Source organism: Nycticebus coucang, chromosome 1, assembly GCF_027406575.1.
Source record: "Nycticebus coucang isolate mNycCou1 chromosome 1, mNycCou1.pri, whole genome shotgun sequence".
In the NCBI taxonomy this organism is placed as follows: Eukaryota; Metazoa; Chordata; class Mammalia; order Primates; family Lorisidae; genus Nycticebus; species Nycticebus coucang.
In genome coordinates, this window is record NC_069780.1 from 114,168,002 (window position 1) to 114,312,180 (window position 144,179).

General features: G+C 41.1%; 1 protein-coding gene and 1 long non-coding RNA gene across 2 annotated transcripts; one reads left to right on the plus strand and one right to left on the minus strand.

Annotated features, from left to right (window-relative positions):
- The first annotated feature begins 24,482 nt into the window (after positions 1–24,482).
- Positions 24,483–72,441, plus strand: LOC128582716 (uncharacterized). The gene is made up of 3 exons (XR_008379168.1): positions 24,483–24,580; positions 58,158–58,346; positions 71,221–72,441. It is a non-coding gene; the product is annotated as an uncharacterized LOC128582716 (long non-coding RNA).
- A 56,836-nt stretch (positions 72,442–129,277) lies between these two features.
- On the minus strand, positions 129,278–130,421 carry LOC128582650 (mortality factor 4-like protein 2). The gene has a single exon (XM_053586724.1). It carries the CDS (start codon positions 130,142–130,144, stop codon positions 129,278–129,280), a length of 867 nt encoding a protein of 288 aa, XP_053442699.1. The 5' UTR covers positions 130,145–130,421.
- Positions 130,422–144,179: the final 13,758 nt, after the last annotated feature.

The window sequence follows — 144,179 nt, forward strand, 5'->3', positions numbered from 1 at the left end:
GTAAGGTCTGTTTCAAGAATCTGGGAGCATTTAAATTGGGTGCATAGATATTTAGAATTGAAACGTCTTCTTGTTGCATTTTTCCCTTGACCAATATAAAGTGACCATCTTTGTCTTTTTTGACTTTAGTTGCTTTAAATCCACATGTATCTGAAAATAAGATTGCAACTCCTCTTTTCTTCTGAATTCCATTTGCCTGAAAAATTGTCTTCCAACCCTTGACTCGAGCTTTAATTTGTCTTTTGAAGCCAGGTGTGTTTCTTGCAGACAGCAAATGGATGGCTTGTGTTTTTTAATCCAGTCAACCAATCTATGTCTCTTCAGTGGGGAATTCAAGCCATTAGGATTTATTGAGATAATTGATAAGTGTGGTAGTATTCTATTCGTCTTATTTTGTGAGAGTCCATTGCTTAGTTTTATCTTTTGCATCAGTGTGGAGGTTAGGTTCTGTCCTTTAATTTCTGAGTTCTTACTTTGCTGCTGATCCATTGTGGTGGTCAGTGTGCAGAACAGGTTGAAGTATTTCCTGTAGAGCTGGTCTTGTTGTGGCGAATTTCCTCAATGTTTGTATATCCGTAAATGATTTGATTTCTTTGTCAATTTTGAAGCTTAGCTTAGCAGGGTACAGAATTCTGGGTTGGAAATTGTTCTGTTTAAGTAGATTAAAGGTAGATGACCATTGTCTTCTTGTTTGCAAAGTTTCATTAGAGAAGTCTGCGGTCACTCTGATGGATTTGCCCCTGTAGGTCAACTGGCGCTTACTCCTGGCAGCTTGCAGAATGTTTTCTTTTGTCTTGACTTTGGACAGGTTCATCACAATGTGTCTTGGAGAAGCTCGGTTAGATTTGAGGCGACCTGGGGTCCGATAGCCCTCTGAAAGCAGTGTGTCAGAATCTTTGGTGATATTTGGGAAATTTTCTTTTATAATATTCTCTAGTATGGCTTCCATTCCTCTGGGGCATTCTTCTTCCCCTTCTGGAATTCCTATAACTCGTATGTTGGAACGCTTCATAAAGTCCCATAATTCTGACAGTGAACGTTCTGCTTTCTCTCTCTTCTTTTCTGCCTCTTTTAGTATCTGAGTTATCTCAAAAACTTTGTCTTCTACCTCTGAAATTCTTTCTTCTGCCTGGTCTAACCTGTTGCTGATACTTTCCATTGCATCTTTAAGTTCCCTAATTGACTGTTTCAGTTCCTTCAGCTCTGCTATACCCTTTTTATATTCTTCATATCATTCATCTCTTATTTGATTCTGTTTTTGAATTTCCTTTTGGTTATTTTCCACTTTATTAGCAGTTTCCTTCATTGTTTCCATCATTTCTTTCATTGTTTTCAACATGTGTATTCTAAATTCCCTTTCTGTCATTCCTAACATTTCTTTATAGGTGGAATCCTCTGCAGTAGCTACCTCATGGTCCCTTGGTGGGGTTGTTCTGGACTGGTTCTTCTTGTTGCCTGGAGTTTTCTGCTGATTCTTCCTCATGAGTGATTTCTTTTATCTGTTTCCTTGCCCTAATTTTCCTTTCACTTCCTCTTGCTCTTTAAGTTCTCGTGCCTGTGGACGGTTTTCCACTGTTTTAGTCCTCCTCTTGGGGTCCAGAAGTCTCTCGCTGACTCCCTATATCCTCTCAGGAATGATGATAGGCATATCCCACCCTCCAGAGATGCCTGGAGTCCTATTTCCCCAGACTCACAGTGCCCAGATGCAAGGAAGCTGTTACTCGGCTGCCATCTTGCTCCGCCTCCCACAATTTTCTATTATGGCCTGTAAACTATTTCGGTGTTCTTGGACTTGGCACTCAGTTGAACTGCCTTGGGGAGAGCTTGAGTAGGAGTGTGGAGAACTTTGGGCATTATCTGGGGCCCCAGACTGAGCCACTGAGCTGGGCGCAGGAAGCCATTGTGAAAGAATGCCAAGTTACTTTTATCAGTCTCAGATTAATTTGATTCTTTAACACAGGTATTTAATATTTGCTATTTCTTGGCACAGTTAATGCTATTTCTTGGCACAGTAAATGTTAACTAATGTTGAACATTAGTTAAAACATTTAGCTGTCTTTGTCTTGACTTCATTATGTGGTATCTGCTAAAAATTGTTAACGATCAGTAAATTAGTGATTGCCTTTTAGAAATTATTTATTTAGTGCTTTATAATTGAAGTACTTTCAAGTCCATTATCTTATGTGAGCTGAACAATGCCACATTACAGTTATTAGTTTAATTTCCTTCATTAATATCATTAGGGGTTCTATATAAGGAATAGGTGGGTTCTGATTTGAGCATCATTATTTACTAGCTTTGTGAACTTAAATAAGTTACCCAACTTCTATGAGCTTTAGTTCCCTCCTCTGAAAAACAGGAATAATAATACATTCTCTATAGTGTTGGAAGGGTTAAATGAAATAAGTAAAAGGTTATTATGCTTGTTATAATATCAAGCATATTGATATTATTCACTTATCAATGAATATTGGTTTCTGTCCCTTTTTCAAGTAGTTCTGTTGTACTAATTGTCCCTAGCGAGATATGCAGCTATTAAATGTGTTAAACCAACTCACCTTTGATGGAAATACAAATTGTTAACATAAGTACTTACTACTTTGATTTCTGATAGGTACTAACAGGAGAACTATGCTGCTGTCCATGGTAATCAGCTGTTGCAGAAGGAGCCAGCTGGTCACAGTCAGTAACTTAGGACCAGCAGTTCACTGCTCACTGTGGTGTGAAGTATGACTGTCCCTTAGGGAAGTGGCAAAAAAACTTTATTCATACTAGTTTGGTGAAGAAAATTCAAATATTCTCAAACACCAGTGTTATCTCTTAAAAATATGATAAAGATACATAAATAGTACCTGTAGCCAAAGGCAATTGCTGGAGATATTTTGCTGTTTTATAGAGCTTAGTTTATTTATTACATCTTTGTTGAAATCTCAAATCTCAGTATATGTATATATAATATACATATTATATATGGTAATTTTCTTATTATGGTCAATTTATATTGTGATTTAAATGGCTGCATAGCATTTATTTTTTAAAAACTAAGCTCTTTTTAACATTTGAATTTTCTCATTCTTCAATAAATAACGTTGGAATGCATGCCTTTATACATAGAAACTTTGCATTTCTGATTATTTCTTTAGAATAATCTGTAAGAGTAGAATTACTGGTCAGAGAATTAACATTAACACTGTATATAATACCAAGCTGCCTTCCAATAAAGGGCCAATTTGTACTCTCACCAGCCTTCAATGCAATTTTTGGACAAAAAATGGATTGCTTTTTGAATACACAGTTTGGCTAGTTAAGTTAGTTGATCAGTGTACAGATTCTTGTCTAATTGATTCATTTTGGCACTAATTCAGGAAAAGGCTAAATAGGAGACTAATGACCTCTGTGATCTCACCTGGGATTTTCACAGAGCCAGCTTTTAATTTTAAAGTAATGTTTAAAGTAGAATTTGATACAAGTGGTGACTAGCATGCCAATTCAACATAGTCATATCTTGATTTTTGTATGTGTTATAAAGTCTCTTAGGGGCTAATTTCTATAGCAAATTTTAGAGGAAAATGAGATTCTTCTAATGTGCAATTAAAGTATTTGTTTTATTGGCAATATACATTATAGGGAAACTTAAGGGTAAAAATCAGCTCATTTTATTTTTTTAGTATAATCAGAAATAGGAAAAATATGCAAACATGATTGTATCTAATGAGTGAAATGTTCCATGCAGATGTCTGTTTTTCTATTAATCCCTAAAATGGCTATATGCTTTTATTTATATGAGTAACATCACATACAAATGTGTTACTAGGAGTAATACTTCCACTTACAGAAAAGATAAACACAATATAAGTTTAAAATTTTAATAAATTCCATTTTGAAGGTGGCTCAAATCTTCAGATAATGTAAGATTTGAGATTTCAACAAAGATGTAATATATATGTATGCTACTTCTGAGAGTTATTTAGATATTTTTCTCTTGGTTATCTGCACTTAGTATAGCTTCTAACAGAGAAATGAGAACTCAGTCCTGTGTAATGGGGCTTTTATGGATCACTGAAATATAATTCTATTTAGTTTTTTTTTAAGCCTCCATCTAGGCACACTGGAAACCAATTTTATTTTTATTATACTATGTAGATAACAAGGTCATATCCTCTCAAGCTAACACAAAAAGTACATGAAAGGGAAAGGGAAAACATAATTTTTGTTTTTGCTGTCATCATGTGGGACTTTCATTTTTTTTATATGTTGGGTACTTTTTCATATTGGTTCTATTATGCTGATGGCAATGTCATATTTCATTAACACCAACTTAGAAAAATAAAAAGTGGAAAATTTTGCTGCTATTACTATTATTCTACTATTTGTTCTGTAAATACCATTTGTGACTGTGAGTTATTTCATAATTGGAATGCTTTAGGGAGATTTATTTTGGTTTAAGGCTGCTGTCCAAAATTTGGATCTACCCCTTTACTCTTGGTAAGTTTGTTGTGATGCTAATACAGATATAAACAGCTATGTACACTTTGCACTTACCGTGTTTTCTGTTAAATCTATGTCAGTGAAGGCACAGCTTGATGAGGGTTTGGGAGAAACAAATACATACAGTTATGCTTTTGCATTGACAAGAGCAGCCTTAAGTCTTAGAATTACTGCTGCGAGCTATGCGTATAATAACAGACAAGGCATACGGGTGTGGGGGAATTGGAAAGACGGAATAGGGAAAGCTATAGAGGAGGTGAATGCATCAGCTGCATGTTCAGGCATTTAAGGATGGAACATGTATTTCTTGAGCTGGGTGCAAGGCATTGTGCTAGGTGCTGTGGAAAATGAATAAGGTGTGGTTTCTGGCCGAGGAAAACTTAAAAGCTGGATCAACTCCAACGCCCTTTCCTACCCTGAGATTCTGTCAACCTGTGACTGTTTAATTGGGATGTAGTTTTTCCTATGAGTAGATTCTATAATTTGCTTTCGTAGAGTACAATCATGCCCTGCATGATGATGTTTCAGTTAATGACAGGCCACATATACAATGGTGGTCCCACAAGATTACAATACCTTAGTTTTGCTGTACCTTTTCTATGTTTAAGGATGTTCAGATACACAGATCCTGACCACTGTGTCACAGCTGCCTCCAGGCTCGGGCCCAGTCACGTGCTGAGCAGGTTTCAGCACAGGAGCAGCAGGCTGCACAGCGTTGCTGAGGGCTGCAATTGGGCATGGCTTCCAGGTTTGGGTAGATTCGCCCTGTGATGCCTACACAACTGTGCCATTGCCTTAACAATGCGTTTTCAATGCATATTCCTGTCATTAAGCAATGCACGACTATAATTTAGAGAGCAAAAAAAGATTTTCTGCAAATATCTATACCAGTGAGCCAAAATATACCTGTTACTCATTACTTTGGGTTGAACAATTATCCATTGACTGATCCTACTAAGTTCAAATTATTGAGGAGGTGTATTAAGGTTCCTGCTAGAACATCGACCTGCTTTGTTCAATAGAACAGTTATTTGAGACGAAATTGAAAGAAAAGAAACATTTTTATAGCAGGTAGGTGGGACTTTATGTCAGGTCAACTGGGTGGAGCCCTGGCCTGATGTGGACAAGGCTTAGATGGATTTAGGTGTGGGATGGTCCCTGGGAAATGAACTAAGTGTGTGAGGACCTTAGAGAGGACGCCACGGACAAGTGAAAGGCGGACAGTATGCTTGACGGTACGCGTCCTCTCTGAGCTGGACTTGGCTGCGAAAACTGGAAAGACTGATGGGGGAAACCCTGGAGTTCCATGAGCTGAATGATGTGAATGAGGGACTCTATTTGATCATCTACTCTAGGTTTTAAATTTTTAATTTATAGGATTACTTTCTATTCTTTTTTAAGTCTTGAATTTTTGATTGTAATTGGAATTAATTTAAATGTAGTTGTTGAAATAATGGAATAAATTTAATAAATATGGAGTGAATTATTTAAGATTATTGAAGAGTGGATATCTTGTAGGTCATCATCTAGTTTAATAAACATTAATGCCTTATCAGTTGTTATATGCTTAATATTTTTAAAAATCAACATTCTTTCTTTAATTTTTTTTTCCTCTGGACAAAACTGTGAACTTCACTATAAATTTCTACTTAAATTTTATTCCATAGTTTACTTTTCTAGACTAACTGCAAATTATAGAGCTCATGTTCGACCTGTAACTCATATGGGGGGATTTATAATAAAAAGAGTAATTCGACCTTTCTGGAGTGTGGCATTTTGAGAGGTACTTGACCAAAATTCATAGCCATTGTTATGTTGGCTACTGTTAATGTATAAGAAATTGTTCTTCAAAGAGCCCAGTTGAACACCAAACCCAAACACGGTGTGGTTTGGTGAGGGTTGGGAAAGCCTGGTGGGGCTGCGCCAGGCCTCGGCCATTTGAGGACGGGCCTCCTCTCTTTTGCTTCTGTCTCTCCTAAAAAAAAAAGTACTCTAGTTCTGACATCCGTTTCCTCAACCTTTTACCTTTTCATCCCCAGGTAGGTGTTCTAGGTTCATATGGCCATCCTAACCATTGCTGGTCATACTCCTCAGTCACTGAAAGTAGCATTTTTTCAAAGCTTTGCTTAAATAATCAAGCCTCCCAATTAGTTAATTCAGCAGATATTTATTCAGTGCCACCTAATACCAGGCAATGCTTCAGGCTCTAGAGATAGAATGTCCCCATGGAGCTCACATTACAACAGATTGAATAAATATATGTTCAATTTGCTATAAAAATAAATAGATTAAGAGGATAGGGAATAACAGAGTATGCTACTTTAAAAGGATGGTCAAGGACCTTTTCCCATGGAGATTATATTTAAGCAGAAATATGAATGAAATGAGGGATCAGTGCAAAGGCTTGTGTTTAGTGTGCTCAAGGGTCAACAAGCAGCACAGGGGCTGGAGGGGAAAGAGGTGGGAGGTGAGGCTGGGAGGTGGGCAGAGGCAGGGGCAGAGGCAGGTGGTGAAAAGGCCTCAGCCAAGTCCCTGGATTTTATTATAGGCTGATGACTTCATCACACTTAGGGATTGAGAGCAGGAAGGCAAGGTGATCTCATTTCACTCTAGGAATATTTTCTTACATGAAAGCGAAGCTGCAAGGTATCAGGACCCTTCTTGGGCACTTATGTGGTTGTGTTTGTTAGTGTAAACAGGGCAGCAGGCGTAGGAGGTGGTGGTTCAGAATAGCTTGTGCTGGACAGCACTGTTCAAGGTCTGGCCTTTGGAAGAGCACAGCAGAGCCGGGATGGAGTAGGTGACTTCGTACACGTGTCTTACTGATTAGTTCTTTCAGAGGCCAGTGGAAGTAAAGTCATTGGTGGCAGATTCAGTAAATAAGGTGTTGTGGGTTTACTTTATATCAGACACTACTAGGTACTTCCATAAATGTTAGATTGTGTAGATATTTGTCTCCATTTTACAGAGAAAAAGCTTAAAGCTCAGAAGTTCTATTGTGCCACAACTGCTCTCAGTACTTTGGTAATTACCTGAATATTCATATTAACGTAGATTCTCTGTCTGAATTACTTGGGTAATTGCAACATTATAGATCTGGGTATTAACCATGTTCAATCAGCCAATGCTCTGTTAAATTTCTAAGAATATATTAAGGTGGTAATTAAAAGACTTGTCTTCTATTTTTAAAACACAACTTTATTATTATTTTTTTGTAAACAAAGGGCTGTGTATTAATTTTTAAAAAATTAGAAAATACACACATATACATATGTACACACATATTTTGTGATAATCTCTTTGCTTCTTTTTTGTTAATTCTTCAGACTAACACTTTTCCCAGTGTGTTTATTTAAATAGTTACAGAATGAGTAAGTTTTACTCACTTTGCCCAATGTTGCTAATCATCTAGACTTATCATAAGGTAATTTATTACCTGCAAATGAGTTTGGGAAACTGAATAAATGTGTTTGATAACTCAGCTTCTCTAGTAAAATTGTTACAGAGGAAGAGCCTAGTTCTGTAGTCCATTGAGTAGTAGTTATTCAAAGTCTTATCCTCTGGTGACCTATCTATAGAGTATATAAAAAAATCCAGTATGGGCGGCGCCTGTGGCTCAAGGAGTAGGGTGCTGGCCCCATGTACCAGAGGTGGTGGATTCAAACCCAGCCCCGGCCAAAAACAAAACAAACAAAAAAATCCAGTATTTATTTGGCATAATTTATCTAAAAAATAAACAAAATAAAATGCTCCCTATTCCCTGGATAACCTCCTATTTGGGAGGTAAGTACATCGGAGTCTGCACTGTTAGATGTTCACGGAGTACACTTTTCCTAGTTTTTTTTTTTTTAATATAACTTAATTTCTATTTTGAGTTCCTGTCTGCCCTGGTAGCTAAACTTTTAATGTGCATGGAGGGGGTGTGTCCTCACTTTTTCCTGGTGCTTTGCTAGTTCCTGGGTGGGATCCTTATAGTGATTTTCATCTTTCCACTGTGGTGGCATGTGTAGGAACGTTTGACCTTCGTTTTGTTTTTGTAATTAGTTGATGATCTCAGGTTGCTGCTTTCTTACTGTTATTCCAATCCACAAGGTTAGATCTGGTTGGTAAAGTAATTCTTTCTGCAACTTTCATGCTATGCTACTTCTCACATTGTAATCTTTCTGTGGTCTTCAAACTGCTTTAAATTGTGGAGAATTTGCCGAGACTGCCATTTGTCTAAGCCTCCCTGGGGCTGGGTGAGGTCTGGGAAACCCTTTGAGGCTAATACGGTTTCTGCCCACGTGTGATCCATCCACTTCTTCTGTGGTGTCTTTCTGCCTTGCTAAGGCTCTACCTAGCACACGGGATGCCGATCGCCTCTGTTCTCTTGCAAGAACAATGTCTAGAGCTGTTGCTCCTTTGACTCTTTTTATCCCTATTCCAGGGCATTTTCACCATGTCAGGAGGGTGAGAAAACCTTTCCCCCCCAAAAATTGTCTGCCTAAATCTGTCTTCCATGCCAGATGTTGCAAATTCATGGACTGAATTTAATCCCAAAGTAGTGCTATTGTTTGGGCAGTATTTTAAAAATTGAGAAAATATCTGAATTTCCAGGTACCTTTCTGGCAAATGGGGAAGAGCAGGCTGACATTTCTGGGTTAGGAATCCCGTGGAGCTGTGGAGAGGCTCCTTCTAGCACCCTGTAAGCACTGGCCAGTCAGGTGCTCCCCCGTCCCTAGTTCCTTTCTGTTTATGTTAGTCCCTGCCTGGCTCTGGGCAGCGTGTGGTATGAGTCTTTCCATTATTGTTAAGATCAAGGATTTTGAAACTCATAGGTCAGGAAAAAGACTCCTTATTTCTGCTTTCTGCTGTTACTCCTTTTCTGAGGCAAGGTAAACATATCTCCTGGTTGAATGGATGAAGAATATAAGTACAATTGGGGAAAAAATTGGCTAGTATTTAAAAAATGTTAACCATTACAAGAAATTATCAGAATTTTATTTTACTTATTTAAAAATGTTTTGTCAAGTTCATTTTTTTTTTTGTAGAGACAGAGTCTCACTTTACTGCCCTCGGTAGAGTGTCATGACGTCACAGGACTCACAGCAACCTCCAGCTCTTGGGCTTAAGTGATTCTCTTGCCTCAGCCTCCCGAGCACTGGGACTATAGGTGAGTTCATTTTTTAAAATCAGCTTTATTGAGCTATAAATTACGTGAAATTAAATTTGCTAATTTAAAGTGAAAGATTCAAATTATTCTTCAAAGTGATTGTATCATTTTCCATTTTCACCAGTCATGTGTGGAAGTTCAGTTGCCCCACAGTCAGGTTACCATTCGGTGTTGTTAACATTTTAATTTTGGTCACTCTAGTGGATACATTATATCTAGTGGATACATTATATCTAGCTGTATCTCACTATGGTTTTAATTTAATTTGCATTTTCCTAATGACTAATGATATTAAACATTTTTTCATGTGCTTTTTTCCCCATGTTGTCTTTTTTTTTTCAGAATTATCTATGTAAAGCTTTTGTCTATTAAAAATGAGTTATTTTTGGGCGGCGCCTGTGGCTCAAGGAGTAGGGCGCTGGTCCCATATGCCAGAGGTGGCAGGTTCAAACCTAGCCCCGGCCAAAATAAAAAAAAAAAAAATGAGTTATTTTCTCATTTTTTAGTAGTGAACACGTATGTTTTATGGGTAAAAGTTCTTTTTTAGATACACCTTTTGCAAATATTTTCTTCTACTCTGTGATTTTCCTCTTCATTTTCTTAAAAGTTTTTTGAAAAGCAAAAGCTTCTACTTTGATGAAGGCCAATTTGCTGATTTTTTTTGTTTTTACAGTTTATCGCGTTTGTGTCCTATCACTAGAACTTCAGGTCACAAAGACTTTCTTGTGTTTTCTTCTAGAAGTTTTATAGTTTTTGCTCTTACATTTAAAGCTATGCTCCATTTTGAGTTAATTTTTTTAAATAAAGAATGAAGTAAGGGTAGAATTTCTTTTCATGGCAGGTGGATATCTAGTTGTCCTTTCTGTCTTTGTTAGAGAGATCACTCTTTTTCATTACATTAACTTGGTGCATTTTTGAAAATCAGTTTGTCATAGGTATATTCTCAATTCTGCTCTGTACCATTAATCTATAAGTCTTTCTTTAAGACAATATCACACTATCTTGATTATGATAGCTTAAGAATAAGTCCTGAAATCAGACAGTGTAAATCCTCTTTCCTTTCAAAATTTATTTTAAAATTTTGAGAATTCCTTTTAAAACTAAAATTTAAAAACGTTTTATGTATACTAGGTATTTTGTGTTTTCACATAAATTTTAGAATGAACATTTAGAAATAAAATTTCTACAAAAAGCTTTACTAGGATTTTTATTAGAATTGTATCAAATCTGTAGATTAATTTGGAGAGCAGTGATGTCTTGGGAAGTATTGGATCTTCTTATCTGCAAACATAGTATATCTCCTCAGGTATGTCGGGCTCCTTTAACATGTATCTGCAGTGTTTTATAGTTAACATTGTACATATCTTACACAAATTTTACTAAATTCATTCCCAATTAGAGTAGCTAGTTTATCAATTTTATAATTTCTTTCCAAGACCCAGATTTTTACTTCATTGACTTTTTTCAGTTGTTAGTCCTTCTTCTATTTTATAGTTTTCTACACAGTAGAACCTCTGTACGTTGATCAACCAAGGGACTATAACAACCTGCTCATTGTACACAGGTGATCAACATAAGGAACTAGGCCTACTGTGCTGATATGTACATGTGGTGCATGTCCAGTCTGTGAAAATTAGGTCAACTTAAGGAGATGGTCAATGTAGGGAGATGGTCAACTATGGAAATTCATCTGTATTTATTATTTCCAATCTGTGAATTTAAGGTTTAATTTTCTCTTTTTTTGTTATTAATATGAAATGTTAGATCACTGAGTATTTTTTTCTAATAGGATGGGTTTTTATTTTCATTCAGTTAAAAATATTTTCTAATTTCTCCTCTGATTTCTTTTCTGCCCTATAGGTTATATAGAAGTCTGTTGTTCAATTTGCAAATATTTGAAGTGTTGTAGTATTTTATTGTTACTGATTTATAGTTTTAATTCTGTTGCGGCTGTAGAACTTACTTTGCATATCAATCCTTTTAAATTTATCGAGACTTTTAAAGTAGCTCAATATGTGATCTGTTCCGGTAAATATTTTATATATACTTGAAAAGAATATGCATATCTTCTACTGTTTTGGTTACACTACTTTATATGTGTTAATTAGGTCAAGTTGGTTGATAGTGTTGATCAGTCTTAGGAATTTCTCTGTATTTGTTCTATCCAATTACTGAGAAAACACTGTTGAAATCTCTAGACCTAATTGCAGAGTTGTCTAATTCTTTTTCCAGATCTATTAATTTTGCTCAGGGTATTTAGAAGTTCTGTTTATTAAGTGCACATAACATTTAAGATTTTTTGTGTTCTTGATTATGGCAACTTCTTTATCATTACGAAGTGTTCCTTTTAATCCTTGGTAATAGTCCTCAATAAGAAGTCTAACCCATCTGCTTTCAATATAGAGTCTCCAATCTTCTTTTGATTAGTGTTTGTGTGGTATGTTTATTTGCACTTTTTAACTTTTAACCTATTTGTATCTTTATATTTAAAATGGATTCCACCCTCCCTCTTTTTTTAGAGATGTATCTAACTATGTTGCCCAGGCTAGACTTTTACTCCCAAGCATAAGCAATCTTCTGGGCTCAAGCAGTCCTCCTGCTTCAGCCACGTAGCTAGGACTGCACTTACACCACTTTGCCTGGTGTCTCCTTTGCTTTTTGTTTTTACTTCATTTTAAATCCAGTCTGGCATTCTGTAATGTTATTATTGATATGGTTGAATTTAAATATATCATCTTGCTATTTTTTTTCCTGTTTGTCTCCTGTTGAATTATTAGCTACATACATCTTTCTTTTAGTTTTCTAGTGATAGCTCTTGGATTTAAAATATACATCTTTAACTTAGCACAGTCTCTACCTTTAAATAACATTATTCCACTTTACACATAGGGTAAGAACCTTACAATAGTGTCATTATCATACATTTTACTTATTCATATTTCGTGAACCTGTAAAAGGAAAACGAACTGTTTTTTCCTTTTTTCATACATTCAACAGAATCCTGAATACTTTACCTCTGGCCACAAAAATGTGTGTGGGATTTTCCCCACACAACGAGCAGTTCTTCCCTGGACACCAACAGGGTGTTTTTTACAATTTAACTCAATTCTGGCACTATCTACGTGAATCACATAGGGTACAGGCTCAGTCCTACAAGACTGCACCCCAGTTCAGATGCCAGTCACAAGTCCCAGGCTGCGGTGTGCTTCTGACCAGCCTGCTATAAACTGATGATTCCCATGACCCCACCTTTGGGTTTGATTAATTTGTTGGAGTGGCTCACAGAGCTCAGGTAACACTTTGCTTTCATGTATCCATTTCTTATAAAGGATGTTACAAAGGATACAAAATGAACAGTTACGTAGAAGAGAAGCCTAGGGGTGAAGTGTGTGCAAAGAGGCTTCCCCGGCCTCTCAGGGCTCAACACTCTCTAGCACCTCCAATGTTCAGCAGTCCAGAAGCTCTCTGAACCCCACAGTTTAGGGATTTTTATGGAGGCTTCACTCTGTAGGTATGACTGGTTAAATCATTGGCCATTAGTGATCAATTGCACCTTTAACCCTTTTTCACTCCCTGGAGTTTGGAACTAAAAGTTTCAACCCTCTAATCACCTGGTTGATTCCCCTGGCAACTACATCCCCATCCTCAGCTATCCAGAAGCCACCAAGAGCTGCATTAGAGCCACAGATGCGCCTATCACTCAGGAAACTACAAGGGAGTGTCAGGGTTCTGGGTCATATGCTCTATTTACTCAGGAAATTACGAGGGTCTGAGAACTCTTTGTCAGGAACTGGAGTAAAAGATCAAATATTAGAACAAAAGATTCTACTAGCACCCCTACCTACAAAGGCTTTAGGAACTCTGTCTCAGGAACCGAGGGCAGGTACCAAATATATGTTTCTTATTATATCATAAAAGCTTACAATTTATTGTAGTTACTTTTGCCTTAAATAATCGGATGTCTTTTAAGGAGATTAAAATATGAGAAAAAATATCATTTTCCTCTGGTGTAATTTATTTTATTTTATTTTATTTTATTTTTTATTCTTGGGGATTCATTGAGGGTACAATAAGCCAGGTTACACTGATTGCAATTGTTAGGTAAAGTCCCTCTTGCAATCATGTCTTGCCCCCATAAAGTGTGACACACACCAAGGCCCCACCCCCCGCCCTCCGTCCCTCTTTCTGCTTCCCCCCCCCATAATCTTAATTGTCATTAATTGTCCTCATATCAAAATTGAGTACATAGGATACATGCTTCTCCATTCTTGTGATGCTTTACTAAGAATGTCTTCCACTTCCATCCAGGTTAATACGAAGGATGTAAAGTCTCCATTTTTTTTAATGGCTGAATAGTATTCCATGGTATACATATACCACAGCTTGTTAATCCATTCCTGGGTTGGTGGGCATTTAGGCTGTTTCCACATTTTGGCGATTGTAAATTGAGCTGCAATAAACAGTCTAGTACAAGTGTCCTTATGATAAAAGGATTTCTTTCCTTCTGCGTAGATGTCCAGTAATGGGATTGCAGGATCAAATGGGAGGTCTAGCTTGAGTGTTTTGAGGTTTCTCCATACTTCCTTCCAGAAAGGTTGTACTAGTTTGCAGTCCCACCAGCAGTGTAAAAGTGTTCCCTTCTCTCCACATCCACGCCAGCATCTGCAGTTTTGAGATTTTGTGATGTGGGCCATTCTCACTGGGGTTAGATGATATCTCAGGGTTGTTTTGATTTGCATTTCTCTAATATATAGAGATGATGAACATTTTTTCATGTGTTTGTTAGCCATTCGTCTGTCGTCTTTAGAGAAAGTTCTATTCATGTCTCTTGCCCATTGATATATGGGATTGTTGGCTTTTTTCATGTGGATTAATTTGAGTTCTCTATAGATCCTAGTTATCAAGCTTTTGTCTGATTGAAAATATGCAAATATCCTTTCCCATTGTGTAGGTTGTCTCTTTGCTTTGGTTATTGTCTCCTTAGCTGTACAGAAGCTTTTCAGTATAATGAAGTCCCATTTGTTTATTTTTATTATTGTTGCAATTGCCATGGCAGTCTTCTTCATGAAGTCTTTCCCCAGGCCAATATCTTCCAGTGTTTTTCCTATGCTTTCTTGGAGGATTTTTATTGTTTCATGCCTTAAGTTTAAGTCCTTTATTCATCTTGAATCAATTTTTGTGAGTGGGGAAAGGTGTGGGTCCAGTTTCAGTCTTTTACATCTAGACATCCAGTTCTCCCAATACCATTTATTGAATAGGGAGTCTTTCCCCCAAGGTATGTTCTTGTTTGGTTTATCAAAGATTAGGTGGCTGTAAAATGTTAGTTTCATTTCTTGGTTTTCAATTCGATTCCAAGTGTCTATGTGTCTGTTTTTGTGCCAATACCATGCTGTCTTGAGCACTATGGCTTTGTAGTACAGACTAAAATCTGGTATGCTGATGCCCCCAGCTTTATTTTTGTTACAGAGAACTGCCTTAGCTATACGGGGTTTTTTCCGGTTCCATACAAAACGCAGAATCATTTTTTCCAAATCTTGAAAGTACGATGTTGGTATTTTGATAGGAATGGCATTGAATAGGTAGATTGCTTTGGGAAGTATAGACATTTTAACAATGTTGATTCTTCCCATCCATGAGCATGGTATGTTCTTCCATTTGTTAATATCCTCTGCTATTTCCTTTCTGAGGATTTCATAGTTTTCTTTATAGAGGTCCTTCAGTTCCTTCGTTAGGTGTATTCCTAGGTATTTCATTTTCTTTGAGACTATGGTGAAGGGAGTTGTGTCCTTAATTAGCTTCTCATCTTGACTGTTATTGGTGTACACAAAGGCTACTGACTTGTGGACATTGATTTTATATCCTGAAACATTACTGTATTTTTTGATGACTTCTAGGAGTCTTGTGGTTGAGTCTTTGGGGTTCTCTAAGTATAAGATCATGTCGTCAGCAAAGAGGGAGAGTTTGACCTCTTCTGCTCCCATTTGGATTCCCTTTATTTCCTTGTCTTGCCTAATTGTATTGGCTAGAACTTCCAGCACTACGTTGAATAGTAAAGGTGACAGAGGACAACCTTGTCTGGCTCCAGTTCTAAGAGGAAAAGCTTTCAGTTTTACTCCATTCAGTAAAATATTGGCTGTGGGTTTGTCATAGATAGCTTCAGTCAGTTTTAGAAATGTGCCACCTATGCCTATACTCTTCAGTGTTCTAATTAGAAATGGATGCTGGATTTTATCAAATGCTTTTTCTGCATCTATTGAGAGGATCATGTGATCTTTCTTTATTTTTGCCTCTGTTAATATGGTGGATAACATTTATAGACTTGCGTATGTTAAACCAGCCTTGCATCCCTGGCATGAAGCCTACTTGATCATGATGAATGACTTTTTTGATGATAAGCTGTAATCTACTGGCTAGGATTTTGTTGAGAATTTTTGCATCAATATTCATGAGTGAGATTGGTCTGAAATTCTCCTTTTTGTTTGGGTCTTTTCCTGGTTTTGGTATCAGGGTGATGTTTGCTTCATAGAATGTGTTGGGGAAGATTCCTTCTTCCTCAATTTTTTGGAATAATTTCTGCAGTACAGGAATAAGCTCTTCCTTGAAGGTTTGATAGAATTCTGGAGTGAAGCCATCTGGACCAGGGCATTTTTTGGTTGGAAGCTTTTTTATTGTTTCTTTGATCTCAGTGCTTGAAATTGGTCTGTTTAGGAGCTCTATTTCTTCCTGGCTGAGTCTAGGGAGAGGGTGTGATTCCAAATATTGATCCATTTCCTTCACATTGCCAAATTTCTGGGCATAGAGTTTCTGGTATTATTCAGAGATGATCTCTTGTATCTCTGTGGGATCAGTTGTTATTTCCCCTTTATCATTTCTGATTGAGGTTACTAGAGATTTTACTTTTCTATTCCTCGTTAGTCTGGCCAATGGTTTATCTATTTTATTTATTTTTTCAAAAAACCAACTCCTTGTTTCATTATTTTCTGAATGATTCTTTTGTTTTCAATTTCATTGATCTCTGATTTTATTTTGGATATTTCTTTTCTTCTACTGAGTTTAGGCTTAGATTGTTCTTTTTTTCCAATTCCATAAGATCTCTTGTGAGATTGTTGATGCGCTCTCTTTCTGTTTTTTGAATGTAGGCATCTAAAGCGATGAATTTTCCTCTCAAAACTGCTTTTGCAGTATCCTACAGGTTTTGGTAGCTTGTGTCTTCATTGTTGTTATGCTCAAGGAAGTTAATGATTTCCTGTTTTATTTCTTCCTGCACCCATGTGTTATTCAACAGAAGATTGTTTAATTTCCATGCCTTTGGGTGGGGTCGAGCATTTTTGTTAGAGTTGAGTTCCACCTTTAGTGCCTTATGGTCTGAGAAGATACAAGGTAAAATTTCAATTCTTTTGATTCTGTTGATATTTGTTTTGTGTCCCAGGATATGATCAATTTTGGAGAATGTTCCATGGGGTTATGAGAAGAATGTATATTCTTTATCTTTGGGGTGGTGTGTTCTATATGCGTCTATCAAGCACAGTTGTTCTAGGGTCTCATTTAAATCTCTTATATCTTTATTTAATTTCTGTTCAGAGGATCTGTCCAACTCTGTAACAGGAGTGTTAAAGTCCCCTGTTATGATGGTATTATCAGATATCATATTGCTCAGACTGAGTAAAGTCTGTTTCAAGAATCTGGGAGCATTTAAATTGGGTGCATAAATATTTAGAATTGAAACGTCTTCTTGTTGTATTTTTCCCTTGACCAATATAAAGTGACCATCTTTGTCTTTTTTGACTTTAGTTGCTTTAAATCCACATGTATCTGAAAATAAGATTGCAACTCCTCTTTTCTTCTGAATTCCATTTGCCTGAAAAATTGTCTTCCAACCCTTAACTCGGAGCTTTAATTTGTCTTTTGAAGCCACGTGTGTTTCTTGCAGACAGCAAATGGATGGCTTGTGTTTTTTAATCCAGTCAACCAATCTATGTCTCTTCAGTGGGGAATTCAAGACATTAACATTTATTGAGATAATTGATAAGTGTGGTAGTATTCTATTCATCTTATTTTCTGATAGTCCATTGCTTAGTTTTATCTTTTGCATCAGTGTGGAGGTTAGGTTCTGTCCTTTAATTTCTGAGATCTTACTTTGCTGCTGATCCATTGTGGTGGTCGGTGTGCAGAACAGGTTGAAGTATTTCCTGTAGAGCTGGTCTTGTTGTGGCGAATTTCCTCAATGTTTGTATATCCGTAAATGATTTGATTTCTCCGTCAATTTTGAAGCTTAGCTTAGCAGGGTACAGAATTCTGGGCTGGAAATTGTTCTGTTTAAGTAGATTAAAGGTAGGTGACCATTGTCTTCTTGCTTGGAAAGTTTCATTAGAGAAGTCTGCGGTCACTCTGATGGATTTGCCCCTGTAGGTCAACTGGCGCTTACTCCTGGCAGCTTGCAGAATCTTTTCTTTTGTCTTGACTTTAGACAGGTTCATCACAATGTGTCTTGGAGAAGCTCGGTTAGAGTTGAGGCGACCTGGGGTCCGATAGCCCTCTGAAAGCAGTGTGTCAGAATCTTTGGTGATATTTGGGAAATTTTCTTTTATAATATTCTCTAGTATGGCTTCCATTCCTCTGGGGCATTCTTCTTCCCCTTCTGGAATTCCTATAACTTGTATGTTGGAACGCTTCATAAAGTCCCATAATTCTGACAGTGAATGTTCTGCTTTATCTCTCTTCTTTTCTGCCTCTTTTACTATCTGAGTTATCTCAAGAATTTGTCTTCTAGCTCTGAAATTCTTTCTTCTGCATGGTCTAACCTGTTGCTGATACTTTCCATTGCATCTTTAAGTTCCCTAATTGACTGTTTCAGTTCCTTCAGCTCTGCTATATCCTTTTTATATTCTTCATATCGTTCATCTCTTATTTGATTCTGTTTTTGGATTTCCTTTTGGTTGTTTTCCACTAGCAGTTTCCTTCATTGTTTCCATCATTTCTTTCATTGTTTTCAACATGTGTATTCTAAATTCCCTTTCTGTCATTCCTAACATTTCTTTATAGGTGGAATCCTCTGCAGTAGCTACCTCATGGTCCCTTGGCGGGGTTGTTCTGGACTGGTTCTTCACGTTGCCTGGAGTTTTCTGCTGATTCTTCCTCATGAGTGATTTCTTTTATCTGTTTCCTTGCCCTAATTTTCCTTTCACTTCCTCTTGCTCTTTAAGTTCTCGTGCCTGTGGACTTCAATGAAAGGCGCATAGAGGAACACGCTTAACCTTTGGTGTTTCCCTGCGGATGAAGGTGTTTGCCTGGCAGAACTGTACCAGGGTCCGGCCACTGTACTGAAATTTGGACCAGGTGAGAAATCTGGCTTTAGGTGCCTCCTTCAGCCTGGCCTCATGCAGATGAACGCCGTACATGGGCAGTCCCCTGGCATGCTCTATGAACTGATAATCAGCTTCTGCTGAAGCTATGCCACTGGGCGAGGCGCGGCGGAGGCTGTAGAGGGTCCGGCGCCACCGGCTGAGGCTTCGTGAGAGGGGTCGGGAATGGGAGGCTGAGCAAGAGGAGGAGGCCACTATCCGGCTCCGGCAGCGCGCGTCATGGTGGATGGATGCTGTGCCAGGAACGGTCCTCGCGCGCAGTCAGGACGCCCAGAGCGGTCTGCCTCTGGTGTAATTTCTACCTTCCTCATGAAAAAATTACCTTGCAATTGCAACAACAACAAAAAAACAAACAGAACTTATTAAAATGAAAAACTTCTGTACAGCTAAGGAAACAACAACCAAAGCAAATAGATAACCTTCAGAATGGGAAATGATGTTTGCATATTATGAATCAGACAAAAGTAGGATCTACATAAAACTCAAATTAATCAATAAAAATAAATAGGGCCAACAATTCCATATGTCACTAGGCAAGAGACATGAATAGAACCTTCTCCAAAGAAGACAGACAAACGGCTAAAAAAGTATGAAAAAATGTTCATCATCCCTAATCATCAGGGAAATGTAAATCAAAACTATCCTGAGTTATCATCTAATCCCAGTGAGAATGCCCCACAGCACAAAGTCTCAAAGATGTAGATGCTGGCGTGGGTGTGGAGAGAAGGGAACACTTTTACACTGCTGGTGGCACTGCAAACGAATACAAACTTTTTGGAAGGAAGTATGGAGAACCCTCAAAGAACTCCATTTAGACCTCCCATTGGGATCCTGCAATCCTATTACTAAACATCTACCCAGAAGAAAAGAATCATATTTATCATAAGGACATTCACACTACACTGTTTATATAGCAGATCAATTTATAATCACCAAATTGTGAAGCAGCCTGAATGCCCACCAACTCAGGAATGGATTAACAAGCTGTGGTATATATATACACCATAGAATATGGAATACTATAGAATAGTAGTATTCTATAGTACACAAAATACTATTATTCAGCCATTAAAAAAGATGGAGACTTTACATTTTTGGTATTAACCTGGATGGAGGTTAGTAAAGCACCATTAGAATGGAGAAGCAAGAATCCAATGTGCTCAATTCTAATGAAGGCAGTAGATGATCTAGTATAGGGTGGGGGTAGAGGACAGGGAGTGGGGAGAGGGGAGGAGGGAAGGGGTATGGGGGTCATGGTGTGTATGGCACATCTCTTGGGGGGTGGGACACAATTATAAGAGGGACTTTATTTAACAAATGCAATCAGTGTAACCTAATTCTTTGTACCCTCAATGAATCCCAAACAATTAAAAAAAAAAAAACTTAACATTTTTTACAGTGCTAGTCTGATAGTATAAATTTCTGTCGGCGTAGGTTTATTTATTTTTTGAGGCAGTTGTTCTGTCACCCAGGCTAGAGTACAGTGGCACCATCATAGCTCACAGCAACCTCAAACTCCTTGGCTCAAGCAATTCTCCTGCCTCATCTTCCTGAGTAGCTGGGACTGCAGGCACACACCATTATGCCTGGCTGATTTTTCTTTTCTTTCTTTCTTTTTTTTTTTTGTAGAGATGGGGGTCTTCTTCTTGCTTAGGATGGACTCAAATTCCTGGCCTCAAGCAGTCCTTCTGTCTCAGCCTCCCAGGGTGCTAGGATTTTAGGCATGAGCTCTTGGACTTGCCTTCATTTTCTTAAAGGTGTTTTTTTCTGAATATGATTTTTTTGGTTTGTTTTTTCTTCCAGAAGTTCACAGCTCCACTGTGTTCTGACTTGCAGAGCTCTAATGAGAAATCTTAGGTCATTCTTTGCTTTTATTCTCCTGCACATAATGTACCTTTTTTCCCCTTTGCTGCTTTAAAGATTTTTTTCTTTGTCTCTTATTTCCAGTAGTTTGATTATATTGTGGCTTGCTATTATGTCACTGTTATGTTATAATTATGTTATGACGTTATAGTAGCTGTCAGTTTTTTTAAAAAATTGTTTTCTAAAATCCCTTGTGAATTAGACTTAATCCTTTCAGTATGGTTGTTAGGCCATTGTTATCCTAATTAAAACTCGGATTTCCCACTTCCTATCTTGTTAAAATGGAGTTATTAGTAATTTTTCCTTAACTAGGAGTGTTCTAAAAATACCCAGACTATTATCTTCCTGAAAATGTTTGCTACATTATAGCATTGACAGCAACAGGTGGGTAATAATGAACACAATAGTTTCTTTAACAATCAGATTTTTAAATTGTTTCTTATAGAATATTAATACCCTGCAAGTTGAGATTTGTTAAAAGAGTTTCATTGTTGAATAAGTTTGATAGATACTGCGTCCTATAGGTCTCTCTTGAGTATTCATATGTGCATAAAAGTTCTGAGAGGTCTCACAGTGAAGGAACCAGTTTGATTTTAACCCAGCATTTTTTGTACTTACTGGACTACTGCTCCTGACCACTTTCTGTTCATGAGCACCTCTTAACCTCCCTAGAGACGTTGGTGTTCCACAGAACAGTGTTAGAGATACGGCCTAGATGATGGTGATATATATTATTTAGTTACATTGTAACTGTATCTGGTACTATAGACTTATAAGAAATGTTAAAGACCATAATTGAGAATATGGAAGTATTTTACCTAATATAGACTTCATTTGAACCAAATTAGTAATTTTAAGGTGCAAGTTTCTAGAGTAACTTTCTTCAAAATAAGAGCATTTCAAAGTGTTGTAAAACTACAAACATTTCTTACAACTGCAAAGTCGCCATGTGTAGGGAGAACTGGAAACTGTAGCTGCATGTACCTTTAGTTACAAAATACTCGTGTATTTTGTCCCTGTAGGCACGTTGGACAAAAACTCTATAAAATAAACTTTTGATAAGAAATGTGAAAATGAATTAGAAACAAATGAAATAAATTGCTTTTGAAATATGCCCATGTATAAAATTTGAGAAATAAAATGAGCTTTGACTAAATGTGTTGCGAATTTTGCTAAATTCAGATATTAAAAAGATGTTATGATACTCCTGAAGAAGTCATCCATTCCTAACTTAAAATGCCAGAAAAGGGTAAGAAAATGAGCGTTTGTATGTTTAGAAGGTGCTCGCCAAATCTCCACGTGCTACAGAGTGAGTTCTCTGAAGTGACGACATCTGCGCAGCCCTCTCCTGATAGTCTGTGAGAGCTATCTACTGAAAGTCCAAGTTGAGACACTAATTTCCACGAAATATAAACATGATATTTAGTTTTTAATTCCTTTTTGGTAACAAACTCGAGATAAGACAAGGGCTTTTTAAAAAGTTATTTTTTCCTTAGGTGTGTGATATTTGGTCTTCATACACAGCTCTAATAGTTATTTCCTTATTTTTACAAAACAGTGATCAGTGATGTCAGCAGCCTCTGGAAATAGAATTTCTTCACTTTTGTTTATTCTGCCAGACTCGAAGCAATACAGCAGAAAGCATTCTAATTCTGTAAAAACACTTCCTGTTGCCTTTTATAAAGGGTGAGATTTACAAGAGAATTTTTAAAGCAAGATTTATAGTATATAGATGATTAGTTTCTATAATCATAGTACCTCATTGTTATCTCTAAACTGTTCAAAGGTGAAGAAATACTGGGTTTAGAAATATTAGGTTTAGTAAAAAATGTTATCAATAGAAGGTGAACAACGCCTATTGATAACATATAGCATATAGTTAGAAAATGGTCTGATATTTTACAAGATTAAAACATGTTTTCCTTTGAGTGGAGAAGGAATAAAGTCGGATGATCTACACTGTCTCTACAAGATTTTACAAAGAAGTGGCCAATAAGTAGATAGTATTTTGTGAATATTTTGTAAAAATTTTGAATGAGTATTTTGTAAATAAAGGTATATGCAGCTATGATTTCCCATCCTTCCTACGTATGGTGACTTGGCAGTTGTAAGAAATGTTTGGAGTATTAGTTTAAAAAAGAGAATACATTGGCGCATACACATTCTACTTTACTAGCAGAAGTTTTTCAGGTTGTTTCCTTGATGATGCCTTCAAGAAAAGGACGTGATCTAGCAAATGACCCATTCTTTTTGAGAAGCTCTGGATAAATTTTATCCTCTGTCATATATATACTTACTTACATATTTGTAACTTCAGGAGGTACTAATTCTAATATTGAATTCTAGATTTTTAGTGCATAGAATTTCTCGCTTAGATATGTATTTTTTTATTAGTTCACCATTTATTTTTGTGACTGAGTGGGACTCCATGGTGTACATATACCACAGTTTATTAATCCACTCATGTAGTGACAGACACTTGAGCTGATTCCACATCTTTGCAATTATAAATGTGCTGCCATAAACATTTGAGTGCATGGGTCTTTTTTGGTAGCAGATATCCCTTTGATATACTCATACATTTTCCTTTGAACAAAGTATTTCTTAATGTAGAAATAATTATATAAATTACCATAGAGATGTATGATAGATTGTGATGTCACTGTTGAAAAATATGGGCCAGGCGCAGTGGCTCTTAGCACTCTGAGAGACTAAGGCAGGTAATAGCTTGAGCTTAGGAGTTCAAAACCAGACCGAGCAAGAGGGAGACCCTGTCTCTACTAAAAATAGAAAAACTAGCTGGGTGTGTTGGTGAGTACCTATAGGCCCAGCTATTTGGAAGGCTGAGGCAAGAGGATTGGAGGTTTTCATGAGCTTTGATACCATAGCACACTAGCCTGAGGCAACAGAGTGAGACTCTGTCTCGAAAAGAAAAGCAAAATATTAAGTATGGTATAATATACTGATAGAAAATTTCAAACATGGGCTTGGCATCCATAGCACTGTGGTTACGGCATCAGCCACATATACTGAGGCTGGAGGGTTTGAACCCAGCCTGGGCCAGCTAAGCAACAAGGACAACTGCAACAGAAAAATAACCAGGCGTTGTGGCGGGTGCCCATAATCCTTAGATATGTAATAAAGCAATTAAAATATTCATCTATGTGGTAACAGTATGAAATCCTTATGGAATATTACTTGTTGATGTGAAAATCCCAAATTTTCCACTTGATAGAATGTTTGATTTGCATTTGTTCATCTGCTGTGGTTTTTAATTTTATGTGTCAACTTGATTGTGCCACAGGGTTCCCAGACATTTGGTCAGACTTAATTATGGGTATCTCTGTGATTGAACTTCTGGATTTGATTAACATTTGAATTGGTAGACTGAGTTAAGCAAATTGCCCTCCTTACTGTGGGTGAACTTCAGCCAATCAGTTGAAGACCTGAATAGAACAAAAAGGCTGAGTAAGAGAGAACTCCTTTGCCTGACTGTTTGAGCTGGAACATTTTATCTTTCCCTGTGTTGGGACTCAAACTTGAAACAACAGTTTTTCTTGAGTCTCAGGCCTGCTGGCTTTGGGACCGGAGCTTACGCCATTGGCTGTCCTGTTTTGTAGGTCTTTGTACTTGAACTGGAACTGTATCACTGACTCTCCGGGGGGGGTCCAGCTGGCTGACTACAGATCTGAGGACTTGTCAGCCTCCAAGGCATGTGAGCCAATCCTTTATAATAAGTAATATATACAGAGGGTGCTAAAAATGTATGCACATTTTAAGAAAGGAGAAAACTGTGTTAAGATTGTAAAATACTCAATATAAACAAATAACAAAAGATGAAGACAAGTTACTTTGAGCGTGTCTTATAATTGCAGAAGTCAAGTGTGACTTGAGTATTACAAATTTAGGGCATGTTTGTTTTCTTTCTTAAAATGTGTATACCTTTTTTGTCACCCTGTGTGTGTGTGTATGCATATACATATACACACACCACACACACATATACCCTATTGGTTCTGTTGATCTGGAGAATTCTGACTAATACATCTGACTTCCTGCCTTCTTGTCTTTTTTTCATGAAGCCCACAGTAGAGCTATGCAAATACTACACTTAAAGCTGAGAAGTAGTTACAGAGAGCTGGATTTTGTATTTTGTTTTGCATCGCTGTCCATATCAGATTTTTTCCAGCTATACACAGTTACAGTTGAGCTAGATATGGAGAAAGAGCCATGAGACCAGTCATTGTCTTTGTGTACATGTCAGGATAAAATTTTGAGCATCTTAAAGACTATTAAAATGCGTCTCAATTTTTCACACTATTAAGACAATTTTGTTCTATCTTGTCAGGTGATAAGAAAAGAAAGGCTGGAATGCTTATTGCGTTTATTAATGGTTCAAAATGAAATCATATTATCTTAGAAGTTGTAGTGAAATTTGTATGAAAAGTAGGGGCCAGAAGACTTTTTTCTATAAAGGGCCAGATAATAAATATTTTAGGTTTTGTAGGTGACATGGTCTCTGTCACTCTGTAACTCTGCCGTTACTCTCTCTGCTGTTCAGCTCTCTCACTACAGCACAGCATACTGTGTTCCAGTAAAACTTTATGTACATAAACAGTTGATGGCCAGATTATAATTTGCTAACACCTGTTATAAAGAATACAATAATTGCAGTTACTTTTTGTTGAGCATCTAAAGCATACCATATGATGTTATAGCCACATTGCTTTGTTATTTAATTCTTTTTTTTTTTTTTTTGTAGAGACAGAGTCTCACTGTACCGCCCTCGGGTAGAGTGCCGTGGCGTCACACGGCTCACAGCAACCTCTTAACTCTTGGGCTTACGCGATTCTCTTGCCTCAGCCTCCCGAGCAGCTGGGACTACAGGTGCCCGCCACAACGCCCGGCTATTTTTTGGTTGCAGTTTGGCCGGGGCTGGGTTTGAACCCGCCACCCTCGGCATATGGGGCTGGCGCCCTACTCACTGAGCCACAGGCGCCACAACAAAGAGGAATTTGAGGCTCGTCAGGCCTTTTATTCCTTCAGTGCTTTCCTTCAGAAATTATCTTGAGGCTTTATATTATTACCCCAAAGTCACATAGTAAATTGCAGAGGCATTACTAGAATGCAGATTTAACTCCAGAGGTGATGATGTTCTTATTCTGAAGGAAAATCCTCTGTTGCTAGCCGGGCGTTGTGGCGGGCGCCTGTAGTCCCAGCTACTCGGGAGGCTGAGGCAAGAGAATCGCTTAAGCCCAGGAGTTGGAGGTTGCTGTGAGCTGTGTGAGGCCACGGCACTCTACCGAGGGCCATAAAGTGAGACTCTGTCTCTACAAAAAAAAAAAAAAAAAAAAAAGAAAATCCTCTGTTGAGTTTAAGAACTTTGCTTTCTATACTCTAAAAGAACCAAGTTTTAAAATGTAAAGTTGAGCCAGAGTGATGATCTTACTGAAAGCATTGCATAGCTGATGGTTCAGATCAGATAGTGGCCAAAGAAAACTCACAATTCAAATTGGGGGTGACCAATAAGTGACTTTCAGGTCACTAAAGTTTCTCTCAGCTGTTTGCATTGCTTGGATCGTAGGCATTTTTGAAGCTTGCCATGGTGGACCATTGTGCCTTTAAGGTCTCTCTTCTTTGGCTTTTTTGAGGGGCTATGTTCGTTCCTTTGGATAAGGTCTTAGAAGAAAGTTTACCAAAATTCTAAGCTTCTCTTCCCAGTGTTGAGAACCAGAGGCCAGAAACACCACAAGTCTAAGGAGAGTAAAGTGGGGAAAGAGGAAGACCTTTGATTCTAAAAAGCAAATGAAGAAGTTGTCCAGTTCAGTTGTTGTCCTATCTTCCCACTGTAGTGCTCCTGGCCTGGAAACAAACTTGATTTGTATAGAGACTGTACTCACCTCTGCCTTACATGGACAAGTCTAAGGGGAAAAATGCATTTTCTTTTTCCCCATGAAAATGCAAACCTCGGAGTGGGAGGGCTGTTGAAATTAGGGAAAATTTCAGAGATACGGAATGTCAGTATTGTACTGATCAGAGAAACAGAATCAATAGGATGGATACACACACGCACATTCTGAGAGAGACTGAGTGAGAGATTTCTTATAAAGAATGGCGCACATGATTGTGGAATCTGAGAAATCTGAACACAGGAGAGCTGTTAGTACAGTCCTAGTCTGAGCCTGAGGCCTGAGGACCAGGAGAGCCAATGGTGTAAATTCCATCTGAGTGGGGTCCAAAGACATGCATGAGAAGACCAATGTTCTAGCTTGAAGACAGGCAGAGAGAAATAATTCTTTCTTACTCAGTCTTTTATTCTACTAAGACCTTCAATGGGTTGTGTGAGACTCATCCACATTGAGGAGACCAGTCTGCTTTATTTGGTCTACTGATGCAAACGTTAATCTCATCCAGAAATGTGCTCACAGACACATCCACATCCACAAATAATGTTTAATCAAATATCTTGGCACCCCATGGCCCAGTCAATTTCATACATAAAATCAGTCCTCACAATGTGTGTGTGTGAGAGAGAGAATGTGATAGAGTTAAGAAAATCTCCATTACTTAAAGCTTTCCTCCTCTTTTTTTTTATAGGTTATAATTGCCTTTCTCATTTTCCAAAGACTGATCTGTTTTTTTTTATAATGAATATTTAGTGGTTATCTACTATGTGTTTGGCATGTTACCATTGGGCCTCCAATAATGAGTGGGACTCATGTTTTCAAGGGTGTTACCATTTGGGAAGATAAGCAAACACATAATTTTACTGTGTATTAAATGCTAAAACATGAGTAAGTATTACATGCTAAAGGAACACATGAGAAAGACATGTAATTCTACTTTGGGAGTCAGAGGAGGCTTCCTGGATAACATCTGGGCTGAATAATGAAGACAAGGAACTTAATCAGACAAAGTGCCAGGAAGGCCTGTCCAAGGCAGAGGAGACATCACGGCTGAGAGATGAGGGTGGAAGCTCATATAAATTTTCCTCAGCCCATCTACATGATTCAACTGAGTTAACATGTTTAACATCAGGTATGTTAAAAGAAAATAAGCCTCTTTACTGGGTGCCATGAACCAAAAGGAAAAGATTTGACACTAATCACCCATTCAAAAATCTAGTCACGAAGGCCTGAACATTTTCATCATCAAGATAAATGTGGCTGACCATGAATAAAGTAATAATGGCTCTTCTTGGCTATGTTAGGCCCCCTTTTAGTAACTATTTCTTTTTGTTGAGACAGTCTCACTTTGTCACCGTTGGTAGAGTGCTGTGGCATCACAGCTCACAGCAACCTCAAACTCTTGGGCTCAAGCAATTCTCTTGCCTCAGCCTCCCCAGTAGCTGGGACTACAGGCGCCTACCACAATGACTGGCTATTTTTAGAGCCAGGGGTCTCACTCTTGCTCAGGCTGGTCTTGAACCTGTGAGCTCAGGGCAATCCACCTGCCCCAGCCTCCCAGATTGGTTCCCATTTCTAACAGAGAAAGTCATTGCATTTGTTTGGGCTCAAATAGCTTTTCCTTGCTTTATTGAGGTATAATTGACAAATAAAAATTGTATATATTTAAATTGTATGATATGATGCTCTGATATGCATTTACATTATAAATAACTACAGTCAAGGTAATTCACGCTTCATATGTGTAAGGAAGAAACAAACTATGGCTGTTTCATGAAGGAACAGACACCGCCTGTGTCTGAGAAAGCCATATAGCACCTAACTTATCCTTTGCTCCCAAGACTTTTATGATAGAAGTGGAGCTAATCTCTTATTTCTTCTTTTCCTTCCTCCCCACCTCGGGAGAAATAATCACAAGTGGATTTCAAGAAACATTTTATACATGTCCTGACCAATCTGCTTTACTCTGTCTGCTGATCACATGTTAACCTCATCCAGAAACATGCTCACAGACACCCCCACAAACAATGTTTAATCAAATATCTGGGCACCCCAGTCGAGTTGACACATAAAATTAATCTTTACAGTGTACGTGCGTGTGTGTGTGTGTGTGTGTGTGTGTGTGTGTGAGAGAGAGAGAGAAAAATGGACAGAGAGAGAGGTAGACCTTGAAATACTTTGTCATCCGAAAAAGTTTTGGCTTTATCCTGATGTCAAAGAAATGACCAGTCAGATCATTCCTGCGGCAGCGTGAAGATCGGAGTGAAGCAGGGTGACACTGGTGGCAGTGATGCAAATTAGGATCTAGTGGAGAGGAGGTGGGAATGGAGGTAAGCAGGTGATTTGAGAGAAGTTGAGATGTGGTGACCCCCTGCATCTGGCAGTCCTGGCGAGTGAGAGGCAAGAACAAGGACTGATGCCCAGGGCCCCGACTTGGGCCTGGGGACATGTGGTGGTGCTTGTACAAAGAAGGAGAACACGAACAAGCAGTTCTGAGCATCAGTCGGCTGCTAGACTGGCTCAGCACACTTCTGTAGATAAGGAAACAATGAGCCCAGAGAAATGTGGACAGTTTGTTACTCAGAGCAACACAAGCAGCATGAACTTCATGTCTGTGTGGACTCCAAATCGTGTGACACCCAGAGAGAGAGAGAGAGAGGGAGGTCCTGATAGACACTGTGTGTGCGACCATCTGTTCTGATCTTAGAAGAGGCTGTTGGCACACTTGCCCAGCCTTTGTCCTGGAGGGTGAAGCTGTCTTGGTCATCTTGATCAGGAGACAAATGCACTCTCTAACCCAGAGGAACTACTATCTGTCTTCTGAGACACCTGCAGCCCCCTGGACAATCGCCTTCTAAAAGCACGATAACGGTTTCAGTTTTGGACATACTGAATTTGAAATGCCCCAGGTATCTAAGTAGAGAGATTTAGGAGGCAGTAAGCTGCTTTAAAGAATATTTAGTATAGTGTTCATAGAAATGACATAATACATAAAATTTATATACTTGGGCTATGTTAAAATCATAGCATGGTGATCATCTGTGAGATGGTTATAGCAAGTGGTTATTGTGTTGCCTAAATACCCATTATCTCCTTAACATGCGTCAGAATTAGTATTTTGTTCATCACAAACTGAATCCACCTGGGCTTAGTCCTCTGTTGCTCATGAGGTTTACTGCTGTGCTAACAACCTCAAAAAACAAGAAGGTAGTGTAATGGCAAGATATTTGCGACACACTATGGAACTGGCCTTAAAACTGTGACTTTCCTGCTTAGGTCTAGATCAGAATAGAAATAAAATGCAAGCTACAAATGTGAGGCATATGTAATTCAAAAATTTCTAGTAGCCACATGAAAATATAATAAAAAGAAGCAGGTGAACTTAATAATGTATTTTATTTAACCCAGTGTATAAAAAGTATTATTTCAATATAAAATCAAAATAGAATAGTGAGATATGCTACATTTTTTTCTTACTCCATCTTTGAAGTTTGGTGTGTGTCTGACATTTACAGTGTGTCCCAGTTTGGACTGGATGCATTTCAGGGGCTCGGTGCTGGACGGCATGGTGCAGACCTCAGGAACCAAGAGTTACGTTTCATCACACATGATGCATGTACTTCTGTGTAAGAAGACTAGACATTGTGGCGTATTTTCTATCTTAAACAATTAAATATTATAACAATATAATAATGAAACAAATGGCTACTGAATTTATATTTAAAAATATTTTTTTGAGGAGATTCTTGATTTCATTTAAAATCAGCCAGATCTTGTGGTGCCTAAAATAGTCACCTTGGAAATTGGTTTGGGCCTGTACAGTACGTTACTGGTAAACTGCTCAAAGGTTTCACCTAGTGGCCTAGGCAACTGGGAGATTTAAAGCATAGTTAATGTCCGTCACTTACCCTCAGAAATAAACTCTGTATCGATGGAGTTGGTTCCACTGCTTTATGTAATGAGCTGCCTCCGCCTTCTGTGGCCTGTGAACATTTACTCACTGTGCCGATGAATGGAGTGGCTCTGCAGCGCATGGGCATCACAGAAACCTAAAACATTTCTGTGAAATAATGTAATGAAAAACAGACCTTTATGGGACAAGTCAACCTCCTTGTGTGCCCTTAATACAGCCATTGGAAATAACACACTTTTAAAGGTCTGAAGTATGTTAGTGGTTTTAGAAAAGGACTTAAGTAGCTTGAAAAATTTATGACCCTTCTGAGAAACTAATGATACAGGTCATAACTACTGAGTTTGCTTGGGGCAAATCCAGTAAGTCGTGGGGCTTGCTGTCTGTTTCAGTGAGGGCCTCTCTCACTCCTGATGGCCTGCGGGGGCACTGAACTTTACGTGGAGGGGATGCGCTCAGGGAAAAGTGAGTTTCTGTGCTGGAGGACTGAGGGAAAGCACTTGGCTGCTTGCAAATCTGCTGCTGTCCCTTTGATGTTGATTATTATCTGTGATTATTTGTTGAGGGTTTTGTTTGTTTTTTTTTTTAAAAGACTTACTTGGAAAAGCAAATGGTGACTGTTATTATTTAAAATATTTTCTTTTAGAGAGTGTTCCATAGGAAAAGACAAATGGTTCTACTTAATCCTTATTTATTGATGCCTTTATTTGATGCCTTATTTCTTGAGACCAACAACTTTAAACATTAGATTAATTTCATAACAAAGTGGTACCAAAGTGGCTGTGCTACTGGTACTAACACATAATATAAAGAAGCCAGAAGTGCAGGGCCGGTGGCTTCCACTCTGTCCCCATGACTAAGAAGAACTGTGTGCACGCTGGACGGACAGGGGGCAGGAGGTCAGTCCACTCCTGTAGGAAATCTACATTCATGGGTTAAACCCATTGTCATTTAATGTCTTGCTTTGGAATGAAACTTTGGGAATGAAGAGATTCTCATGAGGAGTTTTCAAACAACGGCTTAAGAAATTTGAAAATCATTGTTCTGCTGTATTAGATAGAGAAGCCCCTCTGAGAAGAGGGTGCTTGAGCTAAGATTTAAAGGGAATGGGAGAGTGAGAGGAAGGATCGGGCAGGCGGGGGCGGCTGCCAGCCCCTAATCCAGGAGTATCCCTGGTGGTTTAGGGGCGGCACGGTGGCCACCATGGCCACAGAAATGCAGGGTTACTGTTGTTTATTGCCTTCTCTTCCCATTTTCTTTTCTTTCTTTCTTTCTTTCTTTCTTTCTTTCTTTCTTTCTTTCTTTCTTTCTTTCTTTCTTTCTTTCTTTCTTTCTTTCTTTCTTTCTTTCTTTCTCTCTCTCTCTCTCTCTCTCTCTCTCTCTCTCTCTCTCTCTCTCTCTCTTCTTTCTTTCTTTCTTTCTTTCTTATTTTTATTGTTAAATCATAGCTGTGTACATTAGTGTAATCAAGGGGTACAATGTGATATACAATCTGAATATTCTCATCAAACTGTTCAACGTAGCCTTCATGGCATTTTCTTAGTTACTGTATGCAAGCATTTGTATTCTGCATTTAGTAAGTTTCACCTGTACCCATTCTAAGATGCACCGTAGGTGTGGCCCCACCCATTACACTCCCTCCACCATGACCTCCCCCCTCCCTTCCCCTTCCTTGGCCCTTTCCCCATAGTCTTGTGCTGTAGTTGGGTTATAGCCTTCATGTGAAAGCTATAATTTAGTTTCATAGTAGAGCTGAGTACATTGGATACTTTTTCTTCCATTCCTGAGATACTTTGCTAAGAAGAATATGTTCCAAGCTCCATCCATGTAAACATGAAAGAGGTAAAGTCTCCATCTTTCTTTAAGGCTGCATAATATTCCATGGTATACATGTACCACAATTTGCTAGTCCATTCATGGGTCGATGGGCACTTGGGTTTCTTCCATGACTTAGCAATTATGAATTGGGCTGCAATAAACATTCTGGTACAGATGTCTTTGTTATATTGTGACATTTGGTCTTCTGGGTATAAACCTAGTAAAGGAATTACAGAATCGAATGGCAGGTGCAGGTCTATCTTTAGGTTTTTAAGTATTTTCCAAACATCCTTCCAGAAGGAACATATTAGTGTGCATTCCCACCAGCAGTGTAGAAGTGTGCCCTTTTCTCCACATCCACACCAACATCTCTGGTTTTGGGATTTTGTTATGTGGGCTACTCTTACTGGGGTTAGGTGATATCTCAAAGTAGTTTTGATTTGCATTTCTCTGATGATTAAGGATGAAGAGCTTTTTTTCTTGTGTTTGTAGATTGTGCGTCTGTCTTCTTTAGAGAAGTTTCTCTTCAAATCCCTTGCCCACCCTGAGATGGGGTCATGTGTTCTTTTCTTGCTAATACGTTAGAGTTCTCTGTGGATTCTGATTATTAGACCTTTATCGGAGGTATAACCTGCAAATATTTTCTCCCATTCTGAGGGCTGTCTGCTTGTTTTACTTACAATGTTCTTGGCTGTGCAGAAGCTTTTTAGTTTGATCAGATCCCAGTAGTGTATTTTTGATACTGCTTCAATTGCCTGGGGAGTCCTCCTCATAAAATATTCACCCAGGCCGATTCCTTCAAGAGTTTTCCCTACACTTTCTTCAAGTATTTTTATAGTTTCATGTCTTAAGTTTAAATCTTTGATCCAGTGAGAGTCTATCTTAGTTAATGGTGAAAGGTGTGGGTCCAGTTTCAATCTTCTACAGGTTGCCAGCCAGTTTACCCAGCACCATTTGTTAAATAGGGAATCTTTTCCCCACTGAATGTTTTTAATTGGCTTGTCAAAGATCAAATAACGGTAAGTAGCTGGGTTCATCTCTTGGTTCTCTATTCTGTTCCAGACATCTACTTCTCTGCTTTTGTGCCAATACCATGCTGTTTTGATCACTATTGATTTATAGTACAGTCTCAGGTCTGGTAGCATGATTCCTCCTGCTTTGTTTTTATTGCTGAGTAATGTTTTGGGTATTCAAGGTTTTTTCTGATTCCATATAAAACGAAGTATTATTTTTTCAAGATCTTTAAAATATGACAATGGAGCTTTAATAAGAATTGCATTAAAATTATATATTGCTTTGGGTAGTATGGACATTTTAACAATGTTGATTCTTCCCAGCCATGAGCATGGTATGTTTTTCCATCCGTTAACATCTTTAGCTATTTCTTTTCTTAAAGTTTCATAGTTCTATTTGTAGAGATCTTTCACATCCTTTGTTAGGTATACTCCCAAATATTTCATCTTCTTTGGCACTACTGTGAAAGGAATAGAGTCCTTGACTGTTTTTTCAGCTTGGTTATTGTTGGTATATATAAAGACTACAGATTCATGGGTGTTGATTTTGTAGCCTGAGACATTGCTGTATTCCTTGATCACTTCTAAAAGTTTTGTAGTAGAATCCCTAGTGTTTTCCAGATATATGATCATATCATCTGTGAAGAGTGAAAGTTTGATTTCTTCTGACCCTATGTGGATACCCTTGATCGCCTTTTCTTCCCTAATTGCAATGGCTAAAACTTCCATTACAATGTTAAAGAGCAATGGAGACAATGGGCAACCTTGCCTGGTTCCTGATCTACGTGGAAATGATTTCAATTTAACTCCATTCAATACGATATCGGCTGTGGGTTTGCTGTAGATGGCCTCTATTAGTTTAAGAAATGTCCCTTGTATACCAATTTTCTTAAGTGTTCTGATCATGAAAGGATGCTGGATATTATCAAAAGCTTTTTCTGCATTAATTGAAAGAATCATATGGTCCTTATTTTTTAGTTTGTTTATGTGTTGAATTACATTTATAGATTTCCGTATATTGAACCAGCCTTGAGAGCCTGGGATAAATCCCACTTGGTCATGGTGTATAATTTTTTTGATGTGTTGTTGGATTCTGTTTGTTAGGATCTTATTGAGTATTTTAGCATCAATATTTATTAGTGATATTGGTTTATAATTTTCTTTTCTTGTTGGGTCTTTCCCTGGTTTGGGGATCAAGGTGATGTTTGCTTCATAGAATGTGTTGGGTAATATTCCTTCTTTTTCTATATTTTGGAAGAGGTTTAGTAGTGTAGGTACTAGTTCTTCTTTAAAGGTTTGGTAGAATTCTGACGTAAAGCCATCTGGTCCTGGGCTTTTCTTTTTAGGGAGATTTTGTATAGTTGATGCTATTTCAGAACTTGATATAGGAATGTTCAACATTTCCACTTCGTTCTGGCTAAGTCTTGGTAGGTGGTGTACTTCCAGGTATTGGTCGATTTCTTTCAGATTTTCATATTTCTGAGAGTAGAGTTTCTTGTAGTATTTGTTAAGGATTTTTTGAATTTCTGAAGGGTCTGTTGTTATTTCATCTTTACCATTTCTGATTAATGAAATTAGAGATTTTACTCTTTTTTTTTCCTGGTTAGATTGGCCAAAGTTTTGTCTATTTTATTGATCTTTTCAAAAAACCAACTTTTGGATTTATTGATCTGTTGTATAATTCTTTTGTTTTCAATTTCATTTAGTTCTGCTCTGATTTTGGTTATTTCTTTTCTTCTGCTGGGTTTGGGGTTGGAGTGTTCTTCCTTCTCCAGTTGCTTGAGATGTCCCATTAAGTTATTAACTTCTGCTCTTTCCGTTTTCCTGAGGAAGGCTTGCAGTGCTATAAATTTCCCTCTTAGGACTGCCTTTGCAGTATCCCAGAGGTTCTGGTAATTCGTATCTTGATTGTTGTTTTCTTCCAAAAATTTGGTGATTTCCTTCTTAATCTCTTCTATAACCCATCTATCCTTCAGCATAAGGTTGTTTAGCTTCCATGTCTTTGTATGGGTATGCAGGTTCCTGTTGTTATTGAGTTCAACTTTTATTTCATGATGGTCTGAGAAGATGCAAGGAATAATTTCTATTTTTTTAAATTTGTTGAGGTTAGATTTGTGGCCTAGGATGTGGTCAATTTTGGAGTATGTTCGTGGGCTGATGAGGAGAATGTGTATTCAGTTCTGTTGGGATGAAATGTTCTGTAGATGTCTGTTAAGTCCAGATGTTGAATGGTTGAGTTTAAATCTAAGATTTCTTTGTTTAGCTTCTTTTTGGATGATCTATCCAGGACTGCTAAAGGGGTGTTGAAATCTCCAGTTACTATGGAAGTGGTGGAAATCAAGTTGCTCATGTCTGGTAGAGTTTCTCTTATAAATTGAGGTGCGTTGTGGTTGGGTGCATAAATATTAATAATAGAGATCTCATCATATTGCGTATTACCTTTAACAAATATGAAGTGTCCATCCTTATCCTTAATTATTTTGGTTGGTTCAAAGCCTATTGCATCTGCAAACAGGATTGCAACGCCTGCTTTTTTCTGCTTTCCATTTGCCTGGAATATAGATGACCATCCCTTCACCTTGAGTCTATATTTGTCTTAATGTAAGATGCGATTCTTGTATGCAGCAGATATGTGGCTTGAGTTTTTGTATCCAGTCAGCCAACCTGTGCCTCTTTAGAGGACATTTTAAACCATTCACATGAATTGAGAATATTGATAAGCCTTTTGAGAGTCCAGTGGACATTTTTAATCCTTTTACAACTGTGGAAGTTGGAATTTGATCAAAATTTTCTGGGTGAGCTTACTTTTGTGGTGGAGGATTACATTGTTCTTTATGGAGGATAGGTCTGAGAATATCCTGGAGAGCTGTTTTAGTTGTGGCAAATTTCTTCAGCATGTGAATGTCATTGAAGTATTTAATTTCTCCATCATAAATAAAACTCAGTTTAGCTGGGTATAGGATCCTGGGTTGAAAGTTATTTTGTTTTAGGAGATTAAAAGTCGATGACCATCCTCTTCTGGCTTGAAAGGTTTCAGCAGAGAGATCTGCAGTTATTCTAATATTCTTCCCATTGTAGGTAATGGTTTTCTTTCGTCTGGCAGCTTTCAGAATTTTCTCCTTCATATTAACTTTAGTGAAATTGATTATCATGTGTCTGGGGGATATCTTATTCGGGTTGAGTCATGCTGGAGTTCTGAAACTATCTGCCATCTGAATTTCAGAATATCTTGGCATGTCTGGAAAGTTCTCCTTCATAATCTCATGAAGAGAGACTCTGTGCCTTGTGAAGCCACTTCATCACTTTCGGGGATCCCTATAAGACGAATATTGGTTTTCTTTGAATTATCCCAGAGCTCTCTGAGAGAGTGATCTGTTTTTGCCCTCCATTTCTCATCTTCTTTGAGAGTTTGGGAGCGTTCGAAAACTTTGTCTTCAATGTCAGAAATCCTTTCTTCTGCTTGCTCCATTCTGTTACTGAGGGATTCTACTGTGTTTCTCAGATCTTTGAGGTATGCAACTTCTTGTCTCAATATGTCAAAATCTTCGGTCATTTGGTCTTTGAATTTGTTGAATTCTTGAGATATCTTTTGGGTTACTGCTTGGAGTTCTAAATCAATCTTATTTGCTATCCAGATTCTGAATTCGATTTCTGACATCCCAGCTATTTGTTTGTGCATGGGATCTTGTGCTGTGTCTGCCCCATTGATCCTTGGGGGAGTTGATCTACTCTGATTATTCATATTTCCAGAGTTTTTCTGTTGATTTTGTCTCATGATTGTTTTTTACCTTTGCCTCTGGCCATCCTCAGAGTTGGGGAAGTGTCTCTCCAAGATTAGATCCCAGCTGGATCACTCTATTGTTGCTTGATCTTTGTAGGGAGTGACCCTGTGTAGTTCCTCTGGGGCTGCTCCAGCTATGGAGTTCTGGTTGTGGAAGCAGCTCCTGCGTGTGACACACCCGGATCCAGCAACAGGGCGGGAGGTGGTGTGCATGGTTCTAGGAGTGCCTAGCACCCAGTGACTTTGGCACAGAGAGCCCAAGGCTCCAGCAGTCTCTGGCCAGAAGAAGGGCTTTGTGCAGAGGCAGGGAGGGCTCCAGAGGGCATGCGGCTACTAGTATCCCTGGCCAGATGAGCGGGCCAGTGTGGAGGCTGGGAGGACACAGGAGGGAGGACGCATGGTTGCACAGCTCCCGCAGTTCCTGGTCAGGGCATGCGGAGGCCCGGTTGGTGTGGGGTCGCGGTGCAGATCTTATGGAGGTCCGGGCAGCACCAAGCCCAGGAATTTGAGGTTGCTATGAGCTGTGACACCACAGCACTCTACCCAGGGCAACAGCCCGAGCTTCCAGTGTGCCAAAAATGTCTCATTCTGCCCCTAAGGCTTAAGGCTGTAAGGCAGCTCAGTCCCCGCCTTTAGGCTGCTCAGTCACTAGGTTACTAGGTCCCGCCTGATCCTTTCTCTGGGACCCTGAGGGCAGAGCTTGCCGGGGCAGTTCTCTCACACAATGGCTCCCTGCAGCCCAGCTCAGTGTCTCTGTCTGGGGCCCCAGACAATGCCCGAAATTCTCCGCACTCCTGCTCAAACTCTCCTCAAGGCAGTTCAACTGAGTGCCAAGTCCAAAAGCACCGAATGAGTTCACAGGTAAGGCCTTTCCGGTTTTCAGTCTCACTGCTGCTTGTACTTACGGTTGCCGGCATGATTAGGTTGATCAAACACACGCAACCGCTTGCCAGTTTCCCACTGTTTTTGTCCTCCTCTTGGGGTCCAGAAGTCCCTTGCTGACTCCTTGTATCCTCAAAGGGATGATTATAGGCAGATCCCACCAGCCAGAGATGTCTGGAGTCTTATCTGCCCAGACTCACTGTGCCCAGTTGCAGGGAAGCTGTTACTTGGCCGCCATCTTTAATCTCCTTCCCCATTGTTTGTAGAATGAAACCCAAACACCTCCCCACTGCCTCCAGGCCCCACACAGCCAGCCCTGACTGTCTTCTGTCTTCACCTTCCACTGCTCCACCTTGGTGCCATATTCTTACCATGCTGACCTTTGACCTTTCTGCCTCTCTTCCCATTTTCTAGGTGCTAGTTCGCAAACTTGACTTGTGAAATGAGGCATATTTGGGGAAAATATTATAGGGGAACAATGGGTTTCAAACTTTATAAAGCATCGTTTGAAAATCAATCCAAAATATAAACCCTAAGTGACATTACAGTTCCAACTATGATGTGATGTGTCAGGAACCCATGGTAGTCAGGTTACAGGAGTGCCCACTGTCCAGATCTGGGATTATTTTAGTTTCAAAATAATGAGAATAATAGATTTTAATAATTGAAAAACTTGATGGGTCCACCCTTAGACAATAAGGGAATGGGATACCAACGAATAAATGTAGACGGAATTATAGTGTTAGAAAATTACTGTCTTGCAACCATCATAACCACCAGACGAAGATCATCAGTGAATGCTAACCAGTGGGTGAGAATTTGATGAGGACCCAAGATAATCACAGTCTTAAGTACCTCCCCATAAACTACATTTTAATTACAGAAGGTAAAATAGTTTTGAATTACAAAGAACTTTACAGTGGAGTAACCTTGTAATACTGCCTTCACTACTTACGTAATCAAAGTAACATTGCCAATAATTGGACAAGTCAGTATTATGTGCTCCCTGATGCGATACCCTGAGAGGAACACAGTGTAATTTATAAAGCACTACGGTCAAAAACACCTAAATCTAATTAGGCAGAAATATTAGACAGGGACTTTTACACTGGAAGTTACATACACTGTTTACAAAGGTCAGCCTTGTCTAAGACAAGGAAAGGCTGATTCTGGACCAGACAAAGAAAAATTGCTATAAAGCACATTTTTGGGACAACTGGTAAGATCTAAATATACTCTGTATATTTGATTAGATAGTAGCATTATGTCAGTGTTAAATTTCCCGGTTTTGATCATCATACTCTGATGATGTAAGTGGATGTCTTTGTTCTTGGGAAACGCACACTGAAGTATTAAGAGGTGATGTGACATGACACCTGCAACTTACTCGCAAACAATTCTGAGAAAAATGTCATATGAAAGAGAAAGAAGAGAAGGGAGAGGGACAGGTAAAAAAGAACAACAGAGTAATTGCGGCAAAATGTTAACAATCTTGGTCAAACACACGTAGGAATTCTTTCTACTATACTCAGAACTTCTCTGTAAGTTTAAAAGTATTTCAAAATAAAAAGTTGAAAACAAAAACTGATGGTGTGCTGGGTGGATTGGACCTGGGACCCCTTCTGTTTGGTCTCCTCCTTCCCCTGTTTTCTTCCCAGAGGGAACTTGAGGTACCTCTGAATATGGATAGAAAATCACTGCTCTAAACCGATCATTCCTTCCAGCAGTGAAAAAGGAGCAAATAATTGAAAACACATAGCAGTGATTTATATCAGAAAGGAGACATCCAATATTTCATTAGCTGTAAGAAGAGACTACTTACCATTTTTTGTTGTTGTTGTTTTCAGACAAAGTATCATTCTGTTGCCACAAGCTCTGAGTGCGGTGTGTTACAGCTCACAGCAACCTCAAACTCCTGGGCTCAAGTGATGCTTATTCTTCAGCCTCTCAGAGAAGCTGGACTACAGGCATGTGCCACCATGCCTGGCTAATTTTTCCTGTTTTTAGAAAAGACAGGGTCTCGCTCTTGCTCAGGCTGGTCTGAAACTCCTGAGCTGGAAGCAAGAATTCCCTTAAAGTCAACCTAAAACAAGCTACATGCTGTTCACCTGCCTCTGCCCTCCTCCATCGCCCGGAGTGCTGGGATCACAGGAGAGAGTGTCCATGCCCAGCTACTTGTCCTTTTAAAGATTGCTAATGTGCAGATATTGTTGGTAAATATTGGCAGAAACTTAAAAAAAGAACATGTGGAAAAAAATTAGGCACTAAAGCAAAGTCTGTATTTGACCCAAAGGCTCAGGGAATTGTGATGTGACCCTTAGGTTATGTATTTTTAACATAGGCTGCCAATAGGGAATTAGTAAAAAATTTAAGTATCAGCAATAAATTTAACTTTCACTTTAGTAAATATATGCAACTGAAATGAAGCATAGGAAGGAGTGAAGTGTGGAAATTCTGATCAGCATAATTTTTTAAGTTTATAATCATAGAAGATTGGCTGCTGTCACTAAAATGACAAGGTCATAGTGACCTTTACAGGTTAGAGGACAGATGAAAAATGATTCAGAAAAGACAAGAATCATTGAAAAGTACAACATTAAAGGCATCGTACTTCAGGCTGCTTTAACAGCTGCATGGACTTGGAGCCACGTAGGTACAGTCAGGTGTCACATGTGGGTCGATAGCAGCCCACATCCATGCCGGTGGTCCCACAGGACTACAGTACTGTATTTTTACTGTGCCTTTTCTGTGTTGATAAGCACGTTCACAGATACACAAGTGCTAACCTTTGTGTTACAGTTGCATCCAGTAGTCAGAATAGTGATAGGTAGGCTGTGCAGGCTAGTGACCTTGATCAGCAGACAGCACTGTACAGCCTGGGTGTGATCAGCTGCACCCCCTCGGTCTGTTTGAGTGCCCAGTATGGTGTTCACATGGCAAGAAGCCACCTGACAGGGCATTTCTTAGAGCATACTCCCATCATCATATAATGCATAACTGTACGTAGACAGCCCCATGATGTCAAAAAGAGAGGAACCTTATCTGAGCCAGGTGCCACTTCCCTTTGTTTCTTAGAGTGAATAGGATCCCCAGTTATTATAGTACTTCAAGAAGAATAGAATTTAAAGGTCCAGAAAAAAGTTGGTAACTACTGAAATTATGAAATATTATAAGCATGTGAATAGCATAGAGGTTGTTTTAGGTTGACTTTAAGGAAATTTATGTTTCCTTAAAGAAAAAAAAAATCAACGAAGAGAAACAATCATAAGTTATCTTTTTTTGACCTAATTTGTATGGTAAATACTAAAACTGTGTGGGAAATGAGATATAACAAAGGTAGAGAAATTAGTACATAAGATATGAAAGAACACTGTTTTTTTTTTTTAATTAAATCATAGCTGTGTACATCAATATGTTCATGGGGCACCATACACTTGTTTCATGGAATATTTGACACATTTTCATCTCATTAGTTGACATAGCCCTCCTGGCATTTTCCTAGTTACTTTGCCAAGACATTCACATTCCACATTTGCCAAGGCTCACATGTACCCTTGTAAGATGCACCACAGGTGTGATCCTTTCAATCCCCCTCCCTCTATCCACCTCACCCCTCCCTCCCCACGCTTTCCCCCTTCCCCCTGTTCTTAGGTTGTAACTTGGTTATAGCTTTCATGTGAAGGTCATAAGTTAGTTACATAGTAGGGGTGAATACATGGGATATTTTTTCTTCCATTCTTGAGACACTTTACTGAGAAGAATATGTTCCAGCTCCATCCATGTAAACATGAAGGAGGTAAAGTCTCCATCTTTCTTCAAGGCTGCATAGTATTCCATGGTGTACATATACCACAATTTGTTAATCCATTCGTGGATCGATGGGCACTTGGGTTTCTTCCATGACTTAGCAATTATGAATAGGGCTGCAATAAAAATTCTGGTACAAATATCTTTGTTATGATGTGGTTTTTGGTCTTCTGAGTATATGCCCAGCAGAGGGATTACAGGATTGAATGCAAGATCTATTTTTAGATCTCTAAGTGTTCTCCATATATCTTTCCAAAAGGAATGTATTAGTTTGTATTCCCCCCAGCAGTGCAAAAGTGTTCCCTTTTCTCCACATCCACGCCAACATCTCTGGTCTTGGGATTTTGTGATATAGGCTAGTCTCACTGGAGTTAGATGATATCTCAAAGTAGTTTTGATTTGCATTTCTCTGATGATTAAAGATGATGAGCACTTTTTCATATGTCTGAAGGCCGCTCGCCTGTCTTCTTCGGAGAAGTTTCTTTTCAATTCTCTTGCCCAGCCTGTGATGGTATTCCTTGTTCTTTTCTTGCTAGTGCGTTTGAGTTCTCTGTGGATTCTGGTTATTAAACCTTTGTCAGAGACATAACCAGCAAATATCTTCTCCCATTCTGTGGGCTGTTTTCTTGCTTTACTTACTGTGTTCTTGGCTGTGCAGAAGCTTTTTAGTTTGATCAAGTCCCAAAAGTGTATTTTTGAAGCTGCTTCAATCGCCCGGGGGGTCCTTCTCATAAAAAACTCACCCAACCCAATTTCTTCAAGGGTTTTCCCTGCACTCTCTTCTAGTATTTTTATAGTTTCATGTCTTAAGTTTAGGTCTTTAATCCAGTAAGAGTCTATCTTAGTTAATGGTGAAAGTTGTGGGTCCAGTTTCAGACTTATACAGGTTGCCAGCCAGTTCACCCAGCACCATTTGTTAAATAGGGAATCTTTTCCCCACTGAATGTTTTTAATTGGCTTGTCAAAGATTAAATAATGGTAAGTAGCTGGGTTCATCTTTTGGTTCTCTATTCTGTTCCAAACATCTACTTCTCTGTTTTTGTGCCAATACCATGCTGTTTTGATCACTATCGATTTGTAGTATAGTCTGAGGTCTGGTAGCGTAATTCCTCCTGCTTTGTTTTTATTTTTGAGTAATGTCTTGGCTATTTGAGGTTTTTTCTGATTCCATATAAAACGAAGTATTATTTTTTCAAGATCTTTAAAGTATGACAGTGGAACTTTAATAGGGATTGCGTTGAAGGTATATATTGCTTTGGGTAGTATGGACATTTTAACAATGTTGATTCTTCCCAGCCATGAGCATGGTATATTTTTCCATTTATTAACATTTTCAGCTATTTCTTTTCTTAGAGTTTCATAGTTCTCTTTATAGAGATCTTTCACATCCTTTGTTAGATAAACTCCCAAATATTTCATCTTCTTTGGCATTACTGTGAATGGGATAGAGTCCTTAATTGTTTTTTCAACTTGACTATTGTTGGTATATATAAAGGCTACTGATTTATGAATGTTGATTTTGTAACCTGAGATGTTGCTGTATTCCTTGATCACTTCTAGGAGTTTTGTAGTAGAGTCCCTAGTGTTTTCCAGATATACAATCATATCATCTGCGAAGAGTGAAAGTTTTATCTCTTCTGACCCTATGTGGATGCCCTTGATCTCCTTTTCTTCCCTAATTGTGGTGGCTAAAACTTCCATTACAATGTTAAAAAGCAATGGAGACAATGGGCAGTCTTGTCTGGTTCCTGATCTAAGTGGAAATGATTCCAATTTAACTCCGTTCAATATGATATTGGCTGTCGGATTGCTGTATACGGCCTCTATCAGTTTAAGAAATGTCCCTTCTATACCAATTTTCTTAAGTGTTCTGATCATGAAGGGATGTTGGATGTTATCAAAAGCTTTTTCTGCATCGATTGAGAGGATCATATGATCTTTGTTTTTTACTTTGTTTATGTGCTGAATTACATTTATAGATTTACGTATATTGAACCAGCCTTGAGACCCTGGATAAAGCCAACTTGATCATGATGTATGATTTGTTTGATATGTTGCTTGATTCTGTTTGTTAGGATCTTGTTGAATATTTTTGCATCTATATTCATTAGTGATATTGGTCTATAATTTTCTTTTTTTGTTGGGTCTTTTCCTGGTTTGGGGATCAGGGTGATGTTTGCTTCATAGAACGTGTTGGGGAGTCTTCCTTTTTCTACATTTTGGAACAGGTTGAGTAATATAGGTACTAATTCCTCTTTAAAGGTTTGGTAGAATTCTGATGTGAAACCATCTGGTCCCGGACTTTTCTTTTTGGGGAGGTTTTGTATGGTTGATGTTATTTCCGAACTTGATATGGGCCTGTTCAACATTTCCACTTGATTCTGGTTAAGTCTTGGAAGGTGACAAGCTTCCAAGTATCTGTCCATTTCCTTCAGATTTTCATATTTCTGAGAGTAAAGTTTCTTGTAATATTCATTAAGGATTTTTGGATTTCTGAGGAGTCTGTTGTTATTTCGTCTTTGTCATTTCTTATTGATGAGATTAGAGATTTTACTCTTTTTTTCCTGATTAGGTTGGCCAACGGTTTATCTATTTTGTTGACCTTTTCAAAAAAACAGCTTTTTGATTTATTGATCTGTTGTATTGTTCTTTTGTTTTCAATTTCATTTAGTTCTGCTCTGATTTTGGTTATTTCTTTTCTTCTACTGGGTTTGGGGTTGGAGTGTTCTTCCTTTTCCAGTTGCTTGAGATGTCCCATTAAGTTGCTAACTTCCTGTCTTTCCGTTCTCCTGAGGAAGGCTTGCAGCGCTATAAATTTCCCTCTTAGAACTGCCTTTGCAGTGTCCCAGAGGTTCTGATAGTTCGTGTCTTTATTGTCGTTTTGTTCCAAAAATTTGGCAATTTCCTTCTTGATCTCATCTCTGACCCAGCTATCATTCAGCATAAGGTTATTCCACTTCCATGTTTTTGTATGAGTATGTAGATTCCTGTTGTTACTCAGCTCAAGTTTTATTCCATGATGGTCCGAGAAGATGCATGGAATAACTTCTATTCCTTTAAATTTGCTGAGGTTAGATTTGTGACCTAAGATGTGATCGATTTTGGAGTAAGTTCCGTGAGCTGATGAGAAGTATGTGTATTCATTGTTGTTAGGATGAAATGTTCTGTAAATGTCTGCTAGATCTAAATGCTGGATGGTTAGATTTAAATCTAAAATTTCTTTACTCAGCTTTTTGTTGGAGGATCGATCCCTCACTGCCAAAGGAGTGTTAAAATCTCCGACTATTATGGAGCTGGAGGAAATCAAGTTGCTCATGTCTGTTAGAGTTTCTCTTATGAATTGAGGTGCATTCTGATTGGGTGCATAGACATTAATAATTTAAATCTCATCATATGGAGTATTGCCCTTAACAAATATGAAGTGACCATTCTTGTCCTTCCTTACTTTTGTTGGTTTAAAGCCTTATTGTGTCTGCAAATAAAATTGCAATACCTGCTTTTTTCTGATTACCATTTGCCTGAAATATGGATGACCATCCTTTCACCCTGAGTCTGTACTTGTATTTTAAGTTAAGATGTGACTCTTGTAAGCAACAGATATCTGGTGTGAGTTTTTGTATCCAGTCAGCTAACCTATGTCTCTTTAGAGGACAGTTTAAACCATTGACATTAATGGAGATTGTTGATAAGTTTGGTGAAATTTTGGGTATCGAGTTTTTCAAAAGTCCAGTGGACAATTTTAATCTTTTCGCCATTGTAGAAGTTGAAGTTTGATCAGGAGTTTCTGAGTGAGTTTACGTTTGTAGTAGAGGATTGGGTTGGTCATTACGGAGGATAGGTCTGAGAATATCCTGAAGAGCTGGTTTTGTTGTGGCAAATTTCTTCAACATTTGAATGTCATTAAAGTATTTAATTTCTCCATCATAGATGAAACTCAGTTTAGCCGGGTACAAGATCCGGGGTTGAATGTTATTTTGCTTTAGGAGATTAAAAGTCGATGACCACCCTCTTCTGGCTTGAAAAGTTTCAGCAGAGAGATCTGCAGTCATTCTAATGTTCTTACCTTTGTTGGTAATGGCTTTCTTTCGCCTAATAATCTTGAGAATTTTCTCCTTCATGTTGACTTTAGTGAAGCTAATTATGATATGTCTGGGGGATGACTTATTGGGGTTGAATCGTGCTGGAGTTCTGACACTGTCTGCTATCTGAATTTCAGAATCTGTAGGCCTGTCTGGAAAATTCTCTTTCATAATTTCATGCAGGAGGGCCTCTGTGCCCTTCGAGGCCACTTCATCATTTTCCGTAACTCCTATTATTCGTATATTTGCCTTCTTCGAATTGTCCCAGAGCTCTCTAAGAGAAAGATCCGTTTTTGCTCTCCATTTCTCTTCCTCTTTGAGAGTTTGGGAGCGTTCAAAGGCTTTATCTTCGATGTCAGAAATCCTTTCTTCTGCTTAGTCCATTCTGTTGCTGAGGGATTCTACTGTATTTTTCATATCTTTAAGGGCTGCAAATTCTTGCTTCAGTGTGTCTAAGTCTTTGGTGGTTTTGTCTTTAAATTCGTTAAATTCTTGAGACAACTTTTGAATTTCTCCTCGGATTCCTAATTCCATTTTATCAATCTTGCATGCAATCCAAATTCTGAATTCAATTTCTGACATGTCTGCCAGTTGTTTATGAATGGGATCTTCAATTACGTCCGCCATTTCTTTCCTTTGGGGGGTTGATCTATGCTGGTTATTCATGTTAACGGAGTTTTTCCGCTGATTCTGCCCCATGGTTGTTTTACTCCCTTTGATTTTTCCCCTGGGGTTTTGTTGAGGGCCCATTCAGTGTTGTAGCCTGAGAGACTGGGGCCCTGTCTGGTGTGGTGGGGCTGAGTGGTTCTGACTTACTGTCAGCTGGCTTCTGTTTGACCTCAGTGAAGCACTTACTCTGGGTTGAAGTCTCAGTTCTCTGAGTTGGCCCTACTCTGGATGTTTCTGGGGTCTGTGAGTCACCTCAGGCAAATCCTATACTCAGGGGTGGCCTCCTTTGGTTGCCCAGGGAGGCAGGGGGTATGGCTTCAGCCGACTCAGGGAACTGCCACTCTGACGTGGGTCTCCCCCAGCCTCACTCCTGTGTCCCAGAGTCAGGACCAACCAGCCGCAGTTCGGGCACTGTCCGCGCCCCGACAAATCCCTCAAGAATCTGGACTCCCGGGGGACAGGCCTCCAGATCCCAGAGTGTGGGTGGGGTGGGGTGCTGGGAGCTCAGAGCCACTGGCAGCAAGCTCACTCCTTTCCTCCCAATCTTTGGCTCCACCGCACCACCGCAGCCCAAGCCTCCAGGCTTCAGAGTGGGGTGGGGTGGGGGGAGGGGCTGAAGCCCAGAACCGCCGGGCAGCAAACAGACTCAGCTCCACCTAGTTCCCTGCCCGGCCACATGGCAGGCGCTCGGGTCTTCAGAGCACAGAGCGAGGGCGGGGAGAGCGCCAGGAGCCCAGAGCCAGCTGGGGCTCCGTGCCGTAGGGAGCCGAGTTGGCAGCGAGCAAATTCAGTTCCTCCCAGACTCTCACCCGGTTGTACTGCTGCAGCTCAAGCCTTCAGGCTTCAGAGTGGGGGCGGGGTGGAGGGAGTGGCTGGAGCCCAGAACCGCCGGGCAGCGAACAGACTCAGCTCCACCTAGTTCCCTGCCTGGCCACATGGCAGGCGCTCGGGTCTCCAGACCACAGAGCGAGGGCGGGGTGAGCGCTGGGAGCCCAGAGCCAGCAAGGGCTCAGAGCTGCAGGGAGCCCGGTCGGCAGTGAGCAAATTCAGTTTCTCCCAGTCTCTCGCCCAGTTGTACCGCTGCAGCTCAAGCCTTCAGGCTTCAGAGTGGGGGTGGGGTGGAGGGAGCGGCTGGAGCCCAGAACCGCGCAGGCGCTCAGGTCTCCGGACCACAGAGCGAGGGCAGGGCGAGCGCCGGGAGCCCAGAGCTAGCAAGAGCTCAGAGCTGCAGGGAGCCCAGTCGGCAACAAGCAAATTCAGCTTCTCCCAGTCTCTCGCCCAGTTGTACCGCCGCAGCTCAAGCCTTCAGGCTTCAGAGTGGGGGTGGGGTGGAGAGAGCGGCTGGAGCCCAGAACCACGCAGGCGCTCAGGTCTCCGGACCACTGAGCGAGGGCGGGGCGAGCTCCAGGAGCCCAGAGCCAGCAAGGGCTCAGAGCTGCAGGGAGCCCAGTTGGCAGCAAGCAAATTCAGTTTCTTCCAGTCTCTCGCCCGGTTGTACCGCCGCAGCTCAAGCCTTCAGGCTTCAGAGTGGGGGCGGGGTGGAGGGAGCGGCTGGAGCCCAGAACCACTGGGCAGTGAACAGACTCGGCTACCCCCAGTTCCCTGTCTGGCCACATGGCAGGTGTTCAGGTCTCCGGACCACAGAGTGGGGGCGGGGGAGCGCCAGGAGCTTAGAGCAGCTGGGAGCTCAGAGCAGCTGGTAGCGAGTTCGACTCGGTTATATGCCCGTTTGTATTGTTGCCCAAGGAGGGCTGCTGCACCTTGCCTCGGGGAAGTGCCACCCTGGTGAGGGTCTCCCTCCGCTGACTGTCCTGACCTCTCTCCTGTGCCCCAGAATCAGCACTGACCAGCCGCAGCTCGGGGACTGTCCTCTCTCCTTTAGGAGTCACCCAAGAATCCGAACTCCTGGGGGACAGGCTTTTAGACCTCAGAGAGAGTGGAGGGAAGTGCTGGGTGCTCAGAGTTGCCAGCAAAGGATATTTACAGATTTATACAGTTTTATGCCTGGCAGGAGAACGCCTAGGCATCCTAGTAAGGGAGGTAGGTCCAGTTTGTAGTAGGTCTCTCCCGTGAAGTGTAGTGGGATGGCCTTTGATTTCTGCCCTTTTGTTTGTGGGGCCCTTAAGCCAATCAGGTGGGGGAGGGGGGACTCCTGTCTGCTTGGTGATGGGTTTTGTACCTTTTGTTTGCTTCCTTGTGGTCGCAGATCTCATCAGCGGGGTTGATGTGCGCTCTTCAACTTTCTCGCTTGGTGTTGCTCGAATCCATCAGGTTACTTGCTAAATTTTCATCCCCTAACTCTCCTTCAGGACGGGAGCCTCTGTGGAAAGCTGGCTTCAGTCCGCCATCTTCCCATCATCCTTCGAAAGAACACTGTTTTCAAAACTACCACAGTGTATCAGAAATTATAAGGAATGGTCACAACGTGGAAACGGACTTTATTACAAGTTCAATGGTGCATTTTTCCAAGTGGACAGCAAGGCCAGCAGTGCCAGGGAGGGGGTACAGGAAACCTGTGGTTAATGAAAAATTAATTCTTATGAACAAAGGTGATATAAGAATAAAACATTATTGTTATAAAAATTAGCCTTTCTTAGAGATAAGGAAATATATAAATTATAAAAAAAAAAGATGTGAGAAATAATCTGTAATGTTGCCCTTCCTGGACATGGCATAAAAGTGTGTGGTACCAGATTCCAGAGGAAACCGCAGAGACACAAGGAGCTGTAGCTGTAGCAGTGCAGGTGGGGGCTTTGCAGAGTTCTGCCACAGACCAGCAACAAAGCGCCAGTGGTAGCTGAAATAAAAGAACAGGGGAATGGATGATGTCAAACCATTTGTAATATTAACAGTTAGCTGTGCTCCAGGACGCAGGTGATTGGCTGAAGGGGTCAGAGAGAAGGTATCTCAGTGGGTGGGCCAGTGGCCGAGGTGCCCTCTGTGGGCTCCCGTAACTCTGGGTATCACCTAGCGCTGTGGGCAGGACTCAGACACGGAGGGCTCAATGATGCCTTCTGCTCTTTGGAACATCTCGTATGTTAATGATCATGAAAAGCCTTGGAAAATGTGCACCAAATGAAGAGATGTGGTGTTTCGGTGGAATTAATGACCACAGCTGTCTTTTGACTAGTGTTTTCATTGAAATCATCAGGCTGGTCACAGATTTTATTAAAAGGATTGACTATATATAACACGCGACATCTTTGATTCTTATAATGGGTTAGGTTTTAAACACTGAACCACAAGAAAGCACAGGTGTTCTGATAAACAGCAGTCATAACTAGGACGTGGTGTTTTCATTTGGTCATGCTGTGTGCTCGCAGACAGCACACACAGGGACCCAGAGCACACGGCTAACTTACCGGCAGTCACATTTTAGTAGAATTTACTTGATTTTAACAGTTTCCTTTTAGACTGGAATATGGTATTTTAAAGAAGATCAGACAAATTACTCATTCTGGGAACAAAGACTCTGAAAGCTGTCAGCTTACTGACAGTTATGATGAGCATTTATTTCAGGCTTATAAAACATATTAATCAAACTTGTTCACAGCATGGTGGTCTAAAGAGGGTTATTTTATTTTTGAGAGTTTTTTTAAAATAAGTTAAGAGCACTACTAACATATACTCCAGGAACAAAGCTACAATGTTTTTTCTTCTTCAAAAGGGGTAAATACCTTTCTCACATTTACAGAATGAAGCACCCTGCAGGATTCTGTTTATTATGAGACTATTTGCAAAAGACCTGTGCACCATTCACTGCACCTTGAAAAACACTTGAAAATATGGGTTGCATTTGCAAACTTCAGTGTATGACATAGAAATCTGGCAAGCTGCCTGGCGTCTACTTAAAGGATTGTCATTCTGGGAAAAATAAATTTCTCTAACTAGACAAAAGTCAATGTTTTCATGTTTTACCGCAATCAAACTGATAGAGCTGACAATTTAATGTCTCAACACTTAAAATATCTGTGGATAATCATTTACCTCAATCAATCATAAACACAAATCCTTCTATTTCAAAGCTGTGTGTCTGTGACTAAGATATAAAACAGTTTGGTGAGACCCTTCCCCCACAACACCTCCGCATCCATCCCCACCGTCTCAGTAGTCCTCACCCGTCTTTAGCTATGCAGATATTTATACACATTATGCATCTGGAAATAACTTTTAACGACTCAAGTGTGATCAAATTTAGAAAGTTTTCTTGCACTGTCCCATTTTATTTAATTTTTATGAGTAGTTTATAGCCTGTACGCCTGTCAGAAAATGTGTAACTATGCTGGCATTCCAGCTGAAGACATCATTACCAGTGAAAAAATGCTCAAGGCTTTTTCAAAGTGGGTGCTGAAACATACATTTCCCTTCTCTGACTCCAGGGGATGCTGGTAGCTACCCCAAACAGACAGGCATTTTTGGGGCCAAGTGGACTAGGGCTGGCCCCTTCAGATTTCCTGGCAAGCACTCTGAAGGGCTCACTCTGGACAGTCAGGACGGCAACAGCAAGCAGTGATAAAGCCAGGGAGACGTCGACAACACACAAGAGGTTCTGGAGGCATCGGGTTCCAAGGTAGCTGTAGATTTGGCAGGGCTGACAGGCTCGGTTCACGGAGCTTTGGTATTGATAATGACGGGAGACTTCAGTCAGTTTCAGAAACTTGTTTCTATTAAGATATGCCCTGGTGTGTCTGCCGTGTGAGGACAGGTTTACTGGGGCACAGCACTCTTCTTTCAGCATGGGAAGAACCGATGTGAGAGTTTTACATTTCTAACAGATAATTACTCTGAAGAGTCAGTAAGTCAGATTCCTTGTTTGGTATTTATTAATTGATACATTTTTAATGAAATGGCCACACACGTGTGTCTGTATGTTTATCGACATACACATCCACCACTAGTGCCTCCTTTTCATTTCTTTGATTACTTGGAGCTTTGCAATCAAGCTGAGCAGTTTTAGGACGCTTGGGGCAGCATCTTTTAGTCCTCGTCAGGCGAGGCTGCAAAACAATCAATCTTGCTCTCACCCGCACTTGGCGGAAGTGCCACGGCATGAAGGGTGCAGTGCTTTGCTCTTGCCATGAAGCCTGGGTGACAAAAGTTTTTACAAGAAGCTGACTGTATTTGGGGTTATGAATATGCAATGACTCTCATTAGTATTGAAGCACCGAGCAGGGGCTGACATCCCCCGCCACTATGAGTTGCCGAGGAGCTGGCTAATGAATTGCGTCGCTCTCTCCCGCACACGGGCCTGCTGTTGGGCTCCCGGGTTCCAGGGGGAGTTGCCCATTTTGAGAAGACCTTAGACTGCGGAAATTAATTTTTGAGAACTACTCTCAATTTGGTAAAACAACGCTGAGACACTGCTCGGATCAGGGGTGCGGGACCTGCGACCTTCCCCACCCCTGGCTTAGATTAGCAAAACAGCACTGAAGTTTCTATGAGATAATATCACAAATAGGAAAATTAAAAAAAGAGAGAGACCTGGAAAGTATGTATGTGCTTACATTCCTCACTGTGTATAGATGTGCTCCCATTCCGGCTCATTGTACAATATGTGTAACTATATATAGATGAAATCAAGTCCCAGAAATGTGACATTTTGTTGGTTTGTCTATTATCCTTCCAAATGGAACAAACAGAGATGATAGAAAATTCCCAGAAGGAATAGGGTTGAAACACAAAGCTATTCCATCAATTCTTTACTGTATTCTCTCTTTTTTTATTCCTGGGTCTCTGCCAAACATTTTACAGCTCATACACATACTGTCTTTCATGAATATGTTACTGATAAGGATATGTTTATAGCCACTGATTAAGATATCTGAGCTGATTTGCTGTGTATAAGAAGATGCGAAAGTGCTCAGAAACCATTTAGAATGGTCCCTTTTCAATGGGATAAATTAAATGTGTTTTTCCACGTCTCTCTTCCCTTGAAATTTCCTTTCAACTGAAGAGAACTTCTGTGGCTCCATGCAGATTGTAAAGGATGAATTGGATTGAAATTGACAACATATGCTAAAAGGTAAGGGACGTATTGTGAGCTGTGCAAATATGACAAGGAACAAAGAATAAGTCCTAACACGAGGCTTACTTTGCAGCCATTTATTTAATCTGCAGTGGAAAGTCGTTCCTTGCAAGGAAGCAGATACATATTATTTTTGTAGAGCTTTAGAGGATGGTATTATTATAATCGCCATATCACTTTGACCGATCACTGGAAACAAGAAAAGAGTAACGCTGAGGAACATATACATATGAGAGTACCAAGAATGAGCATAGTCTGAAATAAATGCAGCTCTGACAAAAGTGGCTCGGGTATCACACATCAAACACTTGTTACCTCTGCTGGCCTTAGTGACTGCACATGACTAGGAACAAATCGGTGATAAAATCTAGAGAAAGATGAAACCAGTCTGGGCTTTTGCAAAGATCATCAGTCATTCTGCAAAGCCACAGCATTATTTGAGCATGCAATCCTTGGCTTCCTATTTAATGGACATAATACACCCTCCACCCTGGACCACAGCTATCAACGGAAATCTCTGTCTTCTCTTTTTTTAAAAAAATGTGACACATCTTAGGACCGATCAGATCTGATCATAAAAAAGCTACTAAATTATTATTCCATTACTAAATTTGCATTCTTGCCCCACTTCAGGGTCAGTAGCGAGTCTGAGGCTTTCGCTGCTGTGTGTAATCAGATGCTCTGCACTTCTGATCATGAGAATCTTCTGACTTCTCTAATGCTGTTTTTCTAGAGATCCAGACATCTTCTATTGTAAGGAAGAGGTCTACCTGGGTGTATCAAAATAAATAAAGTATTCAACTGTTATGGAACAAGCCCAGATTTTAAAATAGAAAAGTGGAAACAGATCTGCCCAAACAATTATATGTAAATATAAATTATTCCAGTTTAATAGGATTATTAACCAATATATCTTTTTAGGGAAATGAAAATCACATAAGTGAAAATATTTTCATTTTAATTGCAAGAATGATGGTTTTTATTTGGCTCTGCAATTAGTATGTACATTTTGGATGTTGTGACTGCTGTGAACATTATTCATGAAAGGTTTATCCAAATAGAATTTGGTTCTTGTTGCTTTTATCAGATATTGGTATTTAATGAAATAAAATGCAAAGAAATGTGTTTCTCACGTATATGCTAGTTATTTGCTTGACAATTGTTTACCTCCTTTTACAACCACAATACAGTTGTAACAACAGGTTAAACAACATATTACATCGATACTATTCATATTATGTTACGCTGTCTTACCACATCCCTGAAATAGAATTCAGACATTTTCAAGACAATAGCAAAGGTACATATGGATTTAGGCAATTATCTGATCCACCTTTAGCATGCATATCCATAATTAGTATTTGATATAGTTTTAAGAAGTAGGCCCATAACTGGAATAGCCTACAGAAGACCAAGTGCTAGGTGCTGGAGACACGTTCACCCCCCACCCCCTCTCATTTTACATGCGCCTTTGCGTTCTCATAGTGGGTAGGGGAAAGAACCAAGAACAGTTCAGCCTGGATGAGCTAACCTATTTTAATTTGAATGTACATGTAAATTGTGTCCTTTATGGGTCAGTATTGCTTTTATTTTGATTTACATGTGGGGGCACCACAGTCTTTTCTGTCTTTAGTGTCTCTAGAGGTCTTGCTCTGAACTTAAACGGACCAAGGAACCTACCGTTGGCAAGTGCTATTTAATATTTAAATACTTGCTTGTCAGCCAAACTTTGGGGGTGGGAAGAGGTAGATTAGGAAAGTACAGGAAGTAGAATCTTGGGTACTGGGAAGTTTGCAGTGTAGTGGGGATGAAAGATCACAGGAAACCATGGAGATGGATTTATAGGGCTGGATATTAACAAATATAGACAGATGTCATGTACACGGAGTGCGGGAGTGTTTTAGGGCTGCCCGGGAGATGTGAGACTAGTCGCAGGAGGGACAACTGTTGAGACTTCAAGGAGGCAAATTCCTACGTGAATTTTAGACATTTACATATTTTACTAAAACTTGGCTTTACTTTGAAACAGGATGTCAGTATGTCTAAAACTCACTTTATTTTGATTTCAGTGGTAACATTTCTTTCATAAGTGATAACATTTGAAGATTAGAACTGTGTGTTTATAATGTCCTTTTAATTTTTCTTACTTAAAAAATAGTATCCTTAGATAGGGAGAAACAACTTGATTACCACAATATCCCTTTGAAATGTAGGAGGGAGAAGGATGAAGGAATATATAAGACGCTCCTTCTTACCCAGTAGTTTTGCCTAAGTATGCATATAAATGTTGACTTCATGTCAACACTCAGCACAATTATGCAGATTCCTAAATCCTGTATTGCCAGCAATAGTCATTGTAGACCCCAGGACCTGGGGGGAACTTTTACTCCTTGGTTGGGTCTCTGAAAACTGCTGTAATTGTTTAATTCCTAGCCACAAGCCTGGCTCTCAGTAAAACCATGAAGTTGTTTATCTAGTACCCTTTACCCGTCTCCCAGTCTTCTCAGAGTGAAATAAAAAAGGGTTGAGGTTACCCCCTCCGAAGGGCATTTGCTCTTGAAACAGGTGACTGTGGCATTTGATGTGTGTTGGGTGCCTGGCTGGCATGGTGCTGGGTGCTTGATGCATATTATTGCGACACAGTTAACTGTATGGATGAAAAAAGAAGAGGTGTGTGGAGAAATGTATTGTGTAAATTGTCAGAATCACACAGACGCGAGGTTTTGAGTCCCAGTGTTTCTGAACCCATAGCCTGTGCTCTTTGTACTACAACAAAACATTGTAGACCTTGAACAATCTATGCTGGAAGTTCAGGCTTGGTGTCAGTCCGGGGGAAGATTGCTTTTGGGGGGGAGCTTTGCCCTGCTGGTGTCCTTAAGTTAGATGAGGTGGCTCTAATTAGTCCTGCTAACTCATAAAGCCAGTTTTGTAGAATCTTTGTTTTAAATACTAAATTCAGTTTAGTGACCGTTTATTGACTGCTTGTTCTTTGCCAGGCACTGTGCTAGATGCTGGTGCTAGATACAGTCTATTTAGGAAGAGGGACTTTCTAAGACATTATAAATAACTACAATATGACTCACCAAATAATATAACAGAGGACCATAGGGACATATAAGGGAATAATTAATTTTGCCTTGAAGGAAGAGGTTAGGGAATGCTATATTTGATTACAACCTTGAAGGAACAAAAAAGAGAATTTTCCAGAAGGGCAGGAAGTTGAGAGTTCAAGTGATGGGAATGACATGAGCACGTGTGGGGCTATGGATGAGAGAGGTCGACCGTAAACATGGCCATGGGCCCTTCCCTTTCCTGGCAATATGACATGGCAGACCCTGCTGTTAATAAATGGAGTCTCTTCTCCATCACTGCCCCTGGGCTGATCGTGTAACTTGCTTTGGCTGTTGGACATGGGCAAATGGGAAACAAGTAGAGTCTTGAAAAGTGTGTATGGACTGGAATCCTGTGGCCACACTGTGAATGAGCCCAGGTCACTCTGCTGGAGGGTTAGTGGCCACTCAGAGAGCTGAGGATCTGTCTCCAACCAGACACGTGGGTCCATCATCTGAGACCATTAGTTGCCGGCTGAGAGAGTTCAGGGGAAATCAGTTGTTAGCTCAGATTTCCCTTGGTTTTTCTGGATTGTTAGCCCAGGCAGAAAGACCGTGCCCATTCATGGAATTATGAGCAAAATAGAATGTTATTTTAGGCACTAGGTTTGGGTGTTTTGTGATGCAGCAATGCACCGGAGGGTATATGCAGAGTACAGGGGGTGTGGGAAGAGGGGGTGGCCCAAGGTGAAGGGAATGTAGCTTTTCCAACATCACGTTAAGGAATTTAGACATGGTTTCTAGTTCCAAGCTTCCCAGTCTTCAATTCATGTACCTCTTTCATCTTTTTAAAAACATCTCACACTATCTGAATAATTTTTCTTTAAATTGTTTGATTTTTTAACTGAAATTTATTTTAAAAGAAAACTTAACATTGACTTGACACCCCAGTTTGATGTGTTAATTCTATCTTTCTAAACCTATTAAAACATACAAATATTTAAGAAGCTGGCCTGTGTGCTATCAGAAATTATCTTGTATATAAAGAGCAGTGCATTCAAGAATTTCCTCCTTTAATCAGGAAGAACCAGGAACACAGGTGAGATAGTTCGGAGTGGAGAGGCTGCCAGGAGGGAGGAGTGAGGTCAGGTGGGATGTGGTGTGTGGTAGATAGACCTGAGATGGTCTCCGGGGAAGAAGAGGAAGGACCTGGTGAGAGACCTGGCTGGGAGTGGGAACTGTGAAGGAGAGGATGGAGTATGCATATGGCTAGGGTAGCTTGGGGAAGAGAAAAATATATACAAAAGCTGATAATGCATTTGTAGAGTTTGAGATGGTCATTTGAAAACTGAGGTGTATTAGGCATTTGGATATGTGGGCCTATGCTTAAAATATTTTTCTGGAATTCATCAGCGTATAGGAAGTAGGTGGCTAAAGTCATGAGAGTAGATGGTATCACAGAGGAAGTATTTAGTACAGAGACTGTTGGCCTTTTTTTTGTTGTTGTTGTTAATCCCCAAACTCTAAAGAGACATAACTTACTCCAGCTAGAAATAGTGTTTCATATATGTGATGATTCTCCAATGGAGGAGAATAGCTGGGAAGTTTGCAAGCATGTCCCCCTGGGGGTTTCCATCCACCGCCTCTCACCTCTTCTCCCTCACAGGGTGTCCAACCTGTTGCCTGCAGGCCACGCGTGTATCATTTGAGGACTGCCTTGATTATCTGTGGTGTTTGATATCGCAAAAGGATCCATAGACCTTTTCTTTGCACATCAGCTTTCTTCAGTATTTGTAATTTGCTGTCTGGCCCAAGACAACTCTTATTCTTTCAATGTGTGACAGAAAAGAAAAAAGTTTGGACGCTCCTGAATCTAGGGTGACATAAGGGTTGCGGAAGAGGAATTAGTACAAAGAGACAGAATGGCTTTAGAGGTAGACCTTTCATAAGAGGGAGAGACTTTTTATAGAAGTGAAGGAACTTGAAGATGAAGGGAGCTGAAGGGAGCGAATCGCAGCATTAAATTCAGCAGAGAAACCCAGTAGTATGAAAGTTATTCTTTAACCAAAGCTGGTTCATCAAATACAGCAAAGGATGGTTCCTGGAACATGATAGGAATACAGTGAAGATTTGGGTACATGACTTACGTAACTTTTGTGTTTGAAACACTCCTTAAGCCTTAAATATTCAAGTCAGCCAGGATCTGTAATTGTACATGCACTACTTTGGACTCAGAAATCCATATGGGTTTAAAAAACATTCTCTAACCAGAGTCTGTGTCTTAGAAGAGCAGCTATTTGAGACCCATAATCCTGATCTTACTGCAAAGCAATGTTTGAACCTGTTTTCCAGAAATAATGCTAGGGATAAGGACGTCCACAGATGTCTTCTGTTCGGCCACACCACAACGGGGCCTCCTGCCTCTGCCACCTTGGATCTCAGGCGCCAGTTACTCACCGTAGGCTCTCTGAGTGGAAGGAATGAATTCTATGTACACTTCACCAGCAGAACTGGAATGCCTTCAGTCTCTCTGGTTCTCAGGTAATTTTTACACTCATATTAGCTGCTTCTTTTATCATTATTATTTTTAGGATGAATGAATTTCCACTGGACTTTGCCTGCAGCTGAGGAAAGGCCCCAAATCAGGACGGCAGGAGTTTGCACAGATGTGATTCTGTGCCTCTCAGATCTGCTCAGGGGTCTCTCAGCAACACAGGTTCCCTTGACATCTGGCATCCAGGACTCCTGTGAGAGCAGGTTCCCCTGAATGTGCCCTGAGAGCCTTCCTGCTGTGCCCCTTCTGTCCCAGTATAAACACAGCATAGGAAACAGACAAGTAAAGACCCTGCTTTTCAGAAGGAATCAAGACATCCCTGCCCAGCGGGCTGGGTTTTGATGGTCCAGCCTTTGGGGCAGGGGCTGTTTCTCGGCAGTCATCCTTTCTCCTCCGAGACTCCTGCGCACTGTCCCCAGCCTCTGTTCCAAGTCATTCAGCGGAGGACAGTTGTTTCAGGATCCTTAAAATGTGAGAGAAGGGTTGCCTTTTGTTGTAGATTGGTCAGTGCAGCTGGATCGGTTATTTACAGTCCTAATGTGTCAGTTTGTTTACTGAGGGAGGGGACACATTTTTAAATAATAGGAACAGTCCAGAACTAGTCCTATAAATAATTTGATACATGCATTTCTACTTGTTTTAATGTGAAGACAAGACAAAAATTTTAAAGTGATAAAAGAAAATGGATATATCACAAGGAAGTTAAGATATCCAAACATTATGATAGTAAAGAAAGTTCGTCCCCTTCCTTGGCAGTCCCATTTGGGGCCCTAGTCTGCTCTCTGAGCTCTCCGCCTTGCTCCTGCTGTAAATACCAGCTCTGGGCCCTTCCAGATGCGCATCAGGGGGCCCGGCCGTGGGGTCGCCCCTCGGTTCCGCGCCGACCTGCAGGCGCGGCCCTGCCCGGGGAGCTGCTGGGCAGACTGGGGGTCGCTGCGGGTTCTGACGTGGGGCGGCAGGACGGCCCCTCGGTGCACGGGGTATTCGACTATTTGGAGAACAGCTGGCGCGGCGGGGGTGTTCCTGGACCGGCGAGCGGGGCTCAGAGCCCCCAGCCCGCTTGGAATTCGGATCTGAATTGTGACATTAATGTGAGGGCGGCACATGCTTAGGCAAAGTACTTACAGAGAATAATGGAAAGATGCAGTGTGAAGCTTCTAAAAGCCATAATTTAAAGTTCTAGAAGCCTCCATATTACTCTCGCCATTAAAATTTAAAGTGACAGGAGCCCAGTTATATATGGTTATTTTCTTAACTAAAATCGTATTTCTACCCAGAGTGAAAGATTCATCGCTGCCCACTGATCTCTGTCAGGAGAACCCGTCATGGTGGCGTTGAGTGCAGGCAGCGAGGATGGTCGCTCTATCTTGGGACAATGGGGTGGCCAGGCAGCAGCAGGAAGACACCCCCTTCCCCCACTGGAGGCTGGTTTGCTTGATAATCGCCACTCGGGACTCTATCCCGACCGGACCCTCTCCGGATGGAACACCCTTCGATGGGACCTCTCCTGACGGGATGCACTCCCGATGGTCTCCCTCCAGACGGGACCCCTCCCAACTCTCCCGACGGACCCTCTCAGGACGGGACCCTCTCCCGATGGGCCCCCTCCCAACGGGGCCCTCTCCCTGTGGGATCCCCTCCTGAAGGGACCTTTCCCAGCTGACCCTCTCTTGATGGACCCTGTCCGGATGGGCCCCCTCCTGACTGATCCCCTCCCTACTGACCCTCTCCTGACGGGACTCCCACCCGACGGGCCCTCTCCTAGCTGGTTCTTGCTTAGCCGTCACGGGGTCACCTCCATGGAGCCCCGAAGCCCACCCGGGGTGTAGTGCACGTTATGCAGAACCCAGGATGTCAAAACCTGCCCGTCAAGGGAGGTTTGGAACAGAACTTCAAAACCTGATAACGGATGTCACTTTGGGGACTGTTGGAAGATAGGGAGCTTTTCCCTCTTCTTTTAACTCAAAGGAATCTGTTTATCCTGTCTTACAAGGCAGGACTTCCGTGGCCACTGAAATCGTGAAAAGAGATCCGTGGAAATACAGAAACATTTCCAGCGCAGAAATGTTAGTCTATGTTCCTTAGAAATATGGAGCTAGACTTGTAGACTGTGAATCTTGCCACCATTTTCTCAGGTCTGTTTGATTTTACTCTGCACTGCATTGTGATTTGGGGGCATATAGTAGGATGGTGGCCAGAATGGCGATGCAAAAATGACACAGGGCCCAGGAAGTGTAACTGTTAACTTAGGAAAGATTTCATCCCCAGGGTTCCCAGGGAAGGGAGCCTGCCAATCAACCACTATGAGGATGTATAGCCTCTGATGATAGGGAGACTAAATTTATGTATTGATACTAATCCAAGCAAGCAATGTATTACAAATAATAAATCACATAGTTTCTCAAAAGTTTCACAGTTTGCTGAAACATTATAAGGAGGGCTTATTGGTGGGGTGCAGTGGCCCACGCCTGTAATCTTAGCACTGTGGGAGACCGAGGCAGGTTGGTGGATTGCTTGAGCTGGGGGTTCCAGACCAGTCTGAGCAAGAGCAAGGCCCTGTCTCTAAGAATAGCCAGGTGTTGTGGCAGTGCCTGTATTTTCAGCTACTAGTGAGGTCGGGGCAAGAGGATCACTGTAGCCCTAGAGTTTGAGGTTGCTGTGAGCTATGATGCCGAGCACTCTCCCCAGAGCGGTTGAGTGAGACTCTTTTTCAAAGAAAAAAATGTAGGTTTTGTTTTTGCTGAGTTTCGTCATGACCTTAGCAGAGCCAGCTCTTTGGCAGTTTGCGTGCTTATTTTTTGCATGCTTATTTTGATTGCAAGGATTTAGGCTTAGGATCTAAGCTCCTTTTTGCAGAACTGATCAGATAGGAACTCAACTTCTCTTTCTCCCCTTTTTAGTTCACGCCTCAGTCAGAGGCGTCCACAGTCCCTTCTGCTGTTGCTTTCATTGCTGTGTTGTAGTGTAAATTATTTTGTCTCCTCCATTTTCCACCCTTGACATTTTGTTGGTTTCTTCCTGTAAAAGAATCCTTACTTAAATTCTCTACTGCCTGCCTCCTCTCTTTCAATCTTGACTTGCTTTCTGCCCTTTTCTGATCCGCGGTTTGGCCTGTTGCAATCTGGATTCAGCCCAGATGTGCCGAAGCTCCTTTCTCAAAGACTACTCCTACTGACAGACCAGTTTTCTCTTTCTCCAGGGGGAGTGACCTGCCTGATTGGTGAATTTTGGCTGAATCAGTGGGCCCTCCCAGCTGACTGCCATGCTCCTCTCTGGAGAAGGGCCTGCCAACCCAGAGCACACATTCTTCCTGAGGCCAGGCCCCCTCCAGCTAGGTCCTGATTTGCCAAGAGGACATCATTGTGCTGTTTAGGTAGTCACGTGTGTTTCTCGCTTTCACCCTAAGCAACCTCCTCCACCTTGGCTTTAATCAGTAATAAAGTTTGTATTCTGCTTCTTCTCTGTTTTATTTTTGTACTATTTGTTTTCTTCTCTCCCCTCCCGTCCCTCCCTCCCTCCCTTCCTTCATTCTTTCCTTCCTTCTCCCCAGAGACTCACTCTGTTGCCCTTGATAGAGTACTGTGGCATTCTAGCTTACATTTTGGGCTCAAAAGATCCTCTTGTCTCAGCCCTCTGAATAGCTATGAGACCACAGATGCCTTTGCTGAGGATGGTCTTGAACTCCTGAGCTCAAGTGATCCACCCACCTCAGCCTTCCAGAGTTGCAAGATCGCAACTAGGTGCCCAGTCCTAGGATTGCAAGTGTGAGATACCATGTCCAGCCAGCCTGTACTATTTCTTAACTTGTACATAACTCGGGAGACGAAAGGGGTGTCGATTTTGGAGAATCCCCCAGAAACTTCAACAAATATATATACAAGTAAAAAGTTGAAGTTCTTTCTTTCCAGTCTTACTTTCCAGAAGTAACCATTATCAATGTATATGCTTCTGATTTTCCATGCATATGCAAATACATGTATATAATAGAAATTTTTCTTTCTTTCTCTCTCCCTGTCTCTTTCTTTCTTGGGCAAATGGGTGTGGTGGCTCATGTCTGTAATTTTGTCACTTTAGGAGGCCTAGAGGATCACTTGAGGCTGGGAGTTTGAGAGCAAGTTGCGCAATATAGAGAGATACTCATCTCAGAAAAAGAGTAAAAGAAAAAATTAGACAGGCTTGGTGATGTGTGCCTATATTCCTAGCTATGCAGGAGACTGAGGTGGGAGGATCACTTGAGCTCAGGAGTTTAAGACTGCTGGGAGCCATAATTGCATCACTGCACTCCAACCTGGGTGAACACAGAGTAATACTCCATCACTTAAATTAAAAAAAAAAAGATAAAGTCTCACTGTGTTGCCTAGGCTGGTGTATGGTGGTTATTCACTGTACGGCTTTGAACTCCTTCACTAAAACAGCGTTCCTGCCTCAGCCTCCTGAGTATCTGGGACGATAGGTGCACATCGCTGCACCAGGCAGTAGAAGTATTTTTACCTGAATGTCACATAACAGAAATATACGTTCTATATATTTATACTCAGATCTCTCTAAGATGTTTCCTTTAATAAAATTTCTTTCCATACCCATATATTTATATACATACACAGCTACATTTTCCCAATATGGTGTCACACTGTATATTTTGTTCATCTTCCTTTTTTCTCTGAACACAGTTTAGTCTTAATAAATAGAGACATACCTTAATATCTTTAATAACCACACAGTGTTCCATGGTGTTCAGGGGTCCTCGGACTTTTTAAACAGGGGGCCAGTTCATTGTCCCTCAGACCGTTGGAGGGCCGGACTGTAGTCTAAAAAAAAACAACTATGAACAAATTCCTATGCACACTGCACATATCTTATTTTGAAGTAAAAAAACAAAACGGGAACAAATACAATCACACTGCCTCATGTGGCCCGCGGGTTTGAGGACCCCTGGTGTAGATGGTCTGTGATTAATTATTCTTCAGCTGCTGGCTGTACATTTTTGCTATTGTGCAGTGAACATGGTAGTGTTTTTATTTTTGTGAACTTGTGCTACTGTTTCTGTAGGATAGATTCCTAGAAGTGGAATTGCTGGGAATCTCATAAGATTTAATTGATTGATAAATCAGGGACTCACATGTTGGGAGGGATTCCAAGAGAGCTCGGAGTTTATCCTACACTCTCAGGAAGGATATCTTCTTCTTCTTTGAAAAATCTAAAGAATGAGGTTCCATATGCTTTTTCAGTAATACTCTTCAGTGCCTGGAAATCAAAATGAAATATAAAAAAATGGTAATGTTACAGTGCTCTGGCCAAGTAAGTTTGAAGGGAAAGTTGAAAGACTGAACCCAAAGGTAATACTTTGATGAGCTGGCTTGACAAATCAGTCAGGCAACACCAGAGGAGGGAGGAGAGGTTATCAAATTAAGAGCATCCCAGAGATTTGGATTAATTATTAATTTACATTCATATAAATTTTGAAGTTTTGTTTTTTTTTAATATAGTCTTACTCTGCTACACTGGGTAGAGCGCCATGTCATCATAACTCACAGCAACCTCACCCTCTTGGGCTCAAGCAATCCTCTTATCTCAGCATCCCAAGTAGCTGGGACTATAGGCGCCCAGCACAATGGCAGATAGTTTTAGTAGGGACGGGGTCTTGTCTTTCTCAGGCTGGTTTCAAACTTCTGAGCTCAAGCAGTCCTCCCGCCTCAGCTTCTTATTGTGCTAGGATTACAGGCATTATACACTCATATAAATTTATACTTTTATACTTCATGTAAAGTAGCTATGGGAGATTAGTTTATTCTGGGTCTCTAAGACTGCAAACTCACTCCTTAGCCAGCCCCCTGTAAGCTTTGGCACTGTCACCAGGAGGCAGGTGGCCTGTTGAGAGTCTGACTAGACTACCTGTGACTTTAAACCTGCTCGTCCCCGCCTACCCCCAGTGCAGCAGGCCTGCAGCTTGACACAGCTTCAGGTGGCCCCCTCCAAAGCATGTAGAATTTATTGAGGATACTTGCAGTGCTATGATGACCTGTGTGGGAAAACCCTGTGTATTGTGGAACTGCTGTATGATCAGGGGGAGCCATGCTGCCCACACGTGCTTGGACATTTCCCCTGCTCAGGGTGCACGTGGCAGCCTACCTGCATTAGAAACGGCTGTGTTAAACAGCAAGCAGTGATCACACGATGTGCAGATTTATATAACACGGCAGAAAGGACCGGGCAGCCTGGCCGTGTTACATCATTTCACTGCTCACTAAAAAGATTTGAAATGGACTTTTAATTATGATTGCTGATTTGCTATGGCTATATTCCTTAATATGAGCATCTGATTAGGTTAATTTTCTTTAATTGATGAACAGCACATTTAAACTTGTAGGATTGAATTTGTTGTTATGTGTCAGTAAGTTTGTATTCTGACTTTTTACTGGACTACAAATTATAAATTTTTATCCATTTTAGTTTTGAGGTCACTGTTCTTCCTTCCTTCACCTTTGTACGGCTTTTTAGATTTGTTAATGGAGATAAAACAGTGCTAAGTGACTATTAAACTCTTTTCCATAAACAGTAAAACCCATTAACATGGACCTCACTAAATTTGGAATTTATGGAAATGAGGTCAGGGCCTGGGTTAAAGTTTACTTTTGCATTGTCTCTGAACTAAAGCTTTGCTGAGCTAATAAACAGTATAAATAAAATTGCAGAGGTATGACACTAGTACTTTAAAAAGCAGACCTTTCCAGCACTACAGAGAAAGTCGTGGTAGGAGAGGTGAAGCAGTTTGGCAGAATGGCGTAGTGGAGAGACGGCCACTTACCAGCAATGTGCCCTTAGCTCCTGTGAGTATTTTCCCTTCATCCATAAAACGAGAGAAAGTTATCTACTTTGAGGGTGTTATGAGGGTTGGGTTTCGTGTCTTGAGAGTGGCTGGGGTGAAGTAGATGCTTTGCAAATGGCATGTAATTATTGCTGACTAAAGTAAGTGGTGAGCTGATTTCAAATACTTCTCATTTCTTCACCAAAGCAGAGTTCCTTGGCACTTTAGAGTATTATTAACTTCATGTGAGATATTGTTTTTGTCATTTTTTGTTATTATTACTGACTGATCAATTGAAGGAACAACCTGCAGTTTGGTGTGGTTGTAAAGAGTCCTACAATCCCAGGTCTGGAAGTCAGTCAGCTACTTATTAGTTACGTGGCCCCAGGCAAATTAACATCACTCCATGTTTCTAATTTGTGAAAATGTGATGATAGTTCCCGACGCAGGATGGTCTTGAGGGCTCCCTGAGATGCAGCATGTAAGGTGTTCAGCCCGGTGGCTTTTCCGTGGTCTCGTGGCAGCTGCCGCTGTCATCAAGATCGTTCTGACAATTGTGCCTCTTCTAGACGCTCCCTTCATCTGGACTCGCCTTTTTCAGTTCACCCAAATTAATGAATCTTACTCTAGATACAATCTTCATTCTAGATGAGAATTTTAAGTAAAAAATTATACAGAAGCAAAAACGGCTGTATAAATAGGTAGCGTGAAAGAAGAATAATGTTCTAAAAGTGGAGGCACAAAGGCCTCGAGTTAGACTTACCTCACTGCACAATGAATTTTGTGCAGAATCTTAGTGTCCTTTATCAAAGGCTTTTTTATATTAGCTAGAAAGACATGGAACTTTATATATTAGTAGTAAAAAGTGTTCACTGGTGTCCAGCTCATTCCATTCACGGGGAGAGAAAAGCAGTAAGTTTTCCGTGGCCGACTTTATTTTCTTTGTCTTATTTCCCCTATGTTTCATAGAAGCGTAAGCACCTTGATGCCTGCGCAGAGACTGTGATCTATCCTCCCCTAATGACAGGCTTACACAGTTTGTGGAATCCATCACCTCAATGGATCAGACTGAATTACTCTGATGACTAGCAAATGGGCACCACTTGTGGTGAGATGGAAACAGGTGTGTGTGCTCATGAAGGGCTCTTCACGGGAGAAATGCGTTTTCTGAAAACTCTCCTCCATGCTATTTTTGTAGAAGTAAGAAATGCCCATTGTCCTTTGTGAAAACAGAAGAATTCAGGATTCTATACTATTATCGTATAAATTCACAATCATAAACATATTATCAAAATCAGGCTTTCTCAGGAAAAACTGGTGTTTTGAGATGAAGAGTCTGCATTTTTCCTCCTTTGCCAGCAAAGTAGTAAGTGTCCCTTTCTTTCTTCTCAGAAACCATTTGTTCTTGTTTTTTCTGGTGGGGCTTAGAGAACAAGCATGGTATCAGATTTTGCCATCCCTGGGCAGCCCGCTGGCTTCCGTGGAATGGCACCTGCTGGGGCAGTGGGGTGCAGCGGGCCGGCGCCCAGGGTCTGTGCGAGGAGGAGTGGCTGCTTTTGGGGGTGAGACAGTACAAGACGGTCCCAGGGGCTCCCAGGGCATGTTTCAGCTCCAGGGAACTTCCGTCTGTCTACCCCAAGTAGACGCAGCTCCCTGTAGCATGAACAGAGTTGAGGAGAAGGAAATGAATTTGGAAAGGGTCCAGATGCCAGGCATTTTTGTTGGCTAAGTTCCCTTGGGGGTACACTCTGAGGCCCCCATTTCACCCAGTTGGGAGGTTTCAGACCTTCCAGCTCCATGGCAGGGCATTTTGTTTGAATGTGCTTAGAGGTAGCATCTGGGGTGGAAGTCATGGGTCCAGCAAAACTAGGGGACCTGGTTTAAATTGAGAGCTCACCTGTGGCTCCCCAGGAATGGGGGGCTAAGCCACCATTTGGGAAGGGCTTACCTTCCAGCCCTGTAAGGCATTTGGGGTACAGTCTGAGGTGCCATTTGGGAGTGGTGTTTTGTCTTCTTGGGATTCCCATTTGTTTGATAACCCTTGGCATTTTGTGTTGAGATTCTCTGTCTTGTCTGGGTGTGTCATTTGTGGGTTCTGCTGTACATAGAAAAGTTCCATCTAAAAGGGCCTTGGGAAGAATTTTGTCTGAATGGTTAACTTACAGCTGCGAGCCTGTGTCTACAGAGAATGGTTTTACTGTAATTGAATGTAAGTGCAGGAAAGTGAGGAAAAGTGGCTGTTAAATGAAAACTTGAAGTGTAACTTGAACCTGTAGACCATCTCGTGGCTAGAGCTCTGAAAGTGAATCTATTGGAGTTTAATGTGAGTGTGAACACATTTGGTGTGTGCCCACACATTCTATGTTTATGCCCACTTGGCTAGTCTTTGGTAAATAAGCTCTCAAAAAGGTAGTGTTGGTAAAGAAAAAAATGTTTTCAAATTGTCAGTGTATATTTTTGCCTTGATTTTAATGGACATTTTTTTGTTGTTGTTCTTAAGGTGTCAAAGTTCAGCACAAAGGTCATTAACTGTAAACCCAACCAAAGACAAAGAAAGAAATCGGGCTTTCTGCACCATGTGCGCACACAGTGGACCCTGGTACTGACAACCAGCAGGGGCAGGACCAATCTGTCGGGCTGTGCACTGTTGCCTTTCTAGACTGCCTTCATTTTTTAAAAGTTGTCAGTTTATTAACTTGACAACCAATGGTTGGACATACGAGTTTTCATAAAAATAAATTAACAACTCAGAATAAAATCTTTCATCAGACCACATTTTCTAAGATTTAGGTAAGAAAATGTGATCATTCTAACGTATACCATGTTGATTAGTTGTATTATATCAGATACTTATTGGAAATGGTGACTAGTTCTTAAGATAAGGCATAGATCTATGTCTAGATCTGGCATCTCTGCAAGGTCAGCAACAAGACTGGTGTTTCTTGAGTGCTTACTACAAGCAGGTGAGGCTGGGGGATGTGGGAACAGCCACAAACAAGGCACGTGCTCACACTACTGACAACAGCCCCACAAAGCCCAGACAGACACAAATACAAGTTTATGGAGTTTAAGTAATTTGTCCAAGGTCAGAACAGCTATATAGGGGCAGAGCTGGAATTACAGTGCTATATTTGTTAAAGGAGCCTCACCCACATTCTGGATAAGAGATCCCAAAATATAGTGGCTGAGAAAAGACAGAAGGAGCTCCTGGCCACAGTGGAGCTGCAGTGGCAGGTCAGGTGGTCAGAGGCAGACTGCTGGATGAAGGCAGCATGGCCACCTTATTCCTCTGCTGTCCCAGGATTTCAGCCTCATTAATGTGTCTGAAGGTGAAGAAACATTCTCTTAAGGGCACACCCTGGAGGCTTCCTCGCATCTTCTGCTCACCTCCCTCTAATCATACCTCACTGCCAGGCAGAACTGAAAATAGAATTTTATGACCATGTGCCCCTTGAACTTCAGAGGTTCTATTGATAAAAGATAAAGTCTTGGCCACAGACTTGTTTGTTCACGTGACAAAAGATCTATGACTCTGGCATATGCCTAAATCCATCGCCCATTTCTTTTCAAGTAGTATCATATCAGAGTTATGTGCGTATACAGTATGTGTGCGATGTCTTTAAATGTTCAAAGTCTGTGAGGTGTCAGGAATATGACATGATTCTACAGCAGGCTCTGGTCATCTGCAAGTGCTAATGTGAAATTTCCTAGAAGTCCCCCGATTTTAACTGTTGGAAGAAAGGTTTGCAAAATTCCCAGTGTTTGTCTTGCTCACATTCTCATTCTCAAAAAGATCTCAAAGATCTGTGTTGTTAGAAGTGTGTTCTTGGAGAAATTGCTTTGTAGAAATAAAGTTACTTTCAGGTTTTGAATGAGGCACTTTATACATAAACAACTTTGACCCAGAACTTCAAAGTTTCTCAAAATTCTTGGCCTATTCTGATAAAGTTTAAACATTGACTATTTACTATGGAAAGATCAGTAAGTATTGAGAACATATCTGGATATAGTGGGGTTGGGATGGACCTGTAGATCCTTGCCCATTAGCACAGGCTAGCCCTCAGGTTCGTACACATAGACATTCCTGTTACCCTGCCCTGGCTCTCCTCTTCCAAACCTAATGCAGTCTCTGATGGGCTCAGCTCCGAGCAGTTCCAGACCAGTTTTATCACAGAGACCACAGAAGTAGAAAGAAGCAAGCCAAAGAGAGGAGAACTCTAAGTGATGAACCCCAAAGAGACGGGATCTACAGAGGTCAAAGCTTTAACCTTTTGTTGTGGGTGGGGGGTCACACCAAAAGCTCCACCTCCTTGCAAGAACATTAAGTGGATCTGGTAACGTGATCCAGAGAGTCTTTTCTTCCTTGGAGGTGGGACTGCCTTAGGTTGGGGGACGGAGAGGATAGAGGTGTGACTTTGTCCTCCTCCTCCTTCCACAGGTCAGCTCCAGATACTCTGGGAGCACAATAACACGTACAAGACGTGGCCTTTATCCCAGTTCTCAAAAAATTAACAGTCTATTGGGGGCACTAATGTATATGAAACATTTAGTGAAAATCAGGTGCTAAACTGTGTGATATTGATTATTCCAGACAAATCCTGATAAGGGATAAACCAGTGTGGATTTGTTTCTTGGGGAAGGCTTTTCAGATTGTGTCACATGTGCAGGGCCAAAGGATGAAAAGGAGTTAATTAAGAAGGCAGAACCGAGGCCGTGAACAAAGATTCAGAATGAGCTTAGAGGTCAGAAGAACCTGTGAGCTTGAAGCAGAGACTTCATGTTGAAGTCTGGGAAATAAAGTAGACTAAGAAAGTGAAAGATTTAAAAAATCAGTCAGTTAAGACATTTGAAACGTCTCATCTGTAGTGAGACATTTCAGAGAGACAATCAACCCTGAGCATGTGAATGAATAATATGTTTCTTATGTGGCTCAAAGGGGTAGGGCGCTGGCCCCGTGTGCCAGAGGTGGTGGGTTCAAACCTAGCCCCAGCCAAAAACTGCAAAAAAATATATAATAATAATAATAATAATAATATAACAAAGAAAAAAAATGATATTTGTCTTGGCTGGTGCAGTGTGCAATGGGATTCTGCCTGTAATCCCAGCATTTTGGGAGGTTGAGGCGGGAGGATTGCTTGAGGCTAGGAGTTTGAGACCAGACTGGGCAATATGTTGAGATCCTGTCTCTACCAAGACATTTTTTAAATTAGCTGAGTGTGATGGTTCATGCCTACAGTTCTAGCTACTTGGGAGGCTGAGGTGGGGGGATTGCTTCATCTCAGGAGTTTAAAGTTGTAGTAAGCTGTGATCATGCCACTGTACTCCAGCCCGGGGGACAGAGTGAGAAGCCTATCTCTTAACAAAGAAAATATGTCCTGTGTCCGTCTTCCCTGGTCCCCATGATCTTATCACTGATGTGCTTGTACACAGGCATGACTGAACAGCCTGAGGTGGGACCTGCCTGGCTCCTGCCATGCTCTGCCCAGAGGCCCTTCGCTCCTGCGGCTGATGTTTGAAGTGTTGGCCTGTGCCTCTGTCTCTGACCCCCCTGGCTAGGTCAGAGCCTTGCTGAAGATGGCAGTGTGTGCTCTGCTGGCCGACGGCTCACCTTGAGACAAGCCTCTCTCTGCAGCTGTTGTTTCCTAGCCATCTGTAAGTCGCCGCAGGAGGGGACACAGGCAGGGACTTTACTATTCACAAAGTGGTAGAGCTGGGGACCTTAGGAGGGACGTTCTCTATTTATCAAGGGAAGGAAAGAACATAAGAATCCTTACCTGGGTAAGGAAACTTCCTTTCCAAAATATACAGCTGTATGGTATTTCTGACTTTCCAAGGCATGGATCTGTACTTGGGGCTGGGAAGGATTTCAAAATCATTACTTAAAGGAAAGAAAGAAAGAAAGATTTAAACAGCATCATTGCCATAAAAGATCCTGCTTGTGTTTTTAAATGTTGACCAAAATAAATTCCAGTTACCAGCAAAAGGCCAACCTTCGTGCTTAGGAAAAGCTGTTTGCAGAAAGGCTTCCACTAATACTAGTTTCCACTTGTTCACAGGTGTACGTCCTCTGGGGCTCGAGCAGATAGCACCGAAGACCTGCTTCAAATCGCCTTTCATGTTTTCCTGTTGGAAAGATAATCATTGGAGAATAATCTGGTCACCGTCGCAAAAATGGAAACGAATCAAACACTGAGAGTTGCCACAGTGGCCGGGGTTCCGCAGCCTGGGGCAGAGGTTCTCAGGACACTGTGCCTCACTAGCCAGAAATCAGGACAGATTAAACCTATCCTCTCCGTCTCAGCTGCTCTTTAAATCAATGCAATTCCTCCACATTAACATGAATTGAAACATGCATTGCCTTTCAACTTAATTGAGTACTTACTTTGTGTGAATCACTGCACAAAATAGGGGAGAGAAAATGAGGGAGGCAAATAAGGCATGCAGCCTGCTGTCAATGAGTTTACAGTTAATTTCAGGGCACAGTTTTTTCTTCTCCTCTTAATTAGGTGTAACTCTAAGACAAATAAATGGGAGGAAAAGTGTATTCTGCAAGTATGTTAGATCCCTTTAATAAAAAACAAAACAAAAACATACAAAGTCCCAATGTAGGCAACTCAGGACATTTTTTTAATTCCCTTTTTTGTTGGATTTCTCATAGGATCCAGTTTATTCTATAATATTCATTAGACTTTGGCAATATTAAAACATTATAGATAATTTGAACTAAGTTCTATTTTTCCCCGTAGGTATGGATTGTCTGTTGGAAAGATATATTGTTTCTACATTTCTTGGGGAGCGGGAAACTGAATTATACCTGTTGTCTCTCCAGCCCTCTCCCTGCCATGCCCTGGGCATACTGAGTGAGTTATTAGCACAGAGAAGAGGAAGGTTTGGTCAAACTTGGGCGATGGTTCTCACGGATCCACAACAGGACAAGAAAGGAGTAAAACACACCTGGGTAGTGGTTGTGTATGAAAATTTGACCAAGTAATTATTTCAGTATTCATTGTTGTGTGTTCCATAGGTTGAAGGACTATACACGTTTTCCAGAAATTTATTTCAGGCCTGAGAATATGTCATCATTTTTCCAGTGTTAAGAGACTAACATGACTCTATGCACTAGACATTTTATGCAGTGTCTGTGATGTATTTTCATAACTATGAGCCAACACTAGACATGCCTTTGTCTCGAGTACTATCTACCCGAATTGAAAATGTGCCAATTTTTTTTTTTTTTTACCATCAACAGTCTTCTTAATTAAGCTGCCAATACTGTATATACTGCCAATAGCATTGTGTGTTGTCTGAGAAATGAATGGAGTAAGTCCTGTTTCCATCTTACTAAATAAACAATGTTGCTCTGTATAAAATGGATTTATAGTGTTCTTTGAATGAGAGAACCATTATATTACTCCCTAAATAATTTGATGAGAATCTGTAGACCATCCCTTTTATTTTAATTCCTAAAAACTATTATTTTGTTCCTCAGTAAGGAAGAGCTCTAATTTGACTATAACTTAATAGTTATCTGATTAATCCTTAATAGGATGAATTGGTCAACCCGCAAACTCCTGACCACACGTGACACTGGTGTTGGTTATGTCCTCTTCCCGTTCCTACCAAGTAGCTTCTGGGACATCCTAGTCATTCACTCGTGTGGATACGGAGGTGTGGATACTCGTTTCGTCTTCCGGGAGGTTCTTGAGGGCCGAGTGCCTGAGCACAGTCTGTGTTCAGTAACGGTGACGAAGGGATGGATGATGGCTCCTTCTCTCACGGCTTTCACACTCTGGAGGGGACAGAGGGGCCTTGCTAACTGAACAGCACCTTTATTGTTTGTTCTTTACCATTGGTCTGCTTAGGATGGCTCCAAATAAGCTGCATGTATTGTCATAGTCTGGTCCATGGGGCCTCTCAATTAGTGCCTTGAATTCACCAGTTCAGCCCTGTCATCTGTACGATGTCCTCTCTGCTGCCACTGGCCAGGCTTCAGAGGGGCTGCCATACTTCTCTGGCTTGTCTGTCAACAGAATAGCAATCTTTCATTCATTGGGTGCTCATGATATGGTGGGCGCTGAGCTAAGTGCTTCATGGATACTTGCACTCAGTTCCTCATTTAAACCTCACACCAGCCACTTGAAGCAGGCACTTTCCACAGCAGGGGTGTGTATCTGCTTAAGTCTTGGGCATCCACACCCAGAACTCTTAGACTCCAAAGCCTGAACTATTAACCCCTCCCCTCTGCTGCAGCCCAGGAGAAATGCCTGGTGCCTATTTTGTGTGTGTGAGGAGGGCCCATCAAGTCTGGACATAGTCCAGATTTATTGCATTTAATATTCCTCAGCAGCCAACTGTCTAACAGATAAAATCCAGCAAATCACAATTGTTTGGAGAATGGGGGAAGGGGAGCAATTGGGAGAAAGCAAAGTTGGAAACAAACCAATTTGAGTTAAACCTTTTGCCTTTACCTCATCTGCTTTAAAAAAAAGAAAAAAAACAACTTTCTTTTTTTAACATGGCCTGACACCATGTGATGAATCAAAGCCTGATGTAGTTGACCCAGAATTGATCCCCAAATGTCTTTTGGGGGAACATGCTTCAACTCTGGTTGTTGATTCTGAGGAATAATTGCCACCCTAGAAAGGTAATTACATATGCCATTGTTTATACACATAATAGGCTCAGAATGAGTGTTCTGCACAGAGGGAGAGAGAATCCCGCTTGCACAGGAGGCGCGTGCTCTGTGTATTGTGTCAGAACGCCACAAATAGCATTTGAACTGCTCCCTGATACTGCTGGTCTCTTCCACGTGTGCGTGTGTGTGAGTGTGTAAGGGAGAGGCTAGGAGCAAGGAAAGGACCAGTGGGCCTCAGAAAGCTGCTTGTTGAGCTGGAGGGCAGTGATTTGTTTTTCCTTAATTTTTTCATTTGCCAAAGCATCTTTTGGATCTGATTCATTGAGCTTGGTCTGGTGAAAAGGCAGTCTGCTCTCTGCCTGGCGTGTGCCTCTTAATGAGCTCTCGTATTTCTTCCCACCCAGGGCTATTTACTTAGTGGAAATGTAGAGTGAGAATCTTTCTCCACAACATCCTCCTAAATGCTGTGGTTTTGCCCACCCCTCTTAAGTACACCAGACAGCCAGGGACGGCTGACTGTGCTTTCTGGTAAAACATAAGTGGAAGTTAAGTCACCACTTACCAGTGAAAACACTTCATGCCTCTTCCCTCAGCACGAGACAGCAGCTCTCCTAAGTAAATACCGCAAGAAGGCTAGCCTGTGGTCATCTGACGCTAGCAACCTTTTTTTTTTTTTTTAAATCAAAGCCTTGAAAAACCAAAATGTCATGACTTTTTGTGGCGCTGTACGATGGGAGAAACACGTGTAGATTCCTGTGTGGAACTGGGCATGGGCTGAGGCCCAGTGATTCATCCTGGGCTGTTCTCTGCCATGGTGTCCAGCAAATTGCATGACCTGCTCTGTTAGGCTTGAGGACAGTGTTTTACCTAACAAAGGCCTCTGGGCCGAGCAGCAGTGGGATGTCAGAATGAGCGCATTTTGCACACAGATGTGTGGCCATAATAGCCGGAGGAAGATGTGTGTGGTGGGCAGGTGGGGGCCCACCCTGGGGGGTGGGGGCCGGAGGGAGGGGAAGGGCGACAGTTAGCAGTCGGGATGTGGCCCCACTGACCACATTTAATCAGCCCTCTGTAAACAATTCAACATTTTCATTGTTCTCTAAAAACTAATAAAGAGAAGCAAGCACTTTTCATTCATCTTGAAGTAATTTTCTGTCAGGTCGCAGCCCCGCGTGGCCGCCAGCTTGCGCAGTGCTGGCTGTGTGATACAACAACTATTGCAATTTATTTTACAAACTCTGGTCATTCACATGTCAGTTAGTGTTCAGCAAGCCGGCATCTGAAATTGTGCAGTTAACGAGTTTTACAACATTTCTATCAAGAGAAACTGTTTAGCATAACTGACTCTTAAGGAGTTATTATACCTCTAAAAATCCATTTTAAGGGGCATTATTTAAATAAAATAGAAAAACGGTTCACTGCCTTTTAAAGGGGCTACAAAAAAAGTCCATCAGCTCCAGCGCAGTAATCCTCAGCTTAAAGCACTCTTGAGAGTACTTCTGGGAATTGTCAGCATAATGAAATGTTTTGTGAAATGTCCAGATAGATTCCTCTACTCAACAATTTTACTGCACCATATTTATTTTCCTTCCAGTTTTTAAAGAAGTGAATTACTTTTTGCGAGGATGACTCTATGTTGTGCAGATTAACTGAGCACATTATTGCCAAGGCTGTAACGGAAGCCGTGGTTCTGTTTGTGGTGTCATTTCTGTATCTGCAAAGAAGGGAAAAGAGAAAGGGAGCTTTCTTCCCAGTCAGTGCCTTGGCATCAGAAGGGTTAAACCGTAATGAGGCTCATGGGACGTCGCATTTCCTTGTGCCACATTTTCCTCAAACTTAGAAGCGATCTTGGTACATAGTGGCACCTACACATTTCTTGAAAGTTCACAACATGGGCTCTGTTTTCTTACCCCAGGTAAATGGACACAGGAGCCCCTTACATGTGCACCCGGACGCGTGCATAATGCCGCCTGCCCTTCGTATCTGGCCCACTGCAGCAGGAGTTGCTACTGAACATTTGCTTAAAGAAGAATAGATTCCTGGCATCATGTGAGATGGCCACTGACCCAAACCAACCAATTATGGCTAGAGTCTCTAATGGCATAGCAGCACATTCATTTAGCAGATTATATTACCTAACAGGAGTAGAAGCCACCACTTATAAATAGCTTAATGGTTCTTTCCACAATGAACAAGACTGGAAGAAAAATTATGTTCTGCTGCAACAAGAGATATTAGGCACACCCTTGGCAGGTGCATCTGTAGAACCACACATTTTCATTTTGCCACAAACAGTCCCCTAATTTTTTACACTGCTGTTTGTGCACACAACTTTAATTTTCTGAGGGAGACAGACAGTGTTCTTGTGCCTGTTAACTGTATCTGCCCATAAGAAGCATGGTAACATCCATGAGCCAAATACATTTTGACATAATTCATGACTTTTTTGTCTCCTACAGAACTATATTATTTCCTGCTGGCACGTTAATGTTTCCAGCACGATACTGTCATTTCTGGAAATTTTATCTTCTGAAGTTCAAATGTTGGGGCATGAATGCCTCAGATTTGGGGCAAATGCAACTTATTCCAAGATCAGCTTTTTAACTTTTTTTTTTTTTTTTGGTATATTTTGTGCCGCTACAGATAATGATCAGGTAACAGGCAAATGTCGCATATGAAAACTCTCACTTCTTTTTGACCAAAGGGCTTATTACTATTCTATTTCCAGTTTTGCAAATAATATTTGGTCAACTTACATCAGACTTTGCTGCTATTTGCTCCTCTTATAATGTAAAATCAGGAGATGTTGATGAAAAAAAGTTTCAATGATTGTAACTTGAATCCATATGGTGCAGTACGTAGGTTCTTCCTAATACTCCAGCGCTCAGAATTAGTTAGGGAAGATGGAATGTATTTGTTTCCTATTGCTGCTCTAAGCAGTTACCACAAATTTAGTGGCTTGAAACAATACAAATCTATTACCTTAACAGTTCTGTAGGTCAGAGGTTTCACTGAGCTTAAGCACTAGTCAAACAGCCACATTCCTTGGGAGGATTGAGGGGAAAATCCGTCCCCTGGCCTTTCTTGTCTTCCAGAGGTCTCCTGCCCTCCTTGGCTCGTGGCCCCTTCCTCCATCTTCAAAAATAGCAATAACACGTTGAATTCTTCTCCAGTGGCACTTGTGTGACCTTCTGTAGTCACATCTCTCTCCCTCTGAGTCCACTTTAAAGGGCTGCATGATTACATTTAGCCCACACGGCAAATCCAGGATAACGTCCGCATCTCAAGGCTCATGCCCTGCAAGTCCCTTTTGCCAGGTGAGCTATCCCATTCACAGGTATTGGAGAACCTCCCAATCCAGCAGATTAGGACACGGACATTCTGGGGAGGCCATTAGTCTGCACACCACATGCAATCTCAGGGAGCTGTTTTCTGTACCAGTATTTGGAGGATTAATAGCTGTCACCAGCCAAATACTCTCCACACTTTACAAATTATGCATAAAATAGTTTTAAAAATTTAGAGTATGTACCTCAATATGTGTGCATATTCTTCTAAATTATAATACCAGTAATGTCTGTCTTTTTACTGCTAGTAAAGCTTCATTTCTTCTTAGTATATAAATGAAAAGGAACAGATCTAGTGGATAGCTTGTGTCTACCTCATTTGGATTCACCTGTGCACATGGGACTCTTCATTCTTCTTTGAGACATACAAGGCTTAGAGGTGGGGAGGGGCCTGAAGAAACTTTCTGGTAGTCCTTGGTAGTTTCTGAAAGTGGGGGACAGTTATTTCCTTCTCCTATGTCACCACTGCCATTTGTGGTTATGGAGTATAAAGGATAGAGCATAATATGTCCCAAAACTTCTCTGAAAGTCGAGAGCTGCAAATTATAGAATTATGAGACAAATGCCGTTTTATAAAAGACTAGTAAAAGATTATTTGTCAGAAAGCCCCCAAACATGAGTTGTCTAGAATAACTACTCCTGTCAGTGCACTTGAAAATTCCAAGAAACAAATTGCTCAACAACCATTTTAAACACTCGTAGCAAGATCTGTGTGAAACTGGGCCGAGAGAAAAAGTGATTTTACTAAGTTCAGTTTAAGTCATATTTTTCAACTTTAAAAAACCTCTATGTTGTACCGGCCACAATTTATCTCCAGGCCCCGTGGGTTTATCACAGCATGGGAAAACCAGACATGGTAATGCTAGAAACTCCGAAGTCCCTCGTGTTAAGATTTGAGATGTTTTCAGAGCAGTCACTCTCAAAAATGGGTTCTTGCTAAGACATGTCGACACACCTCTGAAATGAAAGAGAGCTTCTGCAGAGTGAGTGAAAGTAGGTTGCCGCAAAAATGTGTATCAGTTATGAGACAAGTCAGTGAGTGTTTGCTAGCTGCCCTCAGTGTCCCAGAGGCAGTCTGGGCAGTATATTTTTATTCGATTTGCCCCAGGCCACCTCCATTCTCTTCCTGAAAGGTGCACAGGTAGTCTTCTTAAACACTGATAGTTTCTATCAATGATCTCAAAATGTAACTGGTAACTTGTCAATGATTACTGTGCAAAGAAGTTAAACATTATGGCTGAATTTCCCCACTGAAACCCAACCCTAGGATTAGTAACAACAGGGATCTGTTTTATTTGCATTTAATTTGTACCTTCACACTATTATCTTCAATGTTTTCATTTCAGGAAATGTGGGCTCCGGCTATTATAACCACATTTCATGCCGCTGTTGCACTGTTATTTGATCTCTATGGTAGGAAATGACTTACTGAAAAAATAAAGCCAGCATTCTTTATTTTAATTATACCAGTGCAGTGTCTAAATAAAAAATGTACTTTATATTTAATGTGGAGCACAGATTAACAGTTTTATGGGACATAAAATCTATCTATATCATTTTCTATTTACACATCAGTGATATATCTTTCTCTCAGCAAAACAAATGCCTATAGTGTGAAAACGAGGAAGGAGAGCATGGAAGTCACAATCACACGGGCAGTAAATAACATCTTAATTGGTCTGGAACACTGGAGTTTGATATTTTTTTTCCTGCCTGGCTTTTATTTATTGATCTCTATAGCTTATTTATCTTTCCAGTGATTCGTACAAGTCTATCTTCTTTCCTCAATAAGCCAATCTCTGGTGGTTTTATACTGCAAACCCCATCTGGGGAAATGGTCTAGTGAGAGAAGTGCAGTTACTCCTGGAAAAGCCATGATTCAAAAGCTTGTGTAGAGGGAGGGTAGCTTCTCAGTTTTGATACTTTGTCTTCTGGAGAAAAGAAGGAAAGAAGAAGTGCAGCTATTACCAAGTTGCCACCCAGTCCATGTCTCAGCGATTCTTTACTCTCCACTTGTTTGGCAGCAATAAGAAAACAAAGAAGGATTTTGTGTGCACTGGGAAATGTCTTTTAAATGTTCCTGCACATGATTTAGTTCCTAGTGAGGGAAGCAGACAAAAATGGATGGTGTATATCTAATACATCCTACATAAACCCCAGGTTTCCTTCTTCTCTATGCATTTCCACAGCTCCATTCCTAATATCCTTTTCAAATAGCACTTTAGGATAAACTATATTGCAAATGACACATCACGCTCCATAGTGCAATTGAGAACCTGCGAATGGAACCATTCTCGGGGAAGCTGGTTGGCAGAAATTCCAACACTCCTTCCACCATGCAGATATCCACAGCGGAAGTCAATCCTGGAAAATCAGGGATTTTTTTGCCCCCTCCTGAATCAGTGATCCCCCGTTCTTTGTTAAACTCACACTTTCAGTGTTTGTAAGATCTCACAGAGTATCAGTGGAGTGCTCTCAAAGATTTGCTCTGGTGATGGCTGGGGGGAAAACAAGTTTATAGATGGCATTGCTATACTTATGCTACACAAGTGAGGCTTTGCAAAGCTATTCGATAAACATGTTCCAAAGAAGAGGCTCTGATATCCCATCGTCACCCTGATGTATCCTTAATGGCCTTAAAATGAGCTAATGAAGATTTTGGGCAGGTCTTTTAGAGAATGTATTTGCATTTGACATAGTTAGTGATGGGCAGATCTCACCACATCCAGAGGGATCTCGAGACAACTGCCTTGTCGACAGTGCCTAATTTCTGAATGTCAAACCCTGCACATCTTAATTTCTAGAGAATAAGCTCAATTGAACTTGTTCCCCAGTTATGCAAAAACTGCTCAGATAAAACCAAGTGGACACAAATGTAATGAATGTGGTTATTAAATTGTTTCAATTGAAAGAACCCTATTCTTACACTGTCATAATGGGAACAATTTATCCCCACTGATCAGTCTGTCTGTCTCTCTCTCTCTTTCTGAGCTCTCTTTGATCTTGAAGCATATTGCAGTGGTGTGTCCTATTGAAAAGCGAAACTGGGGCAATTTTAATGCTTTTGTACCTTACCAGTGCTCTATTTTTTTCACTGTTTAAAAATAGCTGTTAATTATAAGTGCAGTTTAAATGTCTCAAGTGACCCAGAAATGCAGGTTGGAATGAGACAGATTGTGTGTCTCATATAAAACAGATGTACTTTCACAGAGCATTCTGAATCCAGCCTTCACTCTGTATCCTCCTCTTGGGTTATTTCAATCAGGTATCGAGCTGGTCTAGCACTGTGCTATAAAATCCCACACATTTGAACAGGGAAAAAGAAAAGCAGATCTTCCTTTTCTTTTCTTTCTTTCTTTTTTTTTTGCCCCACAAAGAAAAGATTCTTTTGAATATCAGACATTCCTATCTGGGTGAATAAGGTGCTGTTGGTGTGAGTGTTGGGACAGGGAACACTTTCCTGGGTGGGAAGACCATATGATTTTCTAGAGTTCTATGCTGTCCTTTCTTGGCTTGGGAACTCTTCATTCAAAGAACACTGTAGTGGTGACAAACATAGTCCCTGGGGTCCTTTTTTCAGCTTAGTTTAATAGTGGCCAGAGACAAATTAGCCTCTTGCCAGTTTTCAAAGATCTCTGACTCTTTATTTGTTTCCAAAACTTGGGGTTTTAGCTCCTGATGACACCAGAGCCTGGAGGTGGTGACAGCACTGCTGATAGTCAGGAGCCCAGAATTCAGTAATCCCTGTGCTAACTCAGTAAAACCACGCAATTCATATATTCTGCCGCCATCTGAACAGATCTGGTACCTGAGCAATAATATGTTTTTGTATCTGGTAGGTTTAAAGCTGCTCCTGTTCAGTTCAGCTCCAAGAAGTGATTTCAAAGTAGTGTTTAGAGGGGCGTGGCTTCTGGTGGCTTCATGATCTTACACATGCCCCTTAAGATGTTTGGTGCATACCTCAAAGCCTCCTGAATCCTGAATTCACAACTCATCCCGCTTCTTCCACATGGATTCAGGTCTTGTGGCTCCATTTCCCTTGCTGGCGGAATGGAAACGAGTCTTAGAAAGGAGAGGCAGTTTTGTGTACCCGGCTTCCTCTCTGTTTCTAACTGGACAGGCCCGCAGGAGTTCTTCATCACCATAGCATTGACATTGAACTCAGAAAGGTACGGGCTTAGGGACAGATTTTTCAAGTTCTTCACAGAAAACTTGTAGATATTTTAGTCAAGTTCTAAGTGGAGCCACTGATTTAAGTATTTTTCATAGCAAATTCTGCATTTCAATCAGTAATTTAAACTTAACTGATTGATTTAATTGAACCATTCTAATTTGTCCTGTGAAATTTATTTCATTTGGTGTTTATGATCTTGTGAGTGATAGTTCAAGGAAATTGGGTTATGGCCTCAATTCCAAGTCAATGGTTCACCTTTAGCCATAGGGAAAGGTATGGCTTCAGGTAATTTTAAGGGACTTGGTTGCTATAGGAAGTTGAAAAAGTTTTAAAAAATTCTTTAAATCCATGCCTCATGAATGTATTCCACTCAATGAAATACAGTTCCATCTCTTTGGAAGAGAAATGATAACACACCAATATATACGGTACAATAACACGATTTCTAAGTGAAGTAACTATAAAAGTAGAACAAATTGCTGTGTAAGGTCCGTGGGGTTGGAAATGTCTGAGAGCCTGATTGCCTCGCCAGACTATTGGTGGATGTGGAAAAGAGTGATGCCACCTTGAAGACACAGGTGGCTACTGATTGTGGCTGTTGAGTGGGCATTGGGACTATGAAATTTGGGCCTGGATCAGGGTCTGGGTAGATGCTGGGTATGGGGATGGGCTAGATGCTAGGAAAAAGCTGGTGTTGGGCAGGTCAGCTGCTGAAGTAAGAATGGCCTAGTTCTGAGAAGCTGGGTGTTAGGATTATCTGTAGAAGCAATAACAGAGTGAGGGTCAGGGAGGCAGTAAACTGGAAGCCAGGTAGATATCTAAGAAAAAGGAAGCTTCAAATTCCAGATCTATAAATGAAGAAGTCATCCACAATCAGGCAATTGCCCATAACCAGGTGCCTGGGGAAAGGAAGAGGAAGGACCAGCAAGCCAAAGCAGGGGGCCTGGAAACCAGATGAGACTATGACAGATGGGGCAGTGCTCCTGCGCCAGGACCAGAGGAAGGGAGGGACCCCAGTCAGAAATCCGGAGGTGGGAACAGGTGGGAAAATTGGATAGTGGTTTTTCTGAGCTGAGAGCTGACTTCTGGCAGGCAGATGTTGAGCACTGGTGGGTCTCAGGAGTGCGCAGGAACTGCAGCCCTGGCAGTCCTTGTTCTGTGATGTCCTAAGAAATTGCCCAGTCTTAGCCTCGTTTGAGCCACATAAAGGCAAGGTGGCTCTAAACCTGGATAAACACAGAGGCCAAGGTGATTATGGGCGCTCTTCATTTTCTTCTCTTTTTTTATTTGTATTTTCTACAGGGATCCTTTATCATTTTGGTAAGAATAAAAAAATGCATGTTAACTTCTTAAGTGACACAGTGGAAAGAGTTACAACTTTTGAGTCAGACTGACCTGAATTCAAATCCTGAATTTTCCTTCATCTCCTAAGTCTATGACTTAGACATGTTGTACTTGAGAACTGCAGCAGGTTTGTCTGTAGACTGGACAGTAAGAGCAGAGGGGTTACTATTCCTCATTCTTCCATACACTCCTCCGTACAAAGGAGGGCATTTGCCTTCTACTCCCCACGGGGAAAAGCCAGGGGGCCTTCTCCATCACCTCTCTTCTTCCTTTTTCCATCGGAACAGAGTCAATTAACAGTCAAGTGCTTTTGGTCTCTCGCTTTCTCTCTTTTTCCCCTTACACAATGCAGAATTTTTTTTCTTATTATGAACTAAGCTTATACAAGTAGGTCTTATTCTTGTGACAAAAGTCTTCCCTTTTGGAGAGACACCTTAGGAAGCCCTGTTTGACAGCAAATCCAAGCCATGTTCTCTTTCTACTTCTGTTTCTCAGGCTTTAAACTGACATTTTACTCTACATTAGTGTGATCCTTCGTTCTTGTTGCTCAATACTCAGGGTTCCAGTAAACAACACCAACACATAACACCACCTATTTGTTCTTTTAATCCATCATGGCTGTGGGCTTTGGCAGTTCTGTGTGAAGGGCCTAGGACTGAGCTTCGCATGTGGTGGTAACTCAGTTAAGTTACACAGGAGTGCGCAGGAACTGCAGCCCTGGCAGTCCTTGTTCTGTGAGTTCTAAGAGTTCTTCATCCACCTCTGATCACCTGTCACCTTAGCCATCCAGGCATGAAAACCTCAAAGCCACTCCTGCCTCCTGTGTACCAAGAGTTCAGAAAGCCAAGGTGGGTGCACACAGGTACATCCAGGAGCTGTGAAGGAAGAAACAGTCTGATTTAAGGACCTTTTCCTGAAGGTCCACTGGGTCAGTACTGCCAGCTTCTGTGCTCCACAGGGCTCCCTGCTCCACTCGGCTGGATAAAGTGCACAGACCAAACAAGGCCAAAGTTATGTCCATATATATGATTCATGTGTGCCATGCCTTCGTGGCCACAAATGCTCAGTTCCTTGGGGTGCAACCTATGGCAAACCTATCCATCATGGTCTTAACCAGCTAAAATTTGCTTGAAGCCTTCGATCTATTGCCTAGGAGCAGGCTAGACACCACTGTGGGGCTCTAAGAGTCCTGAATTCTTTACTGGGTTGGCAAAGATTCGATATACACATTTTTTGAGGTTATCCTCATTGATCCATTCTGTAAAGCTATAAGAAGAAATCCTGACACCCAGTGGATCACCAAAGCAGTCTACAAGCCAGAGTAGACTTCGTTAATGAAGTTAACGACCATTGTAATGGCAGCTTTCTCTCTCTACTAACAGTGGTGTTGGGAACATCATTATTCCTCTGGGCTGGCAAGTCTTCCTGTCCTCAGTTCTCATCTATTGTGTGTATGACAGACCAACCTCACTCTTTCCAAGGATCCATCCTCCCTGCTGTATTCACTGGAATAGCTGTTTGCTTATATGGTATCAAATGCTATTTTCCCTCTGTGGATGCAGAACACTTTTTATGGTCTTCCAAGGGCTCTCTGACTGTTTGAAAATGGACTGTTCAGGTATGCAAAAGGACAGAACATCCATTCTCAGCCTTCCTCCACTTACCCGCCTGTCTGGGCCCTGCCCCAGGTAGTGGGACGGATCCCAACTCTGACTTGGGGGAAATTTAAGTGTTTGGTTAACTTAGCATTAATTTCTTTCAGGCTTCCAGGCCTGTTCTGCCCCAAAGCCCACCTCTGGACAACGGATTCTTACTCATCTTGCAGCCAAGCTGAGCTTTGCTGGGCAGCCCCTCAGCGCTTACCCCTTCCTCCTGCCTCTCAGGGCCCTCTGCCCCCGGGCCAGGCTATGTGCCAGGCTATGCTTGTTCCACACTCAACCAGGCCTCCTTGTCAGCACTTGGAGAACTACTCGCGCCCTTCAGCCTTTTCTGCCTTTATGTCTTCCTGCTGCCATCACCTGCAGCCAGCAAGTGTTCTGATCACCTGTCCCATTCTGTCACCACAAGATTTTAACAACCTTGCTTAGTATGGAGAACCATCAAAGACCTCACGGTAGACTTTCCATTTGATCCTGCAATCCCATTACTAGTCATCTACCTAGGGAAAAAAACATCATTCTATCCTAAAGACAGTTGTACTGGATTGTTTATCACAGCTCAATTTACAATCGCCAAGATGTGGAAACAACCTAAATGGCCACCAACCCAGGAATGGGTTAATGAACTGTGGTATATGTACACCAGGGAATGCTATTCAGCCATAAAAAGATGCTGACTTTACATTCAACCTGGATGGAATTGGAGAACATTCTCTTCAGTAAAGTATCACAAGAATGGAAAAGCAGGTATCCAATGCATTCAATACTAATATGAAGCCAGTAGATGATATAATACATGTCCACACAAGAGAAAAACTCAATTTAATTCAAGTTGGGGGGTGGACAAAGAAGGGTGGGGAAAAGGGGAGGAAGAAAGGGGATGGTTGTGCTCCCGCATAATGGGCACAATGTAAGGGTGTGTGGCACACCTCTCCGGTGTGGGACACAAGACGGACTCTACCTAACAAATGCAAACATTGTAAACTTTTTTTTTTTATTAAATCATAGCTGTGTACATTAGTATGATCATGGGGCACCATACACTTGGTTTATAGACCGTTTGACACATTTTCATCACACTAGTTAACATAGCTTTCCTGGCATTTTCTTAGTTATTTTGCTAAGACCTTTACATTCCACATTTACTAAGATTGACATGTACCCTTGTAAGATGCATTGCAGGTGTAATCCCACCAATCCTCTTCCCTCTACCTTCCTCCCCCTATTCCCCCTTCCCCCTATTCTTAGGTTGTAACTGGGTTACAGCTTTCATGTGAAAACCCTAAATTAGTTTCATAGTAGGGCTGAGTACATTGGGTACTTTTTCTTCCATTCTTGAGATACTTTACTAAGAAGACTATGTTCCAGCTCCATCCATGTAAACATGAAAGAGGTAAAGTCTCCATCTTTCTTTAAGGCTGCATAATATTCCATGGTGTACATATACCACAATTTATTAATCCATTCGTGGATTGATGGGCACTTGGTCTTCTTCCATGAGTTAACAATTATGAATTGGGCTGCAATAAACATTCTGGTACAAATATCTTTGTTATGATGTGATTTTTGGTCTTCTGGGTATATGCCCAGTAGAGGGATTACAGGATTGAATGGCAGATCTATTTTTAGATCTCTAAGTGTTCTCTGTATCTCTTTCCAAAAGGAATGTATTAATTTGCATTCCCACCAGCAGTGCAAAAGCAAACATCGTAAACTAATCATTCACACCTTCACATTCATCTGAAATAAAAAAAAAAAAAGAAGAGTGCTCAAATCTCATGCCTTTCTTCTCGTCTACCTTCCCTGGTCTCCTGTCCCTCAGGCAGCACCTGCCTTGGCATCGTACTCACTGTGTCCTCAGCTCAGAAGACCCTTCCTCCAGAACAGTGGTTCTCAACCTTCCTAATGCTGCGGCCCTTGAATACAGTTCCTGTGGGTCGTGACCCACAGGTTGAGAACCACTGCTCCAAAAAGTCGCAAGCCTCACTCCCTCCAACTCTGTCCAAACTCTCCATCCTCACAGAGTCTTCCCTTAAGGAAGAGTAGGTCCCTTCCAACTCTCTATCCACCATGCCCTTGCTCAGCTGTATTTTTTTTTCTCATTCCACCTTTAACTTAGAAGATTCTACCTGCACTTTGCATTTGCTGGTTGCTTTATTATGTCTCCATCAACCCCCAGCACATGAGTGAGCCCCAGGACAACAGGACTTCAGTCTTTCTTGACCCCTGGGTACAGACGGGGCCTGGCACTCACGAGGTGCCTGTTAACTGCCCATCCTTCTGACAGTCAACTATTAGAAAAGTTAAATGTGACAAGAATAAAAGACAAAATATTGAATTAGGAGGATAGATTTATTATCTTTTATTATCTATTTATTATCTCTTTTCAGAAATTTGGAAACCCTCAAAACTGTGCAAACAAAAAGTTATCTTCTTTTCTGGTAAACTCATTTGGTATAAAACTGACCTCAGCTTGAGTTCTCCATGAATCGTATTTATTTATCTCACTTAATACAAATACTTGTGTCTCACTGCATAATCTCAGTTCACTTGATTCCGGGATGTGGCTCCAGGGCCTGAGTGTGATATGCAGTATATGCATTATATTAACCTTAAAAATGGAACAATTCCAAGTTCCGAATACACTTGGCCTCCAGCATGTCAGATGAGGAAGCACAGATCATTGGTTGACTCCACTGTCCTTCATTTTCTATTAAAGAGGGTAATGGAGGGGAGGAAGAAGTAAGGAAGTAAACAGAGTCAGTGCAGGGCTGGGTGGGTGAATTTGTGGAGAGAAAGGAGGCCAGACGATGGCTGCCATTAGGAGCAACTTGGGGGCACGCTACGATTTTTAAGGAAGTCAGTCTGGCTGCATGCTATGAATTGCAATTCCCCAATGCTACTAACTCTGGAGAGCTTCCGTAAAAGCTACAATTACTTTTTAGTGATTTATATTCTCACGTTTTTAATTTGGATGCATCACTGTGCTGAGATTGAGTGCAAGGCACCCAGCACATTCCTGGTTCCATGAACATTCATAAGAAATAGGATACCTGTTGCTGGTTTACACCGAAACAGGACAAATTTGCTGTGCTCCCATCCTGAAAGTTCTTTTTGGCGTAAAAGAATCTGGATAGGTCTTTACTAGAATATTAAATAAACTATTTACATACCCATGAGATCTATCCAATAACTAATACTTCAAAAAAGATAAATTCAGGTTGGTCTTCAAATATTATCTATTCAGCAACTCTATTGGGTAGACATCCTGCTTGGAACTTTCATGCATATAAAACTTTGAATTCTAAGAGAAACTGTGATGATATTTATTTCCTAGGAATATTTCTTTCCCAATTATTTTACTGTGGTAAAATATATATAGTGTAAAATTTACAATGTTAACCACTTTTAAGTGTGTTCAGTACTTCCACACTGCTCTGCAACCATCACCACCGTCCATCTCCAGAACTTTGTCATCTGGTAGAACTGAAACTCTATATCCATTAAGCAAGAGCTCCCCGTGCCTGTCTTCCTTCAGGCCCTGGCAACAACCCACTTGCTGTTTCCACGATTCTGACTGCTCGTCTGAGTGGACTCCAGTGTGTCTGTCTTTTTGGGACTGCCTCCTTTCACTTAGCATGATGCCTCCAAGATTCATCCATGTTGCTCAACATATGTCAGAATTTCCCCATAATGTTTTAATCAAATGTTAGCATATTTTCCCATCCCTCATATGGTTTTATCTCTTAGCATGGAGTAGAATAAAAAATTTTTTAAAGTTTTTGTGACACAATACTTAATTTCCTATAGAAAAATATCAAGATGCTTGCAGTTGTCATTTTTCTTCTGGACATTTTGACCATATGCTAACATGACCTTAATGACAGTTTATCTGGGTTGATGGGCAATGTTTCAACCCGGTCACTTAATTTTTTCACACTGTTTAAAATGGTTATATTCCACCTTTGCCATGCTTTTTGTGTCTAGTACTTTAGGGAGCTGTGTGGACGAATTTCAGAGCCCTGTTCCTTCAGGAACCATTTCCCATCTTGCTCTGTAGCAGAGTGTGATGGTTAAGAAGAAAAGAATTCATTCTAAGAGAATTGGGCTCCCCCACTACCAACGAGAGACCAAAAGCCATGTGAGTGGAGGAGCTAAAATGAAAAAATTCCGAGTTCTTGAAGCTGGTAGTGTCTTGATGATATTTAGATAACTGTTCTAAATTAACTTTAGTTGATATATAGGAAAATACAAAGATTTGAAACACCAGTGGCAAGCTGAGCATGGTTAAATTATATAATGTGACAAGAAAACTAGCATTTGGAAACAAATTGGTAATTATAGAAGTAATTTTTGCATCTCCTTTCACTCTGTCTTGGGGAATTAGCTTTTGGGTATTGCCTAGGTAACAATATTTCAATTTCATTCAAAGTGATCACTATTATGATAGTAAAGATCAAATTTCATTAAATTTAGACACATAGTATTTCACAGTACTTTTCATTTTAAAATCTCAAAATCTTTTCTCTTTCTTAAAGGAAAATGTAATGTGGTATGAACTAAAAACTGTAATGTTAATAAACAAAGTATTTTTCATAAGCTTAATACGTACTTAACAATTATGCTAAATAGCTACTATGTGCAAGGGGCTTTCAATGTGCTCTTTGAATTCTCACAACCAAGAGAGGGGAATTGAAATTTCCACTTTAAAGTGGAATAAAATTTCCACTTTATTTTATAAATGTGGAAAGTGAGGTTCAGAGAGTGTAAGGAGTTTGCCCAGGGTCACCCAGATAGTCAGTAGCAGATTCAGGATTTGAATGCGAGTGTGTCTGGTGTTACAGCTGTGGCAACCTTCTACAATACCCCGTTGCCTTCTCATTCCATGCAAACAAATGTTGACAACTCCCAAAGGCATTAATGTGTTGAATGTGTTCCAGGAGGAAAAATATCTAAATCCAGATGATGACAGAAGATGACAACCCATAAAATGTTCCAACAACTTGTAAAATACAAGTGATGTTAGAAAAAAGTTTCACAGGAGTAAAGATGACTAACACCTATCTTGCCAAAGTTGCAGATACAATTTCTAAGATCTAATTATTTTTTTATCTAAAAAAGTGACATATTTCTCCTACTACCTTAAATCAGCTCCTTTTTAAGACCATGGGTCTTCCCTGATAGTGAACCAGATTAGAACTCTGAAATTTGATCAATGGGAATACTTCTTCCACGCAAAACCCAGCAGTATTTCAGAATAAGTGATTCCTCCAGCAAAGGCGAGCAGGGGTGTGCCACCCTCCTTTACTGCCACCACCAATTTGTAAGGAGGGGAGGAGCTGTGCGGTTTGAAAACTGAGTATCATTTTGGTCCATTGCTTTGATTCACCAATTAATACTATTAATTTGTTCTGAATTTGATAGGATACTAAAAGAAGGTGTGAGATTTTGATATATTTCAATGGGGGACAAAAATTTGAAGAACACTTTGCTAGATAGATCTTTTAATTTGTTGTAACTTCTGCTTCTACTGATTTACTAGACCACAAAGGCATTGATGCCAGACTTGTTCTTGAATGGATTGCTAACAAAAACAAAGCATTTCACAGTAATATTTTATAAGATATAATATCATTAAATTACCAACATATAAGTTGGTAATTTTCCCCATAATCACAGAATCTATTTTGCAACTTTTCCCTTTAGGTTAAGGTAAAACTTTATCCAACCCCACTTTAATCATTGGTCTGTTTTGACCTTCCTGTTAACATTTCGGGATCATTTCTGGCTTTTGATTAGTTCAGCACTTTCTATTTATAATAACCTACTGTTGATGTCAGTAAAGCCCCAGCATTCTATGTCTTCTTTCAGCACAAGGCAGTTTCATCATAGTCAGGTGTTGAATTCCTGTGTTAGCTCTCAGATCTTTCCTGAAATCTTGTGCTAAGTCTCAATGTGTACTTACCTTCTTTTTATTTTGTGGAATTGAGCCACCTTTTGTGAAGTGGAGACACCTTATAAATATCTCTACTGCTGCCCTGTCATTCCTAACGCCTATTGGTTCCTTCACAATGAGACACGGCCTGGCTTTCTAAAGGGACCAAGCCTTTTCACTCTCCAGTGCAAAAGTAAAATAAAAGATGTGAGGATTGTGTGATTAAGGAGGAGGCAAAGGAAAGAATCAACTTTTGCAGAGTGCCTCTGCTAAACTGCACATATGTGATCTTATTTGGTCTAGGTGGATGTTGGAAACATAAAACGCGCTGAATTGATGGTATGATCCTAACAGCAGCTGTTTTGCTTCAGGCTTTTTTGATGGTACATTCTTATGGTTTGTGTCACTGGTAGAGAGAGGTTATGCTGGTTGTCCCAGTCACGCTACATGTTGACAGATCCTAGTTAGACTGTGCAGAGGAAACTGAGGGTCAGAGGGTGTCCGGAGCAGCTTTGTTATGGGTATTGAGGGAACTGTGGCCGTGGTGGGTGACACATGGGAGCCAAGGGGCAAATTAGATGTTCCAACCATGTGGTTAGCTGGACATTGTCTCAGTACTCCGTGATGACTGTCCCAGTATTTAAAACAATCTCCCTTTAAGTCTGTTTGCCACTGCAAACCCAATGGGCCCAGTTTTGGAGCCCAAATCCAGCTTGTCAGGACGTCTACGTGGCCGGAGGCAGCACAGGGCAGCAGGACGGGTCAGTGAACTGAGTTTGGAGGGAAGCTGCTGGGCTATGAATCCTGGTCATTCAAATCTCTCAAAGACACACTTCTTTCCAGTTGCACTACAAGCATGAAAATAGCGCCTGCATAGCACAGAGCCTACCCCATTGTTATGGGTCATGGTCATTGCCGATATAGCAATGACTGTTATTATTGTTTTTTTAAAGTCATGGTACAGAAGTATTTAATAAGCAACACAATAGTACAGACATACACATAGCTTACATAACTCATCCTTTTTTTTTTGAGACAGAGTCTCACTATGTCACCCTTGGTAGAGTGGTGTGGCTTCACAGCTCACAGCAACTTCAAACTCTTGGGCTTAAGTGATTCTCTTGCCTCAGACTCCCTAGTAGCTGGGACTACAGGTGCCCGCCACAACACCTGGCTATTTTTTGTTGTAGTTGTCATTGTTGTTTGGCAGGCCTGGGCTGGATTCAAACCTGTCAGCCCCAGAGTAAGTCACCGGCACCCTAGTTGATGAACTACAGGTGCTGAGTCCATAACTCATCTTTTAAAACCAGAATACCAGTGAAAAGTCAGTATAGATTCTTATTTTTACTTAAAAAAAAAAATCAAGGATACTCATTGGAATTGAACTAGTATGTTCTTTTCTTCTTTCTAGAGATGTAGCACACAGGTTTTCTAATAAGTAATAGTCTACCCAACATTGTATTAAATCAGAGCAGACAGAGGACGAGCCCTCTGTCTTACTACCCCCTCTTCATGCTAGCTGTCTTACTACCCCCTCTTCCTACCAGCTTTGAAGGAAGAGTTTTTGACAGAGAAATTTGAGTCTCTACCCACCGGCAAACCTAACAAACTTGTCTATACAGAACAGATTTTCAGCAAACATGCACAAATACATTTAACATGCTATAAAACAGGGTACCTTTTAGTCAATTTCCAGCACACAGCATACGTTCCTCAGTGCCCAGGAAAATAAGAATGAATGTCAACATAAAACACCTTCTTGCCTACATAGCATGAACAGCTAAGCACACAGCATATAATACTTTGATCTTTAAGTGGCTAATCATGGAAGTTCCAAGGTCATGTCCACTAGGTTAGCCTGAGTATTTCATCCATAAAAATATTTTTTCAAAAATAATGTTTTAATGAGACTGCTAGAAACATTGAGATTTACATCAGGACCAGTAGAAGACACAGTGAGGTGAGCACTGTGAATATTAAGACTAGGGAGTTGGCTTTCACAGGGAGCTTTTAGGGAAAGCACATCTCTTTCCCCTGATTCCTGGGTGGGTTATTCCACAGTGGTAGCGTGGATGCTGGGAAAGGCCCCTGGGGGACACCTGTGTGGGGTTGCTCCACAGGAGTCTGACTCAGAAGCACTCCGGCTCTTAAGGGGGAGTGAGCAAGTGTCAAGTTTAAGGAATGCAAGAAGTTGTTACCCAACAAGCAGGTCCTGGAGTGTTAGGCCATTTTTTTTTGGACCCATCAGTACTTAACATGAATGCAAGGTGGAGTCCATCTCTCTAAAACGTATTCTGTCATCTCGAGCAGAGCCTACTGGACCCTTGGGCCGGGTGATCCCATTAGCTGGCAGGATTGTTCTGGGAAGTTGGCGCAAAAGATGATTTGCATGACAAAGTTACAACTAAAACTCTGCTTCAGCACGGTCCTGGCCTTCTGATTTTGCTCTGTGGTCCAGAAGCATTTCTTTAAAAGCTGGAAAATCCATAAAGAGAGCAGCCTGTCACCTGTGTCACCAGCCAATCCCCCAACGGTGCTGTCACAGGTGGTGAAAGGCGCGTCAAATCCAGGAATCTGCACTCACAGCTGTTCTTCACTGTACTTTTCTACCAGAGAAAGATAGTCATTAAAAATAGGTGTGTAGGCCGGTTTATTCTCTCCATGTCTTCATTCCTGGCAGTATGTGTCCATGAAATTCTCAGTAACACCTCAGACTCATCATCCTTCCTCAGTGTCAGAGGCAGAGGAAAGGGTGGTGGGGAACTCTTTCCAGGCATCCATCCACCTTCCTTCCGCATCCGTCTTCCTTCCTTCCAGGCATCCGTCCTCCTTCCTCCCAGGCATCTGTCCTTCTTCCCAGGCATCCGTCCTCCTTCCTCCCAGGTGACCATCCATCCACCTTCCTTCCAGGCACCTGTCCTCCTTCCTTCCAGGTGGCCATCCATCCACCTTCCTTCCACATCCGTCCTCCTTCCTCCCAGGCATCCGTCCTCCTTCCTCCCAGGCATCCAACCTCCTTCCTCCCAGGCATCCATCCTCCTTCCTCCCAGGTATCCGTCTTCCTTTCTTCCAGGCATCCGTCCTCCTTCCTCCCAGGCATCTGTCCTCCTTCCTTCCAGGCATCCATCTCCCTTCCTTCCAGGTGGCAATCCATCCTCCTTCCTTCCGCATCCGTCCTCTTTCTTTTTAGGTATCCATCCTCCTTCCTTCCAGGCAGCCATCCTCCTTCCTTCCAGGCATCCGTCCTCCTTCCTTCCAGGCATCCGTCCTCCTTCCTTCCAGGTGTCTGTCCTCCTTCCCCCCAGGCATCCGTCCTCTTTCCTTGCAGGCATCTGTCCTCCTCCTTCTAGGTGGTCATTCTCCTTTCTCTCAGGTGGCCATCCTTCTTCCTCTCAGGTGGCCATCCTCCTTCCTTCCAGGCATCTGTCCTCCTTCCTCCTAGGCAGCCATCCTCCTTCCTTCCATGGGTGCATCCTCCTTCTTCCATCCTTCTTCCAGGCATCCATCTTCCTTCCTCCATCTTCCTTCCAGGCATCTGTCCTCCTTCCTTCCAGGGATCTGTCCTTCTCTTTCTAGGTGGCCATCCTCCTTCCTTCCAGGGGTTCATCCTCCTTCCTTCATCCTCCTTCCAGGCATCCATTCTCCTTCTTCCATCTTCCTTCCAGGTGTCTGTCCCACCCACCGCCCATGCAGGGAGGGCCAGCTGTCCCCCTGCCCAGCCTCCCACCACTCTGCCCTGCCAGGCCCCTGACCACATCCAGACCACTATAGTCCCTGGCTGGAGGGACCTGGCCCAACAACTATTATTATTATTATTGAAAAAAGGGTCCCACTAAGATTGTGTCAATGCCCTGACTTCAAGGAAGCAAGGTCTATTAGCATTATGTCCCCTTAACTTACCATATAATGCTAATTTATGTGTGTTATAATCTTCTTTTTTTAAAATTGTGTTTAGTAGAGACAGGGCCTCACGCTTGCTCAGGTTTTTCTTGAACTCAAAGGATGCACCTGTCTAGGCTCTCAGAGTGCCAGGGTGCTGGGATCACAGAGGTAAACCCACGCATCCCAACTCTAATAATCTTAATTGCTAGAAAGCTTTTCCTCTTTTTTAACCTAAATTTTTGGAGGACATAAAATACAAATTTTACCCTTAAATTACCCTCATTTTAGTCACCTCACCTAAGTTCTTTAGAATAAATCTGTTTATTCATAGTCATTTTATAATAGGAAAGAGCAACATGGATTCAAGCATATCACAAAGCCACTCTTCAGCAACAGGAGTTTGCTTGGAAAACAAAGCCAAATCTTTTCAATGGAATATTTTGGAAAAGAGAAAAAGAAAAGTCATGTTGGCCCTAGATTTTATTTTGGGCAGAGTTGGGGGACAAAATCATTTTATAAAGCTGGATTTATTTTCTTTATTCTTTCCTTAAGGTAGTTACATCCATATTCACATCAGATATTATTAAAATAAGTGTAACTATTTTAAATTTGATAAACACATAAATTCTTTCAGTGGAGGCATATATGGTGCGAAAACTTTCACTGTCAGACAATCACCTGGGTAGGGCCAGATCTCCTACGAAGTCTTCTTATCCTGGTCTGGAATCCGAAAGGCTGTGTGCTGGACTGTAAGGGAGCACACATGCATTATAAATTCTCTCTTGTCACTCTCACTATTACAGCCAGGAACTCCAGGTGGCTTTGAGTGCTCTTTCAAATTATCAAATGCTATAGACCAGAGCTTTTGGAACTTTAACATGTGGAGAGATCACCCAGTGGATCTTGTTAGGAATGTGCTTTCTGACTCTGGCGGTCTGGGTGGGGCCTGAGATTCTGCCTTTCTAAGAGGTGCTGCTACCACTGCTGGTGGGAGACCACACTCTGAGCAGCAAGACTATAGACTTCCTCTTCTGTGTGGGACATGTGCTCATCTCACAAACTCCACAGGGTTTTCCGTGTCTCAAACGTGGGGAGTAACTGAAGTTAGTTAAAAGGGATAATGAAGTGAATGGCCTTCCAGGTGAATGTGAGTCTCAGAATAAGCACTTGGGGCTCTGTGATTCCTGGTCTCTCTAGACAGTAAGTGAGTTTAAGTCAGCTCTTCTCCACCATTGTTAGTTTCTTCCATGGCTCATTATTCACCCATTATTATTGCTATGATTTAGCCCTTGCCATTTCTATTCTTGTTTCTTTTACAAGGGATGGGAAGATAATGCGACCTGCAAAAGCTGGTGACCCAAAGAGGTTCTGAGCTCAGGGAAAGACAAAGATATGGCCTGCATAGGGACAATACGTATTATCCCTGAAATTTGATGGGATTACCGCAATGTATGCAAGCACAAATTACCTTCTGCTACATTTATATGTACCGGAGTATCCATAGCCATGTGGAGCACATAGAAAGTGTGTATATGGGATTTGGTAGTTGAGTTTCAGATTGGTGTAAGAAGGATCATTGGCACCAGGGAACAATCCAGAGTGAAGGTCTGAGGTCTGTGAATTAAAAGGACTAGTCTCATTCCTGTCAGGAAAGAAGCAGGTTGGCATTGCTCTCTTCTTTTTTCCCATCTAGCATTTAAAAGGAAAGATAAATATTGGCCCACACTATTCTTGATTTTGAATAGAGAAATCAAGCTGAGAGTTATTAAATATCAGAGTTAGTCACCAAAGGCAGTAACCTTGGAAAATGTGAGAAAATCACTGTATAATTCTCTTAGAAACAACGACGACTTTTCCCTGGTTCAATTTTGCTTAAAGTTCAGAAGAAAGGTATAGCTCCTTTGAACGATTTGAAAGAAGTTTCTAGAAAAGTTAATTACTAATCTTTGCTATTATGAAGATAATAGTAAATTTTACAGCTTCAAAGGGCCCTGTAATGAGTGATTAAAAACTGATTGTCCAGGAAGTCTGCTGCTGTGTGGAGAGGCTGCCTTGGCCCTCATGGTACACCAAGCAACTCACAGGGGTTGGTGGGAGGAGATAGTCTTGCTGTGTTCTTGAGCCAACAGAAAGAGAGCTGCTGGTAGTAGAGTTGTTGGAAAGAAATAAAGAAGTGTGTTTGTATAAAAGTAAGACAGAGGGATATCTGTGCAGCAAGTGAAGACTAGACCAGAGCATCCTCCAGGCCTTCCCTTCAGACGACTTAGTGTGAGTTGCACTGCCCTGGCTTCTCTTCAGTCCAGGATGGCTGACAAGTTGCCACAAACCATGACTCTGTAGACAAGTAGCATTTTCTGCTTTTCCCATTAGTTTTTGTTTCTTTGTTTCTTTTTTTTTACTTAGCATTTTATTTTTTGTTTATTTATTTTTTATTTTGGGGGGTTCATTGAGGGTACAATAAGTCAGGTTACACTGATTGCATTTGTTAGGTAAAGTCCCTCTTGCAGTCATGTCTTGCCCCCAGAAAGTGTGGCGCACACCAAGGCCCCACCCCACTCCCTCCTTCCCTATCTCTGCTTTTCCTTCCCCCCCTCCCCATGACCTTAATTGTCATTAATTGTCCTCATATGAAAATTGAATACATAGGAGGAGTCATGCTTCTCCATTCTTGTGATGCTTTACTAAGAATAAGGTCTTCCACTTCCATCCAGGTTATGGAAGGTGATGCTTTACCAAGAATAAGGTCTTCCACTTCCATCATTTACAAAGGATGTAAAGTCTCTATTTTTTTTAATGGCTGAATAGTATTCCATGGTATACATATACCACAGCTTGTTAATACATTCCTGGGTTGGTGGGCATTTAGGCTGGAAGATATTGGCCTGGGGAAAGACTTCATGAAGAAGACTGCCATGGCAATTGCAACAACAATAAAGATAAACAAATGGGACTTCATTAAACTGAAAAGCTTCTGTACAGCCAAGGAGACAACAACCAAAGCAAAGAGACAACCTACACAATGGGAAAGGATATTTGTATATTTTGAATCAGACAAAAGCTTTATAAGTAGGATCTATACAGAACTCAAATTAATCCACGTGAAAAAAAGCCAACTAATCCCATATATCAATGGGCAAGAGACATGAATAGAACCTTCTCTAAAGATGACAGACGAATGGCTAACAAACACGTGAGAAAATGTTCATCATCTCTATATATTAGAGAAATGCAAATGAAAACAACCCTGAGATATCATCTAACCCCAGTGAGAATGGCCCACATCACAAAATCTCAAAACTGCAGATGCTGGCGTGGATGTGGAGAGAAGGGAACACTTTTACACTGCTGGTGGGACTGCGAACTAGTACAACCTTTCTGGAAGGAAGTATGGAAAAACCTCAAAGCACTCAAGCTAGACCTCCCATTTGATCCTGCAATCCCATTACTGGGCATCTACCCAGAAGGAAAGAAATCCTTTTATCATAAGGACACTTGTACTAGACTGTTTATTGCAGCTCAATTTACAATCGTCAAAATGTAGAAACAGTTTTTGTTTATTTCAACTGAAGAGAACCACAAGTGTTTTTCTTAAGGAAGTACAATGTTAGATTAAGAACTGTTTGGTAATATTTAAAGACCAGAAAGTGACAAACTTTGCCTTTACACATTGATTTTAAAATTATATCATGACTTAAATTTATTTCCCCAAAGTTAGTATTTGTTCTGTATTTTCTTTTACACATGTTTCTGACCCTAAGAGCATGCTTTCTGTCTCTAATTTCCACACTAGTTGACCTCTGAAGTGGATGCTGAACCAACTGCTCTTGGTGCTGCCCCCAACTGAGGCCTGGAGCTCAGGAGGAAGTAGTCACAAAAGGGCTCCATCTCATCAACTCAGTTTTTTTTTTTTTTTTTTTTTTAATTTTGGAGTATTACAGAAGTACAAATGTTTTGGCTACATGAATTGCTTTCATACAGTTTGAGTCAAAGTTATAAGTGTGCCCATTACCTGGATAGTGTGCACTGTACCCATTAAATGCGAATTTACTGCCCCCCCCACCTGCTTGATTTCTGTTAAGTATTACTCAGTTTTAAGTAGGGTCTGGAGGTGAGGGGGGTAAGCTCTAGAAAAGTTCTTGACTGCATGAACTTTAGAGCTAGGGTTCTTTGTTGCAACAGAATTGACAGGCTGATATGAGTCATGCGGAAATCTGTAGGAACAATATGGGACAACATGCAGGCCCAACAGAAAGTCTGGAGCTCAAAGCATGGGGAGATCAGGTTTGGGAAGCTCCAGGGGCCTGGGTAGCAGTGTCCTGGCATCACTGCTGGAAATAATGAGTCCGGCTGACTTCCTTCCTTGTGTCACCTGCTCAAGATGAAATTCCTACAAAAGAGAGAGCCTGGATGTGAGATGGAAGGAGAGGCCTTGTTCCCTCTTTGTGCAGTAGTTCCCCAAGGTAAACATGAAGTGTTTCCATAAAGCTGGCAGGAACAACAGATGTGCAGAGTGGGGAGGAATAAGTGGAGACTGAGAACATGGTCTTCCCCAAATTACTTCCCAGCAAGATGGGTTCGAGTGTGTGATTCAGTGGCTGGGCTTGCCCTGACCTGTGCCTCTTCATCTGTGCTGCTCCCAGCACACCTCAATGAATGAGACTTTTTTCACTGGTATTTTAGTTCAGGTCACTGTAACAGAGCACCACAGGCAGGGAGGATACTGTACTCAATGCCACAGGCAGGAAGGCTTAAACAATAGACATGTATTTTCACAATGCTGAAGGCTGTGTGAAGGTGCTCGCCTTCTGAGATCAAGGTGTGCCCACAGAACAGGGTCGGGTGAGATCCTTCCCAGCTTGCCAATGACTGTCTTGCCAATGTGCTTTCACTGGGGCCAGAGCAGTGGGAGGAAGCAGCTCTCTTGTCTCTTCCTGTCAGGGCACTAATCCAGTTCATGAGGGTCCCATCCTCACAATCTAATCCCTTTCCAAAGACCCTACCTCCTCTCCTAACACCATCAGATTGGGGGCTAAGATTCACCTACAATGTTGGGGGCAGGGAAGGATATAAATATTCAGTTCATATTCATATTCAGTGGGTACTGGGACAGAATGCTCAGATTGGTTTAGAAGTTAACAAAAGGCCCATGATCCTTTTTCAATGAATGTTCAGAAAAGCTGCAAGATGCTGTTTTCTTTTTCATGACAGGGAGAGACTTTTTCCACTGTAGGAGAGAGCAAAGGACATCTTGAATGGGGTGCATGAACTGGAGACTCCTATAGAAACCGTGAGCCTTCCAGCCTGGCTTGGAGTCTGTAGAATGTTTCTCAAGGGTCATGGAAATCTGTTACACCTGCCCAAAGACTGAGGCACTTGAAAGGACATGCAGTGAGATGAGGAGGGAAGACATGGTTTCCACAGCAGCAAAGCTCAGGCAGGGGAACAACAGATCACTGACTGCACACTGGTGCTGAGAGAAGTGAGCACCAAAGCCCAGGCATCTCCCCTGCCCCTACACCTGTCCTGGTGTACAAACTCTTGAATTCAGACGAAAGTCCCAGGCAGGTGTATTTTAAAGGGAATCCTTAATTGACTTATGGTAATTTGCCACTTGGTAGAATAGAGTTTGAAGTAAAAATTATACACTATAAAAAGGAAACTGTTTTATCTGCTGAGATTCGTACCCTCTAGACTACAAAGAGCCCTCCAAGACTTTTGCGTAGAAGTTTCATAAAATCCAGTAAAGCAGAAAGGAAATACCTAATGACTAAATTTAGATCAGATCAAGTCAATGAGGTAACCAGTTCTCCCAAATAGGTAGTCCTCCCTGTGCATGGTTCCCAGGCAGAAATTCCAGTCACTATGGGTTCCCAGTTGGGTTACCAGGGTGTACTCACCATGTATTACTGCCTGGAGAATACACTTGACTGCTCTTCAGTCCACAAATCACTATGTAAAGAACAGATCACATCATGATCAGTGAGCAGTCACATCACTTTCTTCATAGTCTGCCAGTGGTTGGTCACTGAACATCTGTCCTTTACTTCATGCCCACACAGCAAAGTACACAGTTTCGCCATCACCTTGTGTCCTAGTGACAAACTCACATGGCATCTTACAAAAGAAAAGATAATTGAAGCGGGAGAACTAGCCAACAAAGATGAAAGTGAAGAAAGGAAACAAAAATGATAAGTCTGCAAGAGAAATTTGAAAGTGGTTGTGACAAAAATATGAAGATGTCTCAGAGGAAGTGATAGTGAAAACAAAAAAACAAAACTAAAAAAAATCCTCAAGAACCCAAACCCAAAGAATTCTTCACTTTAAAGAAACTCTTAGAGATATCACATGACATTTAAATTATAAATAAAATGCTGAAGCTGACCCAAACTTAGACAAGAATATAATAATTCAGTAAAACACTGAGATCATTTTTTCATATCCTGTTATACAAGAAAAAGGTTGGCACGGCTTAAAGTACTCTTTATAGGACATTTATAAGACTAAACACTTTAATTTTCAATATTTCTAGTTTTTCAAATTACAGAGTCCAAAATAAACCTTAATTTTCTATTGTTTTCATTTTTCCTCTATATTTACAATTGATAGTAAGACGTGATTTATTAGTTTGACAAAAGTTTTAAAGGTCACAGGACAGTTATGATTTTTCCCATTGATTACTAAGATCACTGGTGTGATTTCAGCTTGCACAGTCATGTCTATGATTCTACACCACTGTGTAATGCAAGGACTGTCTGTATACAGAAATATCCTTTTACCTGCCTAATGTAAAATCCACCTGAAAGCATCTCCATCTCAAAGCACTGCATACCCAAATATTCTCATGCAGCTGTCAAGGTTAAGAGATGCCTTGAAATTGCTTTCCTTGCCCCCTCCAAAGAGAGGGAGAGAACAGCCAAGTGAACTATGCCTGAGGCCTTTTGAGTCCTAGTACTAGGGTTAGTAAATGCCTTCTCTCCAAAAGCCTTCAGTGTCTTGCTGCCCCTCTCTGTTGTCCCTCTCTGTTATTTAATGGTCCTGTGTGGTTGTCAGGTATTGTTAACACATCCTCTCCGTAAGTGGATGGTCACTGTGTGGGATGTTCACAGACCCAGATGCTGCTCTCCAGTCATTACAGCTCATTCTCCCTATGCCTTGAGGGACATGAAACAACAAGACACTTGCATTAGCAGGGAAGATAACAGATGGGCTCTTCTTTTATTGTCTCTGGGGTTCTTTTAGATCATCTGAAATGACTACATGAAGTTTAAAAATATTTCACCAAAAATGCTTAATGGAAGGAAAAGTTGTGTTTTCCACACATGATATTTATCAAGACAACCTTCAAGTGTTTTTAGACACAAGAAAGATTGGAGCTTTTAAACAAAGGATTTTATAGGTTCAAAAGCATTCTTGACTAAAAACCCTTTAAACTTACTTTTATATGTAAATATGTGTGTCTGTAGGAAAGAAAGAAAAGAAAAAAAGGGGAATTGGGGAAATGAATATTTGCTAGGTAGCTTATCAGTTTGTGTCTTTTGTGAGACGGATAAACTTATTTTATGATTTCATTAAAGGCATACACAGTAATAAGTATCTGTGTGTGTGTGTGTTCTTGGCACATTTGCATGAATAACAGATGATTAACTTTTCCTTTTTCTTTTTTTTTTTCATTTTTTACCTCTTCATTCTATCCACAACACATATAAACTGTATTATAATTTTTTTTGCCACGGAAAATTGTCTTTTATATTTATAGGACCTTCTCATTCAAAAAACTTTAGGTACATTTCTAATATTCTAGCCATTAACCTACATCACCTTTATAAATTGGTGGCAACTTTTCAGCACAATGATATAGAAGATTTGTAAGAATGTTGCTAAATATGATGCCTTTAGGAGCCCTAGATGATTTATTTATTTATTTTTTGGATTTCAGAAAAATTGCACCATACCTGTGCTATCTGGAAAAGGCCAAAGTGGTGGTTCAAATGCTGGCCCTAAATAAATAAATCCAGTTATTCATTTCTAAAGAAAGAGGATGTGACCCGAGATATTCTTTAACTTCTGCGGTAAGTTACTTACTAAGTGGTAAGTTATTACTAAGTCTTAGGATCTTAGATGAGGTAAGCCCTTTATAGACAATCCAATTTTTTTTTTTTTTTTTTTTTTTTTGTGGTTTTTGGCCCGGGCTGGGTTTGAACCCACCACCTCTGGCATATGGGCCCGGTGCCCTACTCCTTGAGCCCACAGGCGCCACCTGACAATCCAAAATTTTAATAAATTTGAGGAAATTGAGGAAGAAGTGGTGAACCCTGTGTAAGATAATAATCTGATAAATTATCAGTTGCTTGGATTTCTAATTCCAGCTATATCACAGTAACTTATATTAGATTTAACTTCTAGCTGTAAATAATTATAAAACTAGACACACTGATGAGGATATAGTTTTTCAGACATTGGATGTAGGCAGCATAAAGCTGTGATCTCTGAAAGAAAAGACATGAGGTGAACTTCGTGTTTACCCCAGACTTTTAACTGGTCACACTTTCCAGATTGTGGTTCAGGGAGATAAGGCCTGAGTAGAGAGTATTAGTTAGATCAGAATTAATGTCTGCCAAGGTGGCTGGAATATGCAGGCCAGGGTTTTAGAGAGGAGAATGCTATAGATGTTAAGGACAAGAAGTCTGTGTGGAGCTTCCCCTTGAGTTCTTAGCCAAGGGTTGGACCATGGATGTGAAGGGTAAGAGTCTGCAATGGAGAGAGCTACTGGATCAGAAAGCCAAATGAAGTTCCTACAGGTCATGACGTGCTGGAAGACATTGAAGTTCTAGCTAAGCCAAAGTGGACAGACCACATTGAACATCTGACTATTTAGTTGAGACCTCCAATATGCCATTCTTTAGGAGTAAGGATCACATTTCAGAGTAAAGACCACACTCTCAGAGAATACACTGAAATAGAACTGCATTAACAAAGCTCAAAATTTTCTGGCTAGATAAAGAGGATCAGCCATTAAATTATCTGCCTGCCAGAACTACACTGAACATCCTTTAAAGGAAGACAATATAATTCAAACTCTCTGCAATGTGTTATTCACAATATGCAGCAAATAAAATATTACTAAATATGTGAAAAAGCATTGAATTATAACCTGTAATCAAAACAGATCTTGAAATGGCCATGATTTTGAAATTAACAGCCCAAAAGTTTATAACAGCTATTGCAAAAGCATTGAAAGATTTAAAGGAAAGGATATCGAAAATAAAAGAACAGATGGGAATCTCAGTATGAAATGGAAAATGTGTAAAAGAACCAAATACAGGGCGGCGCCTGTGGCTCAGTGAGTAGGGTGCCGGCCCCATATGCCGAGGGTGGTGGGTTCAAACCCAGCCCCGGCCAAACTGCAACAAAAAAATAGCCGGGCGTTGTGGCGGGCGCCTGTAGTCCCAGCTGCTCGGGAGGCTGAGGCAAGAGAATCGCGTAAGCCCAAGAGTTAGAGGTTGCTGTGAGACGTGTGGCGCCACCGCACTCTACCCGAGGGCGGTACAGTGAGACTCTGTCTCTACAAAAAAAAAAAAAAAAAAAAAAAAAAAAGAACCAAATACAAATTTTAGTACTGCAAAATGCAATATCTGAAATAAAAACTGGACAGAATAGGCCTAACAGCATATGGAATAGTGCAGAAGAAAGAGTCTGAACTTTAAGAAAACCCAAAAGAGATTACCCAAACAGAAGAATAGCAACAATAAAAGATGAGGGAGAAACAGAGCCTCAGAAATCTGTGGGAAAATGTAAAGTAGTCTAAGACACATGGAAATAAATTTGTGAGGAAAAAGCAAAGAAAATGGAACAGAAAAAAATAAACTATTTAAAAAAATATGGATCCTAAATTTCTTTCTTTCTTTTCTTTCTTTTTTTCCCCCTGAGTCAGAGTCTCCCCCTTTTCCCCTGGGTACTTACAGCAACCTCAAACTCTTGGCCTTGAACAATCTTCTTGCCTCAGCCTCCTGAATAGCTGGGACTACAAGTATGTACTACTATGCCTGGCTAATTTTTTTTCTACTTTTAATAGAGATGGGATCTTGCTCTTTCTCAAGCTGGTCTGGAACTCCTGAGCTCAAGCTATCCACCCACCTTGGCCTCCCAGAGTGCTAGGATTACAGGTGCGAGCCACCGCACCTGGCCAGTCCCAAATTTCTTAAACTAGGTAGAAAACATCCATTTATAGATCCAATTGAAGCAGAATAAATACAAAGAAAATGAAACCTAAATATGTAATAATCAAATTGCTAGAAACCAGAGATAAAGAAAAAAATCTTAAAGGCAGGCACGAGGGGAAAATTTGAAAAGAAAAAAAGAAAGAGAGAGAGAGAAAGACATTACATGATGGGGAATAATGGTAAGAATGATTGCTGACGTCTTATCAGAAAAAATAAGTGTCAGACAATGAAGTGATATCTTTAAGATTCAGAAAGAAAAAAATAACCTGTCAACCTTGAATTTAATATGTAGTTAAAAGGTACTTAAAATGGGAGTGAAATGAGACATTTTTAAAGAAACGCAATTTGAAAAACTTCATTCTTAACAGACTCATACTAGAAGAAATGTAAAAAGAATGGAAGAAAATTTCCGCAGTGAGATAAACAGGATTACACCCCTGCCCCAAACTAACATTATACTTAATGGATGTGGTAAAAAACTGAATAGGTTTACCCTCAGATGAGGAGCAAGGCAAGGAGGCCCTCTCTTCCAGATGTCCACTTTCACAAAGTTGCATTCATCATTGTATCGGAGGTCCCTGCTAGTGCAATAAGGCTAAAATAAAGAAATACAAAATAATGAACAGCATAAAGATCAGAAAAATTCAAATCATCTTTATTTACAGATGCAACAATAGTGCGTATAGAAAAGTCTTCAGAAAATTACAGAAAAACTACTAAAACTAATAAAAAGTAATTTTAAAGAGCCACTGGACACAGGTTAATACTTAAACGTATTTGTATTTATCTATTACAGCAACAAACAATTGAATATAAAATTTAAGAAAATGATAATATTGTAACAAAATCCACAAAATAAACAGAAACAAAAGATTTATCAAAAGATGTTCAGGACTTCTATACTGAAAACTTCCAAACAATGCAGACAGGGGTTAAGTAAAATCTAAACAAAGGAGAGTCATGCCTTGCTTCTGGACGGAAGACTCAGTATTGTAAAGTTATCATTTTTGCCCAGATTGATTTACAGATAGACCCGACACCATTGCAATAAAAATTACAACAACCTTCCTTCCCTGTTTTTTTAAGAAAATGACTGATTCTCTAATTTTTATAGGAAGTAAAAAGGGCCTAGAAGTGCCAAAACAATTTTGAAAGAGATCAAAGTTGAAAGAATTAAACCACCTGATTTGAAGACTTATTATAAATCTGTAATAATCAAGATAATATATTATTGGCCAAAGGACAGAAAAATACATTAGTGGTACAGAAAAGAGAGTCTAGAAATAGATTCAGATATAGTATATTGTCAATTGATTTTTGAAGAAGATGCCATTACAATTGATGGAGGAATAGGAAATGTTTTCAACAAATGGATAAACATATGGAGAAAAAAACGAATCTTGGCTCCTTCCTCACATGCTACATGAGAGATACTGCATAAACTTGAAGATGTGAACATAAAGGTAGAACAGCACAGAACACCACTGTGAACTTGGCACAGGCAAAGGTTCTTAGAATGCAAAAAGCAGGACCCACAAAATTAAAAAAATCATTAAATTAAATTTAATCAAAATAAAAAACTTCTAATAATCCACAAACACCATTAAGAAAAGGAAAGATAAGTAACAGGCTGTAAAAAAATTTGCTGAACAATTTTATCAAGATTTAAAGAATTCCTACATAATAATAACAAAAAGACAAAAAACCCTATAAAAAATGGGCAACAGACTAGACCACGCTTTTAAAAAAGAAGACAGGTAAATGATCAGTGTAGACTTTAAGTCAGTGCAAATGAGCTCAAAATTATTTGTCATCAGAGAAATACAGAAGAATTAGAATGGCTTTTATTCAAAGACTCACACCACTGACTAAACATTTGTAAAGATATGTGAATATAGAAATTGGGTCTCCCACCCACAACTGGTGGGAGTGAAAAATAGCATAATAATTTTGGGAAACTGATGCTGTCTTATAAAGTTAAAAATCAATGACTTTCCTAACTACACAGTTCCATTTCTGCATTTTTTAACCAAGAAAAATATAAGTATGCCTACAAAAAGTCTTATACATGAATGTTTATAGCAGTTTCACTCTAAGTCCCAAACTGGAAACAGCCCCATGTTCATCAACAGGAGAATGAAAGAACAAACTGCAGCAGTCGTACAGTAAAATACTACTTAGCAATAAAAATAAATGAACTAATGACACACTGAACCATATGAATGAACATCAGAAACATTATGCAAAAGAAACCAACTCCAAAGAATATGTGCTGTATGATTCCATTGATATAAAATTCAGAAAATGATACAACTACTCTGTGGTGAGATTTTGAAATCAAAACAGTGGTTGTTTGGGGGTTGGAAGGGATTGACTAGGAATGTGTAGGAGAAAACTTTATGGGGAGAAATGGAAAATTTTCCATATCTTTATCTGGTTGTTGGCTACGTGGGTGTTCATATTCACTTAAAGTCTGGTATTTCATTGTATGTAAATTTTACCTAAATAAAACTAATTTAGACGTTTCATTGATTCAAAGGTTTCAGATAAATTAAATTATCTAAGTTCTGGGGCCCCCAAATCTGCATTTATTTAAAACAATTGCAAAATACTTGGAAAAACTCCATTTTAACTAAACAAACTTTACTACCCACAAAGATGATGCAGCGGATGAGGCAAAGTTGTGGAAATTGTCATCTAGAAGTGGTCGCAAGCTCAGAGCAGTGTTGATAGCTGGGTACAGTGAGCATCTTTCCCCCACCCTTCACCTTCTGTAGTTAGACATGGAGATTTTATTCAGAGGTATGGGGACTTGCCATGTTAGCCATTATTCTGCTTTATCTATGATTCTATTTCATTGTTGATAAAAAAAGGAATCCAAAGAAGGTGCAAAGGGTCTGTGAGCACCACAAAATACTCACTCTCTTTGCGTACAAACAACAGAATCTGGCCCAGATTGGGGAAAAAGGCTGGTTGGGAGCAAAGAAAATCAACCACTAGATAAAGTTTTCCCTGCCAAGGAAAGCCTGTGGCTTCTAAGAGTCTGTGTCGTCTGGCTATCTCTTACTCTGACCTCTCCTGGCCTTCTCTTTGCTCACCCTGCCTCAGTCACACTGGGCTTCACTGTGACTACTTAGTAGCCCAGATGTGCTCTGACCTCAGGGCCTTTGCACTTGCTCTGCATGTTGGCTTTGTGTCCTTTCCTCAGATAACTGTGAAGCTCACTCTTTCACCTTTTGTTAGTTTTTGCTCACATGTCATCTTCTCACTGAGGACATCTTTGGTCACTATAGTTAAAATTAAGCATTTTCCTTTTATCTGACTCTCCTTACACCTCTTCTTTCCTTAGTTTTTTCCTATACAGTATCATCTTTTCATGTTCTATTTACTTATTTATTTTGCTTATTGTTTGTTGCTCTGGATTCATATCATCTAGGTTTGAAAGCTGGGTTTGCTGCTTCCGGCTGTTTGATCTTAGGAAAATCGCCTGATGTCTCTGTGCCTAAGTAAAACAGGTCCCTACCTTACATGGGTGTTGTAAGGAGTGAATGAGTTAACACCAGGAAGCATTTAGAACAGTGCTGTCATGTAAGTGCTCAGTAAATATTAGTTATGGTTGATATTCAGTGATCTATAGATAACTTTTCTTGTTTTAGGCATTGTTCAAGGTCCTGTGTATTATTAAAAGGGAATTTAAGATGAAGGTCTCATATAACCCTCAAAAAATTTATAATTGAATTTTATAAAGTTCCCTTTTCCAAGAAAACCCTTTTGCACTCTGTTCACTGAATTTCAATGTGTCCTTTCAAGACCTAGCTCAGAGCTGACCTCCTTGGTGAGACCACACCATTTTCTCCAGGTGGAGTAAGATTTTTGCCTTGAATGCAAAGCGTTCATTTATTCACTTAACAGCACTTACTGAATCATGGCCAGTTGAGACACCAGGAATAGAGAGAACATTAAGATGCTTTGACTTTGAGGGTTTTTGGCCTGGTAGCAAACGCAGATATACACAGACAGGACAGGAGGACGAAGCTGTGTGTCCCCGGGCAGCCTGAGTGCTGCTGCGCAAAGCCCTGTAGTCAGGAGCAGGTGCAGCGCATTTGTGTTCATGCCCGTCTCATTGGCTGGGTTGTGAGCACATGTAGTCAGAATCTCTGTATTTCGGTCATGCTTTGTGTCACAAATTCCAGTTACAGTGACCATCTGGCCCATTGAAGGTGTTTATTGAGATGTTGAAAACAGTGGGGGGGGGGAGGGACAAGAAATGCTTAGCAGAGGTCAGTAAAAGTAATGATGCTGAGGATGGCAGTGACAGAGAGTACTGGTGGTCAGTTACCCTTGTGAGTACTGCACAGATTTTATCTTAATTTAATTTGTAGAGAAACAGAAGCAGCAGGTATTATCATTCCGATTTTAATGGATGAGTAAACAGGCTCAGGGAAGCTAAGGAACTTGTCCAGGGACAGAGCTATGATTACAACTCAGGACTATTCGCTTCCAAAGGCCATTTTTGCCCACTATTCTAGACGTCAGAAATATGCTGGTCAACTCCTTGTATCTGAGTGTTTGGGATTTCTTCCCTCGATATTTTCTCTCTCTCTAAACTCTTCAGACACAGTCACAGACATTAAAGTTATGGACCGATGGCTCCAGGGAGTCGTGTTTCAATTAGCAAATTTAAAGATGTGGTCAGCTCTCTAGATTCTGACACACCTATTCTCTCCTTTTTGTTTTTTTTTTCAGTGTAGTTTAAAATGTGCTGATAGAGGGTTGGACTGCTGGCAGTAGCACCAACCTACCCATCAAAAAGAAGGAGGCAGTGGGGAACAGTTAGGAAGAACATAAAGATATTCCTTTCCGTTTTTTAAAAGCCTTTACTGGTGGAGAGAGCGCGAGAGAGGTAGGAGATGGTCCAAGGGGCTTGCATTTCATGACTTTAAAGGTACTTAGCATGGGGTAAGAAGTTATTTTTCTATTAACCTTCTCTCAATAAGGTTAGACAGATCATCTTAGAAAACAAAAGAGGGTTCTTTTTCAGCAACTGATGAAACGTAAACCTTGGAAATGATATACTCTTGATATGTTTCAGTGGATATCTATTTACTCAGAATGTTTTTTGGGGAGGGATATAAAATCATGTAGTTTCAGTGTTTGTAACTTTGGTAAAATCCCCAATTTTTCCTATCAAATGAGCTAGTCAAGATGCAAACCTGAGTTCATTTTAGCAGACTTTTCTCAAGAATGCTTTGATTACAAGATGCCAGCATTCTCTACAAGGATGGCTATTTGCTTGAGAATCAGTATACATGAACAAAATCAACATCTTTAACATCTTTTAACAAAAACATCAGCGAGTATGTTAAATTAGTCAAGAACAGGAATGGCAGCATATGACATTTTAAGCAACCTCAAGAATGGATTCACTTTGAGAGAAATGTGTGTTATTTTGGGAAGGATAATTTGCTTCTTCAGCCCTGAGATAGGCATCAAAAAATCAATGAATTTGAACCATGCCACAAAAGTCAGTTTTAAAATTGTACTCTTATTATGATTTCTCCTAAGAAAATGTATCTATCTATCCATCTCTCTCTCTCTCTCTCTCTCTCTATATATATCCATATTAGCAGAACTATTGTAAAAGGATAGATTTGGCAACATTAAGTGAAATGGTGAAGACCTCTAATAGCAAAATTAGAGTTATATGTGGAAGAAGATAATCAGATTATCATATTATTAGAATAATATATCTATATTATAGATGATCATATAATCAGATTATTAGAATATCATGTTTCCTATTAATTTAGGATTGATATTATTGTATTGATACTTTACATTTTATATGGAAAAAACTTAAAAAATTAAATCCCTTCAATTCTCTATATTTCACACTCTATAATTTATGTATTGCCTATTTTCAGAGACTGTTGCATTCAATATTATTTTTGGATATCATAGTAATTCTGTCCTTAAATACTGGATGTAAAAGTCTAATTACATAAGGGTGTATACAATCCAGCTTATAACAAGGTGTAAGTAGTTTTGCCAATGATTTTGTGATATCCTTGACCCTTTCTGTCAAAACCCACTTGATTCTGAGCATTGCTTTCCACTGAGTTTATCACTGCTGGAGCAGAACTATTATTATCGTGGAACACAGGCAGCATGCTAATAGGGATAGGAACACAAATGTCTTTTTTTTCTGAGACACAGTCGGTAGAGTGCTGTAACATCATAGCTCACAGGGTCTCCCTCTTGCTCAGGCTGTCTCAAACCCCTGAGCTCAAGCAATCTGCCCATCTCAGCCTCCCAAATTGCAGGGGTTACTGGCGTGAGCCACTGCGCCCCAGCTATGCCAGTCTTTTTAATGCTAGAGCAGGCATTCAATACTATTTGCTGAGTGAATGAATGAAAGTTTGACAGTGTATCTTCACAACTAGTAATCGTAATAATCATACCAACCAACTTGTGTTGTGCCTTATCTTAGGCATGTAATTTTTTCTTTTTATTTATTTATTTTATTTACTTTTTATTTTTCCTTTTCGAGACAGTATCTCACTCTGTCTCCCTGGGTAGAGCACTGTGGCACTGTTATAGCTCACAGCAACCTCAATCTCTTGGACTAAAGCGATCCTCTTGCCTCAGCCTTCCGAGGAGTTGTGACTACAGGTGCCCACTACAACGCCTGGTTATTTTTAGAGACAGGGGTCTTGCCCTTGCATAGCTTGGTCTTGAACTACTGAGCTCAGGTGATCCACCCGCCTTGGCAGATTGGGTCAGCAATCCAGAGAGCTAGGATTACAGACGTGAGCCACCATGCCCCGGCTTAATTTTGGCTTTTTATACTTCGTCTTATTTTCACTAAGACTAAGATTGGAGTTTAAGTACCTTGTCCAAGTTCAAGCGCCCAGCAAGTGATAAACTTAAGCCCAGTTTGCTCTTTCCTGCTTTCCTGGGGATTTCCAGAAGCTGCTCCGTTTCCCTTGTTTTGCAGTAATATTTTTCTGTCTGGAGTGGGGTCTGCAGACTAGACATTGTTAATGGAGAGGGTGAGGGGATTGTCTCCAGCCCCGCTCCCTGGCACTTGTGTGGGGTCTGAGCTTTTTAGATCTGGAGCTGTGAGGTGGCTGGTTGGGCCCTGAGTCACTCCTTTCTAATGGGTCCTCACAGGTGTGCCTCTGCTGTACCTCTCCCTGGCTCCTGCAGGTTGCTGAGCTGACATCCTACAAGCAATGTGATGCAAAGTTTGCCCTTTTCTGGGCCCTCATCAGTATTTCCATCAGATCAAAGAGTGAAGCTATGTTGGAGCTGTGAGGCAAATGCCATCTTGAATTGAAAATCATTTGCATTTTTAATTGTATTAACGACAATGTACTGGAGTAACTTAGAAAATGTTTCTAACTTGGCCTAGTCGATGCACTTATTCATGGAATATTTTTTAAAAATAGATTCAAATTTATGGCCTCTTTTGTCTCTGCCCTTTGCCTTTTGAATCATACCAAACCAAACCAACCAAACTCCACAAAAAAGACCAGGTTTATAGATTGCATCTAGGATGTTTTGAATGTATGGATATAACTTATTTATTCACCTTTAGTTTTGATGCATCTGTTCATGGGGACTGGATCTTAGCCATTAGTACTGTCATGTATATTTAATTACTCGGATACCAAATGTGGAGTAGGCAGCTTAGGGTTCCTTGGCTCAGGACACAGCCACGACTCCAGTGTTCTTGTCTCTGTGTTGGGTACCTGAGCAAACATTTCATCTCAAGACCGTGTCACCTAGTTTGTAAATATGTTTTATTAGTGAAACATACATACTGAGAACGAATCACAAAATGTGTTACCAGACTGTTCACTTTAACATACTATAAAATAATGAATGGCAAAGTGTTTAGTATGTTTTATTAATTATTATGGATAATACTACTTCAGTTCCCATTAAAGGACAAATTACCCTTAACAACAGGATACATTCAGAGAAATGTGCTATGAGGTGATTTTGTCATGTGTTCGTATCATAGAGTTACTTATGCAAACTTAGGGGGTATAGCTCACTGCAGACCTAGGCTGTGTGGAAGTAGGTACTGTGTTCCTGGGCTATAAGCCTGCAGAGTTTGTGCCTGTCCTGAACGTTATAGGCACTTGTAACATGATAAGTATTTGCATATGTAAACCTAGAAAATGTATAGTAAAACTACAGTGTTATGATCTCACAGGACCATTGCAGTACATAGGTGTACTACAGTCTGACATTGATCCGAGAGCCATCACGTGGAGCTTGACAGTTACATGACTCCTCCCCAATTTTTTAAACCCTAAAATAGAAATCACTTAATCTTAAGAGTTTTTGTTTAACACATTTTCCCTCCAGCTTGGGTGCAACTAAGTGTCAAACTTACTTCTGGATGACTTACAAAAAATGAAAAATAATTGGATAATACACTTATTCCACAGACTGGGAAACACGTTGCAGCTGGGCAAATATTGCTGACTCAGCATTCCTACCTGTCATCTAATCCTTTTTACTTGCAATATTATATATATATATCCCAATTTTCATACCTCAAACAGACTTCTTGAAATAGATTTGAAAACAGGAGCCTGTTGCCACAGGAAGCAGGGCTCAGCAGGCGGGTTCCCACTGTCGGGGCAGGCCTGGAGCGCAAGTGGGGGTGACCATGAGTGACAGCAGGACCAGGCTTAGTCGGTGTGAAGCCGAGGGGCCCAGGCTGATGAAACCCCTCTGGAAACGTGCCCAGTGGAAACATAGACCGACACAGGTAAGCTCTCATGCCAAAGGTTTTAGGGAATGGGTCCAAAAACATCTTCTGTAAGAGGAAATGAGAGAGGAAATAACGCTATTCCAAGGGGGTGAGAGTTGAAAGAAGGGTTGAAGGGAAAGAAAAACAACGGCTCTGCGGAGGTGAGGCGGTGCAAACGAGGGAAGTGAGCAGTCACGCCGGAGACATTAACGAGCTCCCCAAGATGAGGAGGAAACAGGGACAGTTGGGAAGGTAAACATGCCATCACGGGAAGGGCAGCTTTGCCAAGAATAACAACGTGGAGATAAGTAAAGGAAAAGGCTAACGTAAATGTGAGAAAGAAGAGAAAACGCTGAATAGGCCTTAAACATCAGAACTCGCCAACTCACCAGTTTGCAAGTGACAACACAGAGAGGGCCAGGAAGGCGTTCTGCGCCTGCGCTCCGCAGGTGCCTCCGCGGGGCGCTGGGCCGGCTGCACCTGCTGTGCTAGCGGAGAATTACAACCCACAATGTTTATTCTCTGAGTCCGCTGTGTCTGTGTATTTGTCAGAAGGCCGTGATACCACGATACGTAATTATTCTCCTGAATTGTATTATTTTGTAGTGTAAATGTCTGTAATTTAGAGGGGGATAAAACCAAGTCACTTATCTCTTTTATATAGAACATTTTTTTCACCTCTTTTCATACTCACCTAATGCCTAAAAAACAATTTTAGAAGATGATGAAGCTTATTAAGTGGCGTACTAACCCCACCCATCGCTTTGCATCACGCCATGCTCTGTTCTAATCTGTAAGGCGTTAAGGTCAAGCTCTGATTTGTGTGTGTCTTTTAGTTTTCAAGCATTTCACATCTTCTTTTTACAATGAAACTGTTCAGAAGATTGACATCTCCAGGAGGGAGGGAGTTAGAAAGTCCATAGGCAAACAAACTCCCCCCAAACAAAAAACAAACAAACAAACAAAAATGTACTTTTTAATACAGAGATACAAATTAGACTTCTAATTTGGTCAAATGAAAGCAATTTTGGGATCTCCTCCCTAAATTATCAAAAAATGATGTTTACAATAACCTCACTTATTATAAAAGAGTAAAAGAAAGACTAGTAAGTATACAGGGTGTCCCAAAGGTCACCACACATACATACATATGGTAAGTGGGAAATTATAACTAAATGTACTTGTATTTGTAAAATATACATTGCAAAATTTTACAAAATTTTTACATAATATTTCTCTACATATTGATTTATGAATATAAAAAATAATATAAAATATGAGGTTGTTAATTTTTCCTGAGGAGTTTCTTAGGTGATGAAATTGTCACCAATCTAAATTGTCTTTAATGCTTCTCTTTAGCAAAATTCTCCTGAAAGGTTGTTTCACGTGTAGCTAGATTTAGAATACCAGGTACATAACTAGGGCAAAAAAGTCTGCTAATATATAAAGCTCTAGGAATGGTAAGTAACCAAACTCACTTACTGCTTTATTTCCTCTCTTCGGTTAATTTTATGTTAAGTTTAATCTCGTTTTACCCTCAAAAATATTTTCATAAGTTGTTTCTTTACTGGTAAATAGTATTGCTTACACAGCAGTTCATAGAATCACAAAAGCTTGACATATTTCTTCACTTTTGCCAGGAGCAATTGGTGACAAAACAGAATAGAACTTTAAGCTTGGCTCTTATACCAATGTAGGAGCCAGCCTGAGGATTTGTCATTGTTATTATCTATATGTTCTTAAAATGTAAAGAAAGACATTTGAATGGACAAGCTCTTTGAAAGGCAGGAGATCTATTTGGCTATCAGATAATCTGGAGCCCTGGAGACAGAATGGAGGCCTGGCTTTGCCACAAACTACTCGTGTAGCAGAAGGAAGGACTCAAGAAGAGAGAAAAAGGCAGGCTGCCTCCTCGTGAGGCTGAGGAGGTGAGAGAAGAGGACCAGGGAACAGGGTCTGAGAGGAGACTTCTCATAAATATGTTTAGTGGGATTGTCATTAGAGTTTGGAATTAAGGATATGGTTTGCAATCACCAGGCTATACTGATACTACCTAAATGGGCTCACCAGGATGTTTACACTATATTGCTTTTTAAATTTTTTTAAGGAGAATTTTGGTCAGGGTTATCTTATGGCATTTGAGGAGAATATTTATGTGCTTGACTTCATTCTTGTTATACATAACTTTGAACCATAATCTCAAAGAATTTAAATCCCTTTCTATAGAAATATGGCTTAGCCCTCATTTATGGTACTAGAACAGAGTGAGTCTGGAACAATGAAAACACAGAAATACTTGGAGCCTTGGATTTAGAAAGAGCCTGTAGAACTGAATCTCTAATACTATTTTCACAATTTTTATGAGAAGAAGGGGAAGCAGAGGCAAAAGCAATGTAAAAGCACAGATGTATGGAATAACCCGTAATGTACCCATGAAAAATCGAAATTCGAATGGAACAGTCTTAGCTACACAATTCTTTCTTTCAGAAAAGGCTGCTTTTAAGCTCATTCAAGGAAGGTGCTAGGACTCTGATATTTTTTGTCAGCAAAATATTCCTGTTCATTGTAAATTTTCAATTGTAGAGAATTAGATAAATAGTGTTTAAAGTGAATTTTCTCTCAAATCTCTGGGATGCTGGGGTGAGGGTACATCACATCCAAGTTATATCTTTCTTCCAGGTGGAGTCAGGATAGATGGAGGCAGGCATTTATCTGGATACACGAACCATGCTTTCTGACTACTCAGGAAATGCCTTTTACTTACTGCTCAGTGGGAAGGTGGATTGTAAAAGATGGAGATCACCAGATTGTTGCGTTTTGGCCCCATCTTTAAGGCATCACATTTTTTTTCAGTTCCCTTAGGACCACTTGACAAAATTTAAGTAATTTTTTTTTCTTTCTTGAAACAAATTCTTTTGATGTCATGATCTTATTGTTCGCCAACATGTCATAAGAAAAAAATTACTCATAAGACCATTTCTTCCTTTTGCCTCCGAGTGGGATCTGCTGTCGGGATGCACGCAGGGGAAGTTTGTGGGAATGGAAATTACCTTACAACAATGTACTTTTAAGTACATCTTTATTTTATGCTTTGTGTTGGGAACCCACTTCCTTAACCTGCAGGTTTATTAGTGCTTAAAACTAAGCTTGAATTTTCCTGCTTCCTGGGCAAATAAAAAATGAAGTCGTAACTTCATCTGATTACCATTTTATCCTATGTAAGATTTGAAATGATTATTTTTACTTCATTTGACTAAAAACCCCCATGAAACCATCCTCCCTGGCAGGGAGGAGCCCTTGGCTCTCATTTAGAGGGAGATGGACACTCCTCCATCCTCGCATCTGAAGGACGGCTCTGGGTCGGGGCAAGGTATTGGCAGTCCCCTGGAAGGACCCTGACAGGGCAGTGGCTGTACCTCTGCCTCCTCTCCTCCCCGCGGAAGGGCGAGGTAACTTACCTTCCCAAGATCAGAATGAAAACAAACAATTGTATGAGTTTCCTGTTGTCAGTGTCACAAACCACACATTTAGTTCCTAAACAGGGATTTATTCGCTTCCTGTTCTGGAGGTGGGAAGCCTGAAATCCGTTTCACTGGTTAAGAGTTAGTGTCAGCAGCGTGCTGCTCCCTTGGAATGCTTGTTTCCCTGATTCTTTTAGTGTCTGGAACGGCATTCCTGGGCTCAACCCACCCCCGATCTTCTAATCCAGAGCAGTAGCATCTTTTTTCCTGGGTGCTTGCTGCTACTCTGTCGGCTTCTGTCACACGGCCTCTCCTTCCCTTCTATAGACATATCGCCCGCTGCCTTCCTGGTGAGGATGCTTGTGATTACATTTTGGGCTCACTCCAATAATCCAAAATAATCTCTCCATCTGAAGATCCTTAACTTAATGACATCTGCAAAGTCTCTTTTTGCCATATCAGGTAACATTGAAAGGTTTTAGAGATCGGGAGAGGGACATTTTGGGGGCCCTACTGAGCCCACAACAAACACTTTTCAGCCTTTTCTCAGGATGGTAGGGTGTGAGGCACAACATATCCCGAAGGGGCTCCTTGCTACTTTTTGCTTTTGTGAAAATTTACAATATAAAAACAATTGTTTCAATAGAGCACACAGCCTGTGAATGACAAAAACAGTTGTTTCTTCTATAGAAATTTTAGGGAATAAAGCTGTTTTTTATAGTTATAAGGGAATTGTCATAAAAAGTAAACATTGCTAAGAAATCCAGCTTTGAGGTATGAAAGCACCTCTGTTCTACAGAAGAGGAAACGAAGGAGCCGCAGGATGACCTGTCCTGCCCATAATCATACGAGGAGGGAGCTGTGAATCTTGGACTCGGAGTCCGTGTCACCCCTGTCATGCTGCAGGGAGACGGGTGGGGGCGAGGCTCCCCCTCAGTGACGCTAAGAAGAGGAAGGTGTGGACAGAGGCAGGGGTCAGAAGCTCAGGCTTAGAAGGTGATTAGACATTCTAGATTTCCTGGAGTTGTACTTTTCAACCTGGTATGCTGGACACTGAAGATTTAACTGAGGTGAGTTTTTTGAGTAGAATCCTGTCAGGAACTAGGATGAGAGTCAACGAGCTTCCACACCTCCTGCTGGTGCCCGCTCTGGATCCGGACCCCAGACACTTTCTTCTAGCATCATCCGTCCTCTACATTGCTCTGGTTCCTTATGCTCAGCCTGTAAAATTCTTTAAATCTTCCCCTCCCCTTCCATTTCAATGTTATTTTCCCTTGGCACAACCTCCCCATCATGCTGGCACTTAATTCCCTTCTTCTCAGATCCCATTTCTCGTTCCGTTCTGTGTCTTTGGCGTCCTCCTGACCATCTCTTTAGCCTCGGCCCCATTCTTGCCTTCTTGACTACAACAGTCTTCTAATCTGCTCTGTCTGCAGCCCTCTTCAGCATCCATGCTGTCCTAAGCAATCCCACAAAGTCTTACCATATCTTCCAGACCCAGCTGGAATGTCACCCCCTTCCAAGTGGAGGAGGAATCGCTGCCCCTGATGGTGTTTCTGGTCCCCAGACCCCTAGGAGCTTGAAAAGGGCCAGGATGTGCTCATGACTGTGTTGCATGAATCACGGGCGAGCTAAAGAGAAGACCGATGGGTGAAATCAAGGCAGTTACAGCAAGATGACTTTCACATGAATGAAAGACACTTTTCCGTGTTGTGTAAACTTTTTTCTTCTCTAATTTCAGTTTGGACATTAAGGCTCATCGACCCAGACTACTCCTTTCTTATATTAGAGAAAGAAACTTTCTGAGGATAATGTGAGATAACTAAAGTAAGAGTCCCCAATGAGTATCTGTTTCCTAGCAAGAGTTGAAACCGTCACCCGTGCGTCTCCAAACAGATTTCCAGAAAGCTTTACTCATACTTTTTAATTGGGAAATCACAGATGATTTAGGCTACACTTATATATTTTATAAGGTAGGCAATAATAGGGGAATTTTCAAAGTATTTTTGTTTTTTGAGGCTCCCTCTGTCACCCTGGGTAAAGTGCCGTGGCATCATACCTCACAGCAGCCTCAAACTCTTGAGCTCAAGCAATCCTCTTGCTTCAGCCTCCTGAGCAGAGCAGCCAGGACTACAGGTATTTACCACAATGCAGGCTAGTTTTTCTATTTTTAGTAGAAACAGGTCTCACTCTTGCTCAGGCTGGTCTCTAACACATGAATTCAAGCAATCCACTCTACTTAGCCTCCTAGAGTGCTGGGATTACAGGCGTGAGCCACCCCGTCTGGCCTTCAAAGCATTTTTGAATACTAACTCCTCTATTGGAAAATTCACATGCATTATGAGAAGAAGGAGGCAGCTGTCAAGAAGAAAGGAAACTAATATTTACTGACCCCTCAATACTTGGCCAGCCCTCTCCCAAGTGCTTTCACAGACATCTCCCATCTCAAAACAACTTTGCCTGCAAGGCAAGGCAAGACAGAGTCGCGTACCCAGGGCCTTTGCCCTGAAGTTCGTATTCTGCAAGTGTCGAGTTACATGTGTGCAAATGTTAGGCTGGGCCCGCTATGGGAAGAGCTGAGAAGGAAGGTGTCGCTCAGGCTCAGTCTCTTCTCTGTTGTTTGTGCAATTCAGCTCGGGATGCAAAAAGCAAAGCAGAAGCCTGTGTCAGTTACACCCCACTCGGAGGAAGGCAGTTAACACCACTCAAAGATGTGTTTTGCAATCTCTTCCCACTTCTGCACTCCAAACAGAACCGCGTGAAGCTAGAACATAGGTGAACTAACCACATTTGTCTCTGTTGGTGCCACAGAGACCCCAGACAGCAGGAAACCTGCTCGTCACAGTCCAGTTCGGAGGCATCCTCATCTGTTGTGGTCCGGGATGGCTTTCCACCATGTGCACGTGTCATCTAGTGAGAAGGAGAAAGGGAAGGGGGAGGAGAGGCCGCTCCTCTTCTCATTATGGCAGTGATTTTCAATCTGGGTGCGGGAGAATCTCAGGTGTGCTGTGAAAAATTTTAAAGATCATAAATTAAATTATTTTCAACGGAAGTTCAAAGCACAGTAAGTATATTCTTTTTTAAATCTCTTTTTGTTGATCAACATAATTTAAGTGTGCCACGATAGAAAAGGTTGGAAACACTGCATTATGGGCCTGATTTGGAAGCTGTAGGTATCACTCCTGCTCAGGCATCAATCAAACCGAGTCAAATGAGTGTGCTGAGAAATGACAGTGCCCAGCCAGCCACATGGAAGGGGAAGAATGGTATGAGATGTCAATTTTCTCTGTGGTAGGTTTATCAAGTATATCTCAATAGAACGTATTTTAGAGTAAATGCGATACTCTTCATGGAAGGCATTATGCACCCACGTTTCTCCCTCTAGTTTCAGAAGATTCGCAAATGTCCAGGAGATTGAGAATCCCCTTTAGGGATATTTGGCTACTGCTCATTCCATAGCAGACTCAGCTGTGGGTGGGACAGTCCCTTCCCACAGATGAGATCAGAGGAGCATCAACAATGTGGGGTTTGTTTTTCTCTGGGTTTTCCCTGCCCCTTATCTTCAAAATTTATCAAGATTCAGCATTTTAGCCATTTAAGAGAAGGTTTCAGACTCTGAGCTAATTAGCTCCAACAGTCACATGCTACTAACAGGGCATTTATATCCCACAACTTGGTCCTGGATTGTTCTTATTAGAGAACTTTCTGGTAGGTAATAAACATTAGGGCATTCTTTCTGTAACCAGTGGTTAATCTTAAAATTATTTCTTGTAAGCCCTGGGTCTCAGCCAGTTCTATTTGCTCCATATCAATGTCTATAGAAATGTTTATTGTCTGGGGTTCTCATGTAGCTGTGGCAAAGTCACTGCAAAATCACGATGTAGCCACCAGAGTTGTCAACTCCCAGGGCCCCGCCGCTCTGCTCTGCTGGCAGATCTCATCCCGGGGTGCCGAGATCAGGCTTCACAGACTCCGGTTGTGGTCAAGTAGTCGCAAGGGCGCCAAGGTCAGTGTCTGATCATGTTCCCCTTCTCTGTCCCAACTCTGCTTCTTTCCTCTCTTCATCTTTCTCCAGCCTGAATTTTCTAAACCATTTGAAACAGTTTTTATACGTGGCAGCACTGTCTAAGAGCTCTACCTCTCTCAACCATTTAGTTCTCACGTAGAAGAGAAGAACTGTGAATACTCCCATTTTATAGGACAGGATATTAAAACACTGAGAGGTTAGGAAACTTGTTCAAGGTTATATAACCAGCAAGTGGTGGAGTGGGGATTCAAAACTATTATTATTCCTGTTCTATCAATCAAAAAAGCTACTAATACAGGGTTCCTCCATTCAAGGTTGGACAGGGGACCCCAGTTTTCCCAGGCCTCAGCAATTTCATGAAGAGAACACCCTGACCTTTTGCCCCCGACTAGAGGGACTGCATTCATTTGTCAATAACACTCATTAACGTTGAAAAAGTGTTTCCATCTACCAAGTCCTTCCCAAAAGTAATTCTCAAGACCTTGTGCCCCTAGACAAGGACCCAGGTGGAGACTCCCCACTTGGGTCTTTCCCTCTGCCAGAAACTCTCAGGTTGTTCAGAAGCTCTGGTGCTTTTTCTCCTTTTATTCCTTTCTGTCTAATAAAGCCTATCTTACCTGATCTGGGGTCTGTGGGTCCATTCTCCCAATCCCTGAGACCAAGGACCTACTAAGGAAAGAAATTCCGGTGCACTCCACCTCCCAAGTTTAAGGAACCTGCCCTGGTCTGCACAGGCAGCAGGACGGGGACCCTCGCCAAGCTCTTTGACTGCAGACTGCCCGCTCTAATTGGCCACCTTGTGTAGCATGCTGTCTGGTTGTTAGGAGACCAAGGTCACCCGACAGTGGTGTGGGTTCCTTGTCTGTTACCTGTGCTTCTCCTGGCAGTCTCCCCAACCCCCACCCCCAGGTAAGAAACCCCGATTTGATTCCAGCAGAGCAGAAAGGCAGCTGTTGCACATATGCTTTGCCATAAGGCATGGGAGAAGTATCACCTATATTTCATATCCTTGTTCAGATATCCACTCCCTTATTCACCTGTCAGCATCAGGAGTGCAGTTTTCTTTTGCAGGAGCATAATCTGAAATGCTACTTTTGCATCAGAAAGCTAAAAGCTTCATATATCCTGCCTGAGTAGGAATGTGTTTTAGCCTCACAGCCTATAAAAATATTGTGGCATGAATGGTTCAGCTGAAACAACAGAATGCTGGGAAAATGAGTCTGCAGAATGTACTTGAAATATTAGTCATCAACATGGTATAAAACACCCCTTTTCCTATGGAATGAGGCCTGTGCCTGAGAGCTAAGTACATTTTCTCCTGCAGGATTGGGAGGGTATTGTAGGTTTATGTTCTGCACACTCTTAACTACCCAAAACCATCTACTAATATGAAGATTAAAGATTAGGGGATATATACCTCATTCCTCTGGCTCCTTTTTCTCAGAGTTGTGGAAAACATGGAAGTGGCCTCATACTACTAAGACACTAGAAAATATATATACACATACACACAATTTAAGTATACTATATTTCATATAAAAATATACTGTATAATATATTTTATATTTGTAGCCCAGGAGTGCAAAAATTTGTTTTTGAGTTCAACTGGAAACAAAAGGTTTTCCAACTTGACTTTTATTTATTTCATTGAAACATGGTTGGGTGTGGTGGCTCATGCTTGTAATCCTAGCACTCCAGGAGCTGGAGGTGGGAAGATCACTTGAAGTCAGGAGTTCAAGAACAAACTGAGCAAGAGCGAGACTCCTTCTCTACAAGCAACAGAAAAATTAGCCAGGCATGGTGGGGTGGTTCATGCCTGTAGTCTCAGCTACTTGGGAGGCTGAGGCAGGAGGATCACTTGAGCCCAGGAGTTTGAGGTTTCAGTTAGCTGTGATGACATAATGATATGCCACTGCACTGTAGCCCAGGGGACAGAGCAAGCCTCTGTTTCAAAACAAACAAATAAGAAAAATTCGAAACTAAAAACGTAAATGAAAGGAAAAACACAAAAAAATATTAAAACTTCCCAAAGGACATTAATTTGGGTGTCTTTTGGAGAGGTGCATATTAAGGGGTAGAATGTGACTTTCATTAAAAATAATGATTAAAAATCTCTCTCTTTTCTTAATGCCCTTGAGAGTTTTTTGGGGGAATCTCAGCCCAAGTTGCCAAAGATTTTTGTTATTAGATAGAGTTCTTACCTTAATCTGCTAAGGTGATAGCTTGAAAACCTCCATCTGCATTTTTTTTTTTTTTTTTTGAGATTGAGTCTCGCTTTTTTGCCCTCTGTAGAGTGTGGTGGCATCATAAATCACAGCAAACTCAAACTCTTGGGCTCAAGTGATTCTCTCATTTCAGCCTCCCAAGTAGCTGAGACTATAGGCACCCACCATAATGTCCAGCTCTTGCTCAGGCTGGTCTTGAACCTGTGAGCTCAGGCAATCTACTCACCTTGGCTTCCCAGAGTGCTGGGATTACAGGCGTGAGCCACTGCGCCTAGCCTCTACCTGCATTTTGGGCAGGAAAGTCTGGTTTTTATAAACATATTGTGATACTGGGTGAACTGTTGCCCTGTTTGGGACGGCTCCCTGCGTGAGTTCCTGGTCAGGCAAGTCATGATTCCATGGGAACCTTCCCTGCCAATGCCTGTCCCTTCTGCTGCACCACAGTGGTGCAGGTGGGGGCTAGCTGATGTCCACAGCCATGACTTCAAATATTTTTACAATAATGGTTCCAAAAAACTTGAGTGAGTTGACAGTGTTGGGTTTCCAAATGCACTGGACACACAGGGGATTGATGCTGTGCTTTAGTTATTGGCCTCATAGATTCTTGCACTTCCCCCCACGGCCCACCCCGGTGGGTCCACACTGCATCTAAGTAAACGGCTCCTTTGTAAGTCAGTTGTCAGCACAGACAGCACGTTTCCCGGATGATGCCGGCAGGTTGTCCATTTGTCAAGGCACCAGCATTTGGTGACTGCTGGTAATGGAGTTCATGTTTGTTTTATGAAGAGTTCCGCTCAAATACTTGGAAGAGCTTTGGCAGCACTGCGGTGAACACAACTCAGGATGTGACATGAACCTTAGAGTACCAAACCAGCTTGTGGTGTCAGCAGCCTGCTTAGGTGCTTCTGGGCTTGGTGGTTCCTGAAATTCCAAGGGGCGGATCTGCCTGGCTGAGCAAGAAGTTCTCCTGCCTCACCAGGGGCAACACTGGCTCTTGGAGTTATTCTGGCCACATGGATGTGGCTTTATTGTGGGAGTCCTGAGCTGAGGCCTGCTGGACTTGAAGAGGGGAGGATTTTCCCACAGACTTCTCAGAGGTGCTGGGGCCAAAATGATGTCCACCTCCCTGAAGTTTTTCAGGATTCTGATCTAAGAGCTAATGGCTGAAAATCAGCACTGGAGCATTCTCTGCAGTGCACCTCAGTGCACGTCTGGGTAAGTGGAATGAGCACTGGAGTCCTTGGGGACAGGGCCTTGCTCTGCTCCTGCCTGACCCCGTAATGTCCCTCTCTGGGTGGCTGTAAAATGTTGCAGATGAATGAGAGCTTCTTAGAATGGCAGGTGGGGAAGTGGGAACAGAGTCCAGGGTGCGGCAGACTTGTCCATAGCCGGCTTCATGGAGCCCCCCCTCCCCCACCACGTTCTCCCCACACTGCGGCAGCCACAGGGAGGGACTTGCAGAAGCAAGAAGAGCAGGAGACACCTCACAGAGTGTGACAAATGAAAAATTCTAAAACGACATTTACTTTTACAAGTCAGACATTTAAGTGGATCCTTTTTATGGAGCATTTTCAATTTTTATATCGCCTAAGAGACTTTTGCATTTCTCTCAATTCTTCTTCACATTAAAAATGAATTATAGTCTCATTCATTTTCAAAAAGAATTTTGGGGAATTTGTAAAACAGACAAAGGCCACATGTGCCCTGAGACAGGCCCATAACTGGAGCCAGTTCCTCCCCTTGATAGATATACTAGGCTTGGGGAACTGAGGAAAGGAAATACAATGTCTAAATTTTAGTAGGAACTTGGTGTGTGGTATCAGTGGTAAGTATTTTTACTGTCCCTCCCACCGTTTAATGTGCTTCTCAACGTTTGTTGGGGAAAGTCACCTGGACAGGAATGGGAGGGTTTGTTGGCCAATATCCTGAGCCCAGAATGCCCAGGCAGCCGTGTGCTGGGTCCGGCCCACAGGGCTTTGTGCCAGGCCTGGTGCTGACACGTCCTCACACGCTCAGCTCTCAGCACAGCTGTGGGAGGAAGGCACTGTTTTGTTGTCTGCATTTTTTACAGGAGGCATCAGAAGCTCTGACAGGTTAAAGGTACAGGCCGGTGAGCCCGGGCACCTGGCCCAGGTCCTTGCTGGGCACTGCGGTTCTGCTGCTACCCTGTGCAACCTGCAGGCTTTCGGCTTTCTGCTCAGTCACGACTGACCTCTCAGCAGGCTCTGTAAGCTCTGCCATATGTGTCAGTTTCTTGAGAGCAGGATCTGGGTTTGGCTTTATATCTAAGAGGTATTAATTTCATCTGTTCCGGGTGATTGAATTGCATTGAATGGGTAGGCCTCCGTGCTTTCTGCACTTCGGGGAAGAATCTGAAAAGGCCAACTTTCTCCGATGGTGTGCAGCAGCGATGGGGCTGTGCCGCTCTCCATCGGCCGGTCGGAGAGCATCACATCCGAGAATTTTGTCATGGTGAGGCTAATCCAACTTTTAGAGATGGACAGGGTCAGGGGAAAAGTCTTCATTCTAGATTTATTTGAATTGAAATGTAGTTGCCTGTGGCTTTTGTAGTAAGCTTAAGCCGGTTCTGGAGTGCTCTCCCCTCTCTGCTGTCAGATATCTCATATGGACCTCAACAAACTAGAGAGTGCTGGGCAGATGGAAACCAGGCCTGTGAGGGGTCTGGAAACCATATCTTGTGAAGAACAGTGGAAGGTGCTAGGAACATTTGCCTCAGAAAGAGAAGCTTTCACCTGAGCTAGTCATACTGTAATTCATGTAGTCTTTGATAAATGAGGCAATTAATTAATTAAATACTTTAGTTCACATTGCTCACTTCCCCAGCATTCCATGGCATATTTGAAATCTTGGACAAAGCACCCTTACCACAGTTATTTTAAGAAGCTAAACAGGAAATGCCGTGTAACCTATACCAATTCTCCAGAACACAGGCTGGAATTTGATTCTCTTATTCACCTCAGTTTTTCCAGAACTTACAGCAGCACCAGGCATTGTTTAGGTACTGGAAAATATTTGTCAAATGACCATGAATGAATAAAGTGTGTGGATTGCTTAAAAATACTGTGAGTTCCTGAGATGTCTCAGTGCCTTCTTTATTATCCTGCTGGTTTTAAGCTTCCGAACAAAAGAGACATATAAGAAAATGAAGTCTTACATAAAACTTGAATATATAAATAAAAATATTTTTAATTGATGTTTTCCTTATGTTACAGCTAGTCAATGATAATAAAGCTGTTATGTGAAAAACCAAACATCTGAAAGCCAGTACTCTGAATGGCACTGGCAGCCTGATAGCAGACTCAAAATCCAATTTATTTCTGGTCTCTAATTTGCTCGCTCCATACATTTTTTTTGGTTGACACAAAAGTATTTTGCTTTGCAATCTCAGGATATTCTTCAGTGAAACTGATTTTGGAATTCAAGATGACTAACAGAAAATGTTTGTTTCCAAGGTGAGCCATTCACAGTACAATGTCTATTTGTTCACAAACATCATCATCGAATCCAGTGTGTTAGGTCAGAACTGCTGGAAACGTTTCACAAGTGTTAAGGGTGCCCACTGTGTGGGTGCTGCAGGGCGTTCAGCAGTCACTGACCTCCAGCCGGTGTGCCATGGAGGCCGGGCACCCCGCAGACTCACCCCCAGCCTTGCCTGGGCTCTTGCTGTGAAGTGTTCTTGGGCATCTGCACAAACGTGCTCTGTCCTGCTGAGGACTTTGGAATTCCAAAGAACACGAGGGGCAGAGTGAAGGAGGCAGGTAGGTAGCAGGAAAGCCTCCTTAGTGAGTGGGACTTTGTCTGAATTAGACATTTATCCGTTTGTTCATTCTCAAACATCTGTTGAGTAGCTCCTGTAAACAAGGGCTCCTCGTTAACACCCAGTGGTAGATACAAAACCTTTGTGAAGGAAAATGGAGAATCCGAGAAGAGCAGAATGACACAGGAGTGCAAAGAGACTGACTGGGGGGCGGAGGTGATCCGTGAAGGTTTCCAGGCTTGCCAGTTTTTTTTTTTTTAATAGTTTTAATGGTTTTAAAATAGTTAGGACTATGCTTGGTATCCATCGCCTGGCTGTGCGTACATGTGCATCAGACTCATTCTTTAGGAAGGAGTTAGTTTTATAAACTCTGGAAGTAAGAAAAAAATCGAAGAAAAATACTCCTTGACTCAAATCTTCTGATTGTCTGCATGCCATCCAGGAATGAATGACTCAACTTACTCTGGGTCAAAGTGAAAACATATATTAGGTCACTTGCTTTTGAATGTTTTTGTACATGTCACAAGTACTTTGAGTTGTGGGGTACACCTTCTTCTCCCCAATAACTGCAGGCTTATTTGAACGTGAATCAGGTTATAAGTAAATACAGAAGGTGCCAAAAAAGTATACACATCTCAAGAAAGGAAAAAACTGTATTAAATTTGTAATACTCAAGTCATTTTGACTTCTGCGATTACAAGAGCTGCTCAATGGGACTTGTGTTTATCTTTTGTTCTGAGTAGATATTATTACAGTTTTAATACAGTTTCCTTTCTCTAAGTGTATATATATATATATATATATTCTTTTTTTTTTGGTACCCTCTGTATTTAAAATTGAATAGTTGGAACCAAAGAAGTTTACAATCCCTTGACAGGAATGTTATTTTCCTCTACCCTGTGTCTTGAGAATATGGAGATAACCTGGGAAATAAGAAAGGAAAAACTGAATTTAAAGTAGAATAAAATGTTTACAGATGTCAGACCACAATCAGCCACACTTAGCTTGTGCGTCTTCTCGTTACACTGACGAGGAAACCCTGTAATTGAAGTTCTATCCATGCCCTTTCCCTCATTGCTGGAATTATTATGACTTAAAGGAGGTGAATGAATGTTCACTTAATTATTAATCACCTGTGATAGGTACTGAAGACTATAAAATGTAAAGGATGAGAAGGGAGCAGAGGAGTGGAATGGGCTGGACTGCAGTGGTGCTCACACTTCCACACGGCCACCCCTCCCCCTCCCTCCCCCAACCCTCCCCTCCCACCCCCACCTCCACCTCCGTTTTGGCTGGCTCTTGCTGGCAGAGGGAGGAGGAGACATGGCAGTGTTGTCCTGGGAGGGGCTGTGGCTTCCTCGTCTAGCTGTTGGCTCAAGCCAGTCATTAGGTAGAAGATCAAGCAAGGTCAGCACAGCCAGCCTGGGGAAGCGCAGCGGTTCTGTGCCTGGAGTGCATTTCCATTTGGAAGAACCAAGGACAGTGGTTTCTTTCTGAATCGGGGCTTTTCCAGGTTTATGAATTTCAGAACCTCTTGTACTTCCCATTGCTTTCCAAAGATGAACTTGTTTCAGGTTTCTCTGCACACAGATTGCAGGGATGTGAGCAAACACTCTTGACCAGATATGCAGCTTTGAGAAAAAGCACTTTCGGCTTCCAAGGCCTGCACCCTGGCTGGCCTCTTTGAGGGGGCAGTGGTAGTGATACCGGAATTTCATTCTTCAGTAAGTCCTTGATCTCAGGGATTCGAAGAATGAACCCACGGACCACAGATCAGTGGTAAGATAGATAGGATTTTTATTAGAAGTTAGAAAGGAATACAAAAGAAGTAAAAAGCACTAGAACTTTCCCCCTTCTGGAAGGGGGAAAGAAATAATTGGGGAGTCTGTACGTGGGCTCTTTATCTAGGGGTATTAGGTCTTGAGAATTACATTTGGCCAGGAGTTGGCAAATAGAAACACGCTTTCAACGTTTATCAGTGTTATTTTTATTTATTTATTTTTTTTGAAATTTAGAAACAAATTTTATTTAAGATCTGAAATACAATTCCTAAAATATCAACTTTTCCAGAAAACAGTGGCTACACAATAATGCATTGCCGCTATCATGTTAGAACGTGCAATAGACTAAAATACAAAAACCATGAAACAAATCACCATCCTTCAACATTTTGAGCAAAGATAGATTGCCTAAGGAACAACATAGATGGACTTGCACAGGATGGGCTGTTTTACTTCAAGCACCATAAAAAAAAAGAGCACAAATGCATGGGTTTTCGGGTATATACATCAAGTCAAACATTTGGCACTAGGAATCAGGGTGTTTTTTCACATAGCATTAACACATATTAGAAAACTGTGTAGTGTCAAAGGGATAGAACCACCAGCATTCAAGCAATGTTGTCAACTAGGCAATAAAATGTTCTACTGAATGTTTCATCTTTGTCTAATTATTGCATACACTGGTAGCAACTTTGAAACAAGAAAAGGAGCTTCACTCCTTTTATTTTCTGTTTAAAACAGAATAGGAATCAAACCAAAACAGAAGCCCTGTTATACATTAACAACTTTAAAGAACATCAATTATACAAGAAAAGGACTAAGAACAAAAAGTGTTTACAGATACCAGACTCAGAACAGTGAGTGGTCAGTAGACCCTCACAGGGCTTTGCGGTGGTACTCGGCAGAAGCCACTTTGTAATCACTGGCAGTAAACAGAGATGCAGCATTCTTTGCCAGATATTTTAGGAAATCATGCAAATAGCCCAACAACAAGGCAAGGCTTTTCTCATCAAAAGGTGTATAGGCCAACATTGCTCCGATTCTTACAGATAATCTCAGTAGGTGAGGCGCTCCATAAACCTGGGACATCGGTGCATCAGGGTAAGCCAAGAGAATTTCAGCATACTGGGGCCTCTCAAACTTGTAGAGCAGCTGAGTGCCCAACATCACATTGAAATATTCTTTTATTCCTCCCACGACTTCGTTAACTGCATATTCCTTATTATCAACATTGCCCTGCGACCACTTACAATTAGCATACTCTTCAAGAATTGCATCCACATTCTTCTTTGCAGGAAGTTGGAAAAGTTGCTTCTGCCTGGTAACCAAGTCCCAGTCCTCAACAAGCCATGGTTTTAATTCTTCAGGAATCTTCACTTTAACTTCCATTCTATTCTTAAATGCTTCTTCACTTTCAACAGTTGGATCCGCCCGGGCCCTTTTCTTCCGTGGAGGCTGAGGTGCTTCGCTGGTACTGCCACCATCTCCATTTCCAGGAGTCTTCTGTTTGTTCTTTCTTGTCTTCCTAGCAGATTCTGAAGGGGGGGTCTCTGCAGAGCAACCTCCCCATCTTCCTGGGAGAGCTGGCTCAAGATTTTTCTGCTGCGGAGCAGCTGTCTTCTTTCCAGAGGAAGCCCCTCTCATCTTACTTCTCTGCATGTTGCTTCTAGTTGGCTTTTTGAAGTTGTCTTCTTCTGCAGATTGTTGTCCACGAGTTTGAGAACCCTGCTTTCTGGAACTCATTCAACCCTGTTTTTATTCCAACCAACAATCCTCCTTCTTTCCCTTCTAAGAACTGCTAGTGATTTCCCAGATGAAATCTTACAGGTCTTCTGGGATGGTCTGGAAGGATGAAGTAGGAAACACAACCCAAGATTCTGTAATCAGGGACGGTTCTGCAGTCAGGATCAGATCTCCTGATCCCTACTGTAGAGCAAACTTAGCTTTTCTGACGGTGACCTGAAACGAGAGTCCAGTTCTTCCCAGCAGACGACGTGTGATCACCGCCGTTCCTCCAACCGCCATCTATCAGTGTTATTGACAAAGGAATCAATGTAGTCCCTTCAGCTCAGGGCAAAAGGTCAAGGTGTTCCCTTCATGAACTTGCCCAAGCCTAGGAAAACTGGGGTCCCCTGTCCAACCTTGAATGGGAGGTAATGCTGGATCAGTAGGAGCTGGAGTTTAAGCCCCTGGAGGGAAGCTCAGCTGCAGCGCCTCCCCTGCAGCCTCAGGGTGAGGTGAACACACATCTGAGTCCTCAGATTTACAACCAATAAGATGGTCATTCTCTGTCTGATCTCTAGGAACAAGAAAAACAACCAACTTAATTCAAGGTTTTTTACTCATATCTTTTATACTTGATTCCCAAAACATTTATTGAACACCGACTTGTGTGCAGGATGCTATAGCAGAATAAAGAATAGATTGAAGATTTTTGCTCTGTGGAGAGGAACTGCCACCCCTAATGCAGCTGAAAGCTTTTGAAAGCTGAGATAAATGCTTATGGAACAGCTGAAATTAATACTTCAACAAAGAAGAGAGATGGACCCGAGACCTTGTGTCTCTTCCCACTTTGCCATTCTAGAGGTTGCAGTTTTGCAGCAAACTTCCCTTATTCCCTTTTTATAAGGACTTGGCTGTCTATGAATTTTCAGCCTCTTCTGGTTTATCTTGTTCTCCCTTAGTTTCCTTGTGGGCAAGGATGTAGTTCTAATAATTAACTTCCAGCATCCAAGCCTTTGCCTTCAAAGAATAACTTCTTCAACCCAGCTGGGTCATGGTGGGGAAAGAAATAAAATGCTTTCAAAGGAAAGCAAAGGAAAAACTGAAATGAATTTGCATTTAGCTCTTTGAAAATGAGGCAGTGAAAAAATGCTCTGTTTTCTGCTTTTAAAATTAAAAGCTATATTTTCTAAATGTATACAGCACTTTCCTGAATACACATGACCACTGAGAGAATAAATTTCAAGATGGCATTTTGGCCAGTGAAAGGGAAGAGACAGTGGAGGAAGTTTAGATAGGGAAATTAAGAACTTAGAAGAGTCAGATCCAACCTCAATACTTTACAAAATCCTGAAAGACAAACTCTGCAAAGCAAGGTGGCTTGTGTAGTTGGCAGGCCCTAAATAAATTTATTTTGTGGTTATTTTGTTTTGAGACAGAGTCTCACTTTGTTGCCCTCAGTAGAGTATTTGGTGTCATAGCTCACAGCAACCTCAAACTCTTGGGCTCAAGTGATTGTCTTGCCTCAGCCTCCCGAGTAGCTGGGATTATAGGCACCTGCCACAAGGCCCGGCTATTTTTTAGAGATAGGGTCTCATTCTTGCTCAGGCTGGTCTCAAACTCCTGAGCTCAGGTGATCTACCTGCTTCAGCCTCCCAGGGTGCTAGGATTATAGGTGTGAGCCATGGTGCCCAGCCTTAAATTAATGTATTGTACCCTCAATGAATCCCCAACAATAAAAAAAAAAAGTCTCACTCGCTTTATTTTAGTGTCTACAGACATGTTGAAAGAGAAAATGCAAGTCCTTAGATAAAGGTTTGCATTCTGTGGTGACATCTTCACTGAAAATAATCTTGCTGGTTAAATAGTCATGTGTGCTCCTTCTTGACAGATGGAATGATGTCAGCCTGGAGATGGACTCCCCAGGGCCCCCACGGGCTTCTGCGTGTAGTTGTGTGGGGGTGCAAGGCACTGGACCAGCAAGGGCATGCCATTTGCCTGGAGAGCTGTCAGGGGAAAGCCAGCCAACACTTGTCAGCCTTCACTTTACCTGTGAATTTGACCATGACACTACTTTTGGAGAATTAGTGTTGATGTTTCTGAGGAGCATCAGGTGATACCGAGAGGGCTGTACTCAGTAAGTGGTGTCTTCTATCTCCTTGAACAGTACCTGTCCTTGTACTAGGTGGTGGGGGAGCTGACTGCCTTACAAGGCAGCAGATTTCAGTTTTTAGATAATTTTAATGTAGGAAATTTTCTCCTCATTGTCACATCAAGAGAATTAGACTGTGAGAATGATGGAGAGGAAGCCAGTACAGTAAGGACTCAAGTTGGTGGAAGTAGCTCAGCTCTGAGTCTGGTTCCCAAGAAGAATGGGACAGCAGACTCACGCACCGTGCACGCTGCCCAGAGGCACGAGGCTGTTGTGGGTGTCCTAAATGCCCCATTGTAGCTCAAGGCGGTCCATGGCTGTAAGACGATTCCAGCCAATGCTGACTGGTTAGGTGGATCAGCCTCCACATGGTTTCACTTATGGTCTATTTTAATTTGATACTAAAAGAGCACTGCGTTTATCCATCTTGACATCATTTTTACAAAATAATATCTTCCTATTATTTTCATCTCATTCTGCCCTTCCTTTTATGTCTTCTGTGTGTGCTCCCCGGATTCAAGGTCGCACCAGGTTGCTGGTCCGTGGGTGGAGGAGGTAGACTTAGGTCTTCCTTTACTTTCCCTCATGCCCTGCCCCCACTCCAAAAGGTTGACAACTGTTCTTTCAAAAATGTGTTTCATTTCTGTCCCTTGTCAGGACTCACTGAGGCGTCACCAATCAGAGTTCAGACAAGAGTCCTGCTTGTCACTGGCTTAAGGGCCTCCAGACTCACAGAGCAGAAATGGATTCTGAAATCTGTGTACACATACGGCTTATTTCATAGTTAAGAAATCGTGGCTGCATGGTTTAGCGGGTCGCTCACACCCATTGCTCACTTTTCTTCCTGTTAGGAGCTCTGACTGGAAAGGAGTAACAAACCTGCCACAGCCTCTTGGTCTCTTCAGGTGTCTACCGTGGACGCTGGCCTCAGTAGCCATGCCTTTGCCCCCAGTTTGATTTGTATCATTCACTTCTTCTTCTTTTTTTTTTTTTGTAGAGATAGAGTCTCACTTTATGGCCCTCAGTAGAGTGCCGTGGCCTCACACGGCTCACAGCAACCTCCAACTCCTGGGCTTAAGCAATTTGCTTGCCTCAGCCTCCCAAGTAGCTGGGACTACAGGCACCCGCCACAACGCCCGGCTGTTTTTTGGTTGCAGTTTGGCCAGGGCTGGGTTTGAACCCGCCACCCTCAGTATATGGGGCCTGAGCCCTACCGACTGAGCCACAGGCGCCACCCTACTTCTTTTTGTTTTTTTTTTTGTTGGCCGGGGATGGGTTTGAACCTGCCACCTCCAGCATATGGGACTGGCGCCCGACTCCTTGAGCCACAGGTGCCACCCTGTATCATTCACTTCTTAATGATTTAACACACTTACATGTGTTCAGTGGTGCTGACAGCCTCTCCCCCACATCCAGCAAGAGGGATGCAGACCACAATCGATCATCCTTCTTCAGAAGGCCTCGTCTGTCAGAAAGCATCGCACTTGCCAACATTCTTTTCCTCTCTTTCTTTTCTTCCCAATTGCCAATTTCTTGGCATTAATTTGTCCTTCCTCAGAATCTTTTTCCCTCTGGCCTTCCTCCTGTGGTATATTTCCCCCTAGAGTACCTTCATCTTCTCTAATAAACTGAAGGTAGAGAGTCATATTTCAGGCTCTATCATTTTAATTTATAGAGATTTTCTTGCAAGCTATGTGTCCTTGCTAGTCTACCTGACATCTGAGCCTAGTGGATCCATCTGGAAAATGAGACTCTTGCCTATCTCTGGAGAAGTTATGAAGATTAAGGGATACTCTCTTGATCTCTGTAGGTTTAAAGATAATCTCACTTACAAGTGGGTGATAAAATAAGCTATTTTTTAAACTCTCATGATACTCTCCACCTTCCCTTGTGAGTCAACATTATATCGCAATGGTGAGGTACCATGGGGCAGCTCCATGATAACAGTGTTGCAGAGAAGCTAGAGAACTCATCTGCTATGTGCTAATTGCTAAGATTAAGAGGCATTCTGGATTCAGGTGTCCCATGGGACTTACATTGCTTTCCAGGGAGCAGCGCAGCTGATGCTGTCAAAATAATGCTAGGTAATAAATGTCTCCCTAGTTGTTCATATCTTAGTCTGAAAACACGTGAATATGTTAGGTCACATGGTTGCTGTGGGCGAATGTTTGTGTCCCCTCAAAATCCGTATACTGAAACCTACCCCTCAAGGTGATGGCATTAAGAGGTGGGCCTTTGAGAGATGATTAGGTCATGAGGGCAGAGCCTCCTGCGGTTAATACCTTTATCCAAAAGGCTCCAAGGGGCCTGTTTGCCCCTTCCTTCACACAAGGACACGTGGAAGGTTCCATCTATGAGGAATGAGCCTGATCAGAGACTGAAGCTGCTGGTGCCTTGATTTTGGACTTCTCAGCCTCCAGAACTGTGAGCAATAAATTTCTACTATTTATATATTACCCAGCCTAAGCTATCTTGTTATAGCAGCCTTAATGAGCTAGGACAATGGCAAAGGGTAATTAGGGTCACAGGTGGAATTAATGTTGCTAACCAGCTGAATCTAAGATGGAAGGCCGGCCCTGTATTATCTACAAGAGTCAATGTAATCATATGCATTATGAAAAGTGGGAGATGAAACTGGAAAGAAAACCAGAGAGTGGCAGCATGAGAAGAGCTCAGCCTCGCATTGCTGACTGATGGAGAATGGAGAAGTGGGCCCATGAACCAAAGAAGGTGGGTAGATTCTAGAAAATGGACAAGGCAAGGAAACAGATCCTTCTCCACAGCCTCTAGGAGGAATACAGCCCTGCTGGCACATTGGTTTTAATCCATTTAGCCCCAGTTTAGACATTTGACTTCTAGAAATGTGAGATAATAAATCTGTGTTGTTTTTATCCACTGCGTTTGTGGTAGTTGGTTATAGCAGCCATAAGGAATGAAGACACTGCCTTAATAACTAGCAGAGGTGATTATCGATGTTCAGCAATTCTCAGATACAATCTGCTCAAGGATAGATAATTTTCCAAAAGTTAGTTCTAGGAAGAGATCAGGACAAGACCATAAGAATGGATAGGTAGTGATAGGCAGAGACCCAAAGCAATAGCCTAATAGCTCTGATTATGTTGTTGCAAATAAAGCTGTTTTCCTGACCCCAGCTTGTCCCTTTTTATCCTTTCTGTCTAGTCTGTCCCTATTTTAATAGTGAATCACAAGCCTTTCATAACATGGTGTGACCTTTGTAAATAATCATTTATAAAAGTACTGTGGGTGTGAAGATCACTAAAATATTATGGAAAATGAAAATAAGCATGGTTTAGAATTATTCCAGCAAAGGTTAATATACCAAGTAAAATTATGGAATCAGTCAATTACAATAAGAACATGAAAAATAAAGAAATTTTCTTGTGGTAGCTTAACCTTCAAACACAAACATTTAAGCATATTTATGTCATTTAAAATTATACATGGTAAAGTATGCAAAACTGTACAACTACTAATTTGAATATCTAATTTGAATCCATATCATAGGGTATAGTTTATTCCTAATTTAGGAGTGTACATCCTAACTATATAAATATAATGCCTGTTAATCTTAAGCACTAAAATAGATGCTTGAGTCAAAGGATAGCTTCCATTAGCCAAGGTTGTTATTATATTTTTAAACCTTGGGCTTTTTAGAAAAGCATAAGGAATGAAATAGCAGCCCCTAGTTTCTAAGTTCCAGACCTTCTAGTAAGTAGATGTGAACTGAGTTAAAGCAAATGAGAAAAGTAAAAAGAACTGATTTTTAATAAACTGGGGGTGAAATTCAGGGTTTCAGTCAGAGATGTGTGTTCAGAAACAATACTTGCAAAAAGCCAACACCTTCTCCCCACAATGTACATCAGCTTAAGACAGAAAGCTCTTTTTATTGTTCAAAATGAAGCCTAATTGCTTTGAGTGTTTTCTTATAGAACACTCTGCAACTAAAGAAAAACAGAGAGCAGTGCATTTAGGGAACGGACACTTCTTCAGGTCTGTGGATTTGGAGTGTATACATCTCTACCTTAATTTTAGAGGAAACAGTAGGGAGATAAGTGACAAGCACAAATTTTGAAAAGAGAACTTAGGGAATTAGAAAAGACAATGGCGGGGTGGTGCCTGTGGCTCAGTGAGTAGGGCGCTGGCCCCACATACTGAGGGTGGAGGGTTCAAACCCAGCCCCTGCCAAACTACGACAACAACAAAAAAAGAAAAGACAATGGCTAATGTCAAAGGGGCCAAAGAAATTACCCACAACATCTAAAAGATTTTGCTTTTTAGAGACATAGAAAAAGTCAAAGCAAGAAAACCCCAAATCCTACGGTATCAGGTCTATGGTAGCTTTATATAGAAACCCATCTTTGACACCTTCACTGTTTCCTCATTCTCTCTGTGATATTGAGTGCATCTCTGGAGACGTGTAAGCTTTACCATATCACCAGGGCAAGGATTTTCTTGAAAGAAAAACCAATGCCCACCAACCCAGGGATGGATTAACAAGCTGTGGTATATGTATACCATGGAATACTATTCAGCCATTAAAAAAAAATGGAGACTTTACATCCTTCGTATTAACCTGGATGGAAGTGGAAGACATTATTCTTAGTAAAGCATCACAAGAATGGAGAAGCATGAATCCTATGTACTCAATCTTGATATGAGGACAATTAATGACAATTAAGGTTATGGGGGGGGAAGCAGAGAGAGGGAGGGAGGGAGGGGGGTGGGGCCTTAGTGTGTGTCACACTTTATGGGGGCAAGACATGATTGCAAGAGGGACTTTACCTAACAATTGCAATCAGTGTAACTGGCTTATTGTACCCTCAATGAATCCCCAACAATAAAAACAAAAAAAAAAAAACAAAAAAAAAAAAAAGAAAAACCCATGAACGTCTGTGGTCCCAGAGGTTTCTGGCCCCCACGTGGGCCGACATTTGATCTTCATCGGTCCTCAGAACTGCCATTTAGTTTTTCCTGTAGATTCTGGCTACAGCATCATCCACTCTGGTTGAGCAGATCTTGGCTGCTGTGTCCTTCTGAATGTGCCTTCTCTCCAGATTTGCAGGTGGCAATTCGTCTTGCAACCTCATTTATCTGATAGATTTAAGAAAAGGTTTTGATTTTCAGTTTTTCCAGCTTTTTCTTGTGGGCAAGATGGCAGTGACAACTTCCAGGCTCCTCATATATATGTCAGAGATTAAAACCACAAGTCTCAACTTTGCATTCTTTTCAGAAAGTTTTATTTTGTTTTTAACTGACACATAATCACACGTTTGTGGTGCACAGCGTGATGTTTCTGTTTCGATACCTGTATTCAACGTGTAATGATCTCAGTAGGGTGATGAGCATGACCATCCCTCAGATATTTGTGATTTCTTTGTGGTGAGAACATTCCAAATCCTCTCTTTCAGCTGTAGTCACACACTGCACAGTGATGGGTAGGTCAATGACTGGACCCCATGTATGATGGGGGTCTTGTCAGATTATGAACCAGATTTTTAATGTACCTTTTAATGTTTACGTATGTTTAGATACACAAGTACTTACACAAGTACAATTGTGTATACTATGTTACAATTGCCTGTAGCATTCAATATTCAGCTGTCCTCATTTGTGACCTAGGAGCAAAAGGGAATATCGTAGTTAGGCGTGTAGTACGCTGCACCATCTGGGTTACATTGTGTGATGTTTGCACAACTACGAATCTGCTTTAGGGTGCGTTTCTTAGAATGTATCCCCATTGTTAAGCAATGCATGATTTATCAGGAAACACACCTTACCATATGTTCTTGTTAGCTCTAGTGGCAGGGATGGGCAATGGAACACTAGAACTTACTCCTCCTGTCCCAACTTTGTAGCCATTGACCAACCTCTGCCTATTTCTCCCCCTTCCCCATCCCTCTCCAGCCTCTCTCTGGTAACTTGCACTCCTGTGAGATCTACTTATGAGTGAGATTATGTCTTTTTGTGCTTGGCCTATTTCACTTAATGTGATGATAGGCACTAAACTGATGATTTGTATCTTGTGTACAGTGCTGAATTACGGTTTATCATATTTGGGATATGAATCTATGTACATGAATAGGAGTGGCCTATAATTTTCCTTTCTTATATAGTCCTTGTGTGGTTTTGGTATCAAAGTTTTATCTAATCACATAAAGTGAGTTGTCCTCCCTTCCTTGTTTATCTATACTATGAATGAATTTGCGTAAGATTGGAATTATTTATTCCCTGAAAATTTTATAGAAATTGCCGGTAAAATTGATTGGACTCCCATTGTTTTCTTTGCAAATAGATTTTAAATTTTGCTTCAATGTCTTCTATGATTTAAATACTTCTTGGGTTATTAACATCTTGAGCATATTTTGGTGAGTAATTGTTTCTAAAATTTTTTTCACTTAGTCTAAGCCTTCAAATTTATGGAAATAAATCTGTCACATTTTCCTATTGGTATATCTATTATTTTCTCTTCTGGTGTCTTGTACCTGTAGAGAGGATCATAAATGGACTGGAAATAATTTTCTTAGGAAATGTCTCATGTAACCTAATGTATGATCAGGTAGGGCTGGTTTTCAGAACATCTACACTCTGCCACCTTGCAATTAAGGTTATCTGTTACCAACTCCCAGAGTTGTTTCAGCCGCCAAATATCTCCTGTTATTATGTGGCATTTATTGGGCTTTAGCCTAGACTATGTCTGGGTCTGCAGATTTTTAAAAGGATTTAATAACTAGATCTTTTTGCTATCTTAACATTTGATGAAGAACTCTGCAACCAATTTGGCTGGATTCAGCATGCAGCACTCCAATTCAGAGGCTGCATTTAGACACAGCCTGTGAATCCAAAGTAACATGAGCAAAGTTCTAGTCACGCCATAGTTTGTGGCTGCCAAAATGTGGACACGGAAGCAGTTATTTTAAAACTTGATAAGCAACACAGTGTTTTGCAGAACTATGGAATAAAAGGAATACTTCTAGTTACCCAACTGCAAAAGCATTTGCAGGATAATTGACATCTTATCATTGAATGCTCTTTACCTGACCATGGGATGTATACTTTAGGTAAGAAATTGATTTTTAAAGCTTAATTTATTTTAGGCAGGATAATTGTTTTGAAGCATAATTTATGTTCTAGGGACTTTCCAATGTTCGGTACTTTATTCTCATCAAATTTAATAATCTTTTATTAAAAAGGGGAATATATTTTATTTTCATTTTAAAGTATAACCTATACACAAATATAGACCTATCTATCTATCCATCCATCCATCTAGCAATCATATATTTAGATACCTAGATGTGTTAGTATAACATTCTTGTATTGCATTTTTTTTGAGGGGGGTATAATTTATACACAAGTTAAATTGGGAAGTTGGAAACTTCTTCAGTGTTCATGTAATGTTTAATTTAAATTATTTCCAACCACAGCCCAAGTCTCATGCTGCTATGGACAATCTGTGTTTCTTGGTATATGTTCCAACATTTTATTTAACAAAATAGAAATAGAAGAACAAATATAAAAGCGCCAAATGTGAAGTATAGCTAGAAGGCTTTGACAGACATAACAGCAAAGCTACTTTATCTTTATAGCATTTGAGTCAGGGACACTGTAGCTCAAAAGTTTTCATCCCTGGGCATTTAATTCTGTAATTTAAAGAATAACTCAATACAACATGAAAAGGAGAAATGTCCAGTTCCATCATCATGCGCATAAATCTGACAGTATGAAGCGACATCAACTCCAGAAAACACAATCTTGATGTGATTCTGGTTATTTCCAAAGAACTTGCTCTTGACCCCCCCTTAGTCAGATTCAAAGATATTAGCTCAGCTTGGAAAAATAATTATGGATTAAAAACATATACTACATTGAAGAAATGTGATCTTGAGATCTTGAGATCTTCAGGACATACATGTATAGATAAACAGAAACACATAAAATGCTGAAATTGCCCTTCTTTTAGTGGTTGAAATGGAGACATTCAACATTAGGAAGAAAGCTGTCTGAGATAATAAAAAAAATTGACCAAGGCGTACGTAGTCTTTCTCCCTGCACTCCACCACAGTCTTAACCAGTTCAAAGGAGCAGAATTGTGTCTATGAGGGTAAGCTATGATAAACCAGTAATTTATGCAAATTTATATAAATACCTCATGATTCACCTTGCTCTTCTGGCACAAGAGGAATAGTAAGTCTTACTGTTTAAAAAAAAAACAACTTTGGTGAACCCAAGTAAAAAACCCTAGTTTTACAGCACATCCACCAAATCAAGCATAATAAAGTAGTTAAAGAGCTCATTAACCCTTTTAGGCCTGGGACAGCCCGTTTGTTACTTAAATGGCAAGGAAGAAGTCTCGATAATATATTCAGCTAAGTCTAAATGACTGACCTATGACAAAGAGTAAAAGCATTCAAGGACTGAATAAGTAGTTACACTCGATGAATTTTGAAAGCCCAATTTTACCCCAAATTAAAAGAATAAAATGATTTATTTTCTCCTCTCTTCACATAGATTTCTTAGAAACAACAAGTAACTACTAACTTTTTGGAAGGTGCAATCCCAGAGAAGAAAGAATTTGAGAAAAATGGGAGGGAGGGAGGTGGAAGGCCAAGACCAAAGGCCGTGGGGCCAGCAGCACAGGCCTGGGCACCAGGGCCGGTGGGGCTTCTGGAGAGGTGCCACCACGAAGCCCTTGGAAGAGTCTATTGCAAGAATATGAGCATTTATCTGCTTGTTCTTGCCCTCCTTCTATATTTTATTGGCCTAAATCAAAAGCATGAACTCCTGGGGATTCTGGGCTGTGTTCTCTGACCCTTTGGGCCAGCAGAGGAGCTGTCCTTGCTTGGTGGAGTGAGCGGAGGGTGCAGGCCTGCGCCTCCTGAGGGCGGCTCCCCTCGCAAAGCCAGGGGCTGGCGGGAGCAGGCAGACCTGGGACGGTGCTTCCAGCCATTCTGGGACTAGTGCACCCTGTCACGTGTTGGTGTAGGTGATGAATTCAAGGGTATATTCAACGTGATTCCTCAAGAAGCCTGTCAACTAGCATCCTGAGTAAAAGTAAAAGTGGAGGGCATGTGTCGCTGAAAAAGATGTTGCCGAGGCTACACTGACAATCCTTTGGATGTTTCTTTTTTTTTTTTTTTTTTTTTTTTTTTTGGCCGGGGCTGGGCTTGAACCCGCCACCTCCGGCATATGGGACCGGCGCCCTACACGTTGAGCCACAGGCGCCGCCCCCTTTGGATGTTTCAACAGCAGCAAAGGAGATTTAAGCGTGAAGAGTTTCCTGGTGGCACTAACTGAGTTGGCACAAACCTAGAGTCGTTAGATGGTTGCCTTGAGTTGAGTTCTCTGAGCCAAGGTGATGGGGACAGTAAAGTGTGGCGGTAGCCTGAGGATTTAGAGAGGGAGGGAGATCAACACAGGCCCTGGGCTGTCCCCAACTCCCAAAGGGTTAGAGGACAGCAGTGTGGGACTCGCTCCCACCTAGTCTGTTTTCACTCATTTCTAATGGCAGGCTTCTCAACGTGGCATATATTCTCATTTGCCTCATCTGCAGACATTTAAGTCTCTTAGAGCTTTAAGCAAATGGAAGAGGTTCTGATGGGCAACCAGGAGCAGAAACAAAGGCTCCATCAGGATGAGCGCAGAGATGCCTGCGTTTGTAAGGTCAGTGTTGTTTGACTAGGAAGGCCGTCTACCCACCCAACATGGTTTCTCCTTCCTCATCTACCTGGTTTTTGTCATGTAGACATACTTGATACCAGGAATGTTATTTAGAAACATCACTGCAAATAAAAGGATGCTTTGTGTTCAGCACTTTTTTCTTTTTTTATTATGAATTTGGAAAATTTCCCAGATTTTACATCTGGCTGTCTGTTTTCTACTTTGGAGGATAAGACTGACCAGGTGGATGGTGAGCGTCAGTCTGATTACTGGAGAGCAAGCAAGTCTTATATGTCATTTTTGAACAAAATCTTTTGGGGCTCTTTATATTTTCAGCATGTACTGGATAATGATTTATAGATGAACCATCATTATCATCTAAAAGTGCTTATTAATTGTTCATTTACAATATGCTGGAAATCTATTTTACCCTGCTGAATTATAGATCTGCTCATGGAAGATAATTTAGAATATGGTTTTGTTCCCGTGCCTCCTAGTACATTTAATGCAGCCCATTAAATAAAAAAAATGAAATCTTTTCTACATAGTCACTTATTAAAATGTTTCAGTAAGAAACATTTTTTCAGGGGGTGAATTTATTTATATTGTTGCAAAAATAGTTTTAAAAGGCCAGAAAAAAGATGATTGTGTTGATGATGGTTTTGGTTCCATAATTCAAGGTGTAGTTTGGAAGCATAAGCTTGGGTAACGTGAGTGAACCATCATTTTCAGAGAAAACATTTCAAGCATTCTGACAATTACCAAATCACTGATGCTACTATTTTGAACTTCAAAGAATACTTTTGGATTATGACGGTGACTATGTATTTGTGGCTGTGACAGGAGTTCATGGATGAAGATTAAAACTGGAAAGAGCGCCCCTGTCCCTTTGCTCATTCAAACCCGCTCCTAATTGGCGAGAATAGGTCTTCTCTGCCCATCGTATAGAATCTTGGGCATGTTCCAGGAGTTTCCCAGTCACTCTCAGAAAATCAAAAGCCTTTTAGTCCCTTTTGTCATTAAAACAAATCCTCATTTGAATTCCCATGCAATAGCAAGACTTGACGTGTCATATCAAATTAAAGTTGCACTCCTCTACCAGCTTGTATTGTTTGGGCTGGAAGTCTGCTGTGGCAGCAGGTGTGCAGAATGACTTTACGTTCTTCTATTTCATTTCTTTCCCTGTATTTCCCTCCATTTGGCTGCCTCCATTTGGTTTTTCTAAGGTTGGAGGAGGAAGGAAGGAAGAGAAGGGACAGGAAATACCATTGTCTGACACTGGAGTTCTCTGGTTTTGGTGGTTGGTCAAAGCTGACTCTTTCTGGAAGGGGCACATTCATGGATCTCTGAAATTTATCCTCTTGGGCCCACTTGGGTAAAATTCCTGTGACATAAGCAGTGTGTTATCCATCTTCCAGCTGGCTATTTAAATTTTTCCCTCAGCTGCCAGGCATGCAATAGTCCATCCCCCTTACCCCTGGGAGAGTCCCATCACCCTTTCATACAGTTCTCTTGGGAAAAACCTAAAATAGTCCCAGATTGATTCTCTCTGCTTGGCTAAGACCCAGCCTGTGACAAACACAATCCTTGCCCTTGTGCCCATGTTTGTGTCTACAGTTCAATGAAGGGTTCTTTCTCAGCTCCCATCATCCACTCAATTTCTCCCCTGCAGATTATTTGGTGTCATTCAATTACTAATTCATTACTAGGTCCCTAAACTGGGAGAGATGCACTACATCCCTCTCAACTGACCTGAGCAAGTGAGAGGCGTAGTGAGAGAGAAAGTCTTTTTCTGAAGACATTCTCTTTCATGGCCTCTTCAATCTCTAACCTTTTATACCCTCAATGGGTCTTGGGTAAAGAGTCACAAGAGTACTCTTTTTGCATAGTATTTGTAAATGCTACATTTTACTTTGGAAAGGGGGCATATTCTCTATCTTCTAGGCTCCATACTAGAAACTAAGATAGAAATGGTTGACTTCTAAACCCTGGCATATAAAATAGACCGCAGCAGGCTGAGACATTTATGGTCATATTCATATTTTCTGTTCATTATATATGGATTTAGTAAAAATTGTGTTACAAAGGTATTAGAATCAATTAATAGAACACAAAATCAAATAGTGTCCTAAGATTGTATTTGCATTTATTTTATCAACAATTCAGGTTATATACGTAAAAATAATACTTAATAATAAATAATGGCAAAATGAAGAATTGGTTTTT

Excerpts from the sequence above, each read along its gene's own strand:
- LOC128582650 (XM_053586724.1), bottom strand. The coding sequence starts at position 130,144 with ATGAGTTCCAGAAAGCAGGGTTCTCAAACTCGTGGACAACAATCTGCA.